At 36.1% G+C, this 144179-nt stretch overlaps 7 protein-coding genes and 1 long non-coding RNA gene across 14 annotated transcripts; 4 read left to right on the top strand and 4 right to left on the bottom strand.

The window, feature by feature from the left end:
- Window positions 1–8422: 8422 nt before the first annotated feature.
- Window positions 8423–9714, bottom strand: LOC121407949 (beta-1-syntrophin-like). Its single transcript, XM_041599213.1, has one exon. It carries the CDS (start codon window positions 9712–9714, stop codon window positions 9091–9093), a length of 624 nt encoding a protein of 207 aa, XP_041455147.1. The 3' UTR covers window positions 8423–9090.
- A 27-nt stretch (window positions 9715–9741) lies between these two features.
- LOC121407948 (malonyl-CoA-acyl carrier protein transacylase, mitochondrial-like) lies at window positions 9742–20281 on the top strand. 3 transcript variants are annotated; one of them, XM_041599211.1, is made up of 6 exons: window positions 9742–9806; window positions 14445–15089; window positions 16004–16130; window positions 16614–16701; window positions 18113–18333; window positions 19860–20281. In XM_041599211.1, exons 2-6 carry the CDS (start codon window positions 14467–14469, stop codon window positions 20253–20255), a joined length of 1455 nt encoding a protein of 484 aa, XP_041455145.1. In that variant the 5' UTR covers window positions 9742–9806; window positions 14445–14466; the 3' UTR covers window positions 20256–20281. The 3 variants fall into 3 exon arrangements, with proteins under 3 accessions (XP_041455145.1, XP_041455146.1, XP_041455143.1); XM_041599212.1 differs by lacking the exon at window positions 9742–9806 and adding an exon at window positions 9851–9905; XM_041599209.1 differs by lacking the exon at window positions 9742–9806 and adding an exon at window positions 10194–10278.
- A 5747-nt stretch (window positions 20282–26028) lies between these two features.
- Window positions 26029–50197, bottom strand: LOC121407947 (terminal nucleotidyltransferase 4A-like). Its single transcript, XM_041599208.1, has 10 exons — window positions 49674–50197; window positions 48281–48404; window positions 47083–47129; window positions 43508–43628; window positions 42121–42216; window positions 37203–37343; window positions 35745–35946; window positions 34634–34754; window positions 33706–34300; window positions 26029–33354 (listed from the first exon to the last, which is right to left on the bottom strand). Exons 1-10 carry the CDS (start codon window positions 50072–50074, stop codon window positions 32728–32730), a joined length of 2475 nt encoding a protein of 824 aa, XP_041455142.1. The 5' UTR covers window positions 50075–50197; the 3' UTR covers window positions 26029–32727.
- A 1638-nt stretch (window positions 50198–51835) lies between these two features.
- On the top strand, window positions 51836–56889 carry LOC121407946. Its single transcript, XR_005968967.1, has 4 exons — window positions 51836–52131; window positions 52979–53062; window positions 53337–53546; window positions 54554–56889. It is a non-coding gene; the product is annotated as an uncharacterized LOC121407946 (long non-coding RNA).
- Window positions 56890–63887: 6998 nt separating this feature from the next.
- LOC121407944 (Fanconi anemia core complex-associated protein 24-like) lies at window positions 63888–79635 on the bottom strand. 2 transcript variants are annotated; one of them, XM_041599206.1, is made up of 6 exons: window positions 79517–79635; window positions 72270–72441; window positions 71321–71460; window positions 69703–69855; window positions 68372–68548; window positions 63888–64612 (listed from the first exon to the last, which is right to left on the bottom strand). In XM_041599206.1, exons 2-6 carry the CDS (start codon window positions 72397–72399, stop codon window positions 64532–64534), a joined length of 681 nt encoding a protein of 226 aa, XP_041455140.1. In that variant the 5' UTR covers window positions 72400–72441; window positions 79517–79635; the 3' UTR covers window positions 63888–64531. The 2 variants fall into 2 exon arrangements, with proteins under 2 accessions (XP_041455140.1, XP_041455141.1); XM_041599207.1 differs by having other exon boundaries at window positions 72270–72403.
- Window positions 79636–80000: 365 nt separating this feature from the next.
- LOC121407943 (DNA replication licensing factor mcm4-A-like) lies at window positions 80001–97262 on the top strand. 3 transcript variants are annotated; one of them, XM_041599204.1, is made up of 19 exons: window positions 80001–80098; window positions 81588–81784; window positions 82402–82575; window positions 83100–83184; window positions 83840–83918; window positions 84174–84377; window positions 85001–85235; window positions 86391–86633; window positions 87365–87596; window positions 88237–88331; window positions 88972–89074; window positions 89738–89914; window positions 90708–90801; window positions 91199–91353; window positions 91819–91936; window positions 93568–93809; window positions 94510–94720; window positions 95457–95545; window positions 95743–97262. In XM_041599204.1, the coding sequence occupies exons 2-19, from the start codon at window positions 81592–81594 to the stop codon at window positions 95744–95746; spliced, it is 2733 nt and encodes a 910-aa protein (XP_041455138.1). In that variant the 5' UTR covers window positions 80001–80098; window positions 81588–81591; the 3' UTR covers window positions 95747–97262. The 3 variants fall into 3 exon arrangements, with proteins under 3 accessions (XP_041455138.1, XP_041455137.1, XP_041455139.1); XM_041599203.1 differs by lacking the exon at window positions 95743–97262 and having other exon boundaries at window positions 95457–95652; XM_041599205.1 differs by lacking the exon at window positions 95743–97262 and having other exon boundaries at window positions 80030–80098; window positions 81592–81784; window positions 95457–95652.
- A 1664-nt stretch (window positions 97263–98926) lies between these two features.
- LOC121407942 (protein IMPACT-like) lies at window positions 98927–109984 on the top strand. The gene is made up of 11 exons (XM_041599202.1): window positions 98927–99036; window positions 101157–101282; window positions 102171–102223; window positions 102827–102889; window positions 103740–103858; window positions 105796–105903; window positions 106417–106508; window positions 106928–107001; window positions 107872–107962; window positions 108240–108374; window positions 109014–109984. Exons 1-11 carry the CDS (start codon window positions 99010–99012, stop codon window positions 109056–109058), a joined length of 933 nt encoding a protein of 310 aa, XP_041455136.1. The 5' UTR covers window positions 98927–99009; the 3' UTR covers window positions 109059–109984.
- Window positions 109985–116094: 6110 nt separating this feature from the next.
- LOC121407941 (nudC domain-containing protein 1-like) lies at window positions 116095–140402 on the bottom strand. 2 transcript variants are annotated; one of them, XM_041599201.1, is made up of 9 exons: window positions 140232–140402; window positions 126612–126766; window positions 124515–124703; window positions 122806–123013; window positions 121369–121554; window positions 120463–120676; window positions 119571–119715; window positions 118097–118231; window positions 116095–117088 (listed from the first exon to the last, which is right to left on the bottom strand). In XM_041599201.1, exons 1-9 carry the CDS (start codon window positions 140347–140349, stop codon window positions 116633–116635), a joined length of 1806 nt encoding a protein of 601 aa, XP_041455135.1. In that variant the 5' UTR covers window positions 140350–140402; the 3' UTR covers window positions 116095–116632. The 2 variants fall into 2 exon arrangements, with proteins under 2 accessions (XP_041455135.1, XP_041455134.1); XM_041599200.1 differs by having other exon boundaries at window positions 121369–121559; window positions 122808–123013.
- Window positions 140403–144179: the final 3777 nt, after the last annotated feature.

Genomic DNA, 144179 nt, shown 5'->3' with positions numbered 1-144179 from the left:
AGTACTCTGGATCACAGGGAGAAGCCATGATCATGCCAGCAAATGAATAAAAAGGTTCCATGCAAATAGGAGCAATCAAAGATGACAGAATTTAGAGCAAAAGAATGTTTTGATTACTTCAATTTCAACCATCAGACAGAGATGCTGAAGGCTTTAAGGAGCGGCCACACCAACAAAACAGACTCCAAACCGTGGATGGTATGTCATCGGTAAATCACTCTGTCACATCATTCCGTGCGAGCCATGCCTGTGAATTGAGGGTGACTTTTCCTACCCGAAAGTCATCCGCAGGTCGCCCGCATCGACAGTATCTTGTACGTATCTCACACGCAGTTGCCCGCAATTCTAATTTGCATGCAGAAAAGTTTTGAACATGCTCATAACTTTGCTGCGGGTCAGATGCGGGCAATCATCCGCAACTCACCCACACGGCTTGCACGTGCTTTTTGACTGGGTGTGACTGACCCACAGTTATTGCATTTTGACCAAGCATTCAGACTACCAAAATTTTTTGTATCATGTCAATATATCGTCGGCCTTATGCCAAAAGGGCCTTAACTGCTTTTGGCCATTCCGAGATAATGACGTTTATAAAGGTTTTGGCCTCTCTAATAATCAAAAGTTTGTGGTCGTTTTTTGCTTTTGAAGCCAATTTCGATAAACGTGTTAAGTTATTAAGTTTTACATGAAATGTGTTAAATTTATTATAAAATATCAGAACCCCTAAAATCGGGTTAAGGCCCTTTTGGCATAAGGCCGACAATATATAGGTTGATCTTTAAAACATCATTTCCCATTTGGTTTGCTGAAACTACGTCATCTAAGACATGAATCAATAAACCTGCATTTTAAAGACCTCAACTAAAAATGCTGCTCGCTTTGATGTAGTTTGACTTTAAACAGAGCCGGTGTAGTTGGGCAGAACCGGTTAGAAACAGACTTGTACGGTAAGCTGTGTGGCGAAGCAGTGGTTTTGAACTCAATCTAATATGAATGAGGGAGGTAAATAATACATCACATCAGTGCTGGTAAATTAGACTGATGGAGATACAACGTGTACTTCCCATTATCATGTCTATTGGGGATGAGGACCATGCAAGAGGGTAATTTTTTTGCCAACATTGATACCCTGTTCTTCCCCTCTAGTATACAAGGTGGCATGGGATCTCAACAGTAGCATACATGTATGCAGGATTTTTTTTAAGGGGGGGGGGGTGTTTCAATTCAAGCTGAATGAAATGTTGACAACCAAACAAAAAAGGTCTTCACCGCAAATTGAAAAGAACAAAAAGTTCTTCACCATAAATTTCACATTATTTCGTACCTCAAAAAAAATTGAAGGGGAGGGGGTTTGAACCCCTGTAACCCCCCCCTGCGTATGCTACTGGAGCTTAAATCTATTTAATTTCTTTTCAAAAATAACAAGTTGCCATCAATTTTCTTTCTTGTGATTCTCGGTTGGATCTATAATAAAATGAGAATGGGTTCAATGAGTAGTAGTTATCTTCCTTCTGAAGGTAAACTAGACTATATTTTAGTTTTTCATTAAAAATCATAGAATATGGGAAGCAACCCACATGAATGAACTACATAAGGATTCTCGACTGCATACACTCAAAATCTATCCCCCTGCCATTGCCAGATCTGAACTAAGTATACATTTTTCTGGCTTTGTGAAAACCATCAATTGCTATTTTAGCCATTAGAGAAAATAATTGCTTATATATTCCATATAATATATTATTAATTGAAAATAAGAGGCCTTTCATAGATTCAATGGGAACTGTGAGCTTGATCTTTAACCTATCTTTCATCTACATGACTACATGTACCCCCCCCATCACTGATTGCCAACAGCCCCTTCTCTGTGCACAGTGAACGCCACAACTTTGCATTTCAACAATAGTGATTGGCATTTATTGTCAAGGCAATAATGCTATCAACTACTATCAACAGTACAAAACAATCAGACAGGAATTCACTAATGTGCAAAAGCAATCAAACCAATTGAAGCCAATTACTTTTATCCACCCACATCTACATATGTATACATACATGTACAATTCAATTTCCACTAAATGCATGCAAAGAGGTGTATTACAGAGCCCTTTTCCAATTCTAATTCCCTCATGCTTTTATAAATAGTCTCATCTCCTCTCCTCTTTTTCATCTACTGGTTTCTTCATCAATTAATGTCAATCTATCTACTGTCTATAGGCCTATAGATTTGGGGGGAATTTCACCCTGAAGAAAAGTTTGCAGTAAAAAAAAAAAAAAATATATATATATATATATATATATTATTTTACTTGTGACGTTATACATGTGTCCCATATGTAATATAAATATGGAGTGTACTATCTTCTCTAATTCTTCAAAATGTCTGACCAAATATCTTTGAATAAATATGTTTTCATTAAAATGCATGTTCCTGTGCACTTTTTGTGGGGCACTTGCAGGCATTATTCCTCAGTCTAACTACCAGGATAGCCAGGATACAGCTCAAATATGATGTATTTTGATGTCTAAGGTTTAACCCCTTCAAACGATTCTATCCCCATACATCCAATCTTTGGTCTATTCTCTGAATTTAACGGTGTGCAACTACGGACAATAAAACACCATACACACTCCATATTCATGCATAAATTGGAAATTTCATACTGCGGTGGCATGCCATGCACATGCCCTGAAGGTACAACGTGCTATGATGTTAGATCTACGCTCGCTCGCTTGTCAAGAGTATTTGTCATTTAAGGTGCTATTAGACCCACACTAAAACCAAGGAGTGCTGGTGACTGAGTCGTAACTCCTGTTAAAACTGAGAACACATGTATGTACATGCAGGGAAGTGTTAACACTTCCCTGGTACATGGAAGTACCGTGGACCAATACATAGCCTACGTTCTTATCAGGAAACCGAAGGTACCCAATCAAAGAATACCCGGTAATTTTGCCAGTTTGAAAGCAAAATACTTCATTCATTCATTTCATTTTCAACAAAATATAAAACCAAGTACATAAATACAATCATAATGATGTCTTTATATACCAAGGTAATTAAATCAACTTAAAATAGACATGTTATGAAAAAAATACTGACAAGACTTGTTATACATGTATGTATAATATAAAGAAAAAAGTATTTTTCAAATTACACTGTACAAGAGGTTTCTCAGACAACATCACAGGTATCCTTGTAAGTATGATTACAAGAACTTTCCCATACCAGAGAGTACCATGGGCATGCTCAAGTTGCTAGTTTGCTAGTTAGCAGAATTGCACACCTTGTCAGCTATAATGTGCAAGCTAAAGCTATCACATATTTTGAAGCCTAATTCAATTCCCTGTTATTCAATATCATTGCCTTTACATAGGCCAATTGTATTCATACTTTATTGTATCTAATTTGACTATTATCATTCTCAAAGTTTAAAGATACAAGTACACTTCATTCTTTAAATGTATAAAAAAAAGTACTCTAACAATAAACACTAATACTTTTGCTTAAAATTAATATTTAATGTGTGTTACTCATTTTTTTTCTAAAGTGCTTGGAAACATTAATTGCAGTAAAATGTATTTTCACTATAATTATCATATCATTATTATTGTCATCATCATCATCATCATCATTAATATTATTATTATCATTTTTATGATTATCATTATTATTATTATCATTATCGTCATTATCTTTATTATTATTATTATTTTTGTTGTTGTTATCATTATTATCATCATACATTTTGTGGTGTTTTGGTGATCATGCAGGTATGAAAGCACCTCAACAGAGACAGAAATCACAATCATAAAACTTCTTTATAATTCTCTTGCAAGGACATTATGGATTTGGTGAAGTGAGAAGAAGCTTACCATAATGAATTATAAACAACTTGAGGCAACTTTCATCTTATCCTTTTGGCTTTAAAGACTAGAGTATCATTCATCAATGTTATTAGATCTTAATCATTTCCTTATCAGGAAAAAGGAATATTGATTGTGGCATATTAATGTAAATAAATGGAATATTTGTATCCATTTTGTGACTACAGCCTGCCTTTAGCCTCAGTATTATTCAGTAATGCGAACTATCAAACATTGCAACTATCACAAAAGCATGGGAGTCATCAAAAGCATATTTTATTTTAATCATTAAAATATAAATTAGGCATTTTTTCCAGCCATTAACTAGGATATTGAAAATGTTTTTATTCAAAATAGACGTTTGAGCACTTTCTTTACATTTAATAATTGGATATTATTAGAAAGCTAAGTAGGCCTACTGAAAAAGAAGGTGTTTTACACAAAAAAAGACAAAAATATGCAGAATTCTATTTTCATTGGGCACCCGATTGATTGAATCAAAATCAGATGTATTCTCGCGATGTAACAGCAAATTATGAGAACTTACTCAATCTAGTAAAATTGTTGGGCTGCCCATGCCTTGCCTGCTAATTAGATCATAATGTGCATGCTTGTAACTTTAAGAACTTACCCTGAAATGGTCTGCTTCAGATCAGTATAAATAAGGAAAATAATTGCTGGGTATTTCAAGGCTTGAACAAATAAAATTTACGGATTGTATTCTGGTGATTGAGTCAGTGATACCTTTTGTCTGTTAGAGAATATTTGTACTTTATTGTATAATTTGCGTAGTTCTTTTGTACTTATAATGCAAACTTTTTGACAATAAATGTACAATGTATTTAAATATATATATATATATATATATATATATATATATATATATATACACACATACATATACATGTAACATGTATTGTAGGAGGTCATTTATCAACACATGGATGGGAGTGGCAAGGAAATATGTGATTCCAAACTGGTTTCACAAAACCAGTTCTGACAAAGTATCTGAGAACAGGGTCAAATATTCACAGGCCTATATTGAGTGGAGACTACCTAAATAATAACGTTATGAAGCAATATAAACTAACGATCATTTCTATTATATAAGACTGCTTTGTCATGGCTTCCTTGTTTGGCCTTTGCCTTTCTCCCAAAGGAAAACATGACTTTAGAACTTCTCAATTCACTGCATATAATATGCGGTGCTGCACCATCCCGAGTTTGCTCAATCTCGAGATTTTAGCCCGATCAGCCCTCTTCGCGATTAATCTCGAGATCCAAGAAACCCCGTCTCCACCATCGCACGAAGAGCGATTCTTGCTCGAGCGAGGCAATAAGCCGAATTTCCGAGCATGCGCACTTTCGATCTTGGAGTTTCAACGGCCCGCGCTTTTGAATAACTTCCCGCGATATGCAATCAAGTACATGTACTCTTTCGCCGAATTCGACCGTTGTTATGCAACAATCCTCTCAGCTCAGCCGCGCTATAATTATAAGCGAGTGAAGTATTTTTCGTTTAATATGATGGCGGACTCCGAGGCAACGACAATGGGGGAGAGAGAGAGGGGGAGGAAAGAAATGCTATTTGCTCTCATTTTGCGAAGGAATAAGACGACAATGCTGTCAGTATTGTTATTGACTATGACCATGAGCGCCTCCCCCATCGGTCTGGTCTCTCCCAAAATCCATTCACGGGGGGCTTGACACCATCGTTGCTGATTGGGGAATTGATGAACGCTATGATAAAGTTGACTTTCGCATGCGTTCGGTATAATCGCTGTTTATGTTTTTACCAAGGCGGAAATGGAACGCGAATTGCATTATGGACTGAAGGTCATGAATAAATTAACCCGAGTCCAAACCCGAGTGCGTCTGCACCTACGAATTAGCGCGATAATTCGTAAATAGCGCGCTATTTTGCAAATAAACCCGAGTTGACTTGGGATTGCAATCTCGAGATTAATCCTACGAACTAGCGCGATAATTGCGTCTGCATTACAAACAATCTCGAGATTTTTCAGATCGGGATAATTTGCCGGATCAGAAATAGCGCGCTAATTTGAAAACTCGGGATGGTGCAGACGGCCCTAGTGAGATCTTTAGGGTCTGGCTTCGCCACTGTAGGGACCTCATTAATCTCAATGTCCAAAGAGTTTGGAAACCTTCGAGCTACATATTTTGGAGGATAGAAATGGATTCCTCATCATAAGTTTCTTAGGTACGGCCTTTGCTTTTCACATATATGGTATATTGGCCCTACCCTTTCTGCTCTTCAAGGCTACAACACCTGAGGAGCATATCAAACAAACAGTTATTTTCACTAAAAATTGTTATAAGCTAGTGAAATCCTTACATATGATTGGCTAAGCCACTGTCTCAATTCCTTGATTTCTGTATTGCCTTGGAGGATTACTCATAGGTATCTCTAAGGAAATTAGACAATATTTCCAGGGCGACATTTCATTAGAAATTAATAATTTCAATATCAAAGAATGGTTCCATTTTCCAAGAAAAGGATGGATTAGCCATAAGGGCTGAGGAGTGGCAGGGCTTTTACCATAACTCTGTGGTCATTCTAAAAAGAGTGATTAACCTCTTAGTCCCCTTTCCATATTTCGTTTTCTAGAGTGTACATGCAATTAAAATATGATATACTGATTTTGAACTGAATCAATGCTTACAAACCCTTGATGAATACAGGTCTATTCATTCAAGCCTACACCAGTAAAATAGTGCAGTTAAGCAGGTGTATTAACAATGGCTATTCTTCAGAATGAATGAATACATAATATCAAGGTCATATTTCAATAGCAGTTGACTTTACACCCTCTATCTCCTTAGATAAGCTTCAATATTAAATGCTGAACTGTGTGGAAACTGGAAAGGATGAAGAGACAATAGGGTGTGGTCAGTTGGTTTAACTTTTCAAGGCACTTGTCCAAATGGTCGCAAGCATATATTGAAATAGTTAAAAAACACTTGTCCACTTGACTTTATACCCCCAACATTTGAAAGAGTCAATGGTGGTGAAAGCTCTGTGTTTAAAACCCTGTCATAAGAACTTCACTCCATTTTTGTAATAGATTACTGAAGGCAGGTATTTCATACACCTAAATGAGTTTATGATAACTGACCCCCCCCCACTCTCTCTTATACCCTTTTCATAAACCTATCCTCCAATTAGCCGCCTAAGAGTAATGCGGATAATTCAATAAAAATTGCGTTCATAAACTCCGAAAATAAGCCGCATTATTTTTACGAGCGCCCGTCCTGAAAAAGGGGGATAATCGCCATGACAACTGGACACGCCCCCTCCGATGCGGTTGTGTTGGAAAAGGGTGACCTTGTGACCGCACCATGGCAATTATCCGCATAATTTGGAAATGCGTTCATAAACTCAAAATCTTGTCCCGATGCTGCTATTATGCGGATAATAGCAGCATCAGAGTAATGCGGATAACTCTTGTCCTCCTCCAATTTTACGACCAAATTATGCTGCTATTAGCCGCCTAATTCATTTTAATGGGGTTTATGAAAGGGGTATTAGGTGATCCCTCCACTGTTTTGGAGATTCTTAAAATATACTTTTTTCACAAATCATTGCTTTGATTGTTTGATGAGCATAATACAAAGAATGAAAGTCACTGACTCATAACTTGTCACAGACTTGTGAATGGTTGTGAATTAGCGTTTACAAGAGTGTTCAACATGAATGATTTAATTGAATACCCTTTGTTATGATAAATTTTATGATTCATCATTATTTCATTTAAAGAAAATGCACTGATTGAGAATAATTCATTTGTTTGCAGGCCATGTTTCCAGTTCATGAATGAAACTACAGAGGCCTGCTCTCATTGTAGTTGTCATACATGTAGTTGCAACTCTTTAAAGGTCAAGTCCACCTGAGAAAAATGTTGATTTGAATCAATATAGATAAATCAGAAAAGCACAATGCTGAAGATTTCATCAAAATCGGATGTAAAATAAGAAAGTTATGACATTTCAAAGTTTCGCTTATTTTTAACAAAATAGTTATATGAACGAGCCAGTTACATCCAAATGAGAGAGTTGATGATGTCACTCATTCACTATTTCTTTTGTTTTTTATTGTTTGAATTAAACAATATTTCAATTTTTACGAATTTGATGATTAGGACCTCCTTGCCTGAAGCACAAAATGTTAAAATAATGGAATTCCACGTGTTCAGGGAGGAATAAAACTTCATTTCACATGACAATGACGAGAAAATCAAAATATTTCATATTTCAAACAATAAAAAACAAAAGAAATAGTGAGTGAATGACATCATCGACTCTCTCATTTGGATATAGCTGGCTCGTTCATATAACTGTTTTTGTGAAATGAAGCGAAATTTTGAAATGTCATAACTTTCTTATTTTACATCTGATTTTGATGAAATTTTCAGTGTTATGCTTGTTGAATTTTCCTCTTTTTATTCAAATCAAGTTTTTGTTGGGGTGGACTTGTCCTTTAATAAATGGGACCAAAGGATGTATCTCTAGCAAGGAAAATTGTTGATCCACAGGTGGTCAATACAAATTTGTAAGAGGGAGGAGGGGGGGGGGGGTAATAGAGGTCTGAATTCTGAATATACAACAACCACCCTTTCAATTCAGCCATTTGATTTTAAATTTCACAATGTATTCATTGAATGGAACACAACTTTGAGAACAGTCATTCTTTATTGAAAATACTTCCAAGTTCCAACATCAATTTGTATTGTAAAATTTATGAAATATTGCTTTAAACAAAATCATCAAATTGCTGTCTTGTCTGACAAAAAATCTGTTCAGAAATAGTATAGGATAGCATAAATAGGCCAATCTTTCAATACCCAATACAATCATAGAGATATTTTTACTTGTCTAGTCTCACTGGAAACACCCACATGTTGATTTTATGGCAAGACATTTTGAGATAATTAAAATGAAAGAACATAATAATCTCGAACAAACATAATTATGATGAAGTTTTATCACAAACAGTCAATAGCAAAGTATGACAGATCATGAAGTATTATGGAATATTTTTATTACTGATAATAAAAAAAATAATAATAAAAAAAGTTGTTAAAATACACTTTAAAACTCAAGTGTAAGAATGAGTAAACAGAACTTTGCAGAGCTGGAGGACTCTCTGTAGTAAACGCATCTGCAAGTAATTAAAAGAAAAAATGCAGTGCTTTAAAAAATGTCTTAAAGTGAATAAGACCCCCTGGTCCCTTGTGATAAAAAACGGAAGTGGTTATTACCTTCAAGCGTGACTTCTTTGCCTGATCTCTTGAGCAATCTGACAGCTTCATCATGAGTAGCATCTCGTAGGTCTTCTCCGTTGACTGACAGGATCGCATCACCAACATACAAAGATTCTGTCTGATCAGCAGCAAGTCCCTTGAAGATCTTACTGATAATGATGGGCATCTTGTTCTCCTTCCCTCCTTTGATGCTTATCCCCAGTCCTCCAACCTCTTGCTTGACAACCCTTATGATTCTCTTCTGGTTTGCGATGGAGTCCGGAATGGTATCACTTCCTTGCAGATGATGCATGTAATCCGAATAGCGGATGGAGTCGTTGTTCCGATTGGAGTTGTTGCCTCCCGGAGTCGTAGAAGACGGGTTCGTCTTGTTTCCCCCGTCGTTATTATTCCCATTGCTTACGCCGTTGATGTCATGCCCATCCTCGAGACTGATCGTCAAGGTTTCTTCGTCGAGTGCGGCAAGGATTCGACACCACTGATCACGAACAAGAACCTCTAACAATCCTGACTTTGCAACTCCAGCAGCAGCCATCGTCATCTCGGTGTTAATACCCTGGATCATCGGTGCATCATCAAATTTACCACAATATCGAGCATTACACGAGCTCTGTCGCGGCCCGGATACAAGACGTCGGTGGGCGGCAGCGCAGTATAGTGAGTTTCCAGCGAGTGGTATACTACTACACGACTCCGGCGCCCGATTCATCCGGGGGGCCCGTGAAGCTAGCAGCTCGCCTACGCTGCCTGATGAAGGTGCGAGCGATTCAATCAATTATCAATATATGAAAGAGAAACCATACACGACGAATGGACGACTACATTATATTCAGGGGGTATCTTGCCTCAGTCAAAGAAATACAATGTTTAGAAAATTAATCGAACTGTAAAACATTCAGTATTACTATATTTGATGGTATCATTATTTCTATTTCAATATAAACATTATTGAATTTATATGTCAAATAGAAAAATATAATCTATTCTAATCTTAGGAGAAAAGATGTATGGATTGAAATAATGAAATACCTCTAAATCAAATGGAATGTCTAATAATGATAACGTCTGCTGCGTGAGTGATGAAGGGTTACTGTATTTCTGACTTTTTTTCAACATTTTCGCTACATAGGTAAGCTTATATGTGCCAGAATATATAAAGATAGTATGGGAAAATGGAAAGGAATCATCTGGAGTTTCAGGCTTTGGCGATATTTTTTGTTGTTATTTTGATTTCGTGCAGTAATTATTGCACACTTTTTACTTCGGTCCCTTGTATGCAGAATGGTGTATTGTAAGTTGAATGTTGCACTGAGCTGAACTGTGCAAAGACAAGTCTGCATGTCATCAATACAATTCCTTACTAGATTGATGAATGTATATGTTATGTTGCAAAAGATATGAAATTAAAATATGGGTGTGGGCCTCGGCCAGGGGAAGACATTTTTTTTACATCGTTAATGACATTGACTCTAGTCTTGGCAGGCAGTGGACGCAAATCTAAAACTTTCATTCTCTTTTAGTCTTAAGCAAAATAATATATGAACACTGTTTGAAAGGCATAGCCCGCAATTTATCTATTTTTATTGCTTTGCTTAATTTGGTCACTTCCATCCATTCCAAAGAATTTTTTACAAGAGTTCCATACGTGCACTCCCCACTAGAATTGATTACAGAGAAGTTAAAAACGTTGTTGTTGTTGTTATTTTGAATAGGCAAACTAGTCAGTTTTGACTATTGTTGCCTTATAAATATGCTTTTCTTTTTTTCAAAAATATGATAATTTCTTTGTTCAAATTATGTCAGTTTGAAAAGTAAAAGAAAGAAAGGAAAGAAAAGTTCCCAGGAAATTGTGCAAGACCACCTCTCCTGCCCTGTATTAGTACGTTATCCTGACAAGCCCGCTCGTCAAATAGTTGTAGCCCTTATAAATGTCTAGAAAATAATGATGTGAGCAGGTGGATGGGAGAGTGGATTGAGTGCGTATAATTTTCCATAGACATTGGTTTATTTAGTCAGTAAAGGGTCTGTAACTTGTCTAGACTAGTTGAACTATGATTCTTTTTTTTTGAGTGAAATTAGTTTTTTTATTTCAGTTTTAGTTTAGATATCACTAATTATATTAAATAATTATGGATTTTGTACAATGGTGCTTGAAAGTCTGATTACTCTAGCTGGAAGCTTTTTTTCAACCTAATTGAGGTCCCGATGTCCCCTAGGGCCCTAGGATGGTTACCAACACCACCATATAAAGTTATTACAAAAAGTGTATAGTTTTAAAGGCCGTGTGTGTGTATTTGAGTTTTGTCAGATGTGTATCAATCAGATATGATTATTTACGTCTGGGACCGACCTTTAACGTCACCATCCGAAAGACGTGACCAGGGCTCGAACCTCTGCATCAATTTGTAACTTCCCCACAGCTTGGATTACAGGTGCACGACATAACTGTGTGTGTGTGTGTGTGTGTGTGTATTTGAGTTTTGTCAGACGTGTATCAGATATGATTATTTACGTCTGGGACCGACCTTTAACGTCACCATCCGAAAGACGTGACCAGGGCTCGAACCTCGAACCTCTGCATCAATTTGTAACTTCCCCACAGCTTGGATTACAGGCGCACGCCACAACCTTCTTCTTCTTCTTTCCTTGGTTGGCAACCAGTCAGGATTGACTATTTTTGCCACAGCTTTTGTTCATTTTCAGTAGCTTATTATATATTTTTTCCATTCCTTTTTTCCTTCTCTCTCTAATTCTTTTTTTTTCTTTTTTTCTTCCTTTTCTTTTCTGTTATTTTCTTTGTCTTTTTTTTTCTCTTTTTTCTTTTCTTTTTCATTTTATTTTTTTTTCTTTTCTTTTTGTCTTCTCTTTTTTTTCTTTTTTTTTCTTTTCTTTTCTTTTTTCTTTCTTCTGTTTTCTTTGCTTTTCTTCTTATATTTCTTCTTTTTTTTTCTTTTTATGAATTCTTTTTCTCTTTTCTTTTCTTTTCTCTTTTTTTTTCTTTTTATTTCTTTTTTGTTTCCCTTCCTTTAAAAAAAAAAAAATAATAATTTATTTTTCTTTTGATTACGTTCTGATTCTTGCAACACGTTTGACTTTCTTCTGCTACAGTAAGCTGCAACAGAAAAAGCAAAAGTAAACTGGATTTGTGGCCTGATAAAACTCCAGGTTTCGGGAAACCGAAACTAAAGTATTGGATGAAAGTGCAAAGTGCAAAAAACAAACAAAACAAAACAAAAATTGAAAATAGAACTAAACAAACCAACAAATTAACAACGAAAATTCTCTCTTCATCCTTATCTCCTTTCTGTCCCCCTGGCGAATCGCCAAATTAAAAAAAAAAAAAAAAAAAAAAAAAACCTCGGATAATCAGCCAAGGGTAAGAAAGAAGGAGAAAAGTCTTCTTTCTTCCTCCTTATTCAGACTTTATATAGTCGTTTCGTTCTGAGAACGAAACGGACCAGTGCAGATTGGGTTTCTACTTTAGTACTCTTTAAGAGATCCATTATTTTTTGGGAGGTTTAAAGATTTGTTTCTGTAAGTAGCATGGCCCTCTCTATTATATATTTGGGACATTCGATTAAGAAATGCTCAACTGTTTCAAATTTGTTAGGCCTACATGTATCACAAAGTCCCGTGGGGTGTATATTAAGTCTTTTTAAATCGTAGTTCAATCCTATTACACCAAAACGGAGTCTGTGGATAATGGTTTCGTGGAATCTAATTAGGGAACAAAAAAAGGGAGAATTAACAGTGGGATGGTATAATTTGAGGAGGCTGTGGGATTCATTCCATCTTTTTTGCCATTTTAGATTGTATCTTTTGAAAATGAGATGTTTTATTTCTGTTAAAGATAATTTGTTGTTGATTTCAATTTTTTTCTGCAATGCATTTTTTGCTTTCATGTCTGCCATCTCGTTTCCACTAATACCGCAGTGGCTGGGGATCCATTCAAAGTTTATATCTATGCCTAAATATGTTAAATTTGTTAATAGGGTAAGAATTTCTGAGACAAAAGGTACTTCTTTTTGTTCTGATATTGCTACGAGGGAGCTTAATGAGTCACTAAATATTACTACTCCTACATATACATCAAGATTTTCTAACCAGTTGAGGGCTAAGATAATTGCTGCTAATTCAGCTCTATATGATGAAGTATAATCAGTGAGGCGTTTAGACTGGGAGTAATGGAAAGCTGGAACGTAAAAGGAGGAAGCACAGGCTCCAGTGACGGGTTCTTTGGATCCATCTGTGTAAATATGGAGTTGATTTGACCATTTTGAGTTAATAAGATCGAGGCTCTTTTGTTTTTGGTATAAAGGATGGTCATGTTTATTTAATTCCTTGTTCAGTTCTACTGAAACCTTCGGGCGTTGAAAAAGCCAAGGAGGAAAAGCGTATTTATATGATTCTACAGAGTAGTTTATTTTTTTTGCTCTGATTCCAAAAGGTTTATTATTTTTTTGAGTTTTGGATAAATCGAATTGCCAGCACGGTTTTATATTAAGCAAAATTGGATGGTCTTCATGTGTTTCAATCTTTGTTCTGAACTTATCTGTGAGTACTCTTCTTCTCAGGTCGAGGGGCATTTCCCCGAGTTCAGCCTGCAGGGCTTCTAGTGAGGTAAGAGGGAGCCCTCCAACACATATCCTTAATGCTTGATATTGAATTGCATCTAATTTTGCTTTCATTGTTTGGGATGCACTATCATAGCCCTTATAATGATTAGCCTGTTCCAAGGCCCCTTCTTTTATTTTTCCCACAGCACAAACCTACCACTACCCTTAATGGGTTTTTTTCTCCTCTCTTTTCCCCTGTTCCCAATATTTTTTTATATGATTTCATTGATTTGAATTTATTTCTGTTAAAAATCAGTAATAATTCAAATGGATCAAAAACATATGAAATTAATAAAATGAAACGGGAGGACCACCATACTCCACAGCACAAAGATTCATGATGTTGGGTTGAGATGGGATAATTATAATGATATATTGCATTTATGAGGTGCCAATTATCTAATTGCATAATTAATGGTACACTATATATTCCCCTTGCTGTCACGGTAGCTTTAGCTGCTTAAGGCGCATGGTGCATTCAAGGAAGTAGATATGAATGTATATCCATAAATTCATTGATTTCTTGACGATTTGGCATGATCTCCTTTTTTACAAAGGACATTTTGCAAATTTCCTGTAGAAAAACATGACACTGATGGATTTCCATAGAGTTACGATTGATTGGATCGATTGTAACTCTGTGTAAGACTGGGCCCTTGTCTCTTTTCTTTTCTCTCAGATATGTAACCACCTGAAGCACCATGGATAAGATGAATCTTTTGAGATCAGTTTGGTGTTTGCAATACCACACATCAAGACGCATCGGGCATCATCAGAAGACCAACCTCAGACATTACTTGACAAATACTACTAAAGAACAGTGCGATAGGAGTGTGCCGTTGCATTTCAGGAGATTTCCTGTGAAGGGTGTTCAGAATGTAGGAGTTTCTCACTTACATCACTCATGGTTATGCAGTCTGACCAGATTGTCACCAAAAGGCTGTCTGGAAACTCAACCTTCCCAACTGTTTTCCACCTCGTCTATGCTATGTGATGCATCTAGAAGAAATGAGCATAATGCGAAAGGCAGCAGAGATACCGATGAAGCGCTAGCTGCTTCGAAGGAGAGACATGCATCAATTAGAACGTTGCTTGATGATGCGAAGACTGACGAGAAGCTCCCTGATGAATTTGACTTTGACGGTGATCTGGAGACTAGTTCTGTTGATAAGAGACGTCAGTCTGGTAAACCAAGGATTGATCCGGCAGAGACTTCCGTGCTTCTATTCCCTGGTCAAGGCTCTCAGTTCGTTGGAATGGGAAGAGACCTGCTGAAGTACCCAAATGTTGAAGACATGTTCGCTGTCGCTTCAGAAATTCTTGGGTATGGATAGCTCCACAGTACATGCTTTACCTTACAATTTATTCTATTAGTAATCATATTTCAATCAAAATTAATAGTATTATCAAGTTCATGCACTTTACTGTTATGGTAAAGTGAAAGAATATGGTTTTGAACTTTTCATAATATTGACTATTAAAAACGGCAAGATTAACAAAAAAAAAACATAAATACATAATATAATATGGTCTTGAATCATTATAGGTTGCACAGCACTGGTCAAGAAACCCTAGAGAGTAGCTCAGATATATGCACATGAATGAAAGTATCAGAATTCATCTCCTTTTCCTCCAAATATCAATCTTTTCAGTTACTCTAGGTTGAATCCTTTAATTAACCTTTGAATATTTTTTGATTGATTCTATCATAACTAATGATAATAATAAGATATATTTTCTATGTTATGTAACAAGCAGAGAACTTTATTTGCCTGTGTTATGTTAATTTTCAGAAAATAGTTTACATAGCTTGCTTGGTGTGATACAAAATTAAACCTGAAATTACAACAAAGGGATTGATATGATTGTTTTATTCTCCATTGAAATTGTTTCAAACCTGTTTACATGCATAAACACATGAAATACCATCAACATAAGTGTGCAAGTTATATAAACAGATATAGTATTTAAGAAATGATACAATTTAATTGTTGTGAAAAAATAAAATTTATCAATTCCAAAGTGTGAGAGCAGGATTGAGGACTTTGTTATGGTATGTGCAATATATCCTCATCAATATTCTTCTTCTAATTGTTATTACCATGTTCGTCTTTACTATTACTATCATTATAAATAATTTTCCTCCATTGATATTACTATCATATTATCTTTATCACTCTTATTGTAATTTAACCTGATGTATAATTTTCTTTCGCTTTCTACTATTTTGACTATCAGGTATGATTTACTTTCATTGTGTGTGAATGGACCTGTCGAGGAGCTCAATAGGACTATACACTGCCAACCTGCCGTCGTAGTCACATCCTTAGCTGCTGTAGAAAAATTAAAAGAAGAACAACCAAAGGTATTTTTTCCTACTTCTCTTCCCTTCAAACTCCTTTTCTGACTTTCTCCTGCTGCTGTATGAATTTCAACAAAATTTATTTATGATAGTTTTCTTTGTATTGTATGTTTGTAGTGTATATATGCCTACAAGCATATCCCGCCTACAGATGTATCCCGCCACAAGCTTGAAATCACCCACTATCATGCACATGATTCACACACAGTTGCCTGCAGGAGCACACGCAAGTCTGATTTGCCGACAGAAAAGTTTTGAGCATGCAAAAACTTTATTGTGGGTGATTGGCTGCAACTCACCCGCAAGGCTTGTGTGGAGCAAGGTGACAGGGCCTATATAAAACCTTTTATGACAAACAGAGGGCATGGTAGTGATTGAATCATTGCTGATGTACACAGACATGTATTTAGTGTTGATGATACAGAATATCACTCATAATATCATGTGATCTGTTTTCTAAATCTTTTATTTTTGTTACTATTTTAGGCAATAGAGAACTGTGTAGCAGCAGCAGGATTCAGCGTTGGAGAGTTCGCTGCATTGGTGTTCGGTGGATCTATCTCATTTGAAGATGGTAAGTCAACCATTTATGCTTGACAAAATCAGTGATGATGATGAGGCAGAAAAAAACAATGACAATTTGCTCTAACCTAAATGATTTTAGGAAAACCTGCTGATTTTCACTTTTTAATCAAAATGTGACCCACAAAAAAGTGTCAGCTATCCGTAATTTTCATACATTTTTCTATTTTTTTTAAGTCGATAAAATTTGGCAAGTGGCGGTAGAAATTAATCCACATTGTAATCAGAAGACTGTTGTGCCTAAACATGCCCCAATCTTGATGTAGAAATAGATCATCTTCTAGGAGCTCTTATTTATTATACCCCCCCCACAAAAAAAAAACCCTGACAGAATTACCATATTTTTTTCACTTCACTACAATCCCCCCAAAATAAAATTTTTAAGCCTGATGATGATAATTATTCTTTAAAAAAACTAGGTTTGTTAAGGTACTGTCACTGGTCTTTGAACTACAAGGTCCAGGATTCAAATCCCACTATAGCACTTGTGTCCTTTGGCAAGATGTTTCATACATGTGCCACTCTACCCCAGTTGTTGTAATTTGCAGCACTTCTAAAGAAGCATTTGTATGATAATACCACCATGCTTATATAGCGCATGCCACTGCCAAATGCGTCCCTATGCAGCCTTTTACAGCACGGTGGCATTTCAAGGAATAAATTCCTGCCAGGTATACCCATTTACCTCACCTGGGTCGAGTGCAGCACAATGTGGATAAATTTCTTGCCGAAGGAAATTACGCCATGGCTGGGATTTGAACCTACAAGCCTCTGTTTCAAAGTCCAAAGACTTATCCACTGGGACACAACGCTCCACTATAAAGCCTATAGAGCGTTCTATAAATGTTGCATATTATCATTATCATTATTGACCCCTAGTAAAAATTGGGTTTGGAAACGGCCATTTAAAATAGAATGAATATCTATGTAGGTTTGAAGTTCTGTTTCATTGGCAGATTTTCCATTGAAGCAATGTCACCTGGACCAGTATTTAATTCGATACTTAACCTATAATTTTAAGTATTTTGCTTAAGTAGACATTTATCCTTTGGTATTCAATTGCAATTTTGGCTAAGTATTTGGCTTAAATCTAAGTCGGCCAAGTGTGACTTGTGTGCAGTTTACAAATGTGATACGCACAGTCATACATTCTGCGCACAGATGGATGCATACATTGCGCGATATTTGGCTCAAACTTTATGACGTCACAATGGTTATTAGTAATTGTTGGCTTAAATTTGGCTTGATAAATAAAATACTTGGATGTGATCTGAATATGAGTTTCATCATTTTGCTTTTTAATCAAGTAAAATGCTAAATAAAATACTTACAAAATCAGCACTTTAAATTGAATACCAATATATAATGGAACCATTTCAAATTTGTCCTTTCCACCATACCAGCTATACACCTGATCAAGATACGAGCGGAATCAATGCAGCTTGCCTCTGAGGCTGTCTCCAGCGGGATGATATCGGTTGTAGGAGGGAAGAAGGCTAGATATAAGTTCATCTGCAAGGAAGCCGAGAATTACTGTCGGAATCATCATGGTATCGCTCATCCGGTATGCAAGGTAGCCAACTATCTTTATCCAGACGCCAGAGTACTTGCAGGACATACTGAGGTTAGAAATGTTCATATTCATTGCGACGACCCCTCCACCCCCCTATCAATGAATTAACATCAGAGTACTTAAAAAGTGCTTAATAAATAATTCTTGTGTTGATTATTAAAAAGGTGTTTTGCAATGGATTTTACTGCAATTTTTGTAGGATTATAACCTAAACCTACATACAGTGGTGCTAAAAAAGTTAGAGTGAACCCCACCAGAAAATGGACATATTTATAAAGTGTTCAAGTTCTGCCATGTTTTAGATATTTAATTGTGAAGTCGGGTGATAAAATATTACATTCAATAAAGTTTGTTTCTCTGGGCTGGCTGGACATAGTAGTGTTGTTTTCTACATTCAACTTTCAGCCTGAAGGAGTGTATTTTGTGAAGGGTTCACTAACGCCTCTTACAGAGGTCCTTGGATTTGCAGCAAGCTTGAAGGTAACAATATTGTGATCCGATAAACCAGATTGAATAGACACATTCTCTACCAGGGCAGGATTTGACCATTTCCTATGATTGAGGTATCAAACCATAGATAGACAAGATATTGAACTCTTTTAACAAGTGATTTTCATGTTGAAATTCAGATACCGCCTGCCGAGTAACTTTTTTGGTACCCTTTCTTCAAATTGTTTTTGCTCACTCATGTGTGAATGAGGAATCTCCTAAGTTATACCAGATCAAAGAAGAGATTCGAAGCTATACAATGATATGCCATTCGTCTATTGTCTGTGATTAAGCTATGATAAACCATTGATAAATCTCGTTTTTGTGGGTCATGCTGTATAATAATCATATGTTCATGTAACCCTGTATTTTCTCCCCAAAATGGGCATTTATTAGGTGTAAAGTTTTTTTTCTGCAGGACATGCATAGGTGATATGAAAATAACTGATTAAAGCCATCAATTGACCACCTAATTTAGGAATACTTGAGCATGAAACCATGCGATATCCTTTTGAAATAATCTACTTATATATTACTTAAATACTAACATTCTACATGTGAAGGGGGTATATTTATCAGTGTTTTGTCAGGCTACTTGTTGAAAGTCTTCAAACTTCTTCATCATTTTTAGAACAATCCTCATAGACTTGGCACAAGCATTCATCATAGGATTGAGATGTCCAAGACATAGTTTTTAAATGATAAAACAATTTGTTGCCGTGGTAATAGTTTTATTTTGGCCAACTACTCAGATGAAGCCTCATCAAATTTGAATATTTTTGCATTTCAGAGATGTATTTTACTAACCTCCCATGAATGAGGGATCCTTCCACTTGTGCAGTGTCTGTGCAGCTTTTCAGTAATTTTTACAGACAACCGTTAAATAGAGACTGAAATCTCTGAGTCTGGCTGGTTGAAATCAGAGATGTCTTTGATAATAACAGACAAGACATTTTGTAAAACCACCCCCTCTTGCTCCATTGAAAATCACAGACAAGTCATTTTTTTAAACCACCCCCTCTTACTCCATATAAAAATGTACATATTGAATAATTCTGGTTATTTCTCTCTCGAATCCTTTGTGCCAGACCCTGTCATTCATCAAGGACATGTCCAGGTCGTTCTACCTCCGAGCCATCAAGCCCATCCCTGTCAGCGGGGCCTTCCACACTCCCCTCATGTCAAGCGCCCAAGAACCCATCTCAAGAGCTCTTGATGCGGTTGCCATAGAAACGCCAGTCATCGGCATCCACTCCAACGTTGATGGTAAAGCCTATGGCAGTCCCAAGCATGTCCGTAAGCAGCTGAAGAAACAGGTGGTGGAACCGGTCATGTGGGAACAGACGATGCATTGCATCTATGAGAGAGAGAAAGGAACGCCGTTTCCGTTCACCTACGAGATGGGACCAGGGAATCAGCTGGGAACCATACTCAAAAGGAACAATTTGAAGGCATCTAATTCCTATGCGAATGTAAAAGTGTGAACAATAGCGGACCGTGACCTGGAGGAGACAAAGCATTGGGGGGGGCACTGCATTGTCTGTGAACAATGCTGTGCCCCCCCCAATGCTTTGTCTCCTCCGGGTCAAGGTCTGCCACTGAGTGTGAACATTTATGTCTTTGAAAAAAATAATCATGGATATTTTTAATTGGAATCCAAAATGGCGTCTGAGAAAGACGAGAATGCATATTCCATTCATTGGACTGAGGGAGTATTGTTGGAAGCAACTTCTATTTGTTATAAGCCCCTGAAATTCTGGCATCTGGCCGAGAGCAAGTGAAAGCTTCACAAAATGCTCCCCAGAAAATCTGTCGTGGATGACAAGGAAAAACTAAAAGCGGATTCAAATACTTCCTTTTCTTCTTCCATAATATTGACTGCATAGACATGTTGAAGATAAAGGCTTTGAAAGTTCAAGTCTAATTTTGAAGGATGATGATTTTGTAGTGAACTGAGAACCATGCAATGCTCATACTGGGTTTCAAAATTCAATGGAAAGACAACCTTGAAAAGTTGACTGTTGCATGCTGAATAGAAGGAGAAATCTTTGAAGGTACTAAATCTATTTCGGTATGTTACCAGACTGTATTCAAACATTTTGGGAGGTCATTGAGGTTTCCTTTAATGTGAAAGTTGCACCATCATGCTAATCATATTCAGAAGAGGAAGTCCGGATCGTCATTTACCATTATGAATACAAAAGGGAAACCAATACTTCTACACGTAAAACTAAGGAAGTCAAATTTAAAGCAAAATGAAATATTACAGGAAGGAGAGTGAATTCTTTCTAGAAGGGATTACTCAAAATTGGCAACTCTATAAGAAAGTGTCAGTACAACGTGCAAGTTCATAAATGTAGTTTCTCTTTTCCCCCTTATTAAGTACCATTTTAATCAGACGGCTGATGGCCCTTTGTTTGATATGCCATTACATTTTCTGATTTGAGAATGAAAAGTACACGTGTGATACTGATAGACAATTTTATTATAGCTTTTAACCTTCCAATACAAATAGTTTTCCTTCTTTTCTAGCAAAATGGATATGACCATTGTGAGATCAAAGCACAAGATAATGCACAATGTCACAAAACTGTCTGAATGATAATGACAATGCCCTTTTCTTGTATGGTTAAAGGTAATTCGGTTTAGTGTACCAAAGTCTATTGAAACTCGAAGTCTATATTAACAAATAGAAAAATTTATCAGGAAAAACATAACAAGATCAAGATTAAAAATAAATTGACAATTCCCAACATTCACAATACCCCCCCCCCAAAAAAAAAAACTATAGGCCTACTCATTTATGCACAATGCTGAATACAACCGATATGTTGTTATTTGAATATCCACATATTTGCAAATTTGTTAATTATTGAAAGAATATTTTTCCAATTACGTAACTTCACCCATTCATAGAGTTCAGAACTGTCAAGTGCAGGAGTGAAATAATACTTCTAATTTGTTGAATGTAAAGTTATTTTTGATTTTTGGAGATGCTTTGATTGCATTTATTCTTGAAAAACACCCCCCTTGGGATGGTTGATTTCATTCTCATTCTCAAATATCAGTGTCAATAGCACAATAGACAATGGTTGTTATAAATTCCAACTGCTCAACACATTCTTGCAATAGATTTCCATGCTTTCATACAATGGGGTCAGATGCATAAAAAGTAGCAATTGCTTTTGCTAGTAAGCTCAAGCAATTAACGGCCTGCGAGCTTTTGCTTCACAACTAAGCTAATGCTGAAAATCGTATTCATAAAGCTAACATTTTGCTTGTGCATTTAAGCATTTGCTTATTTTTTTCAAGCTCCGTCAGAGCAGCTTGAGTGTTTGCATGATCAGGACGTTTGTGTCTTATAATCATGTTTATGTACCTAAGAGAGAACCCCTAGGTGTACAGTAGCCTACAACATGTTCCGAGTAAGTGTAAATTTGACACCATGTCTGAGGAAAAGATGTTATAGGTAAGAAGCGGTAATTTGCACTGCAACACCTCTGCGTTCGAGTCCTGTCTTTTCTGTGAGTCGTGTTTGCACCAGCGTGACATCGCTATGCAAACCGCTAGCAATTACTTTGTGAAGGCAAGAAAAGGGTTATGCATATGAAATAGAGCAATTGCTGAAGCATGATTGATTTGCTTGGCTAGCTATTGATTGTGCTTGAAGCAATTGCTTGTCAGCAAATGCTACTTTTTGCATCTGACCCATTATAAATTAATCAATTAGTAACAAGTTAAATGAATAGTTTGACCCCATAACTATTACATACCACAGCTACATACCACTGTCCCTTTGTTAGCTTACTAACAAAAGGCTGATTATGTCACCATCAGTATGAAATCTTGAGCTCCTATATTTTATTGCATGCTTTTTTGAAATCTAGTATAAAGTTATTTACTTGTGTACATAGCAAAGATTGGAATAATCACCAGCATTAATAGGAATCAAAATTATCAACAGGACCCCTTTTATTTCACAAACCAGAATGCAAATGAATGAACCATTATTGTTACCCTTTCTTATTTCATTCCCTCCAGCTATTTTTTACAAGGTTTTTATTACCCCATTGTAAAATAATTTATAACCCACCCAGCCAACTGCAGTCATATTTGAATAAATACCACATGGTGATGGTAACAAATATATATCGATTTAACTTGTATTTTGTTGAAAAACAAACAGGCTGAGAGTTATGGTGAGAGTTCAATACCATACATGCTCCAATTCTTTTTTGGCAGGGCTCTGCACTGACCCTTTTTCTTACTGGTCCAACCTGTTCATGTCTGACCCAATTTTTTTTTCATTTCATACTGGTCCGAACCTAAAATTTTACTGGTCCCCCAAATATAGAAATTAACTGTCTTTTATTGCTTTTATTGCCCCACCCCAAAGCACATACTGACAACCAGTACATACACACACACATCATAATTCATGAGAGCCATTTCTCGGTTTTGAAGAGCTATTTTTGAAAATACCGGAGTCATTTTCATAATTTACAAAAGAGGAAAAAATACTGTTTGTATCTAGTTTGATATATTTTTTTTACTTGTCATGTCGGACCAGTAAATCTGGCTTTTCTGAAAAGTTAGTGGCCCGACAGCAATTTTTACTGGTCTGGGACTGTGGGACCGGTGCTAGTGTCACGTGCTGTTTTGGGCGAATGCCATTAATATTACTGCAACATTGTGATATTTGAGGCCCCATTTCATATAACTTGTTTTGAAGGCAAATTTGCTATAACAGTTAAAAGCTACTGAAATGCTTCAATCTGATTGGCTGATTGTGAATTTGTTATAGAAACTCTTCATTTGGTAATATAATAAGTCTTTATGAAACAGGTTCCTGGTTGGGGGTCCTTCTCCTAAAAAAAGCTGTAATACAGTGCGTCCCAGAAAAAAGGAAACCGAGATTAAGCGATGATTTATCATAACTTAATAACAAATACAATAGACAAATGACCTACCAATGTAAAGCTTAGATTCTCCTCTTTCATCTGATATTACTTAGATTATTCCCCATTCATGCATGAGTGAGCAAAAACAATTTGAAGAAAGGATACCATAACTCTTTTGGCGGGGGTATCTGAATTTCAAAAAGAAAATCACATGCCTAAAAAGTTCAATATCTGCTCTTTTATTTGATACCTTAATCATGAAAAATAGTCAAGAAGAAAAAAAGTTAGGGTCCCTCAAAGGAATGCTTGTATTTCCAAAATTTCATTAAACATGTTTTCAGCGGTTTCCCACAGAAGCTATCGCATGGTTACAGAAGACTTGATCGTCAACAAAACGGAGTGTCAAGTGAGTTTGAACGCTAGCATGTAGAACCTCTTAATTTTATGAAATTATTGAAATTCGAGCCTTATTTCAAATAACCAGAACTTTATTTTTTTTACCATTTTCTGTAATTGAGGTATCAGATTAAAGAGCAGACATTGAACTTTTTAAAAATGGAGGTTTCTTTTTGAAACCCAGATACAGCCCGTCAAATGACTTTTTTGTATTCCCTCTTCAAATTGTTTTTGCTCACTCATGCGTGAATGAGAAATAATCTAATTAATTTCAGATGAAAGAGGAGACTCTAAGCTTTCCAATGGTAGGTCATTTGTCTATTGTTATTTATTATTAAGTTATGATAAATCGAATAATCTCGGTTTTGTTTTTGTGGGATGCACTGTATAAGCATTAAATCATAGAAGGCAAAAGTTTTTTTGCTCGTATTGTGAAGTCAGGTTTAACTTAGACCACGTTCTAATTCTGCTAAAATTATGGGAGCCAAAATTTGAAAATTATATTAATATTGTATATATCTTATTTTTTACTATTTCATTTCCTTTTGCTTTCATAATAAAGAAAAATACTTCAGTTATCATTCCCAGACAAATATGAATAATTTGAGTGTCAAATGAGTTAATAAAGTGGATCTGTACTGTTAGGGATTTGTGCCCCAAATAGGTATCGATAGTTAAACCACAACTTACAACCAGGGTTTAATTTAAACCGGATTTCAGACTACGGGCCTTGACTCTCATTTGGCGTACAGCAAATGCAGGAATTGTTTAATATGCATTTAAAACACTGTTAAAAAAGGTGGTTTAACCCCCCCCCCCCCGGGAGGAGTTGGGGCTCTCAGCATAAATGTACGATACGTACGATACATATGTGCCGAGGTCGAGACCCCCATTTCAGCTTCTCAATTTCCATTCCAGGGCATCACTAATTTAGAAAGTCATAGAAATTCCTATTTTTCTGTTCCACAGACCCTCAAATTTGTGGTTTCTCGTTCCATGCACACTCCTATCATGAGCTACTCAGCCGATCGAGACGGAGAGCTCGATCGACAAGGAGTCATACGAGTTCCAGAGACCCCATTTTTGATGTGTTCAATTCCAGAGCAATACATTTTAGCAATTACTGTTTCAAGGGCCGTTCCAGCGATCTCCATTTTAAAGAGTTAAAACTATGATTGAAGTAATATAATGCACATTAATACTTGTACCCTAATACCCCTCCCCTCCCTATGAATTACAGTGTAGGTAATTTTTAATGATGTATGATTTGAAAAGTATAATGCGCTATACAATAACTGTTCTATTATTATTAGGCATATTTTTCTTGTTTACTATATTGAATTTATACTGAATTGTCAGTCACCTCGAGCATTCCTTGGAGTGGATATGTGCGCATTAGAAATATGGATATTATTATTATTGTATGAAAAAGTGTAGAGGGGGGAGATGGGAGTGTCCTCCACTGGACACACATGTGGAGCGTTGTGGCCTAGTTGATAAGTCTCCGGACTTTGAAACAGAGGGTCGTGGGTTCGAATTCCAGCCATGGCGTAGTTTCCTTCAGCAAGTAATTCATCCACATTGTGCTGCACTCAACCCAGGTGAGGTGAATGGGTACCTGGCAGGAATTTATTCCTTGAAATGCATGTGCGCTGTAATCTTAGTAATTACAGCCGCCAAGCTACAGCTGGAGTAATAATATCAAGTTCTTTGGAAGTGCATAGAGACATTTTTCAAAATTGTGATATGCGCTATAAAAGAACTGTATATTATTATTATAACACTAGTCCAAAAAACAGACTCCAAACCGACCAATGCTATGTCACTGGAAATAGCTTTGGGCTTAAGTCGGTTTGGTTAGTGTAACTAGCATAACAAATCAAAATGAAATACTAGTAAATCATAATGTACCACATCTACATACAACTTCAATGAAAACACAAGGCACACTCATCTTATCAATTTTTATTTTATTTTTATTTTATTTTTGTTGTTTTTTATAAATTTTTTTGGTTACTTTTTTTCGTTTTCCCATTTTTTTTTACATGTACATATGTGCAATTGAGCCGTTTCATATGAAAACGGTCATGACGAACTTTCAAAAAGGCTAGAATGGCGAGTGTAAACGTGTTATCTCCTTCGCAGAGAGAGCAGTCTCTACATCAAATATTGCTATCCATTCAAAGTAATTGTAGAGAAAATAGACACAGAGTTCCTTTTTATTCAAAGTTGAAAGTTTGATAACTTTGCAAAACTCTAAAATATGTTTCATGATTAAAATAAACAAAAAAATGTTTCTTTTACCCTTTTCTTGTCTTTTTTTTATTTTTTGGTGTGACCTGAAACTAAAAACAACTTGTGTACATTTAATGCAAGGATAAAATATTTACTTTTTCTATTTTTTTCCATATTTTTTTTGGTTTTCATTTTTTGTATTTTTTTTAAATTCAATATACAGGAAAAAGAAAATCTTTACATCTGGTCAATATTCAAGCCATGTGCCAACACAGCACTATTAGCTTACATAAACAAATTATACAGAAACTTTTTTAACCATGAACAACAAAAAGGCATGTATGGATTATCAAGTTAATAAACATTCCTAGGAACATCAATAGATGTACTCTGACATTGCTTTTACCCATATAACAATGGAATAAATTTGTCTCGTTTACTTATTTTGGTACCTTCAATGCAAAACAAAAAAATATATAGTACTATGAAATGAGAATATATGATGGAACATAAGATTAAATGCTTCGCTTTGAAGGGAGTGGTGAATAAAATCGGGGGAAGTGCTATTAAAAAAAAATCTGATAGTAAAACAGTTGAACGACAAGTACCATAGAATATAAACTAATAAATCTTTGACAATGGCAAAAAGAAATCCTGTGCTGGATAGTTTGGTTTATATTGAAAACTACTGTAAATGTCGAATATAATGCACATCTATATATCGTCAAGTCTTTAAGTTTACCTAAACGATTGCTCAAGAATACATTTCAAAAATAATATAATAACAGTGCATTATTTGTTTTGAATATCAAAAAATGCTCATCTGAAATAATTTTGTTTTATACTGAACCTGTTTGAACATGAGACATTGTAAGATACCATGCACAACTTGACTTGCACAAAATAACACCTTAAAATTGCTGCCTTTTTCCCAGCATGAACAAAACAATCACAATTTTCTGTCTTTTTTTATGTATTGAGAGGCTGTATCAATATGCTTACGTGATGAAATTCCAAAATGAAATCGAGTTATTATTACATTAACATTTCTGTAGAAATCTTTTTATCAAATTTGAATCTACTTTGCAGATTGATAGTCTTTTGGTGAGAAGCAATCGATTATAATGTTACATCGCAATTTCCATTACTGCATTGTAAATGAAGTTAAATTCCATTTTTAAATTTCAGTGAGATGTTGGCAATTTGATATGAAAGTCTATTACGTTATGCAAACTCGACTGAATATGGCACCAAAATATTGTGGTCATACGTCATTTTAAAAGACTACGCAGTAGAAATAGCGAATGACTAACGGCAGCCTCTAAAATGAGAATTTTCTACAGGCATTAATATTGAGGCAGGTCAGTCATATCACTAATAATGTTTCCTATATATCTGAGAGTGAAGAATAACATACAATTACACAATAATACCAAATAATTTGCGATCAATAAACCCCTCTTTGATATGATGTATAACAAAATTTTATGAACTCTTTGGATGATAATAATAAGTAATTGATTGGGTGTAAATTAATTTGTATTGATTTGTCTGGTATAAACACATACATGGTGACCTTCATAATCATACATTTACTGGATTCATGAATAATAACAAACTATAACAAAGGAAATAATTTAAATGTTCTACACTTTTTTTAACCTGGTGAAAAGGAATAAAGGAACGAGAGTAGAACATCCACCATCTGTGCTCAACACTGGCACACATGCTATTACACTGAAATATGTTAAGTTATTTTTGCCCCCAGGAATAGTTGAGATATTCTCAATGAACTGTTGTCAAAAACAAATATTGCAAATGAAATGAAAAGCAAAACTGTCATATATATCTCTGTTTCAATCAATGAAGTAAATTAATGGGTGTAACATACATTGTCAATTACATGCTTAAGGCATCATTATCACTTAGTTACCACGGTGTTTCATATCATCTATCATCATCAATATCTCATTCACACCATCCATTAACACCATACCAACACGTAAATCACCATCATCAATTTCTCATCAAACATTTTTGTATTAAACAATCATATAGAAAAAATTGGAAGTATAGGTGATTTGTACACAAGTATTCAAAGACGGAAGAAAAGTCAACAATCAAAAGAGGGCTTGTGACTTCTGTTTCTCCTTAACAATAGAAAGTTATGGAACTGCTCGATAAAGGACTGTAAAATTGGTTGTCCCAAGTGAGCCTACCACCAGTCTGAACTTCAATCAATGTTATGTTCCCGGTCTGAAACCATTTCCCTCATAACAAATTAAAACCATTTATAAAAAACTTTTTCCCCCTAGCATGCCCTGAACCAAAAGTTGATATTTCTTTATCCCCCCCCCCCCTTGACAACATTGAAACAAGGTCGATTAATTCAGTGAGGGGCAGTACCCCAAGTATCCTCTTATTTATCCCTGTAAAACAAACATTTAACATTCTTAACATCATTCAAACTCATGCGGCAAAAGTGCTAGAATTTGACGACACATAAAAAAAAAAGAGTAATACACAACACCCAAATATAATTGTGCATTACAAACTAGAATCAGTGAGTATACATAAATTGTTGCTAAATTTTATTTAGGTAGTATGTGTATATCATCAGTTGAGTCTAGTTTACTTTGCCAGTCAGAAGGAAAGGGGGAGGGGTTGGTCTATTTCAGTATAATGGGGTGGGTGAAATGGTTTACTATCTGTGTAACAGGATGATGTCAATTACATTATGGAATGTCAAGAAGAAAGATAACCACATTTCAGGACAAAAAAAAAGAGAAAAACAATTTTCCCAATGGTCTAATTTCACTTAAATTTTGATGTATGACATTGTAACATGGATATTTTTTTTGCTAATGAATACCCTCTTTCTTGCTCAAAATCTTTCATTCACTCAGTGTGCATGGTGTTCAATGTGATGGGTTGGAAGCTCCCATGCTGCCTACAGAAATCAACAAGAAATATAGCATTCCACAACTGACTGCACACTTTTAGAAACCACTATCCCATCACATCACCATAAAAACATTTTGTATTGCTTTAAAATGCTTTAAATCATTTCGAAAGCGATATTCAAATCAAATATCAAAATGTTTTTATTGTGCCAACCCTCAAAAAGTCATCTCCTCAAATAAAAAAAAATGACTTAAGCTCAAACATTTAGCTCCAAAAACTTCACTTCGTTTCCCTTACTGAACAAGCCTTCATTGTTAGAAAAAGTAGATCAAAGGTAAAATGCAATTACTTTGATGATAGACTATTGCATCATGGCATTGTTTCTCACTGCCTTAAATCAACAGCACCAAGTATATCCTCCAATGCAAATCAATTCACATAAAAAAATATCACAGACACAAACGTTTCCCCCACTAATTAAGATACATAATCTGCATAATACCTGTTGTAACACTGGCGATTGTATTTAACTTGGAACCTCTGTTGCGAAAATGCAAACCGAGGGTTAAGCAGTCTCCAGTTTCATATTGCATCATATGGGTAAATACTGGTAAAGATGTAATCCCCAATCCCTGCCCCGCCCACGCCCCGCCCCCATACTGCAGGATGAATACAAAATACAGTCATGACTTTTCAAACAATGGCAAAGTTGTTATTGCACTATCTTTGTCAAAAATGATTCTCACATGAGTCATAAAGTTGTTAATTATTGCATATATGATCAAGTTTTTTTTTGTCAGAAATAAAACCTTGAGTTTGGAACTACATTGCTGCTTTTTTTTCTCCAATCCCCATCTATTGATATTTTATAGAACATAAGACAGTCCCATTAATTTCACATAGTCGTGATGTCATTTAAGTACTTAAAAAATGGTGCTGATATCAAACATAAGTCCCCCCCCCCAAAAAAAATAAAAAAAATAAAAATGGGTAAATACTATTAAAGATGTTAACCCCTATCCTCTGCCACACCCACCATACCCTTTTACTTTCTTAGTTTCTTCATGTGAAATGGACCCCTATTTCACAATATAATACAGCAATGTCAAAGATCACGGTTCCTTCTTAAAACAATGCATGACACAGATGTAGATGAAAATGTGATGATAATTTATGGTTTGTATTTTCGCCCAAACACAATAAGTGAAGAAAATAAAAATAAAAGGAATAAATCCACCCCAATATCATCAACAAAATAAAACACAAGAAATCATTTTTCAACGAAACCCACTTGTACATCCTATAAATACGTTGATGCCTGATAGCGGCTGGAGCTATTTGAGCACTTTGGTATATAAAACTCTTTGTGTGACACAAAAAAATATATAGCAATGAAGACAAAAATACAACAAAAATATGAATTCACATGTTTGCATACAAAAAAACAATCACAAAAAATAAGTATCTCAAGGTAAAAAATATAATGAACATTTATATGAATCGTTCTCTTGCGTTGCATAAACAATTTACATACTTCCCATCAAAATCAATCATACACCCCTTTTCTTAGCAATGGTACAACCAACACCCACGACACAGATCCTAAAACTCTTGAAAGATTACCTGCGTGAGGATGTGACATAGTACCTAAATAATCACATTTACAAGTAGGGTTGTGATGCAAAAACTTTTTTTTTCATTCATAAAAATGTGTTTTGGGGTTTAAAACATGTCAATTTAATATATAAAAATGTTTTATTTATAAAACATTTCCACTGTGCCAACCCTGTTAAGTATGCACAGCTGATTAATCAAGATAATCTTTCTACATGTGACATAACAGGTTAAGTACCTTTAACAATGTACAACTGAATGAAACAACATATCAGTTAACCCTTATTGACATTACACGTATTTTGCACCAAAATCATGAGCAAAAAAATACTGTACAGCCCTTTACATGCAACAAAAATATAACACGTTCAAGTTGCTCACTTGATCTATACACATTCATTTTTCTGATTTTTTTTTCCTGACCCTGCAAGATAAGAAAATGAACTGAGAAAAAAAAATAATAAGAGAATCAGATCGTTTGTTGCACTCTTTAAGACAAAAATATACAATCAATGGCATTTAATATAAATACACAATATATTTGAGCAACTTATATATGAACCTTACGTGTGAATATAAGAACATGTACATATAGTAATATTAATTGGAGTTAATGTTACAAATCAGCTAGCAAAGAATGCCGTAGAAGCATTAGAGTTTGTACGATAAGTTTGCAACTGTTTGAGGTCTCTTAAAAACAGTATCTATTATCCATTAAACAGCATATGTCATGAACTATAATCAAATTCTGTTGAAGACTTTGTTGTCCCATCATTCTATGCATGTGACGAATGCCGCATCAAGTCACAAACACATTTAGATTCATGGGAGTCGGAAAGGGGGGAGGTGGACTATAATGATAATCCGCTTTATATTGCGCTTAATACATCGGAACGTGTCTTAGTGCTTAACAGATATCTTATTACCCCAGTCATCGGATTTAATCAGTCATTCCCGCACACAATGTGTGCACATCCTCCACTCCCGGGGAGTATTCCAGTTAGTCGCCGGTGAGGCGCACACAGTACTGGACAAGCAACAATGACTTTCACATCCTACTGGGTACCCCTTTAGCACCTGGGTCCTGAGTGCGGTTTAACGCCTTGCCAAAGGACGCCAGACCGCAGTGGGAATCAAACACACAACCCTCTGTTTACGAGGCGAGAGTCGGAACAACTACACCACGGCTCCTCCACCCCCCTTTCTTATAAAGTAGAGGGCACTCATTGTAAAGCTGCTACGTTAATCAAACTTTTACATGTTGTATGAACAGTGCCTCACCTCAACAATTTTAGAATGTGCTTGAGTTACAGTAACACGCTTATAAAAATCCATCAAATAGACCGATTAGAAAACGGTATGTGGATAATCAATATCATGCAGTATATTTAAAAAAAAGACCTGTGGAACTTTTTTAAAGGTATTCCAGGATTGTTAGCTTTTTCCAAGTGATTTTTTCCCAAAGAGCTCTTTTCCTAACAGATTTTCTAATAAGGATTATCAAATACAGCCTTCGTATCAGCAAATGTCATCGAAATGAGATATTCAGTCGTAGGTGGAGGCACATGCTTTTTCAGGAAAATGTTTGAAATTTTGAGAACATCATGACAATAAACACTGAGCAACGTGTGGAAGTGATCGCTAATGAATGTACGTAGACGGCAGGGTTACTTGGTGGACAGACGTAACAAAATATAAAAACAAACTCCAAACAGCCAACTGATTAAAAAAGCAGCTTCTAAACAAAAAAGAGAAATACATGGAGTATGGTTACCATTTCAGTTGGATGCCTACCTTACAGGACAATATACAGAGTTGTTCAATTTTCTGCATGTTCTTTGATCAGTATTTCCTTTAGAAATTTGTACAAGTAGGTTCATTGTCTTAATACACAATAAAGCAACAATCACCGATTTGCAGGAGCGCTGTTCTGTTTATGCCTGCGTTTTAATCTCTTTCCTCCGCTGGCACTGCCATTCCCTGTGGTATTATTGTTGTTTGAGCTGCTGGCAGATGAACTGCGGTACTTGCCACTGCTCTGCTGCTGCTGCTGAGAGTTATACTGGTGGCTCTTGTTGCGATAAGTCCTTGAAGTGACAGGTTGCTGAATGCTTGTGACCGTCGTCGTGGCCGGGAGCACCTTCGTCACAGAAGGAGACGACGTGGTGGATACGGTGGAGGTCGTCGGCGCAACCTGCGCTTCACTCCTGTGCGTGACCACTACGCTGCTGACGCTCACGCTCTTCAACACATCGCTGTCCTTGTTGGAAGGCTTGGGCTTTGAAGCGACCCCTGTGACGGTGGTATTGGTACTACTTGCTAGCAACACTGCCGATGGTTTGATAATGGGTGGAGTAGCTGTACGTTGTGATGTTGAACTTGATACGATGATAGACGGTGTCATCATACTGGTGCTGGTGACTGTTACTGTGGCATTGATATGACGTCCAGGAGGAGGAGGCAGGGGTAGTGGCAGGCTCTTCATCATGCTATCTCCACTATCCTTTGAAGAAGCAGACGAATGCTCCGATTCCTGTCAAATATCAATTATCAAAATTTTTATATTATGCATTGCACAGAAAACCATATAATTGCAAATTATTTCTAAAGGGGCCAAGTTTTCAATAATGTTTTTCTGTAAAGTGGCCAAAAGATTTTCTTGGGCTGGTGACCAGTGGAAAAAAAAAATCGGAAATAGACCTACAGCACTGAATGGTTAGGGGGTGGCAGTAACACTTTCTACTTCTAGTAGTCGTTAATGAAGACATATTCCCTTATATATTTTATAATAGAAAAACAGAACTTATTGATTACATGTGAAATACTACATCCCTTCCTTATACTAAAATAAACAAAATTCTGGGTAAAAAAATTCAAAACTTACAGCATCACTGCAGCTTGAAAGATCATCGTGTGAGGAAGGTGAAGACAATGTTCCAGTTGAGTTGACATCGGATTCGGAACTCGTCGGGATCCCAATGACAGGAGGGCTCTCGGGGGAAAGCTGCACCTGCTCAGGACCAGCAACTTTCTCCAACTGAGTTGGGGTGCTTGTGGTGGTAACGGTTGTGGTAGTGGTGGTCGACTCGGTCCTGAGTTCATTCAAACCCTGGCCAGCCAGGGTAACACTCTTGTCCACGCCCCCTTCCTCCGAAGGTATCGGGGAAGGGGAGGAACAACTTGTGGTGGGCGTGGTAGTCCTTGCACTCAAATTATTGTTATTCAGAGTTGTGGGGTTATTATTGTTGTTTCCTTGCTTTTGTTGTTGTTGCTGCTGTTGCTGGTTACTTTGGTTGTCTATCCTCATGGCAGTGTTGTCTGGAAGTGGTAGTTGGTTCATAGCAACCATATGAAGGTAATGTATGCTTGGGATCATGGCAGGTGGTATAAGGTGAGCTACCTTGTGATACCAATGCTGCTGGACCCACTGACGATAGGCAACCACCTCATCTGTCACGCGGATGATACGACCAAGGATGCTACACAAGACAGACATGAAAGTAGAGTTAGGAAATTGCAAAAATTCAGTGCTCTTATTCAATAATATCCCTCAGGGCTTAAATTAATCAGAAATCATTGAAGGCCATGGTCTTGGATGCCGTACAGATTGGCCCCAATGCCCTTGTATTAGCCTTGATGATTCCTTGTGCCTTTTTAAAATAATTTTTTCCCAAAAATTCCCTGGTAGTTCAACAAATTTGGACTAAACGTCATAATTTGGACAACAACTCTTCAAATTTATCCAACGATTGGATTGCTACTCAAGCAACTGGAATGAAAATGATATAGATTCATAATCTGATTTGGCCTACCTGTCTGTTTCATCCTCCTGATCTATGTGAGGTATTGCAGCTTGACATAGAACCCTATAGGCATAGTGGAAGGCCTGCTTCACAGACATAAATCCATAAGAGTTCTTGGTGATGTCCTGACCTGAAATCATATGAAAATAGATATTTTTTCAAATCAATTTGAAAGGTTTATTTTCTTTAAAAGTTTTATTTTACATGTAGATAACAAGTGGAACGACTCTAGGACCCGCATTACGCAAATAAATATAGCAAAAGTGCTGACTAGGATTGGAATAACTTTAAGATAATCAACTTTTCAAAAAGAGAGAGAAAAAAAAACACACATTCATTTGATAAAAATAAATCCTAAGTTTGTTAACCTCAAATGACCTTTGACCTTTCAAAGGTGTTATCTATTTCATATCATTGACGATATCCAATAACCATCTCAAACATCTTTCACTTAATTTATGAAATATTTTTAAATAATTAACAAAATATCTTTAACCTAGTTAATTGAATGAGTTAATAGAATGACCCATGACCATGACCCAGTGAACTGAACTCACACTCACCTACTGTCTGATAATGTTAAGCAATTCACCAAAGTATAACATAATACTGACATGTTATTTTGATATTTTTTTGAAAATTCAAAACTTAGTTGAGGTTGATTTCTTTAAAGTTAGTATCAGTTTATTGAACCCTAAATGCCCTTTGACTTTCCTATAGTGACCTTCATTGAATGTCAGTTTTATGAAATAGGGACTTGTACTTTTCTGATCATCTTGAAAATTTGACACCTTAATCTAGGTTAAGTTTTTGATGTTGATGCCACAACATTGTCAAAGTTCATTGACCCTAAACAAGAATTGATCTTGATCATGTGACCTGAAACTCATACCAAATGGTCAGTGATACTTAATTACCCTTTTGTCCCAGTCCAATGATTGGGTTTTTCCTGGACATGATATTAAACTCTTAACCTTGATAAATATTTCAAAGTTGACTGTCTTGCCATCGCTGTCGAAAAAGCGGCACCTATGTCTTGCTTATGCTATGCAGACCAAAAAAAAAAATCATTAAAAAAATTACAACCCTGCCAGTGAGCTAGTTTGAGCCACTTTCATACCTGGGTTGAGTGGATCCTCGATACATAGCATAGATGTGCGGTAACCCTGAGTCATAGTCCGCTGGGCATCCTCCTTAGAGAAGTAGTAACCTCCATCGTTCACACTGATGCCTGTCTTGAAGTAGTTGAAGTTATTACCATACAGCTCAAAGAACTCAATCAGGAGTACTCCAAGGTTTTCAGGCTCTGGTGGTGCATGCAACTACAACCAGAATAAAAATAAACATGGTTAAAGGACCCTTATTAACTACAAAGCAGAGCAATGCAAGGTTTATGCATTTTCATCGCTTGCCACCTGAGTATTTTGCTTGAGAAATAGGCTTTGTTGAGCTTTTACCGGCCTCAAGTCTGTGACATTGTTCTGTTATGATTTCATAGGTTTCTACATAGAAATCTGGATGACTTGTCTTTGCTTTCCACACTATGCATTTGATGTTCTTCACTTCTATCACATAGTGGTATCATACAAAGCTTTTCCTGCATGCTTGAATTGATGAAACCTACAGCTTTGGACTAGTTTTATTGTTTTATTTCCCATTTTTTTGGTGCAGCTTTCCATCTCTGTCTGTGTTCAGAATATGTGTAACAGCTTTTCCTGGTATAACAATTTTTGCCAAATGAGAGCCAAACAAGGAAAACTTTTTTATAAGTCAAGAGCTGCAGATTTCCATCCATTTCAGAACTGAATAACTGTCAGTGCCATTTTCCTCTGAAAATCATACATGTAGGAGGAGGAATTAATAATCTGGAAAGCAAGAAAATAATTGATCTTTTCTACCTATAAACTGATCATTACAACCATACAGACACAGTCAAAATTATAAAAATCAATGCAAACAAACTGTGCATTGGAAAATCTGCTCATTAAACATTTAGCAGTAATTTATTACCACGTAATTGCCCAACTTTTCTGCATTACTTCTGTGCATGTACAGGGCTGTAATTGAAACTCCAGGTTTTTCTCCAGGATTTCCACCATTTCAGCCCTACAACTTCCTCATCACATGTTTTGTGCATGTCAACGAAGAACACAGAATTAGGAAGTTTAGAACCCCAGTGCACACAGAATTTGCATTTTAGAATTTAAACAGAAACTGGAGACATTAGGGTTTATAGGAATAATAATAATAATTGGCATTTATATAGCGCTTTATCAATTTACGACCCGGTCACTGGATTCATAGCATTTCAAGCAGCCTGTTAGGTGCACACTTGCTAAACCAACCATCATGACGGTTTTTTCCTAACAGTACCCAATTCACACCTGGAAGAGAGTGGTTAAGTGTGGATTGATGCCTTGCCAAAGGACGCTAGGCCATGGTGGGATTCGAACACACAACCCTCTGATTACAAGGCGAGAGTCAGAACCGCTACACCACCGCACCTCCACTGGGGAATGGGAGAGGTAGGAGGGGGTTTGGAGGGGGTAGGAGTGAGGGGGTGGGGTTCGTAGCTCACCTGGAGGAAACTGACAATCATGAGGATGAGGCTGTATGAGCTGATACCACCTGTCCAAACTTCATTGAGGTCTCTTTGAAGAAGGAATTGCTTCAGTGCAAACACCATGAAAGGCAGGCTAGGAAACTGACAGATGAACTCCTGGGGAAAAAAATATCGAGAGGGGAAAATTGCTGTAATTATTATAAAATTCAAACAATTGCCAATCTGAAGGTTATAACATAAATCCACACTGATAGTTTGAATTCTCTCTGAAATAATTGTGCTATATTTTGCATTCATTATTGCTTATGTCTGAACTGATTACCCATAACAATTTTTATTTTGAATACCTTTATCACCTTTGAACTTGTACCCATGGCCATGCATTCTGACATAATCCTCACATGACAATTTTTGATACACCAATGCTGTGCAAACCATATTTAAAATATACATAATTCACATCATGATTATCAATTTAATAATCACCATGTTTGTCAAATAAAAATTTTCAACAAATTTAGTTTTTCCAAATACATCAAAATTGTATCTAATATTTTAAACTTTAATTGTATTGTATTTATCTTCCATTCATAAAAAGATGCAAAATACAAACAAAATACATCAGATATAATTACAAAATAAAATGAATACATAAAAATGGCTGGATTGCCCATTCAGAGTGGTAATTATTACCACTCTGTTCTGCCAGAACATAATAAAAAAGACCAAATTGTATTATAATATGCAATAAAGAGGTGGAGCTAGTCATTTGTTCGACATTTTTCTGGAGTTTTTAGAGATGATGGTTGAATATGGATAAGGATTGAGTTCTTTCAACTAGAATTATGTGGTATTACATGGTAATTACATGTACATGTACATGTAGATAACAAGTGGTACGCCTCTGGCAGTCTTGCCTGCTTTACTCGGTTTGATATAGCAGAAGTGCTGACTTTGAAAACAGCAAGTGAATAATTATTCACAAAAGAGAACATTCATATGGAAATGAGTTGCGATTAAACCAAATGGTCATTCTTTGCTTGACTGCTATTGGGTACCATTAATGCATTATGTTTATTTGACCTCAACATGTGTGTTTAAAATGTCAATTTTAACTTCCTGTAACTTCCTATTTATTGAGGCAATAAACATGCCAATGGTCACATACCGTGAACTTGAATAAACTGGTATAAAAGTTTGTTTAATCCCATCTCATTTTCATTGTTTTTTTTTGCCATTTTGTGACTTCGGATTCTTGAACCAATTGTTTTGAGGGCCTCTTTGTGATTAAAAAAAACTCCTAATTACTGACATGTGCTTAATACAGATTATTGAAGCTTGCCTTGCGTCAAAATTTTGTTCATTTTGATTGAGAGAGAGGACTTTGTGTAGTGCGCTTGTGAAGTTTGATAAGTTTCTTTTGGAACCCAGTTTACACATGTATGTTAAATGTAATGTATGCTGTGTGATGTGATCTTTAACACTGGATAGGCTTGAGCATAAATGATCATGTCTAGGTTTACACACTGACGAGACAGGTTGATTTCCCATGCCTGTCTGTATATCACATTTGCAACAAGAAACCATGTAACATATCACTTGGGCCACACATTCCCCATGTCATACATCATTGTATGTGGCAGCTGAATGTTCACCACTAATAATGGCTCTACATATTTTCTATTCATGTATGTCAAGGGGTGTGTGCATTTCAGGAAATTGATGGTCATTTGCATTGCAAAAATATCTACTACAAAGGTCCAATTAAAAATGCATGCTGTTATTTTTTTTCTTCTTAAATTATGGGTCAATGATCTGTATCCTCAAATGAGGGAAGAAAAAAAATCCTCTGTGAGCTTGTCAGAGCATGTGTTACATGCATCTGTTGATATGCAATTGCAAGAAAAGTACTTCAAAGGATAATAAAAAAAAGATAGATGAATATTTACTGTACATGTTGGCTTATATTGTATTTGTACATTGTATGTTTCACTTCCATGGAAAATTTTAAATCAGAATTTTAAATGAAGATCTATACATATATAGATGTAGAAAGCATGCAACATGAGCACACCTCCATTTCCATTCAATATTTGAGCATAATTTTTCATTTCTGGTACTGTGAGAAGAAAAGGATCTTGTACAGTACATGTACACCTGCATAATCAACATTTGCAACGTTTCAGAAACCTGCTTAAAGATAAATTCCAGTTCTGGTAACGATCTCAAAATGACTTTTTACAGAATCTAATATAATGACCACCCAAGTGTCTGTTTGTATGAATAAAAAATATGTGCCAAAGGATTCTGGAAGAAATTGTGTAATTGCTGAGATATAAGCAAAATAAGCGCGGATTCGGTCACTTCCGTCGGATCTATATTCCAGCAACTAATAATACACACTGTCCCAAGTGCACTTATCTGAGTTGGTGATCTTCAGAGTGAAAATTTTTCAGCGTAGATTTCAAATTTTCACAAAGTTAAGTTTATGTAACCCTAACCGTACCAGATCTAGATCCTCGGCGATATACTGACAATTAAGCCTGGTTTTACAGACTTTCTCATGAAATCAGTGTTAACTGCAACTAGTGGTATTTCTCTTTAAATACAGCAATCCAAGAGTATAGACCAAATTAGTCATTATCTATATTTTTAGGCCCGAGTCATCCGGTTTTTTTTTTTACCAGTGACCGCCCGGAATTCTTCGGCAAAGTCCAGTGGCCCACTAAAATAAAGAAATTGAGTCATGCAAAAATTGAGAAAGTTTGATTACTTCTGCATAACTACATGAATATGCTGTGCAAATACTTGTTGCTCAGAGTAATGTGCAGTTTATGCCAGTAAATTAAAGAGAAAAGACAACTACTACTTAATAGGCATTAAGGGGAAGGTCATCCTTACAAAATGTTATTGTAAAAATAGCAGAAAAAAAATATTGCTGAAGATTTTAGAAAAATCCATCAAAGAATAAAAGAGTTATTTAATAGAATTCTAATTATTCAATTTGTGATGTAATATGCGGGCAACTTTCCTTCAAGTCATATGGTAAAAGAATCAATGAAATGTCATTTTCTCAGAAAATTGAAAATGGTTTTTACTGTGCCTTCATTATATCAATAGACAAATCATTTCACACCTGTTTCTAAAAAGAAAAAAAAAGTCATCAGAAACCACTAAAAATATTAAAATGTATGCATTTTTTATTACATAACATATGGGGCAGCTGCTCATTTATTAAATTACAAATCCAAAACTTTAAATTCTAATAACTTTCTTAATCTTTAATGGATTTTCCTCAAACCTTCACCCATATTTTTGATTATTTTTTTCTGCTATTTTTACAACAACAATTGTTTTTCTTTAACTCAGGGTGAACTTCCCCTTTAAAGAGAAGAGTGGACTCTTTACTCTGCTCCTCTGAGCAATGTGAGGCTGGTGGAACAGACTATTTTTAGTCAAGGCATGCATTCCAGGCTTGTCAGGGAGGATAGGGTTATCATAGCATAGGCCTGGCCAGCAAGCCAGCCAGCCTACCAACCAACCAACCAACCAAGAGCCAGTCAGTCAGACTTGGCCCATTAACACTACCAGGCAGTTGAGGAAAAGGTCAGACTCACTAAGATGTCATTTGAGGTGCTTTCACACTTTTCCCATCACAAAACTACAAGGTTTTTGCCAGAGTGAAAGCTGGCATCCCCTCAATAGAAAATAAATGCAAAATTAAGGGATACTTTTCAAGATGAAATTAACTCTATTGCAAGGATTTATCCAGGTTACAAGGGTACATGTATTTGTAGTGCAGAACTATGAGAACTTTTAATATGAGTACATTGTACATGATGGTCAATGCATTCCTTGCAATAAATATGATTGCAGGAGTGTTCTTGCTGGATTGTAACAAATAAAACTTTAACCTGTATCTGGTTCAGAAGGGAGTGAAAGAGAGAAAACAATTATCAGGTTACTTATTCTTAGGCCTCAACAGTTTCTCATTATTAAGATATACCTTTTTGCTGGAAGGGTGTAAAGGTACCTATCATCTCATGATAAATATAAGTATACATGGCCAGGTCGGTGTGAAAGTAACAACTATCGCTGCCATTGATGTCGACTTTGAGCTGATATCAGCAGCTGGGCAGAGTGGATATGATACCACAGCATCCTATCTAATCATTTACATTTTAAAAATGATTGCGACAAGGGAGGGACATTAAATGGGACATGTGTCTTGTTTTGCTTGGTTTCTTTAACTTGTTACACCTATTTATAATGGCCATCCAAAGGAAAACAGGAGAGTGGCCACTGGAGACAGATTCAATATCACACAATTCTTTCAAATGGGAGACAAATTTGGTGGCCTCAAGGACAAGACTATTAATAACACCAAATATTTCACTCATCACACAAACCATGTTGATTTTTGTCTACATGTACAGTACATCATGACTCCACACTAACCCTTTTTTTTCTACTGGTCCTACCTGATCATGTCAGGCCAGTACATGTACATACCCAGTTTTTCAATTTTTACTGGACCGAACCTAAAAATTACTGGTCCCAAAAATAAAGAAAATTTTAAAAAAGATTTCAAGTTTATTATGCTGTCTTTTATTGCTTATTATTACCCCCCCCAAAAAAAAAAACAGTACACACACACACACACACAACATAATTCATGAGAGCCATTCTTCGAGACCCAGAGCCATTTTTATAATATACAACAGAGAAGAAAATATATTTTGTTATCAGTTAGATTAGATACAATCTTACTGGTCATGTCAGACCAGTAAATATGGCTTTTTCTGAAAAGTTACTGGCCCGACAGCAATTTTTACCGGTCTGGGACCGTCGGAACAGTGCCAGTGTCGCGTGCTGTGTACATGTACATTCATAGGTGCATGTAAAATCTATTACTCAAGAAAAATGTACACACCTCAATAAGTTTGGCACAGTCAGTCCCTGTTTGCATGTTGAAGCTGATGTCAACACGAACTTTGGTGACATTATCTGTCAACTTCACTATTGGAACCTGTGGAATAAAAAAGATTAAGGAAAAGCCATTACTTTTCTGTGCAAATGCCCCCCCCCCTTCTTTCAAACAAGCCTTTTTACCTGATTTATTCATGAAACAGTATTCCCACCCACACAAGACTGGGTTTTCCCACCAACCATGCCATACCAGTTTAAGATATTGATGCATCTAAATATAGCTCTTGCACTTCGCTCCCTACTGAACAGACTTCCAGGTTTTAAACTACAGTTGCACAAACAGCACTCATACCAAACACATGATATATATGAAGAACAATATTGATCTACCTCACATAACAAACAGTGTAGGAGTATCATGAGAGCAACCTAACATCACATGCCAATACATGCTTGACATTGAACTTTATAGGTTTTGTTTTCCATAACAACTTTTTTTTTTATTATTATCAAGGTTGAAAATAGAACATCAGATACATTGTGGTTAAGTTTACGAATATTCATGTTCAGAGTCAGGGTATTCAAAATTAACCTCATTTTACAAAGAGTAAAATTGAACAACATGTAAAAAAAATCCATCTCATTTTATGACAGTGCTTTAAAGGGGAATCCAACCAAAATAAAAACTTGTTTCTAGAGGAAAAAGAAAAATCAGACAAGTAGATAGGTGAAAGTTTGAACAATATTGGACAAACAATAAGTAATATGAATTTTTAAAAGTTGTAAATATTGGTAATCACTATACCCATGGAGACTTCAAATTGGCTGCATATTGTGACAGTGATGTAAGGCAAGGACTACTCTTCCATGTACTCCCAATACATTATAATGGCTAAAATGTCATTTTATTCAAAAGGGAAATACTTCATATTATATTTTTCTTTCATGAGGACATACAATAATATACTACCTGGGTTATATGTAGATTACTGCCCCAGGGGAATATGTACTTAGCTTACACAGTCGCCAATTTCAAATCTCCATAGTCTTAGGGATCTCAATTTTAAAACGGCTATAACTTCCTTATTGCCCGTCCGATTTCTTTCAAACTTTCACCATTCTGTCTTATCTATTTCTCTCCTTTCCAACACAACATTTTAAGACCAAGGCTGGATTCCCCTTTTAGTTTCTATTTAAATTAACATTTTAACAATTAGTTTAACACTAACACTGCACATACATTTCATTAAATGTCTTCAACATTACATTTTATATGAAACATGATCACCAAGACTGATTTGCCATGTCACAAATCCATGTACATTAGTTGGTTCAAATAGCAATCACAATAATAAAATCTAAAATTTTAAATGTTGATGAAGGATACTTACCGATGCCTTGTCCAAAACTTTGATGCTTCCTTGTTCAGCGATTCCACTTTTCTCCAGCTCATTGCCAAGTCTGAAGAATGGACTTTCACCGATATCACCAAAGAGGACCAAGTCAATGTCACTAAACACACAGGGGAATAGCAAATTGTTTCACACATTTAACCTTCATTCACAGGAAATTACAATGATTTTTACATGTTAAAAAGATGTCTCATTTATGTATGGCCAGTCTGAGTACCATTTCTATAAACTACAGTACATTTTATTATTATACATTGTAGGCTTACACAGTACAGGAGAACAGAAATGCATTTGCATTAATTTTGGTTCAAAACAATGATAATAAAGCATGTAATGCTGTACATGTACCTAGTTGAGTATTAATAAAGGGGAAAGTTTTGAAAACATAAAGAGGAAATGTTACATTTACTAGAAATGGATGGGCGTGTGGGCCTGTCAGCGAGACGGTCAATTTGAAAAGTGTGCACATCATTTTCACATTATGTATACATGTATATACATGCGATACATTTACACACATCATTCATACTAATATTTCTGATGCTGACATGGGTGGATGCAAGTTGACCAACATGTACATTGTACATGTAGCTAATCAACTCTTGTGTTTAAAAAAAACATTTCCCAGTAAATTCCATTTTAAATTTTTTTTCAACTATTCTTGGCCAACTTTGTCTTGCAAATTATCAGTCAAATGTACAAAGTATTAAGTAGTGTACAGTTAGAATAATTTACAAGTCATTACAAGCAAAAATAATTCTAGTGTTTTCCAATGACCCACCCAAAACTAGCCACGTTTCCTGCTTATCTCAATTCAAAACAAGCATCCTCATGCTAATCACAAGAGGAAATGTGTAGGAGGGGTCTTCCAACGTCATACCATTGCACAATTTCATACAACGATACGATAATATATGATGTACATGATATTGAAAAAACTCGATGAGTATGCCAGGGGCAAATCATATAAATTTTAGATTGAAATTTTGATGTTAATTCCTGTACATGTAGCTTCTTTATGCTTGAGCCAATCACTAAAACATGGCAGGACATGTAATAAGCTGTGAAGTTTGTTTGATCCCATCTCATTTTCATTGGTCTTTCTTTTGCCATTTTGTGACTTTGGATTCTGAAACAAATTGATATGAGGGGCTATAGCCTCCCTGTGATTGAATCAATCTCTTAATTATTGACATGTGCTTAGAAAAGATCGAAGCTACCATAATATTGTTCATTTTGACTACCAGTAAGTGGAATTTGTGCAGTGCCCTTGTAAAGTTTGATAAGTTTCTTTCTGGAACCCAGTTTACTTTAAATACAAAAAGACTAAACGACCTGTTGGTTCCTGAAAGAACAATATGCAGCCAACACTGTCTAAAGTTCTTAACATACATGTACACTGTATATGTACATCTACATGTACATGTACATTTATTGTAGTGTATAGATTGTACATGTCATCATACATGTACATGTACTGTGGGTCTCATGAAAAGTTTGAATTTAACGTAACTCTCTTCATTACTCCACTTACATTTTTTCTGTACACAATGAAAGTCAGGTTTATATCAACTTTACATGTACATGTATATGTAGACATGAATCAACACAAATTGTTTTACTTGCCAAAATACTTCGTAACTGTTTGTGCTACATGTATCATAATAGATTGGGATCAAATCAAGAACTTTTTTAAACTCTTGAGTCTTGACAATACATTTCATGATAAAAGGCTGAAATATTGTTGTGATTTTTTTTTCTGAAGACCTGATAACTTTGGTTTCCCTTTTTATACAAAGAATTCACATTTACAGAAATTCCAACGTTAGTCGTAGAACAAAAAACGGGCAAAATCAGCTCTCCATTTGATACCAATTTTTTTCTTTTATGATAGGCAAAATATTTTTTGAAGATACATGTAAGCAAATACACAATTCAAATAGAACTGCTAGTGCCTACATAGTACATACTCGGGCCGAGTTAAAATGTTTAAATGAGGTTTGCATGTTAACGACCACTGAAAGCATGTACATTTACCTATTTTGACAACCATTTAAACCATATATACATTTAGATCCAGGGCCAAGGGGTAAAAACCTTCCCAAGAGTTTGCTGAAATTTCACATTTTACTTCTTTATATTCACGAAATGGACATCTATTTTCCATATTTCCTTGAAATTGTTTTTATCTAAAATTTGGAAACTAGCAAAAAAATAAATAATATTTACCTCTTTCTTGACTATGAAAATTGTTTTATGATATTACACTCGGTCAATATTGTATGTAGTCCTACATGTATACTTTCATGGTAATTGAAAACAATTGTTGATCTTTTGATGGTTTTTGTTTTAGATTCTGTCAACAACATGAAATTGTACATGTGGGACCACTATATTTACTGAATGTACATGTACATGTAACATCATAAAACAATCATTCAGAGTCAAGAAAGAGGTGAATATTTTTCATTTTCTTCATAGTTTCCAACTAAAATCAAAACAATTTCAATGAAATATGGCAAATAAATGGCCATCCATAGATTTAAAATGCAAAATGTGAATTGTTAGCAACTTTGTGGTGAATTTTTTTTTTGAACATCATAAAATGATAATTCATAGTCAATTAAGAGGTGTATTCTCCATTTCCTTGATAGTTTCCAACAAAATCAAAACAATTTCAAGGAAATATGGAATATACATGGCCATGTCATGGCTTTAAAGGTGCAAAATACGACAATTTAGCACTTTTTGGTGAAGGTTTTATATTTTACCACTGCCGTTTGACTGTATCTGTAAACTTCTGTTTATTAATAGTGTTTAAAAGTTTTTTTTTTTAATAAACGTAATGACTCAGGCCTACTACATACAGTATGTACTATACATTACATTACTGAACATGTAGGAGTTTGTAAAATTTTTGCTCCCACTTTACACAGGCAACACAGCACATCCCAACAAATACTTTGCATTATACATTTACAAAGTACGTATGTAGATTGGTTTTACAATTACTATTGGTGAAGGTGTTATATTTTACCACTGCCGTTTGACTGTAGCTGTAAACTTCTGTTAATAGTTTTTATAAGTTTTTTTATTAACGTAATGACTCAGGCCTACTACATACAGTATGTACTGTACATTACATTACTGAACATGTAGGAGTTTGTAAAAATTTTTGCTCCCACTTTACACAGCACATCCCAACAAATACTTTGCATCATACATTTACACAGTCCATGCATGTATGTAAATTAGTTTTACAATTAGAATATATTTCCATAACATGATATTTTTACTTCCATTTTCTAAAGAAGCATAATGTATAAATGTTCAAAAATCATTTATGCATCAACAAGTAAGCTCTCACCAAATACATTTAAGTGGTTTTCTACATTAATCTGTTTGGAGTATGGCTATATCAGTTACATGTATCTGCTCATCAAAAACCATACATGCAGTACATGTGCAGGATAATTTTAAACTTTTTTAAATTGGTACTAAAGTAGGTACATGTACAGACCATTATCAACTCAGAAAATGATGTTCGATCTTACCTAGTAGGAAGATACAGCATTGTTCGTGTGCTCCCATAAATCTCCACCTGTAATAATGGAAAGATGAATATTTATTTAGTGAATACATGTCTTTGATTTCTAATTTTCTTCAGTAGATTTCGGCAGAAGTCATAACATTTCCATGACATTTGCTCAGGCGACAACTTCTCCGATGGAAAATCTACCCACTCAGTCAAACATACAACCAAACCTCAAAAACTAAATAAACAGTATTCCAGGCCAGCATTATTCTGAACAAAAAAACTCGACTACAGTCTTAATCTTAACTCTACACCCTCTGAGATATTAAGCCAGTTTCATAACAAATTGTTTTTAATTGCTGTCCACTGGTTATATTTTGGCAAAGACCCACAGACCTGAACAATGAAATAAAGAAATTATACTTTACAAATTCAGTGTCACCAAAGACTTTGAAACAATCAGTTAAGGATTTATTTCCGATAAAACGTTCAATTTCTAATCAATCAAGTGGGAGTGCGAAAATGTACTACATACAGTACAATATTCATTCTAAATTCTCTTGCTTAAATTATTGGCTACTTGTAATATTGTGATATGTACAAAATTAAAATATAAAGTGACCCTGCTTTAAGACTTAAATCCATGCAACATACTAGGCATGTTGTAATAGTCTCCCCAGGAGCACTCATTCTATGAACAAGGTTATGATACAATGTATAACCTTGTTATATCTCCAGGGGCCCGTTGCAGAAAGAGTTGCAATCAATCGCAACTCTCAGGGCCCGTTGCAGAAAAATTAATCGCAAGTCCCAAATGCGCGCTGTTGATTGGTTGAAAATCAAGTTGCGCTTGATTTTTAGAGTTGCGATTGATTGCAACTCTTTCTGCAACGGGCCCCTGGAGATATATATAATCAATGATTTTTTGAACAGCCACAGTCACATATATCTTGAAAAAGCCTGCATGAATATGATTTTTTTTCTTCATAAATATATGAACAATATTGAGAACATGAATCATGAAGTTCAGTATTCTTTTTAATAATAAATAAGACCTTTGAAATGTTAACCTACATGCCCTTAGATTCTGTTTTGCAAAGAAAACAAGCAACAACAATAAAAAAAAAATAAAAAAATTATGACTTGCAAGTATGCCAAGTAGCAACACGCAACACAAAATTGAGGAAATTTAGGAGATATGAATGAAAATACAGTACCTTTGCTTTGGGCCATATTGATCTGACAATTCCTTGTATTCTCTGCACTACTTCTCTCCTCATATGATGCTCCTCATAACGAGGGAGCATAAAATGATAAAAGTCAATTATCTCATGATGCAATCTGTAAAACAAAAATGACAAATTAGTAGGTAAACTCCAGAGAAACAATTCAGAATTACAGTACTCACTACTACAGAAGATCAAAGGAGATCACAGAAAATGCAGCAAAAATAAATTCCATATCAGATGAGCATAGTAAATAGTGGAGGTTCCCGCCTTCCCCATCCTTTCTTTTTATTTTTGTGGCAATGTATCATGGATACATAGACAGGTGCCCCTTTTAAAAAATTATTAAAACCAATTCTCCTTTTTCAACAATACCCTGGGATTTGATGAACTTAACTACAATGAAGACAGTGTTTCCAGTCAATTATATTTCACTTTTCTTAAGGCACTAAATAATATTTTCAGACCAGATTTTTTTTCTGGGCTTCATTTTTATATCGTTATCAGACATAAAAATTGTGAAAAAAAGCAAGGAAATGCGCTAAAATTACACTTTCATGTTCATTAAAATTCATTATAAACATTTTATTTTAAAAGATTTGGATATTCAGAAGTATGAAAAGGGCAAATTTGAGCACTTTTTTCATATTTGATGTCATGAAGTCTAATCCCTGCTCTTTTATTTTTCAATCCAAATAATTAAAATATGGCTACAAATTGTGATAAAATTTGATTTCAACACAGAAAGGGACATAATTTTGTTTAGTTGATCTCACAACATACCTGCACATATTATCCAATCAACATATATTATAGAACATGTGAGTGACATAGTTCATTGCTGCTCAAAAACACATGCACAGCAAACACAAATAGCTACATGTATAGAGGCATACACAGGACTCGGGAGGAACTGAGGAAGCCAGACTAGCAAATCCTCCACTACAGTCACAGCTGGGCTGGACCAGTATGTCATGTGTGTGTGTGTGTCTTCTGCACACAACCCATTGAGTGTGTATCGTAGTGCGTTAGTGACATTGACAGAACACTGAATGGGGCTGGTGAATGAGCTCACTTCCAGGTCCATACACAGCCGTGGCTGGCCGCGACGCGATGGCCAGCTGCATGTCTGCAAGGCTTGTTAGCAAACAGCGGCGCACGTTTGAATTTGAAAAAAAAAAAAAAAATTGGTCTGTTGCGCAACAGGCCAAATTTTCTATTTTTAGATATTGTCTCCCATGGCCATGCCTAACTTTATTATGTACAGAATGAAACATTTAAGGCGAAACATGATATTCATAAACTACAACCACTGGGAAAAGCCTAACACTGGGAGGAAATAATCTAGATCATCATTACGATCTACTGGCTGCTCAATATTTACCCAATGATTCCGCAGTACCGCTGGCTTGGCATTCGCCATGGTGTTCCCCCATTTCTTAATTTTCCAGAATGATTCCAATCGTATGTACTTGCTAGATTATCCTTCCTTTTTCTGTTGATAGTTTCCTGTCTGTCACCAAATATAAAGCCGTTTGCTCCCTTCTTCTTTCTTGAATGTGATGTATTGTCTCCGTTCAGAGGAATGTAATCTGGCGCAGTTCGAGTGCCTGCACCGCTCCGAGAGTTGGGGGAAGGGCTGCCAGTCCCACCTTTGCTCATGCTATCGCCAACGTGAAAATTTTGCAGTTCTTCTGTCAATGTTGCGCTGTCGAATATCTGGGTCCAGAGATCGGTGGCTCTACCAAGTTGTTCAGGTTGGTACCAAGTCACCCTTGGATCCATTCAAATATAAAATGCGGCGTTTTGTTGATTTCGATGTAATTTTCTCTGATGGACAGATGTTCGGCAGCGCAGAAAATTTCCAAGATGGCGAGAAATCCAAGTTTGTAAATTTGCGCATGCGTATAACACACCGGTATTTTATGCATGTGTACGCCCCATGGACAGTGGTTTGTCATTCTTGATATGGTGGTGTGAAGCCATATATCATCGATGATCATAGACCGTGCCATAGCCCCCATGATGCCAGAGCAAAGCAAACTTGGTGATTTGGCGACAAAAGTCGTCTACCTTTCCAAGCACGAGTTCGTGCGAGACCCCCTAAATCGTTCCAAGGCCGGTTTGATGGTCAAAAGCAGCTCCAACAAATAAGAAATTGAAATAGATTATCCACTGAAATATGTTAAAAACATAAAAATGTGAATTATAGATAAATAGTTATGATTATGCCGATTTCATGATTGTCATAAATTTAGGTGAAATTACAGGGAAAATGAAACTAAATGAAGAGGGGATCTAAGTGAGGCCCTTTGAAGGACCTTCATCTTCCCACTCGGGAGCGGGGGGGGGGCACTCGAATTTGGAAATTATATTGAATAGGGGTACGTGTGTGACATCAAAATCTGAAACCATATCTTTTAAAATGACAGTTCACCTAACAAAAAGTTTATTTGAATAAAATTAGAAAATCCAACAAGCATAGGCCTATCTACATGATGTACACTGAAAATTTCAACAATTAAGTTCAATCTTCATTTTTGTCATATAAAAAAAAGCTATGTCATCGGGCGTGATGAGCCAAAAATTTTGAAAGGCCAAAGATGATTTAGAACAAGATTTCTGTTAAAAATGTTGCAGTTGAGCGAGTGAAGTGCAGGAGCAATTTAGCAACATTTTGGTCCTCTCAATATAACAAATGCTACTTTTGTAATAGATTGTGACAATATATTTAGAAAATAATATCACGTTCACTTTTTCCCCCTTTTCTTATTTTTTTCTTGCCTGGTGGAACTTCTTCTTCGGAGGGTAGGGTCGATCTGAATTCTGACATTAATTGAGCGGCGAGAAACAGGGGACAGGGAGAAAAAAACATGAGGGGAAATTTAAAAGAAACTGGGAAAAGGGATAAAGAAAGAAAGGGAAGTGAAAAGAAAAGGAAGAATGGGAGGATAGGGGATAAAGAAAGGGGAAAGGCGAAAAATCAACAATCCAAAGTCGTAAATCACGCCGTTTTCTGGCGATCCATTAAAGTGTGAGCTTAAGCTATAAAGAGGAAGATGTATATTTTACAAATATATTTGACTTCTATATTAAACTATTTGATAAGTTTGATCTTTGATGGTACATATTGTTTTGCCATGTTAACATTTATGTCAGAATCTGACTCGAGATAAAAAAAAATCAGTTATCTCCTATAATTGACATTTTGACCTTACAACAGAACTGCATTTTCATTTACGAGTATCACTTTCTGGGCTTTAATGTTGTAGCCCACTTTCACTATTAAATTGCCCCCGGAGGGGCCACTTACATTGACGAGTGGATACCATGCGCGACCAAAAAACACGTAAAAAGGATGTCTTTTTCACGATAGGGCACGTTACGTACGTAACGTGATAAGGGTGTCAAAACACAAAAATAATGAAAAAAGGGTATCTATTTCGCTAGGAAAATAACGTGTTTAGGGTCGAATTTGCGGGGTTGATAAAATAAAATTCAAATGTTTTATAAAGGATGTCCTTTTTGCCCCAACACTTCGGCCCGAATTCACGAAAAACCTAGCTCCTGGTTTTTGGTGGTTTAAACCCCCTCCTGGTTTAAACCCCGAGCTGGGTTTTTCATTTACGTTTCACAAAAGAGGTTTAAACCCCGAGGGGGTTTAAATGCGTCATAAAACGTCATGAAACGTCATATTTTTTAGTCTGCTCTTAGATGTGGTTTAAACCATGGTTTAATTTTACGAGCATGCGCACTTGAGGAGTTTGTGAAAAATCCGTGAAGCGAAGAAAATTTTTCTTGCGGTCCTGGACCTGACAAGTGGTCTTCTTGATTAGAAATTCGTAAGTATTCTTCTTTGAATTCGTAAAAAAAATTCCCGCTTTCCTTCTCTCGAATATATTGATACGTTTTAAGCAGTTATATGAAATTGGTAGTGTTGTTTTTCATGATTGCGAACGAGGTTTTGGTATTGACAAGTCCAGACGATGCACTTTATCGTCGCGTGTGTATTGCCACAGTCCCATCCGTGCATGTAAGTGTTTTGTCGCTGTGTTGTTGAACGAGTTGAAGGTGCTCAGCCGCGGGCCGGCCGGGCTTACTTGTTTTATGAGCTTCACGAGGATATTTATATTATTATGCCATCTATATCTTAATTTGTCAATGTCAAGATGAAAATGAAATATCTAAATCTACATAATTTTTGTACTATTTGGTGCATTTTAAGAGGAGAAACTCAGAGTCAGAAAGATTTTTTTTTTCAATTTGATTTTGAATTTGCCTTGACTAAACTTCGTAGGCCTACTAAAAAGCCTAAATAAGTAAATTGCATTTCAAATTCAAAATATACATTTGTAGATCGAGACCTACCTTTTTGCTTTCGGCACAGGCCAATTTTTGAGGCTGTAGCCTGTAGGAATATTAAAGAGTTGATTACTCAAAATTTGGTCTTTTCACTTGCAAATAGAGAAAATAGAGCCCCCCCCCCACAAAAAAAAATTAAGTTAAGTCGTTAGGCCTAGGCCTAATTTTGAAAGGCATATTCCAGTTTCAAACAAATTATTACAATATTTTTTTATTTATTTATCATTCACAGTGTTTACTGTGAGATTTGCATTTAAAAAGTGATAAACCAATGAATATTTTTTTTTAAATAAATTTTTTTTTTTTTATTTGACCACTGTTTCACAGAATTACATCGGCATCAGAGGTCCAATACAGTGTAGGTCTCTATGGATTATCTCCATCTTCTTCACAGCTTTAAATTACTAAGAGGTATGACTATGATTATTAATTTGATTTACATTGTTTTGATTTGTTTAAAAGTATTATTGAAATGATTTAAGATATCGAACATGAAATATTTAGACTGAAGAAATGAAATGGCTTGAATGTAGTTTTTGTTAATCTCTGGAAGTAAATTAAGATTGTAGTAATTATGTTGGCAGATCAAATCTACATTGACTACATGCACATGTACAGTTTGGAATGATTATAAAGATCACAAAATAAAAGAATTAAAAATAATATTCAACTCTTCTGCATACAGCTACCTTTCCCAAGACATTGTGGGCTACATGATGCTAAAAATCCATCGAAATCGTACAAGGATGGGCCATCTCGAGATCAGTATCGACTGTCAAAAGAAACCGTCACCAATATGCTGGAAGCCGAAATGAAGAAGGACACACAGCTCAGAGGATAGATCAACTTCCTGTTTATTAGCAGTTGTTGACAACTCTCCATTTTTATGCAGTGGGTAAGTAATTTAATTTTTCATAAACTATTATTGAATGTTTCTTGGCACTGTTAAATCTAAATGACTGAGATTGTTTCTATAATTTTAGGACTCCAGATAAAGCTGATGACATAACAATATCTAGAAATCAGAGAAGGAGCACATAAATAAGAGTATCATTTCAGCAACAGTCAAGTACCTATGAATTGCATAATATAAAAATTCCAAAACTACCACAGCAGTAGTGAAGCTCTGCTTTTACAACTGTTATGTCAGGTTAGAGTTATAAATTTTGCCATTAACCCGTGGTAGAGCTTCATGAGGTTCACCAAACTTGTACACAAAATTTTGAAATTTTGAGTATAAAATTATGCTAATTTATGCAAAATTTATTTATGCTAATTTATGCGAAATTCTTAATCACAAAAAATGCTTCTGTATTTGTAGACCAATTTTGATTTTTTTTTTCATCCGTCTGGTAGAGCTACATGTACATGAGGGTCGCCAAATTTCCACACAGACTTTTGAAATTTTGACTAGAAAATTATTTGTGTTAATTTATGCAAAATTTATTCATATATCAGAAAAAATGCTTCTGTGTCACTTCTCTATTAATTTCAATTCTGTTTCCTCAATTTATGTCACAAATATAATTCACTAGTGACGACTTGGCTGAAATTAAAAATTGATGGTTCTTTGTTCGGGTACTGTACAACCCAATTATTTTTTTTTAACTTTAATCAAAAGATGTGCAAAACTTCAAGGTAAAAAGTCATTAAAGCATTGGGCAAAAAATTATTCAATAGTTGTTTTTGAAAGTCAGCACTGCTGCTATATTGAATCGCATAATGATGGCGAGACTGCCAAAGGCGTTCCACTTGTTAAAATATATTGGAGAAAATTGTATGATATTTGTACAAGATGAATATTCATTGTTTATCATCTGTATGTGCTTCAATGAAATGTTTTAAATTACCTCAAAACAATCACCTCACCCATCAACCATATGGTTTGTTTTTATTTTACAGGATCATTTTAAAAGATGCATGGTGATGAGGCAGCAATATAGCAGTCATCAATGTGTCAGAAGCTAAAGCAAGAAGGAAGAGGCAATACATGAAGATTCCTACAAGAGAAGAAGTTGAAGCAACTCGGAGACAGTTCTATCTAACTGTTAGATTTCCAGGAGTGAAAGGTGCAATTGATGGGACACATGTCTACATCAAGAGCCGGGGGGGGGGGGGGGGGGATTGGGCCATATGCTTCTTATATACCCCTTCCAACTTCATGTGGAGAGGAATGCCTATAACAATGGCAAAAGCATTAAGAACATAGAAACACAGAGTTCATTCAAATTTATGAAGAATACTTTACTTCTTTATTTGTTAATAAATTGATTATTATAACCCTGTGATTCCTGCAGCTTAGCTTCAGCAACCTCTCTTTCTTTATTCAAAACGTCCATTCGTAGTTTGTGCTCCTTCAAGCTCATATCGTGTCTTTCAATCTCATTTCATGCTCTTTCAATCTCATATCATGTTCTTTCACTCTCATCTTGTACTCTTTATAAAGTCGAGACCATGTTTCTTCCATTGAACTTCAATTCTAATGGCATGCACTTCTACCAGCTCAAACTCTTCTGACAGATGATTCTTTTTTCCTTGAGATGGGTAATTCAAATTCCATTTTGCAGAACAAAGGTTTGTGGTATTGCTGTAGGGTTAAAATTCAATATTGAAATGCATTTAAGTACATAACATATAGTAACAGTACAGTTGTAAAACACATACTATAAATCATGTTGTCAAAGATGTATGTTGTTTAACGTACTGGTAACTCTCTACTTGATAGGTTCAGCTTCTGACACCAATGTACATTGTGTTTTCTGATTGTTCTCGGAACCATAAATTGAATTTTTGAAAACATTAAAGACTTAATTATAAAAATTTCTTTGAAAACAGACAACAATGCAATGCATTCTTTTCAGAAGTATACAATATTCAGTGCACAGTTCATTGAATTGCTTGAATCTGGTAACACACATATATTGAAGCCCTTTTCATACTTCAAATGATTCACCATCCCAGTTCAGTTTTATAAATCCCTCTTCACCTCTAAATACCTTACTACATATCTGTAGTATATTCAGATTATTTTGTGTGTACCAGTGTATTGTGCATCCAATTGATCTTGTAATTACATGTACATGTACTTGTACTTCATTTGGGGATCATGTTTAATTTGCTACAGTATTTAACATCTATTTCAACTACTTCTGATATATGAGTCTGGCCAAAAAATATTCTGGCAGAAAGGGTCAATGGAAAAGGGAAAAAAAGGCATGGTAATTTTAATGATACTAAATTACCTTGAAGAGGAATGCGATTTCGAAGAAATTCCACCAGTCTGGGAATGTTTCCTTGATACCTCAGACAAATGAATTTGTAGAATTTGTCCTTGTTGTGAAATAAATAGATGAACTTCTGTTCTTTTGCAGATTTATGAATATCAACAATGTGTCACATTCATCTCAGTTGGGAGGGTTTTATTATTTTGTTTCAAGGAAAGTGATGAATACTCTTGATAATGTAATTATATTATGATTTGGGAAGTATTTTGAGAGGTCCACTATGTGAGATAGTTTTTATTCAAAAAAGCTTCAACTGGACATGGAGTTTTCACATTTGCAATCATTATTTGTGTATTAATTGCAACAAGCATAAAAAAGAAGAATGACCTTTCATTTTGTGAGGATGCATTTCCTAATTTAAGAACTGTTTATTTCAATAGATTATCAAACATATTTTTGTTTCATAAAATATTTAAAAGATAAATGTTCTTTACACGGTTGATTTATTGAGATATGTCTTTCAGTCAATGATGGATTTGAAGTGGAGGGGGGGGGGGGGGGGGACAGGATGTTTGATTAGGTTTTATTTAAAATTCTTATATGCAAGAGTATTTTCTAATCATGTATTACAATAAGGATTAAGAATGCAATTTTATAGTGCTTGCTTCAAAGGATTTTCACTAGTAGGAAAATTGTATTCTGCACTTTTGTTATAAGTACCCCCTTATATATATTATGGGGGGATGTCAGATATATTGTGAGAAATATTCACCCAGAATGGGAAAACGAAATCAGAGTAGATGCACTTGGTTGTTTGGGTGGTGTAACTTGAGGCAGTGCTGGATTTGAAGTTGCCGTATTCCATGGTTGAGGGAAATAAAGATGATAGTTTAATTCTGGGAATGCTTGATATTTATATAGATTTTCAACAAAATTAAATGCATAAATGATCTAAACTAACTTATTAAAAGAATTTTGTATGTATGAAAATGAATTAATTGGAGAATTAAATTATTGGAGAATTAAATTGGAGAATTAAATTATTAAATAAAAAAAATCACTTCAAAAAACAAAATCTATTTTTAATTAATGTCAACACAGTTACAAAAAATAAGCGTGAAGGGAGTGAAGTCAAAGTAGATGCACTGGCTTTGCTAGGTGTTATTGGAACTTGATCTATACATGACCTGCAATGTGTATATATATATATATATATTTTTTTTTTTTTGGGGGGGGGAGAAACATTGTTCATTGGATTAATACATTACATGTACATGTACTGAGAATATTATATGCCTATCGAATGTCCACTCTAATGAATTTGACATTTGAAAATATTTCCATTATATTTTTTTGCCAAGGTATTTTGTTGTACAATCATTAAGACAGGAAATAGTTATATGCTTGTATATTGAAATTTTCATGATTTCTCTATGTACACCGCCTTGAAATATTGAAATAAAAAAATAGCTAACTTTAAAATATTTAAACTGCTTTGATGTAAGATGCTTCTTATTACAGGTTTTCTGTTGATGCATTTTTGAAAGAGCAAGGGGAGGGGGTGACAGAGAGAAAAAGGTAGTAGGATGGTGAATGTGTGTGCAGTAGCGTACCTAGGATTTTCCACAGGGGGGGGGCAAAATCGTCCGCAAAAAAATGACAAAAAGGGGTCTTCAATCACAAAAGGATTTTGTACCAGAAAAAAATGGACAAGCAAAAAAAAAAAACTTCTCGTCGGGGGGGGGGGGGCAGGGATAGGTCCCTTGCATGGGTTGTGACTCGGGGGGGGGGGGGCAGTCTGCCTCCCGTAGGTACGCTGGTGTGTGAGAGAGATATAGAAAGAAAATGAGCGGTAACAAGAGAAAGATTATGAGAACGAGAGAGAACACTTCATCACTTTCACTTCAATATTGTTTAACTATTGAGAAAAGTTTCAAATTGAAATGAGAAATAGAAATTGATATAATTTATTTTGATAAAAAAATATTCAGGAAATATATATGATAAACCTCTATTTTTGGGGGGGGAATAAAATAAACTTCTAATTCTAGCTACAACTACCCCACCCCCAAAAAGGTTATCTTTCCAAAAGTCGGGTCATCTCGTCCCAAATATATGTTTTATTTCGATTTTGAATGACCTTGTATTTTTCACCATCATAAAAGAACTAAACTATTTTGAGTAGGGATTTCAGCCAATGTTCCAGTGATCCACAAATATTTATTTTTTATGCGTGCTAGAGTTATAGGATGCACTTTTGATTACCATTAACAAAATAAAGTCAAGATTTAGGGAATAAATCAGGGCGGTCTCAATTTTAAGAAAGGAAAATAAGCAAATTGGAGGAGTTTACTTCAGAAAATTTTGGGGCGTGTTCTTTCTAGAATTTACATTTGAATTTAATTTTTTTGATATTTTTGGAGATGGAACTGGATTCAAAGGTCGTTTCGCAATTTTGATTATGACGTAAGAACAGCTGATCGACAATCTTTGTTATGATTGTTGTTTTTATACTGAAAAAGCATTAGAAGACCCATATATTTTTCGAATATTGGTTGCCGGACGACTGTACGGGCATGCGCGTTGTTAACTCTCAGCTCAGCCTCAACTAAACTTAGCGATCGAGATCGTAGACATGCAAAATCAACAGCTTATTTTCATATTAAATGCCGCTTAACACCAAAAAGGCAAGTATTAAGAGAAAGCGATCTGATAAGATACTACTTAATCTTGAAACTGATGAAGTAATTATATTCATACTTCAAGTTTCATCGGGTAATCTTTATTTTACATCTGTTTGTTGTCATTTTCTTTTCAGCCGAATTAAATTTATTCAATGATTAAAAACATGACATCGATGTTTACGGATGGGACCGACATGAGATTATCGTCGACGCGCAGACGACCGCAATGGTTGAGACAAATTTTCATTTTTATTGCATTTTGTGATGTATATAAAAATAGCGGATGTACAATACAATTCGACTCATCAAACAATGAATACGTTTTTAATGTACTTTCATTTCATGTAATCGACTGAGATTGCAAATTTCGGTATTTTATACCCCAGACTCTGGATTTTCGAACCCTGTTTGCCGTGGTCAGCAAAGACGTAGCAGACAACATACGCTCTACTGAGCATGCTCAGAACCGTGGACTAAAATAAAACCATGGTTTAAACCATGGTTTAATTTTAAACCATGGACTAAAGAAACCATCGTTCGTGAAACAGAGAGGGGTTTAAACCCCTCGGGGTTTAAACCATGGACTAAAAAACCTAGGAGGGGGTTTAAACCCCCTCGGGGTTTAAACCTCCTTTGTGAATTCGGGCCTTTGTGTTTAGAGTCCGATTTGCGCGAGGTGTAGAAGATGTGGTCGTACTAAACCAAAGTAAAGCCGACGACCGAAGGACCCGTAACAATAAAACATTCCTGTACTTGTTTAGGGGTTCATTTCAGGGAATATTTGCCAAGAGTATATCGTTTTGTTTCCAATACTTGTTAAGGGTAGGGTTTCACACGCCAATACTTAAAGGGGTGCATTTTCAGAATATGGAAATTACGTGTTTAGGGTGCTTTTCGAGACCCCAGGCCATGGTCGCGCATGGTATCCACTTGTGAATGGAAGTGGCCCCCCCCCCCGGGAAATTGCCTAACATTGTAACACACAACAAGTTTGAAGTTAACGAGTATTTTATTTCAAGAAAAACTCAAAACATCGACAGAAAAATGAAAGTAGGCCTACTTGAATACGGAATAGCATAACGCTTATAAGCTTATATCAGAATCTGACACGAGATTAAATAAAAATCATGTATAGTCATCTCATAGAATTGACATATTGACCTTACACAAAACTGTATTTTTATGTTTTTACGTTATTATAGTGATCAATAAATCTGTTCTTAATTAAGCGTCACTTATGCTATTCCGTATTCAAGTAGGCCTTTATACTCTCATTTTTCTGTCAATGTTAAAGGACAAGTCCACCCCAAAGAATAGTTGATTTGAATAAAAACAGAAAAACCCATTAACAAGCATAAAACACTGAAAATTTCATCAAAATCGGATGTCAAATAAGAAAGTTATGACATTTTAAAGTTTCATTTAATTTTACTTAGCAGTTATATGCACATAGGAGACTGATGACGTCATTCACTCACTATTTCCTTTGTATATTATTATATGAAATATTCTATTTTTCTTATCATTGACTAGTGAAACAACGATTAATTCCTCCCTGAACATGTGGAATTAGTATTGTTTAATACTATATGGTTCAGTCAACTTGGTCCTTAATGTCAAATGTGTAAAAAAAAAATGAAATTTGTATAATTTAAACAAAAAAAAAACAACAAAAGAAATAGTGAGTGATAGACATCATCGACTGACTCATTTGCATGACACTGAGTTGTGCATATCACTGTTCTGTGAAAAATAACCGAAACTTTGAAATGTCATGATTATCTTATTTTACATCCGATTTTTATGAAATTTTCAGCGTTGTGCTAGATTGATTTTTCTATAATTATTTAAATCAAGATTTTTCTATGGTGGACTTGACCTTTAAGAGCTGTTCTTTTCTTGAAATAAAATAATTGTGAACTTAAAACTTGTGGTGTGTTACAATGTTTGGTAACTAAAAAAATAATGAAAGTGGACTACAATATAATGGTCGAGAAAGGGTTTTTAGTATGCTCTGAAATGCGATTTTTGCATGTCAATTTCTTAAAAAGTCCCTACCGTGGGATACCCTCCCTCCCACACCCTACCCCGCTCGGTGGTTTCGCTCCCTCGTCAGGACTCAAACATCAATAATCCCCCAATCATCACAAGAAATCGAAACCTATGTAATCACTGCAAAATCAATTAATACGTTGATAGGCATAGTGTCTCATCTCGGATTGACAAAACATATAAAGTCAACATTATTTGTGTCAATAAGTCCAGTTGGAATTTCATTTCACTATAGGTTTCAAGAAAATAAACGTAGGCCTATTTGTGTCAATATGATTTGATGGGGAACTTTATTTTGAGGCCTGGTCACACCGTCCGAGCATTGTTGGGGCGGCCGTGGAGCGGTAGGGAAAGAGGGTCGAATTTCACTCTCAAAATTGGGAAAAAATCGAGAAAAAAAAACAACAATCGAAATCGAAAATGGTAAACGGTAGCAAGCGGTGATGATTTTTTTCTCTCCGCTCCACGACCGCTCCAACAACACTCGGGCGGTGTGACCATGCCTTTACTGTTTAGTAGAAATTAAACCTCCCCAACCCCCAACCAAGTGTATACAGTAGCGTAACAGGCGGGGGGGGGGGGGCAGCCTACACCCCCATCCCGGCGAAGCTCAACGGGAAAATAAAAAAAACAGGAAAAGGCCGGGGAAAGAAAGGGAAAACGAAACTACCCCTGTGCAAAATGATCTGTGACTCTTTAAGGAAATGAGACTATATACTGTTACATTTCAAAACCTAACTATTGTGCATTAAGATATGTTGATGATGCCGCAATTGTGAACGTGATGCATATAATATTATGTTGCTCTTGTTTTGCAAGCAGAGCTGCAATCTACTGTGGAAGGAGGGAGAGCTTTCTCAATTACACACAATCCAATGAAAGAAATCAATGAATGAATCAGAGATAGAGAAAATCTGTAGTTTAAAAAAAAATTCTTTCAAATGGTTTTATTATACTCTTGTCACATAATCTACATTCATACAAAGCATTGACTATTTTAAAGGACATGTCTATAACAACTAAAAATTGATTTGAATAAAAATAGAAAAGTTCAACAAGCATAACACTGAATATTTTACCAAAATCGGATGTAAAAATAAGTTATGAAATTTTCAAGTTTTGCTAAATTTCACAAAAGCGTTGTATGTACATCTTGGTTTGTATGCAAATAGGGGGACTGATGGTATCACCACATCACCAAGCTGTACATTTAAATGTTTTGTGAAAAATTAACAAAACTTTAAATGTCAAAACTTAGTTTTACATCCAATTTTATGAAATTTTCAGTATTATGTTCATTTGGTTTTTATCTTTTGATTCAATTCAACACTTTTCTGGGGGTAGACTTGAGTTAACATGAATATAATGTTTCTAATTGCAGTCATGACTTCTTGCCTGGAAATGAAATAAATAAATAAAATAAAGTATATGAGTTGCATGGAGACCTGGGATGCTTATGATTCCCATAAGGAGGTCAAGTTGCCAAAGCCAGGTTTTTGTTTGTTTAAACATGGTTGTGCCCTTTTCTCATTTCAATTTAAACACTGATCAAAAGCACTTATATCAGAAAAATGAAAATGATTTTTATTGTACCTTCAGTAAATCCTTAAGTATATCAATACATAAATCATTTCACACCCCCTCTAAAAAGAAAACAAAAAAGGTAATCACGAACCATTAAAAAATGAAATTTATGCATTTTACATTACATGACACATGGGGTAGCTGTTCGTTTAATGTCACAAAAATAAAGACATTCTAATAACTTTCTTATTATTTAATGGATTTTACTCAAACCTTCACCAATATTTTTTCATTACTTTTTCTGCTATTTTTACAAGAAACTTTTCGTAAGGGTGAACTTCCCCTTTAAGTATCTTATTACTTACAGATTAAGTCAAATCACTTGGAACAGAAATCTATTGGACTTAGAACAAGGCTCAATTAATATAAGCAGTGGCCCAGTGCAACCAAAAATCAGTAGGGCCACCTAAATCTGAAAAAAGGTCAACACTTGGTGGCCCGGTTTAGCCACCAAAGTTTTGATAAATTGTAATGTTTTTCTATTTTTTTTATAGGGCCACTAAATATGCTTTGTGGGCCACCAAAAAACCAAAAAGTTAGTGTGGAGCCTTGCTTAGAAGATGTAAATAACATTTTGCATATTGAGGCCCCCGTCTTACATGGACGATGGATCTGATTGACTTTAACTATATGGAGATTCATCAATGTCATCATTTTCAACAGGAAATTTGCACAAAGTCCTTGGTAAACAAAAAGAAGAACACTGAATAAAAAAAAAACAATGAATGTAATCAATGTATGAATATTCATCCTAATTATCTGATAACATTTTGAACAAGCAAGTATTTTAGATGTTGACGTTGCTGGCTTTCCATAGTTATGGTTGATTGGATCAATCGCAACTCTTTGTAAGACAGGCCCCAGGTCTGAAAAAATGCTTCAAGACTTTTTGCTTTATGGAACAGCGACTAATGCAGGGTCTACTGTACATCAATTATCAAAGTATTATTTGTCAACTATGAAAATAATCACTCTTGTTTTTCAAACTTAAATATACCAATGGAAGCTTCTTTTTATCATCATGTGGGCATTTTCATGGTAACTGACGCTACACGGCTTTTAAGCAAACTCCCCTCATTTGTTGTTTTAGAGATAATCACACACAATGAAAAGTGTGTAAAATTGTGCCGTGCAACGTCAGTTACCTTGAAAATGCCCATGTGCTTTGCTTAGCCACACCATACACAGAAGATCTGACATACTGTTATGTGTAAGAAAAATTGCAAGAGAAATTACATTTACATTAATTAATTTAGTTATTTTTTCTCTAACAAAGTTTATTGCATAACAAGAACATTCCATAATGTTGCTTCCATATGCAGGCATGAGGCACTGTAATGTTTGGTATTTCTGAAATGTACAAAGATAGAAAATAGAGACTGCTAGTAGCAGTGGAAACGGACAATAGGATTTATAGCTATGTGGTTTACATTGTTAATTTCAATGAGGTCATTCAAGAGTCATCTAGGATTAAACTGCTCTAGAAAGGAGAATGTTCTTTTAAAGACAATACAAGAAGCTTCCAGAATAGTGGAAATTTCTATATATAAGCTGGCAGTTTCTTCATCATCATATCTGATCAGAGTTTATATCAGAGCATAGTTTGTTTCCAACTTAAATAGAACATTTATCTTCTGTGGAATTATTTGTACACCATCGATGAACTGTTTGCAGTAATTTTGAGAGAGGAATTCTCAGTTCTCATCGAGATCATCAACCTGTTCTACAGAACATTTGTCAACCCATGGATTGCTGAAATTGACTGTTTATCATCAACTTTGTCTTCTCTGACATTTCAAATCGTTACAGCGACTCTTTATTATTCATCATGTTTCAACATCAATTTCATCATTGCCAGCATTGTGGACTTTAATTTCAAGGAACTCCTTGCCAGACAGTATTGATTTTCATAATTTTGGATTCCTCAGAGCCAAATCTTCCAGATACATAAGATGTATTATTTTGTTTTGTTTATACTGTGTAAATAATTAAACAATACGATCCTGTGACACTTGCTCCTATCTTAATATCTCAGAGGGCATTGGGTTACAGTTCGGATTGTAAGAGAGTTTTTGGTTCAGAAAAACGGAAAGATAAGGATTAGGGTTTATTAAGTTTGGAGGTTAGGTTTCCATCAGAGTAAATGTCATGGAACTCAGACAGACAGCAGCATTACAGCACAGGCATAGGTAGACGTTGTAGTCAACAAGCTTTTAGCATACTGCTCTGATCAGCATTCCAGCAGGATTTCAGCTATCAACAGAAACATCCTTTTGGTGGCTCTAAGAGCTTTCGGTGGGAGTATGTTTCCATCTATTAGCTCAACGCAGATTCCTTCATCTTTTTGGTGCAGTCTTGTGAGTGAGGAAGTTCCTTATGTGCTTGGCATAAGAGACTCCTACAACGGCTGCCAAATCCTAGAACAGCAAAGGAAAATACCAAGTATGAAGCATTACGATTTCAAAAAAAAGAATAACATTACACACGATTCTTGTAACGGTAAATTGTAAATTTGTCTACTGCAAACTCGTCCACTTGTCACATGGTCTACCTTCATTTAGTCCAATTCCATTCTGTCCATCAACATTTCGTCTAACAGCCTTTTGTTCCAATCACCACTTCGTCTAATCACCAGTTCTTCTATGATGATTTCGTCTCATAACCAGCTGGTCTAATATATGTTTCATTTTCATTCATTTTGCCCAATTAACACATACTCTAATTAGACAAAGTGGTGTATGGACTAAATGGCCATTGGAACTGGTTATTACACCAAATGGTGAGTGGACAAAATAGCACTTAGACCATGTGGATATTGGACGAACTGATTTTGATTGGCTGCTGAGCCACGTTGTGATGGCAGCTACCATGACAAAGTTAAAGGACAAGTCCACCCCAGCAAAAACTTGAATTTGAATAAAAAGAGAAAATTTCAAATAAAGCATAACACTGAAAATTTCATCAAAATCAGATGTAAAATAAGAAAGTTATGGCATTTTATAGTTTCACTTCATTTCACAAAACAGTTATATGCACATCTCGGTCGGTATGCAAATGAGGAACTGATGATATCACTCACTCACTATTTCTTTTGTATTTTATCATATGAAATATTTTGATTTTCTCGTCATTGTCATGTGAAATGAAGTTTCATTCCTCCCTGAACACAAGGAATTCCATTATTTTAACATTTTGTGCTTCAGGCAAGGAGGTCCTAATCGTCAAATTCATAAAAATTGAAATATTGTATAATTCAAACAATAAAAAACAAAAGAAATAGCGAGTGAGTGACATCATCAACTCTCTCATTTGTACGTACCGGTAACTGGCTCGTTCATATAACTATTTTGTTAAAAATAAGCGAAACTTTGAAATGTCATAACTTTCTTATTTCACATCCGATTTGATGAAATTTTCAGCATTGTGCTTGTCTGATTTTTCTCTATTGATTCAAATCAACATTTTTCTGAGGTGGACTTGACCTTTAAGTAAAAGGCTCCTGAGCTAACACAGAAGAGAGATTTGGAGAAATGAATGTAGCTCATTGAATGGAAATTCAGATCTTTGGAATAGCATTTTTTAATATTATCAAAAAATTTATTTATATTTATTATTAATAAATCTTTTTTTAGTAGGGTGGCCTCCATCAGTAATTGGTGTACTGTTGTCCTTGGAGGCCCTACAACAAAACTACAAACATAACAAACATGGGTATAAAAAGTGTACAATGCAAGTTGAGACAACCAAACTATAAAGAGAACAAAACAAAGGGCCAGTTTATAAATTAAGACTAATATAATGCCAAAATAAGACTAATTCGGATTGGGAATTTCTTTAAAAATTAGGTAAATTATTCCAAATGAATGCACCAGCAAAAGAAAAACTATGTTTGCCCATTTCCGTTGGAACTTTGGGCAAAATCAAACCTGTGCTTTGTGCACTACATGTATGAGTACAAATACTATGTACAGTTTCAGATTTTTTAAAAGATATTAAACAAATTGGCTGGATTTTGATTTACGAAAACAGAAAATATCATTTTACATTTAAAATATTTCCATCTATCTTCGATGGGAACCCATTTAAGTTTGTTTAAATTAATTTGGGGAAGAGTCCTTAGATTGGCTCCCAAAATTACTCTGGCCATTTTTTTGTGTTGTTTGATCATGACATCTTTTGTGTTCTGAGCACAGCTTGACCAGGCATTACTACAGTATTCAAACAAAGGTAAAAAAAATAGAGGAATATCATTGATTTTTTTTGTTACAATATAGGATGTGGCAATGGGACACGAAAGACCACCGCACACCTTACGACTGCTCGCGATCCAATTTTCGCATTTTGCTCATTTTCTGAAGATGTGAATGGAACATATCATTCTATTTGAGGTTAAAATAACAATTTTGTAAGATTGCAAGACCTTATTTTGGAGTAAAGGCCAAATTAGTGTCAAATCGTAGCAAATCGTACGACTGCTATGACGTCATTACGACTAGATATTAAATTCGCTTTTATTCTAAGGATGATATCATAGTCACAAATTTGATCACAGGTATTCGTACAATGATTTAGAACATTACACAGTAAGATATTCCCAATACTAGCATCAAATTCCACTACATTTTATTCTGAAATTGGGTCGCAGACCAGCCGTAAGGTGTGCGGTCGCCTTAACTATAATTTGCTTTCAGCCAATAATGATTCAGTAGCTTATAACAGTAGTCCATTAAAATGATTGTTCATGTATTATTACCTAGATTTCAAAACCACCTATACCACACAACGGACATACAATTTACACAAGGAACACAATAGAGCAATTCCATAAAATATGTACCTCCAACCCCCTATATGTGGGACCTTCATGAAATTTTCTGTCTCTGATTTCTTGTTCTTTTGACAGACTGTAATGCTCTCAACTGACCACGACTTGGTCAGTGTATGAAATGAAGTAAAACTAGAGAAAAATGGGGGTCGGATGTACAAAAAGGTTGACTATTTTATGGAATTGCCAAATAGCAAAATGAATATCTTTGCAAACAATACCCCGGTAATCAAAGCACATAATAAACAATATGGCCCATTTTCTGAAACTCTGTTCCAAATAAGCCAGTTCGTAGTTCCTTTCTGCGCATGATCAAAAGATTCTACGGATGATCAGAGGAAGGTCAAATGTACTAAAGTGACATGGTGTTTTAAAATCTAATGAGATAAGCACCAACTTTCATGTCTTGATTATTCATACAATCTTTTGAATTGTGGTTTTCATTTACATCCACAAAAAAACAATGCGTCCACGAACGACTGGTATTTCACAGTTTGCAAAGTACATTGTGCAACATGCTATGATATGCATTCAAAGAAGGAATGCAACAAATACCTTCATAAAGTGTTCATTGGTGTGCTATTCTAGTCACCTGGTCTATTCAATTTCTTCATCCTGCTATGTAAGGCAAGCTTACGTAATATCTTGCTTTGAAATCTGCCTATCATAATAAGAGAAATGAAAGGTCATTTGACCAAAATTGTCCATGAAGTAACTACGAACTGGTCTATTGCAAATATGTTCTAAAGTTGTGGTTAGCTATGAATAACCGATTGTGACAGAAATCTCTAACAGTACAGGTTATCAATTTGTAAAATTTAATTCAATATTCATTTCACATTCAAATCATTTAGAATCACAATAACGTCATAATCCGCTGTGACTTGGATTTTGCTCCGGCCATAAGGCTTGCAGTAAATCCAAATTCTGATTTTATTTTCCTAGCATTATTCTGAACTTTATAAAGTAATCTTAAATTCTTGGATCTTTCAGATACATTGCTCAACATGATTTGTTCAAAATTGCATCGTAATTAGATTGTGCAGGCATAATTTCTGCTCTGAGCAGGGTCCCATCTAACAAAAGAGTAACGACTGATCCAATCAATTGTAACTCTATCGAAATCAATCAGTGTCATAATTTTTCTACAGGAAATTTGCAAAATGTCCTTTGTAAACAAAAGAGAACATACCAAATTGTCAAGAAATAAGTGAATTTATGGATATACAATCATATCTAGAAATGTTTGAACATGCATTTTATATGTTGAATCTGCTGGCTTTTCATAGTTGCGATTGATCAGATCATTCGCAACCCTTCGTAAGATGGGCCCCAGATTATCACCCATTACCTGTTGTGATGCTTGACTGATGTTTTTGATGCTTCCAAACTTGTGAAGCAGAGCCCTGGCTTTGACGGACCCTAGCTTTGGGATCAGCTGCACCGTTGCTAAAAGACTAGAGTCCAGCGACTGAGGTCGTCTTTTCAGGCGAAAAGGGTTTGCATGGGGCTTCTGCTCCTCCAAAACCTACAAAAAAAAAACAAACAAAAAGGAAGGCTAAATTACCAGTACAGTTATTCCAGGATCTATCAGGGCGAGTTTGTATCAGGGGGTGTTCAATTATGAAGGATTTCATTGTGAATTAAAATCGAACCGACAGTGAATTCCAAGTTGTATGCAGTAGAAAATACACAACAGCATTCATCAGATTAGGCTCAGGGATGCATGCTACCGCGAAGTCATCAACAACATTGTGTTTTTTTTTTATTCATCTTTAAGATAGTCGTAAGCATGAATAATGTCCCACATAACTCTTTGGGAAACACAGTAGGTCAGTGTCTCATAAATTTATTTATTTATTTATTTATTGATATATTCATATTCCACAATCATCAAAGTACATTTCGTAATCATGTTTACAATGAAAAAAATGCATAACATATACAGGATTGAAACGTAGCAATGAAATGAAAAAAGTGGAGGGGCCTACTAAAAAGCAGAGCTTGTAAAATGTAGACCCCCTATCAAAACTTTATACAAGGGTAATATGATACAATAGAGTAAAATAATCAGCAAAATTCTATAAAATTATATAGATATAAACACTGTAACACAAATGTATTTACACTATATACAAAATTAAATATTGACTTAAAAAAATAATCAATACTACCGTGGATAAGTATGAAGTTCATGAACTACTTTACAAGTAAATAAGTGCTAAATGAACAGCCATAATTTCATTCCGATATTGATAATTTCTATGACTGCTTCGGCCAAGTTGCAAGTCGGGTGCTCTGGAAGCCTTGGTCTTAAATGCAGGTCTCCAAAATACTCTGGGCACCTTACTACACCAGCACAGCACTTATGACTGACCATGTTGACACTAGTTGGGAGCGCACTTGTGGCCCGTTTCATTAAGGACTTACAACTGTTGTAATATTGCCATTATGGCAACTACCATGGTAACAGGGCTCGGCAGCCAATTAAAATCAAGATTACCATGGTAGTTGACATGGCAAAGTTACAACACTTAACTCTTTATGAAACGGGCCCCTAAAGCAAAGTTCCTATGGTAACTGTCAGATAAAACGTAACTTGTCGGATGACAAAACATCCGACAAGTTCTTTTATGAAATGCTCTCCTGTTGATGATTTTAAGACTGATTTCCAGTTCTTACCATTTGGGCCAAGAGACCAGCTGCTTCTGTCTGGGATGAGATGGGTTGGAGCACCATTCCAAGTTCCAGCACAACAAACTTCTGCAGGTCCAAGAAATACTGTTCGGTCATCGGAGTTTTCTCAGCAATTACCACACCCTTCAGTTTGTTAACCTGATACATGGGAATACACAAAATTTTAATAACGGAATAATCTACATATGTCACATTCATATTTGAAATTTAACACAATATTTAATTTCAGTCCAGTTGACACTGTAGTGTATTTTATTGGTGAGATAAATTGAGGAAACAGAACTCAAATTGATGAAGAAATGACTTAGAAGCATTTTTTGTGATTTATGAACAAATTTTGGATAAATTTATAGCATAAATAATTTTCTAGTCAAAATGTCTAAATTCTGTGTAGAAACTTGGTGAACCTCATGTAGCTCTCAGATGGAACACAAAAAAAATCAATATCAGTTAACAAACAAGGCAAGAGCGATTTTGTGTCTCGCCCACTTATAAAAATGACTATTTGCGAGGGCACGCAACAGAATTGTATCAAAACTTCATTGTGAAGTGAATTACATAATAGATTATTGCATGTAAACTTTAACGTTGACCTGAAAATGACCTTTAACCTTATCGTGTGACCTCCGACTGCAGCATAACATGCAGGTCTTCCAAGTCCATCTACCTTCCAAGTTTGGTTGAAAAGCGACTTACCATTGCAGAGTTAGATGTCATAATAGAGTCTTGCATGTAAACTTTAACATTGACCTGAAAATGACCTTTGACCTTACCATGTGACCTCCGACTGCAGCATAGCATGCAGGTCTCCCAAGTCCATCTACCATCCAAATGTGGCTGAAAAGTCACGATTGCGGAGTTAGGTGTCATAAGAGTCTTGCATGTAAACTTTAACATTGACCTGAAAATGACCTTTAACCTTATCGTGTGACCTCCGACTGCAGCATAACATGCAGGTCTTCCAAGTCCATCTACCATCCAAGTTTGGTTGAAAAGCGACTTACGGTTGTGGAGTTATGTGTCATTAGGTTTGTGACGGACGAACGCCGGACGGACATTTGTCTCGCCTTCACCTCTGGTGGGCGAGACAATAAGTATTTTTTGTGAGTTTTGGAAAATTGGCATATTTAGTGAGTTTCAAAATTCTGTGTTGAAATTTTGCATCCCCTCCTAGAGCTATCATATAAAGCCAACAAAATTTACATTGATCAAGAAATGAATTTTGCATGAATCATTTTCTAGTCAAAATTTCAAAATTCTATGTACAAGTTTGGTGAACCTCATTAAGCTCTACCAGATAGAAGCCAAAAAAATCAAAATCGGTCAACAAATAGAAGCATTTTATGTGAATTTCGAAAAATATACATAAATTAGCATATTTATTGAGTTTTAAATTCTTTCAATCTCCCATCTAGTGCTAACATATAAAGCAAACAGAATTGAAATCGGACTTGAAATGACGAAGAAGAAAGATTTTGAAATTTTGGCCCTTTGGGCCGGATGAGCTAAAAAGTGGTAATGCCAGCTTGCATGTATCCTGAGCAATTAGATGAGACTCATACTATTACTTGATATGATCACAAAACCAATTAGCCACTTCTACCTTTCTTAGCTTGGCGAGCCTCCTCCTGTATCCTACTCCTGCTACCAGATCCGTCTCCGAGACATAGACCACAGCAACCTCACTGGATGGGTAAAAGTCGGACACTCCAAGGTCATCTTCAAAGATCACTTTCACCTGACCTGCTAGACAAAGTAGGTTTTGAGAAACAGTTACAGAGAATAAATCTATTGACATTGATTCAGTCATAGAGGAACGTACAGATGTAAGATGATGCATGCTGTAAGTAGCACTTCAGTGTAGATGGATTACCAAGAAAGTGAATAAATATAGCAATCAATCGTTTTCAAGGTGGAATATTAACCAAAATAATCACCTTTCCTTTCAGTAGAGGAGATCTAGAATTCAAACTACTTTCTGGGCCTTACAAACGCAGACCTGGACGGGATATTTCAAGTTTCACTGTGGAAAGTTAGCTACATGTTTACATGGATGGGTCTACCGATGGGTCTACTAATATAACCATAAACCTAAACTTGTCTTATGCCATCAACAGCACTTTGTATCCTCTGCAAAAAGTGCTATATAAATCCAATTATTATTACTGTTATATCAAAAGTCACCTCAAAAAAGTTTTGAGGTTTTTCCCATCACCATCATCATTGGTTATTGCTTGTTGTAAATACGAACAGGGGAGCGTTTCATGAAAGGACTTGTTGGACATTTTTTCTGGCAAGTCCTATTTTATCTGACAGTTACCCTAGGAACTGTGCTTCTGAGCCAATCAAAATCAAAGAAAGTTGTCAGGTCTGACAATCTATTGGATGGAAATGTTGATGAAAGGACCAAGGTCTACAGAATACCATTACAGGCTTCACAGCTAGGCAAGAAACATCCATAAATTTGAATCGCATATTTACAACCTTGGCCCCAGAAAATGAGTCAGTGAGATACAATAATAGTAGCTTTTAAAAAGGGACAGGTATATTACCTTTGACCGTATTATGTAGTTGCGAGCCTCTCCATTTCTGATTAGAAACCAAACACCCGGGTGGGACTCTCCCTCCATCGTGAATGGGCGTTGCGGCAATCTGACTGAGATCATCCTTTTGAGATAGCATCTTCCTAGAGGTCAAAGGTGAATATCAAAGGAGAAGTCCACCCCGACAAAAAAGTTGATTGGAATAAAAAGAGAAAATCCAACATGCAGAACACTGAAAATTTCATCAAAATCAATTGTACAATAAAAGAAATGACATTCGAAAGTTTTGCTTAATTTCACAAAACACGTTATATGCGCACCTTGGTCGGTATGCAAAGGAGACTGATGACGTCATCCACTTACTATTTCTTTTGTATTTTATTTTATGAAATCTTCTAATTTTCTCCTCACTGTCAAGTGAAACGATTCATTCCCCCTGAACTTGTGGAATTAGCATTATTTAACACTATATGGTTCAGTACAGTTGGTCCTTATTGTCAACTTATGATCATGTAACTCAAATACTGTCCATTCTGCATACACTTGCAATTTATTTATATATATAGTATAGATAAAATAGTATTTAGATCTTCCGTGCATCTTGCCGGATTGCCGGTTCAATTTACTTCCACTGACTTGCCATCCATACAATACAATACAATGTCTTAAAAATTGCTCCTATCACAGTCAGCTGCAGGACTCACATGTTTTATAAGGCTTATTTCTGGTATTTCTTTTTTTTTTGTTTAAAGAATTATGTCACTGTCCTACAATGTATGACTTTCTGTTCCTGTGCCAGTTACAGAATTCCTTGCTTTCTATTTAATGTCACATAATTTAATTTATTCGTACTACATTATTTATCTGGATTTTTCAGTATTCTCTGGCTCGCCGCACTGGTGCTGTGGCGCGGATTCGCTAAATCTGTTGTTATGCGCATCTGCAGTGGTGTGGGCGTGCTAGAGAATGCTGAAAATTGGTGGAATTGTACACTGTTATTTTTGTACTGATTATTTATGTCTGTATTTTGTATGTAATGTTGAATAAGTGTTGTCATGTAAATTTTAGTGCCAGCGGAGGCCGAATTTCTGTGTTTTTACAGACAATAAATATTTGAATCTTGAAATATGTAAAAAAGGAAATATTGTATAATTCAAACAATAAAAAACAAAAGAAATAGTGAGTGAAGGACATCATCAATTGTCTCATTTTCATTTTACTGAACAGTGCATACATAAGCGAAATTTTAAAATGTCAAAACTTTCCTATTATACATCCGTCCGAGTTTGATGAAATTTTCAGCGTTATGCTAGTTTGATTTTTCTCCATTTTAATATTCAAATCAACATTTTTCTGGGGTGGACTTGACCATTAAAAAAGGATATCCTCACTTGGGTTGTTAAAACCTTGTATTGAAAAATTTAAATTTTGGGAGGGTAGCTCTGAAAAGGCTCTACTCTAGAAATATGGCAACGGTGGCAAGTTACCTCACATAGTCTGAAAACAGTCCTCTGATTAATTTATTTATTCTAACAAAAAGAATCCTTGCTTATATAACTTAGATCAACTTTCTCTGAATTGTCTATTTAATGGTCAAGTCTGCCCCAGAAAAATGTGATTTGAATTGATAAAGAAAAATCAAACAAGCCTAGCGCTGAAAATTTCATTAAAATTGGATGTAAAAGAAGAAAGATATCTTATTTTCTCAGCTATATCTATTAATCAGGAGATCGGCTTTGCCAATTTCCTGTCACTGCATAACTGTGTGATCGTTAAATTAATGTCATTTAAAATTTTTATTTTAACTTCCTGTTACGTTAGCTTCTTTATGATCAAGCCCACTTAAACATGCCTGAGAAGGGCATGTGTGATACACTGGGATGATTGTTTTATTAATCCTATCTCTGACTTTGACATTGGGCAAGATGCATTAAAAGTAGCAATCGCTTCAAGCAAAAGCAATTGCAAGCCAAGCAAAAGATCATACCTTTTGCTTGTGATTAAACCTTTTCCTTGCCTTATGAAAGCAATCACTGGCGGTTTGAACAATAGCCACGTCATGCTGGTATGGTACAAACACAACTCACAGAACAAAGGCTAGACTCAAATGCAGAGGTGTGGCAGTGCAAAATACTGCTTCTCTCATGTAACATCTTTTCCTTTAAGTGGTGCATGTGGTCAAACTATTCCTTAACTTTTTTCTAATTAATACATTTATATAGCTTGCATGATTTGGTTTTGCACTTACTAGGAAGAAAACATGTTCATGTAGGATATTTTACACCTTTGAGTTCTCTCTCAGGTGCACAGACATGATTATAATTCGTGAACGCCCTGATCAGGCAAATGCTCAAGCTGCTCTGACGGAGCTTGAAAACTAGCTTATCAATGATGTGGAGCTCATCTGGCATTTCCCAACAAAATTTAACACTATCTTTAATTTCTGCCCAGTTGACACTGTAGTGAACTATATTTATGTTGGTGACATAAACTGAGGAAACAGAGTTAAAATTGGTGAACCTGATGAGGCTCTCAGATGGAAAAAAAAAATAAAAAATAAGCATTTTTGTGAGTTTTGAAAAATATGCATAAATAAGCATATTTAATGAGTTTCAAATTTCTGTGTACAAATTTAGTATCCCCACGTAGAGCTATCATATAAAGCAAACAAAATAGAAATTGATCAACAAATAAAGGAGAAAAAAGTATCATTTGTGATTTATAAATATATTTTGCATAAATAAGCATAATTTTCTAGTAAAAATTTCAAAATTCTGTGTGGAAATTTGGTGAACCTAATGTAGCTCTACCAGATTGATGAAAAAAATCAAAATCAGTCAACAAATAAAGAGGCATTTTCTGTGATATATGAATAAATTTCACATGAAGTAATTTTTTCTACTCAAAATTCTTTGTAGAAGTTTGAACCTCATGAAGCTCTACCCATTCAGACCGCAGGTCCCTATGCTCATGAGCAAAAAGGCCAGATTCATCCAAATCATCTCGTGGCTGAACCCTTCTTGCAAAATCTTGTGATTTGTGAGATTTTCTTTCTCTACGAATTTACCTGATTTAACCTCAAGTCAAATTATGAAATATCAATGCACCATCAGATAGAGTAAATATTACTCTTTCATATTGGTCATTTATTTTGAATACAATATTTTGACAATAAGTGAATTTCTGGCATGAAAATGTGCTTCAAAACTGAATTTTCTTCCCGTTTTCTTTTGCAAATTGTGCAAAAATTTTTATTTAAAGCCTCAATGATATATACCGGTATATGAACATAAAGCTGAACTTTAGTACTTTCTCACAATGCCACTCTTGATATGCGGCACCTTTTAATCTGGTCAAGATCACACTTTTCCCACCACCAAGGTACAAGGCGAGATTTCGAAATTTCGTAGTTGCATGAAATGCAAAGTTCTGATTGGCTAGATAAGGTTCACAAAACAGGCGCGGGTAATTTGAGATTACCACATGGGAAGGGTGACATTCCCATGAACACACAGGCACTGGAACTGATGGAATTTGTGTGGTCTCTTTAAGTTTAACCAATCAGAGTAGATCTACAGAATTCTTGTTTTCAAGCTGCTTTTTGTACTTGGCCAAATGAAGTGTGATCTTGACCCAATTAAATCAATTCTTATTTTGAAACATATACCATTTTAAAGCACACATATTCAGCTTTATCGTGATCTACATGTAAAAATAACTTGGGCTCAAACAAAAATAAAATGTAAAAATAGCATTTTTCAGGTGAGAATAATTATTTTGTAGCATATTTTAGATCAAAAGTTTAACCCATATTAAAAAATCTTTGAATAAATGAAAACACATGACCTAAAAGAATGATTCTTCTTCTTTACAATAATACCAAAATCATGAAATTTGATTTGAGCAACAACGACAGAATGAAAAGGTGTTTTTACTTTTGGTCTGCATCAAAGTCATTAAATATGCAAAACTTCTCTAGTAATGAATAGCACTTGGATGAAATAAGCCACTTTCTTGGGACACATCGACTGACTGTACCAGATGAAAAAAAATCAAATCAGTCAAAAAAATAAAGCATCTTTTGTGAATTTTGAAACATGCACATTTAAATAAAATGCGCATTTTTCAAAATTCATTTCATTTCATTTTAACGAGTTTCAAAATTGTGGAAGGATGTCAGAATAAATATGAAAGACCCAAAAATATAGGAAGACCCCTGGGCCCTGGCAAAATATAGGAATTTCTTTATGTTAGAATACCTAAGACATGGAATTTTTTTGTTGTCACTGCCCCAAGTGTGCACAGTTTTCAAGCTGCCCTGGATAGATGCTGGAAAAATGAGCCTATAAAATATGACTACGAAAGCCCTGTTCCCGGAAGTGAGCCAGCCATCTTGAGGTTGAGGAGGAAAAACCTAGAGTAGAAGTAGAACTGATTACAGAGGCATATCATGCCTACATTCCGAAACTTCCCTAGGTATTATATTCATATGGATGAAGATCTATATTCTATTGTGACATAATAGAATCTTGACACCGAGGCACTGCCACTGGATCCTTAAAAAATGGAGATCAAGTTAGACCCCATGTCACATTCGTAAATCTCGGTATCGATCGGCCATTTAAATTTCAAAGGAGAACAAATGAGACGGAACTATTCCTTTTTTTGAGGGTCTAGTTGTGCCTCAATGTCAGGATTCTGTGTCACGATAGACCAGTAAGTGCATATTAATTTTTTTACCCCTTTTATGGGGTGCTAACATGTATTGCAACCCCATTTCTATTTCTAGACCTACCCCATTTTGCAGTTTTGGAGAGCATGGTCTAGGCCTATTCCCTAGCCTATCCCAGCCCAGGGTTAGGTAGGGCCTAACCCAGGGACCCGCCCGCGTAGAGGGCGGGAGCCCAGGACCTTACCGTGTAATTGACCATACTCACCTGACTAGCGTGAAGTATGGTCAAAATAATTTTCCGAATAAATAGTTAAAACAGAAATCATGCACTTACCACGATTATATGTATAAAGGTCTAACGAGTGGCAGTTTCCTGACATCTGGGCACAAACTGGAACCTCAAAAAATCGAAAAGTTCTCTCCTTCTACCCCAGTCTCGATCGGCCATTTTGTTACGATTCATAATGGTGGTAAGTGCTTGATTTCTGTTTTAACTATTTATTCGGAGAATTATTTTGACCATAATTCACGCTAGTCAGGTGAGTATGGTCAATTACACGGTAAGGTCCTGGGGCCGATTGCACGAAAGGGTCTTTCCAAGGACCGTCTTTCGTGTCGCCCATCTTTTATGATACGCTATAAGCGAAGTGTTTCTGAAATTTAAGAATAAGATTCGTTAGCTTGCTTTTAAATCAAATTTTATACAATTTCATGATATATCACATCATTTTGCAAATAAATATTTTATTTTAAGGGACGAATGAAATATGTTTGCAGATGATTTATTTGAAATGCGTTTCACATGGCGCATCATAAAAAATGGCCGACACGAAAGACGGTCCTTGCAAAGACCCTTTCGTGCGATCGGCCCCTGCCCGCGTAGCGGGTGGGAGTTCCCTGGGTTAAGTAGGGCCTAGTCAGGGTGACCAGACGTCCCGTATTTCCCAGGATCGTCCCGTATTTTGCTCCTTTGTCCCGGCGTCCCAACAAACCCTTCATGTGACGCCTATTTGTCCCGTATTTGAGAATATTGAACAAAATGTAGTTAATACCTTTAAAGTGATGAATTTTCATGAAATAACCAACAGATCCAAAGTAGAGACAACAATAAAATCGATAACTGTAAACTTTTGCGGTGATTTTCTTGCTAATTGAACCCAATACATTGCAAACAAACTGGCCTCCTGCCATTGTGAGGCAGGCTACTATCTAGGCAAGTAGGATGGGAGCAGATTCTCAATGGTGCAAACAATTTTGATACACAGTTTTTCCACCAAAATAATCACATAATCGGCGGGAAATTTGTATAATTATATTATGGATTCTTAGATTACTGATTTAATTGGAGGAACAAGTGATTGAGTTTTCATAACTAGATCTGGTTGTTTCAGCTTTCGATTTGAGTCTTAATTGTTGTGATGCTGCAATGATTCATCTCATTTTTAAGTTGACAATGTTTCACTTTGAAATTTTATTCCATTTTAGCTTTTAAAATTTCAATAATATATTTGAAAAACACCAAATATTATGATTTTTGTTAGATGATTGGATCGTTTTTGTTTGCTTGAAGTTTGAACTCTTTTCCTTTTTTCTTTCTAATTCTTTCTTCATCCTTCTATCCTTCCTGCTTGCCTTTTTTTGTTCTATCTTTTATATTTCTTTCCTGATCCTTTCTCTCTTGTGTTCATTTTTCTTTCAAGATTCCTCCTTTCTCTTACCTACCATCTTTCAGTAATCTTTAAAAACATAATTGTTCTCGTGTTAAGATTATTTTGTTTAGGAAAAGCACCATGTATGTTGCAATGTTTTAATCTTTCATTTAGATCTAGTATTTATGTATTTTATTTTCAGTATAGGCCCTACTTGCATTTGACTGAATTGTCTCTTTTGTAAAGCGCATAGAGATTCCGTCGAATATATATATAAGCATCTATCTATTATTATTCTTTGTTTGAAATTTTCTTTGTTTCCTTCTCCTTACCTCTGCTTTTCTTTCTCTCCTTCCCTTATTTTTTTCATTCTTTCCTCCCTCTCTTTCCCCTTTTCTTTCATTTTTTTTCTAATTCTTTTCCCTTATTCTTAACTCCTTCCTTCCTGTTTTTCTTCTTTCTTACTTTGTCTCAAAACATGAAGGAAACATTTTTCTTTCTGTCCTCCTTTATTCTTACTTTCTTCTTTTCCTTGGCTTTATTTTGTCTTTCACACATTTATTAATCTTCCATTTCTTTTTCTTTCTATATTCAAATCAAAGGATGGAAACCTCTTTCTTTCTCTCTTTTAATTTTATTCTTTCTTTCTTTCTTTTAATCTAACTTTCTTTTATCATGTTTATTTTATTTATTTTTCCTTCATTTTTTATTCTCAATTCATCTCTTTTCTTTCTGTCCTTCATTCTTTCGTTCACCCTCCCTTCCAATTCTTTATATTTTTTTTACAAGTCTTAACAGTTTTGATGCCTTCTTTGACTTTGTTGATCTCTAATTTTGTCAATTGTCCCGTATTTCATTTTCTGGTCACCCTGGGCCTAGTTCAACTTAAACTTCATTTCAAACCCGCCTGAGCCCCGGGAATAAAGTAAACTTACAGTAAACTGTCAAATCAAATGTCGGAGGACGACAGACAGAGAATATTAGCAGTTTCACCGGTACGTTGTTGTGCTAGCTCCATCCATCCAACATGTCCAAGCCGCGGTGATTGCATGGGTGCTTCGGCCCCGCCGCGCCGCAGCTACATGTAGCTCGCGATCACACTCCGTCCATCCGATCCCGGCGCGGCCGGCCGGCCGCCCGGCGCCTCGATCTTCCAATCGATACGACAGTCCCCGAGTACGAGTCAGCGCTAGCTAACAAACAGCGCCTTGTTATGGTATACGTACGGGCCATTTGGCGCGAAAAAGTTTGGTTGGCATTGTTAATATTTTATTTGAAGAAAAAAATATTTATTATAAAAATGAAAGTGAACTATCGTTTGATTAAATGTAATTTATTATTAGTATTACAAATTAAAATTTATATATTTATCGCAGAAAAATTGGAATTTTGATTTTAATTAATACGATTAAACAATATATCTTAATATACTTTCGCGGGATGTTTTAACACGTGATAAATGTTGTCAGCTGCAAACCAAACGAATCAGACAGCGCCTATAAAAGTATCTCGTTGTAGTAAGTATTATTTATTTTGTTATTTTGTCTCAAAGTGTGGAAAAGAGTGTAAGTAAATGAAGGTAGCATCTTGATGTTATGAGCTTGGTTGATTTATATTTGAGAAGGCCAAAGGGAAGATTTATTTGTGTCTACGAGTCGAACTTCGAGTTCGAACAAGGCCCAAGGGCCTCATCCTCGGACCTCACGACATCATTTAAAATTTAAAGGGACATGAATAATCACGCGCGCACCAGCACATGCATAGATCTAGGCCTACATTACATACACATACAGATTACAGTGCGTGAAAAAGGTAATCCAAGTGAAATAGAGGGCTGATATTCAGATATTTAATTTTGTGAAATTATTCTACTTTGGAAAACATAATTTAGACAGATCTATTCTATCAAAAATGTGCACTTGATAGAATGATATTATGTTCAAAAGTAATTTTTGGAATGAAATGATTAACGTTGATGTGTCGTTGTTAAATTTAAGAATAGCGTTTTGAGCCGAGGCATTTCTCTGAATGATAAGTGAAATGTTAATGTCTTACTCTTAATCGACTTGATCTTATTCAAGTTCAACCACACCTCGGCTTCAGCATGTCAACGTCCTCTCCTTTGTCTTTGACACAATGACAGTTGAAAACAAATGCTGGAAGTAGCCAGGGGTCGATTGCACGAAATGGTCTTTGCAAGGGCTGTCTTTCGTGTCTCCCATTCTAAGTTATGATGCGTCATGTGAAACGCATTTCAAGTATATTAACTGGAAATATATTTTGTCTGTTTTTGACAGAATAAAATATTTGGTCATAAAATGATGTGATATCTCATGAAATTGCATAAAATTAGATATAAAACTAAAGCAAGCTAATGAATATTGTTTATCATAAATTTCAGAAACGCCCCGCTTATACTAGCATATCATACAAAAGGTGGGCGACGCGAAAGGCGGTCCTTGTGCAATCGGCCCCAGGTCCCAGGAGGCTCCGGGAGATTAATGACACATCACTGATTTGCTTAATCTCCACGTAGCCAGGGACAAAGGATGCCATTGCTCTAGATCCAGTGATGCACTGAGTATTTTGGCTACAATAATGTTCCAAAATACTTGTTTTCTTTAGGGTTTTGAGCCAAAACTTATGTAAATGGGCTACAATACAAATTGGACCCTTATAGGGTCATATTTTGAAACTATTAAACATAAAATGGAAAATATTGAAAAGTAGAGGAGCGTTTACTCTCATAGTCTGTTATTGTCTCCAGCTTGCCGTCTTTGTTATTGTGGCCGAGCTACAAGACGCGTATAGAGGGCGACAATATCATGAGCAGTGCTAAGTTAGATTTTAAAAATACTTGCATTGGCCGATAAATATGAATTTAAGATTCATGATATTTATCGGCTGAAGCTAGTATTTTTAATAATATTTTGATTCAGTTCTTGTATTTATTTTACATTTTATTCTAATAATAGGTTTACAAGTATTCATATCTGGTGGTTTGTGAAAGATGTCCTCTCCAAGTAGCAGAGTAAGTACTCCCAGCACCAGGAGCAAACGAGGCCGTGGTGATGAAAGTGCAAATGGTACCCCCAGCAAGCGAGGACGTAGTAGTCAAGGCGACAGCCCGGAACATCCAGTTACACCTAGACGCTCGGGGCGATCCACAGCACATGGAACTCCATCCAGCAAAGCTGGCACTCGTAAGTTGATTTCATTTTTTTCACACTTTCTTTGAGGATATCCTGGTTCTAGGAGACAATGGTGTAGTGCTCTTGATCTCCATTCCTCCAAGAGTAAGCAGTGAAAGGGACAATGACAAGGCCTTAAACTTATGGAATCTTTTGCACTATTTTTATTATTGTAACTTATAATTTGTAGGTTAAATTATAACATTTTTAGGTTTTGGCCCCTCCCACAAACTACGACTTTAAAGGGTAGCCTAACCATTTTGTTTGATGATTGATACATACGTCATATTTATGGTCGAATGAACTGGAAAAAGTCTTTGCCTTTGATTTCTTTTAGTTTTATCTCTGAGGACTGCTCTTGAAAAAACATTTCATTGAAACATTCAAAAGTAAAGTTTTAAACATTGCAAGGTACAGATAGCTGTCACATAGTCTAACAGTAATTAATAAAGACAATTCACTTACGATCTTGAGAAGACACATCCATGCACCCCACAAAATAAAATTGGTTTATTAAATCTCAGGGTGTGGCACTTGCCAATGAATAAGTCATTGAGAACAAAATAAAAAAGTGATTAAAAAAGGGGGAACAAAAGAAGTAGTAAAGTTATTTTTTGATATATTTGCAGCTCGTCGTAGTACCCGTGGAAGTACCGCAACGTCGCCCAAGGCTCCGTCAGATAGACCACTAGACTCCTCACCAGGGGGCGACTTACCTCCTATGCCCTCCTCCCCTGCCTCAGGGGAGCCAGGACACGTCCATGATACTTCCCTCTTCTCCAGCCCTGGGGGTGCTAGACCAGGTCAGTATGCACTAGGGTAAAGTGCGACTTACAAAGTTTCTTTTAAGAATTAAGTTCGACTTAGATATGACTTTAAAAATGCCTTACAAATGCCTCTAAATTTCTTGCTTTTTTAGTCAAAACATGTTCAAGCGACGTACTACTTCTCAGTGATCATTAAGTATGCAGACCATATAAAATTTTGCCCTTGCTAATTAGAATCAAACTATCATAAGTGAAATAAACCCCTCATGGAGTCATGATGGAAATGTCTCTAAATTGTGCACACCTATATTGTTTAAATTGCACATTAGTGGAAGAAGGTGATATTTTATGATACATCTTAGAATTGAAGAAGATTCTTTACCATGTCTTTACTTACACCCATTGGTTTTTTTTTTTACTTTAAAGAACTATTTGAATGCACAAGTGTCCTATCTTTGGGTTTTTCTTCTGCTTTGTATGTTTAATATGTGTGTTGTTATAATATAATATTGCTTTTGATCTAATCATATCTGTACTGGTATTTTCTTTTATCTGTTTAGGTATAAGTGAGCTTGATATGAGTTCACCTTTGAACTATGGCACCCCTAGTTCATCACGCCTTGGAAGCACTCCAGGACGTAGTGTGTATCCTTTATTCACATCTAGTCACAAAGTCAATAATATAACATTTTGTGGGTGGATAGATTTAATATTGCTTGTTTTAAAACAATATGTTACCCTAAATTATTAAAATGTTTTCAATATCAGAAAACTGTATTTGTTGTGATTTTTGTTCTGCAACATTTTCAAGTACACAAAAGATTCTTGAAGCCTTCAGATCACTGGTCTGCTTTGGATGTTGGCATTTCATGCCACATCAGTTCCCATCTCACGATACAGTGGTTGTCCACATCTTATGCCAGTACCATGTCATATCAATACTAAGTGCATCTACTGCATCATTTGATGTTTCTTTTGGTGTTAACTTCCAATATATCTTATTTCATCAATGTCATATTGTTGATGGTTTCTTGCACTCTGTTAGAATTCATAGAGTTATCATCTAGAAGTTTAATTTGATTCTATGGAAATCAAGGGTGAAATGATTATTTCGCAGAGATACTTTTGTATTCAAGGCAGATGTTTGGACACAAGTACAATGGAGAGGAATCTGCAATTGAGCTATCGCATTGAGTACAAAAATTGAATGAATAATTTAAAAAAATTGTTTCAGATCAATGTTTTGCTACCAAAACATTCCATCTTTGCATTGTAAGTTCCTTGACAATTTATTGTGCAGTGGTACACCCATCCGTCCAAGGAGTGACATCCGTAGTGACAGGAAGATTAGGCAAGTTAACTTGGGCTCAGATCAATCGGTAAGTGCAGGTTTTGAGCACTCTTGTAAATGAGTTTCAATGAAGACAGCCTTTGATCTGTTCAGCAGTGTGAACATAAATGAGTTACTGTACTATGCAGACAGGATTTGATTTATTAGTGTAGTGTGAACATGATAAAAAAAACTACCATTTTCATATTTTTGATAATGCTGAAAAAAAATAATGAAAAAAAAATCATTTGAAAAAAAAAGGTTCCGAAGGTCATATTGTCATTTTTTTCTCTATTTCCTCAAGGGTGAGCCAGCTACCGAGCCAACTGGAGCAGTGACCAGTGACCAACCCGCCGGTCAGCAGATGGTCATCTGGGGAACCAATGTGGTTGTCACGGAAACCAAAGATAAATTTCAGCGATTTGTTGAGCGTTTCATCGATCATGACGCTGACCCTTCTGAAGGCATTAATCCTCATGAACCACTCTATTTGCAGAAATTAGAAGAGGTAGGTTAAACTTAATTTATACTTCTGAGGTTGATTTTAGGTTGAGGGATTTCATTGCATAAAGTGACATTGCTAGAGAGAAACAGAGTGACAGAGAAAATGATGAGATCTTTATTTTGAATAGTTCTACATGGTTTCCCTTTGCTCTAGTTAACAGAAATTAATCTTGGTCTTTGTTGACCTTGATTTTAAAGACTTTCCCATGCCTGAAAAGACAAACATTGTAATGTAGATGAGGGGCTTGAAACTTGCTCACTTTAATGTTAAAGTCAGTTGGGCATCAGTTTTCATGGAAAGTTGATTATTTTTTGCTGACCCCAGAACTAGTGAAAAGTATTGGAAATACCTATAACAGAGACATCTTGGGGGGGGGCAAACTCAGTGTATCAGCGAGAAATTCTTTGGCCAAACCTGCTTACCCTTGGGCACTAGTTGGGCTAGGGAAAGTGAGATAATGACTATACCATAGGGCATTTTCCAGTGGCATTTTCATAACCTCTCCTAGTCATAAATCCTGGATCTACCATTTAACCAATTGGGATTTATGTCCGAATGGTGTCAAATTCCTCTTGAAAACAGACGTAAATCCTCTTAAACTAGTGTTTCATTTTCTATTCCATCAGATCCAAACCCTTGAGTTGCCATTTTTGAATGTGAACTGTAAGCACATGAAGGACTTTGATGCGGACCTCTACAACCAGCTGGTCACCTACCCGCAGGAAGTGATTCAGATTTTTGACATGGCTGCCAATGAGATGTTCTTTGAACGTTATCCCGATACAAACCTTGAGCATCAGGTCCAGGTCAGGACCTTCAATGCAGAGAAGACCAAGAACATGAGGTCCCTGAACCCTGAAGGTGGGTCTAATCAGGTCTACCATCCTATAGATCACCTGTTTTTTTCCACGTCACATGGTGATTTGGAGTATAGTCTAATGAGCTTTCCCTCAGTGTTAGCTAACAACAACTTGAACTGTCCAAGAAAATTGATAGGAAATGGGTATTGCGGACATTGTTCGGGATTTCATGTTTTGAAATGGGATCCGTTTATTTTAAATCATTTATCAAAACTTATTTTTTGTGAGAAGCAATCAAGTTTTGATATGAATCCTAAGAATTTGTAATTGAAATAACCATTTATGACATTTAAAAGTTGATTCTTTAAATGATATACTCAGAATTGCATTATTACATGCTTTGATTTTTGTCTCACCTGCATAGCAGAGTGAGACTATAGGCGCTGCTTTTCCGACGGCGGCGGCGTCAACACCAAATCTTAACGGAAGGTTAACTTTTTGAAATGACAGCATAACTTAGAAAGTATGTGGACCTAGTTCATGAAACTTGGACATAAGGTTAATCAAGTATTACTGAACATCCTGCATGAGTTTCACGTCACATGACCAAGGTCAAAGGTGATTTAGGGTCAATGAACTTTGGCCAAATTGGGGGTATCTGTTGAATTACTATCATAACTTTGAAAGTTCATGGATCTGATTCATGAAACTTGGACATAATAGTAATTATCACTAAACATCCTGTGCAAGTTTCAGGTCATTTAGGGTCAATGAACTTTGGCCATAATGGGGGTATGTGTTGAATTACCATCATAACTTTGAAAGTTTATGGATCTGATTCATGAAACTTGGACATAAGAGTAATCAAGTATCACTGAACATCCTTTCCGAGTTTCAGGTCACATCATCAAGATCAAAGGTCATGTAAGGTCAATGAACTTTGACCATGTTTGGGGGTATTTGTTGAATTACCATCATATCTCTGTAAGTGTATTGGTCTAGTTCATAAAACATGGACATACGAGTAACCAAGTATCACTAAAAATCTTGTGCGAGTTATAGTAGTTTTCAAAGTCAGCACTGCTGCTATATTGAATCGTGTAATGCAGGTGAGACCGCCAGAGGCATTCCACTTTTTTATATGCCTGTAGTGAATGTGAGAATCTTTGCTTGCTGTATTGCACCATTATGATGTTTATTACTTTTCCTTGTACAGATATTGACCAGCTGATCACCATCACTGGAATGGTCATCCGTACCTCCCAGCTCATTCCTGAGATGCGCGAAGCGTTCTTCCGTTGCCACGTCTGCTCCTATACCCAGAGTGTGGAGATTGACCGTGGTCGTATCGGAGAGCCGGCCGTTTGCCGAGGCTGTCAGACCAAGTACAGCATGGCGCTCATTCACAATAGATCACAGTTCTCGGACAAGCAGATGGTTAAACTCCAGGAATCACCAGGTATTTAGAGGGGGGAGTGAACTGACTGACACAATTGTGTGGTCTCTCATTGCCTATGTGTTTTAAAATGCTTGTCTTAAAATATTCCTGTTTGGATAACTATTAAAAATATTTTAACTACCAAAAAAAATCTGATTCTGATCTTGATCTGATCCTGGTTCTATGGTTAAAAGTGTGAATCTAATTCCTATGTAAAGTGGGGAGTATAAGTAATATTGTACAGTCTATTGGCAACGTTGAATTGATGTTTCACCCACGTCTCTAATTAGAGAGTGGCTTAAAAAAAAGAAACATGATCGATACAAAACACCTCAGGGGAGTGTTTCATGAAAAGGTCTGTCAGTGATTGTTACACTCGCTTTCAGCCAATCGGATCAAGAATTCTTGTTACATCTATCTGTGAAAATCACAGACACTACTTTTCATGAAATGGTCTGCAGGGCAACGTAAAACAAAGGTTTGCAATCAGTCGATAAATACCAGTCAATCAAGATCATCGTTGCAAGCGCACTTTATTTGAAATACTGACTGGGAACCAATCGGCGCGGTCCTTTCATATTTGCATTTCATTGCAAACCTTTGTGTTACGGAGCCCTGATCTCAGACTGAGACACAAGATACCTATAAACCTAACACTTTTTGCCATTCCTGATTTTCAGCCTGAATACATGGCATTTACTATATCAAACAAAATTACATGCTATACCTTTTTGCCTTGTGATTACTTCCAGATGACATGCCTGCCGGTCAGACCCCACACACCGTCGTCCTCTATGCCCACAACGATCTTGTAGACTATGTATCGCCTGGTGACAGGGTGTCCGTGACCGGTATCTACCGTGCTACCCCTCTCCGCGTGAACCCCAATCAACGCAATGTGAAGGCTGTGTACAAGACCTACATTGATGTCATCCAGTTCTGCAAGGATGATTCAGAGAGGCTACATGAGAATGTAGATGATGGGTAAGTTTATTTTTTTTCTATTGTACATGCTCACTTGTTGCAAGTTTTTTTTTCTTTAACTGATTGAAAATGTGGTAGTGTGAGCAAGTAATGTTCTGTTTTTGCTGGTGATGGCTCAACAAATCCAATAAGTATATCTGTCCTTGATGAAGTAAAGAGGGATTTTAAAAATGAAATCTTGGATCTGCCCTTAGCCTCTGTAATAATCTCTGCAGGAATGAATTAGTGGAAGCGAATAGCCTTCATAATGTCATAATCTCTTAGCACCCTCCCTCAGAGGTTTTCGGAATATAAATATCAGATGCACCAGCTGCATACATTATCAACGATGATGATCTGCAGCAATTACATTGCGCCATATTTCTGTTTAAAAAACAATTGTAGATGCTTGCTCATCCAATTGATTTGATTACTAGACTTCTGCTGAAAAAAGTAAGTTTTGAGGGGATATTTGAAGAGTTCCATGCTGTTGGTTTCACAGAGTGAAGAGGGGAGGGCGTTCCAATCACGTGAAGCAACGCATACAAGGCAATGGCTACAGCCTCTAAGATAGTGGTGTGATCATGTCATTTCATTGGGTTTAAAAGTTGAAAAAGTTGTTGAAAGTGTTTGACATTGTTTCATTTTATTTGTTTTCCAGTGATGATAAACAAACTTTCACAGAGGAGCGTAAGGAAGAGCTCATCAATCTCTCCAAGACATCAGATATCTACAACAGACTTGCTCGAGCACTAGGTAAAGATGTGGGTTTTTTTCATGTTCTAACATTCATCAACTCTTGACAGTTTGACTATCCAATATTTTGACATCATGCCCATCATCACAAATCTACCAAACCATCTTACACGAAGTGTCGGCATTTCAACATTGTGCCCATCATTAGAAATCTACCAAACCATCTTACATTAAGTGTCGGCAATTCAACATTAAACCTATCATAAGAAATCTACCAAACCATCTTACATTGAGTGTCACATTTCAACATGATGCCCATTGGAAGTCTGGAGCCTGTCGCAGGAGTTGCATTTGAACACAACTAAAGCCCCTAATGCGCTATTTAGATTGGCTGAGATTCTAATTGCAACTCATTCTTCAACAGGATCCTTGCAGTGTCCGACAGGATCTCTTGCTCTTTTGAGATAAATTCCCAGTTGCGTTTGGTGTATAATGCATTGCCGAAATGGTTTTCATCAATGAGATTATGCTTTAAATGACATTTACATGATTATGCGTTTAATGATATCGGTTTGTAAAACACGCCTATATGAGGTAGATGAGTGCATCTCGAACAGCTTCAGTTTGTCCGCTTTTAAGGCTATTTTACAATTTTGCCGTATCAAACACTTATCTATTAGTATTATTTTCTATCTGGTAGCACCAAGTATTTATGAGAATGAAGACATCAAGAAAGGAATCCTCTGTCAGTTGTTTGGATCAGCCAAGAAAGATTTCTCTAATGCAGGAAGAGGCAATTTCAGGTGAGTCTTTTTAACCATTTGACTGCAAGGTTATGTACTTATGAAGAAAATACTCATGTGCTACACAGTGCAATGGACATGCTACTAGTACAGTATGCTTTTCTTTTCATTTGAAGCATCATTTTGCACTTTTTATACCCCTTCTATGCAAATGGCACCTAAACACATTAAAAATCTAAAAACTATGTACAACTGATGGCACTATTGGGTTTCCCTGTGATTTATCGGGGATCAGATCAGTCATTCCAGTTCTAAATGGTGGCTTACAGTGGAAAGTGAATGGGGTGCTTTCGATGAAACGTTTTGGTCTAATGCCGGAGTGGTCTTTCCACTTTGCCTTTAAATTGTACTGCATTTTGTTAAATGAAAAATTAAATTTTGATTCATAAACATAATTCTAAACATAACTTCTACAACTAGATGTAAAACAAAAGGGGTATAATTTTGTATAGCCTATTTGGAAATTAGACCAATGGTAAATGGTGTAACTGGCAACAAGACCAAATGATTCATACACAACTTAGTTGTAGATAAACTAGGATTAGACCTTGTGGGATGAGACTAAATGGAAAGTGGATGAAGCGGTTGTAGATCAAATGGCCAATATAATTCAAGCCTAAGGAAACTGCCTGAATTTACCAACTAATTTTCTTCTGACCGTAGATCCGATATCAACATCCTCCTGTGTGGAGACCCTGGTACCAGTAAGTCACAGTTGCTTCAGTATGTACATCGTTTGGTCCCTAGGGGGCAGTATACATCAGGCAAGGGGTCGAGCGCTGTCGGTCTGACTGCCTACGTCACAAAGGATCCGGAGACGAGGCAGCTGGTTTTACAAACGTGAGCATGCAATCTTCCTTTTTCTGTGGTATTAAAAATATCTGATGCTTTCACTTAGCCAATTCAATGGATTTTGATTCTGTTGATATTTCTGTGTAAATTATTTGACTTGGATCAAGTCATTTACAGAAAAAATTTTGTAAACAAAAAAAATTAGTTACATGAAAGTGAAGAATAATTATGATTTCAATCCGTTCTTGTGTAAAACTCACAATTCTTTCAAACTGCCTGCCTGTATCTTAAGACTACCGTACACCTTACAATTGGTCTGCGACCCGATTTTGGAATAACATGTAGTAGAATTTGATGCTAATATTGAGACGTAACATCTTGCTGTCCAATATTCTAAATCATGGTACGAATACCTGTATTCAAATCTGTGACTATTCTATCAATAGTATACAAACAAATTTAATATCTAGTCATAATGATGTCATGTAGCAATCATACCATTGGCTATGATTTAAAGCTGATTTGGCCTTTACTCCAAAATGAAATTTTGCAATCATCCAAAATTGTTAGTATACTTTCAGTTCATTTTAACCTCAAATAAGAAGATACTTTTCATTCACATTTTCAGAAAATGAGCAAAATGTGATTTGTTCCAAAATTGGATCATGGACCAGTAGTAAGGTGTGTGGTGGCTTTTAATCTTTTCACAGTTTTCTTTTCCTTCCTTTATTCGATTCATGCAATTACAATGTTTAAATGATGATGAATAATTGAGAAATTATATGGAACATTGGAATTAGTGACCTTCATATTTCAAGATTGGTTTTTGTTCTGATTGCAGTGGAGCTCTCGTACTCAGTGATAATGGAATCTGTTGCATCGATGAATTTGACAAGATGAATGACAGTACAAGATCTGTTTTACATGAAGTTATGGTAAGCCTAAAGTGGATCCCTTCATCTGATGGTTCATACTTATAACCCTCATTTCTCATGCTCTGGCTTCTTTTAGATTTCCTTGTAAGGAACCAAATTGGATCTGATGCCCCACTTTATTGATTACTGAATAATAAATTGGAATACAGTAAATAGTACATTGATAAGTGACCTGTCACAGAGGAAATGAGAAATCAAATAATACAATTGAATTATTACAGATGATGTTTATGTTTTTTGACTGCCAATCAAATTATTGTGGGGGGGATGTATCAGATATTCCTTATGCCTTATTTTGGCTTGATTTTGCCTTCTTTAAATTGTGTTTTGCTTCAAAGGGAGCAAGCAAAAAAGTTTTACCATTTCACTCTCGAATGCATTCTTTTGTAACTTTCAGGAACAACAAACACTCTCAATCGCCAAGGCTGGGATCATCTGTTCTCTGAATGCCCGTACATCCATCTTGGCCGCTGCTAACCCTGTGGACTCGCAGTGGAACCCTAAGAAGACTATTATTGATAACATTCAGCTCCCTCATACCCTCCTCTCAAGGTGAGAATGACTGTCAAAACATGATTATTTCTTCAACCCTGGGCACCATCTTACAAACAGCTGCGATTGATCCAATCAACCTCAACTATATGGAAATCCATCAATGTCATAATTTTTTCCAAAGGAAATCTGCACAATGTCCTTTGTAAACAGAGAGAAGCAGACTGAATTTGCGAGAAAACGATGGGTGTATGAACATACATCATATTCAGAAAATATTTTGAACAAACATGCATTTTATACGTTGATGTTGCTGGCTTTCCATAGTTTTTAATTGATTGGATCAATCGCATACTCTTTGTAAGACCCCTGGTCAGTCATCACACTAAATAAGTAATGTTGAAGAAGAGGAGAGTGCAAGTACATGTATGGCTAAAGTTCTCGAACTCAGGCCAATTCTGAAATGAACAAAATGGATGGATGTAAACATATGAAATAAACCTTTTTTTGACCTTTGACCTTCAGGTTTGACCTAATCTTCTTGATGCTAGATCCCCAGAATGAGATCTTCGATCGGCGCCTTGCCAACCATCTTGTTTCCCTTTATCATCAAGGAGGCCAAGAAACGGAAGAGGAATTCTTGGTAAGAAAAAAAGTCTGACCTTTAAATTTTTCTTTCAAAAGAATCCTATCAAAGGACAATACCATGAAATAACCTCATTATAGGTCAGACCTTCATTTTTCTCCAATCTTACTTCACATCTTGAACTTTTTGAGGCATGATAAATTTTAGAGCATTCCAAAATTTCATATGAAGTAGAAAACAAAGATAAATTGCTTTTGGAGGGTTCATCATATAGGAGGCTGGGCATATTTATTTCAGGGGATTGCTCAGAAGTTGTTTCTTTATTAATTTGTATCGATGTTTTGATAATATTTGACTGAAGAAATTTGTTATTGCCTGTTAGCAAATGTGTCAAAAATTATTTGAAATACCAAGATCTAATTAATGGAGACCGAGCTTTGAAATAAAGTAGCAAGTTTAACCTTGTTTAAAAATAATTTTACAGATATTGATCTTTGTGCAATTGTGAAATTAGATCCTAATTCAAGAAAGCTTAGTTTCTCCCAAGATCAGTAAATTTGTTATACAGTAGCAACTTTTGCAAGATTAAACTTCTGATTTTCTTCCATAATAATGACAACAACAATAACAACTATAACAACTACAGAGGATAGAGTAGGTACAGAAATAAGGAATATATATGTTCTAAGATCAACATATACATCTCAAGATTCTAATTTTGCATGCTTTGTACATTAAGGGATAGTAATTAATAGAAATTCAAGGTTGATTCCCCCCCATATCTGTGCTTGCCATCCTGTATATTACACAGGAGATATTTTTAGTGCAATCTATATTAGCAAAGTATAATTGGCAATCTGGAGAATTTTCTAATTGCAAAATATGTTGAGGAATTAATTGAAAATTAAAGGAGAATGAAACCATTGGAACAAGATAGTTTGTGTGAAAACAGAAAAATCAAAGAAACAGATCAACGAAAGTTTGAGAAAAATCGGACAAATAATGAGAAAGTTATGAGCATCTGAATATTGCAATCCCTAATGCTATGGAGATAGCAAATTGGCAATGCGACAAAGATGTGTGATGTCACCTGTGAACAACTCTCCCCATTACTTTAGTATATATTTCACTTGAATTGCCTCTTTTATCACATCTATCCATAGATCATGTGTTCTTTCTACATGAGGGCATGTAATACATATTTTTTAAGAATACATCATGGATAAAGAGTTTGTATCATAAGAAAAGCAAAAAGAGACATTTTGAGGGTATTTTATAGTCCACCAAAGGGAAAGTTGTTCATCAGTGACATCACACATCCTTGTCGCATTGCCAATAGGAGGATCTCCATAGCAATAGTGATTGCAATATTCAAATGCTCATAACTTTCTCATTATTTGTCCGATTTTTCCCAAACTTTCTTTATTCTTATTCTTTGATTTTTCTGTTTCTACACAAGCCTATTTGTTCCAAAGGTTTCATTCCCCTTTAACATTTGTAAATTAACACGAAATCTGACTTATGTATTGCAAGGAGACATTGTTCATTAATGGAGAAATACATGATTGTCTAGATTTCACCATACTATAATTATTGATGTACGTAATGTTAGGACTGGATGTCAGTATTCAGTGGGCCTAGTTGTCTAGTCATATTTCGTCATTGTGATTACAATCTAATCTGTACAGGACATGAGCCTGCTGAGGGACTACATTTCTTACGCACGGACCTACGTCCAGCCAAACCTCGGTGACGAGGCTAGTCAGCTCCTTATCCAGGCATATGTAGAGATGAGGAAGATTGGCAGTGCCAAGGGAATGGTGTCTGCGTATCCTAGGCAACTGGAATCGCTGATAAGGCTGTCCGAGGCACACGCTCGCATGAGGTTCTCTAAGGAGGTGGAGAGGGAGGATGTTCACGAGGCTAAGAGGTAAAAAATGGGGGTACATTGCTGATTGCTATACACCCACCTTGTTTATTATCCATTCTGTCTAATACCATCTCATTTCACAGTGTTTTCTTCAGCGAGAAAATTTATGAACTTGTGCATATCATTTATGAATTTCATAGTACTTGTTATTGATGTAGATTTCCCATCTTTATCAATCCTGTTTTTTGGTGTGTTGTAATGACATTTTTTATGGCAAATTGAGATGAATTCGACAATGTTTTTTACAGGGTTGATATTTTTAGTTCATATGACACTTTATACATGAATAATAAAGATCTTTAAAGATCATGCCTGAATTGAAAAAAAATTGAATAAAATAATACATCAGTGGATTGAAAGAATGAATACGGGTAATTTTGCAAATTGAGTCGTCTTCAGTGGAATTATGTATTGGCTATGCATGGCTGTTTTTTGTCTTCATGTATTTTTAGCTGAAGTTGAACTGAATCTGAGAAAAGTAAAATCCATGAAAGAAAGCATCTAGTCATTACATTAATGAATGCTTGAACTCCACAGTCCATGTGTTGATTTCTATATCCATATGCTCCATATTCATACTGCTTTTCTTTAAAATGTCAATCCATAAATTTCTAGCTGAATTGTATTATGTTAGAGCTGGAAATGAAGTAAAGAATCATTTGGTCACAACCATCCCTTTCCTTACATTCCAACAATTTAGGCTCCACTATGAGGCCCTGAAGCAGGCTGCCTTTGACCCGAGAGACGGAACCATCAACGTTGACATCCTAGCCACCGGTGTTAGTAACACGGCCCGTAAGCAGCAGCAAGAATGTGCTAGCGCCCTCAAGAAGCACATCGAAGCAAAGGGCAAGGTCGTCATGCTCAAGTATCATCAGCTTTACGAAGAGTTCCGACAGTCATCGGATCTGGTAAGACGCTCATTTACTTTAAATGAATGTAAAGAGCTACTAGTATTGCTACTGTTACTATAACTGCGATGACAACTACTACTGCTTCTACTGCTACTTCTACTTCCACTACTACTGCTACTAATGCTATTGCTACTACTACTACTACTACTAATACTTTTACTATAACTACTATTATTACCACTACTACTTCTACTACTACTACTACTACTACTACTACTACTACTACTACTACTACTACTACTACTACTACTGCTACTACTACTTCTACTGCTGCTACTACTACTGCTACTACTACTACTACTACTATTATTACTACTAATTTTGATTTTTACTTTAACTACTTCTACTAAATCCTTCTACAACTTCTACTTCGACGTCATTGATGGAAACGATATCTACTACCTCTGCTACATCTACTATCACAACGACCATGATAACCATTACCATCACAGGTACTGCTACTCAAAATAACAGTGATAAAGATGATGATGGAGACAATAATGAGTATTCTACAGAACAATTTTTCACAGAACTGGCACTAGCGATGTTGGTTCTACAAGAAACACAATTTATAATATTTTAATAACTTCAGTCAGCTAAATGTCACTCTAATGAGTGCTTCCCAGATGACGCTCATTCATTGATTTACTTATGTTTGGTGATGTATATGATTTATGTGTGAATTGCTATATCTAATCTTATCTACCAATTACCCCCCTTATTTCCTGTGCAGCCCATTACAAGAGATATGTTCGATGGAGCATTGAGAGTTCTACAGGACCAGGACTTCTGTATCAAGACCAACAAAACCATCAGGATTATCTAAAACTATAATTGGATGGACCAAGACTTCTGTATCAAGACCAACAAAACCATCAGGAATTCTGGATTATCTATAACTAGACTTGGATGGACCAAGACTACTGTATCAAGACCAACAAAATCATCAGGATTATCTAAAAGTAGAATTGGATGGACCAAGACATCTGTATCAAGACCAACAAAGCCATCAAGATTATCTAAAACTAGAATTGGATGGACCAAGACTTCTGTGTTAAGACCATCATGATTATCTAAAATCTAGACTTTGATGGATCCTTTATTGCTCAGGATCTCGCAAAATAAGGTTACTTTAATTATTTTCATAAGTACCTCAAATTTTATCTAGTTATGCGAATATTAAAAAAAAACGATGTTAGATTGAATATTCAATCTTATAAAGACTAGATGGAAACCAGAAATATAATAATAATCAGTATATCATTGATTGAAATATAATTGATTATATAATATAACACTCATATATTTTTGTTGTTGCAGATGTGGTGTTGTTAAATAGGGTTTGGTAATTACACTTTCTATGAGAGAAATGTATTTCTTTGAACTCTCTACATGATTATGTTTTAAGTTTTAATAAGAAGAATATGTGAATTTCTTCTGTTTGAAATATGAATAAAATAGCTTTGTAAGAACATTCGCTATAAATGTCCTCATCACTTTTGCATGTAAATTTCTGCAAAACCTAATGAATTGCTCAAATAAGAAGGCGAAAAACATCCACAGCATCCTTGTATTGCAACAGCCTCTACAATGATCGCTACAAAGTCAAACTGAATACCAGTGTTTCTTGTTAATATTCTGTATACGGTATTAAGTTATTATTTCAGAGTGGTGTTTATATTTTTGTTTACTTAAGCCAGTCAGTCTTCATCAGGACTCTTCATAGGATACCAAACATATTAGTACGTCTATGGTAGCGAAAGCATCTAAGAAATTATCCCTATCAAAATTGCAGAGTGAAAAATTGTGAAGAAAAATGTTTTTTTAAACTGAACATATTGAAGGTATTAAACATTATATCCCAAGTTTTGAATATCAATGGCTCTGTGAATAACTTTCAGGTTGAGTTTAGCTTCAAACATGTTTTCTTTATGAAAATGTTAGTATTTCTTCTTTATTTTTTGTCCTTAAGTTACTCTTGTGTCAACCATTTGGTAATTCAATGTGAATATCAAAATCACAGAAAACCGTTCAATAATTAGCGTGTATACTGTTGTCCCTATACAATTTTGAACCTCTTATACAAATGTGTTGTATGTGAGGGTCCCCTCTTTATTTTCTATTTTAGTTATTATGTTTGTTTCTAACAAATGGTTGATTATCAAAGATATTTATTTAATCTTATGAATCCAAGGTATTTTAACCTGCCAATTACTTTTGCAGTGCATATGCTATTTCTAAACACATGGGGAAAAAATTCACATTTTTAGTTTAAATTCAACAAGTGTAACTTTTTTTTGTTGGAGAAAGTGCCTTAAATGTATCATGAAATGAACTGTATATAATATAATATCCTTTTTTTTTGAAAAAAATGTAAAAAAAGCTCATCTGTAATATAAATTTGTTTGTACATATTGTATGTATTAACGAGGTGTCATTGTGCTTTCTAGCCCTGCCCCAGTTTCATGGAAGATTGTTAGTATTAATAGCAAAGGCAAAATTATTTTTGTCCCATTAGCTATCAGCCAATCAAATGCTAGGATTTCAGTAGCTTTTTTCATTGGTTGGCTGTACCGTTTTTTCTTGAAACCGGACCCTGAATGTGGGTAGATCAGCAAACATGTATATGAGCCTTACCATTTGGGCTTTGATCGAATTATCAGTCAATTTGTAAAGATTGGAAATGCTTCATTCATGCTGTGACATCATGTGAACATTTCACTCAATAAATTGGTATATAAACACTGATGGGGTTTTATTGATGTTTCCTGTTACAGTGGTTTATCTCTTACTATTTTTTTTTTCATTGTCGAGGATGGGAGGGTTTGGGATAGAAGAAAGGGACAGTAATAAACAAACGCAAGTTCTCCACTCTACTAATTTTAGAACAGAAAACTAGTGACATGTTTCCCGAAAAATGAGTCTTAATGTGTTTATATTTTACAATTGATTTCTTCTTCCGGGCCAAATATAGAAAAAACAAAGAAAAGATACTACTGAGAGAATATGGTTTGTTAATTAACCGTAATGTACTTTATTGCATTTTGTTTATAAGATTTTTTGGGTTACTTGTCTCCTTTTTGTCAAAGTAGGGTGTAGCCCTCCACCTCCAAAAAACTAGGCAGGCAAGGTCAAAAGTCAAATATGCCACTGCGTAACTGAAGAACTGTTCGAGCGATCAATTTTAAACTTGGTCTGTATTTATGAGTGACAATCACCTGGGTCCAGTTTCATAAAAACTAATATCAAGTGCATGATTTCGATAAATTTCCTATCAGCCAATCAGATTTAAGGATTTCAGTAGCTTTTAACGCTTGTTGTTAATTTGATGTCGTTTGGAGGTTTGCATTATGGTATGAATAATCTCAGAAGTGGATACCAATCCTGGAAAGGATTAAAGAAAGTGGATAGAAGTAGAAGTGACATGGAGAGGCAAGAATGTGGAAGGTTAGACAGACTTATCTTTCTGAAATGAGCGTACTTCTTAAAAAGGCAGTAAACTAGAAAGTGTAGCCTAAAGCTTGAGTCGTAGGCAGGGTGAAAAGCTTAACGAGAGCTTGGTGAGAGGTTTGAGTAGACGAGAGAAGAGAGTGGAGTTTTATAGCAGGAGTAGATGAGAAGGCTTGAAGGCCTGCCTGAAATGTTGAGTCTTTTCAAAGCTGTCAGGATCAGACAACTTCTGACAAATGAAGTGATTTCAAGTTTTATTACGAGAAATATACATTTTCAAGTACAATGACATCTTTGACCTATTTATACCTTGACAATTAAAACCAAATCAAAATAATGGGTCTGTACATAACAAAAGACGAAATAAAGCTAAAATGGGACTGAATCTGGACCACTGTTTTTTAGTTGGAAAAAAATATAATAAAAGGGGAGATGTAAAGAAAAGTAAGAGAAAGAATTAAGGAAGATTTAAAGAGGTCTGGTCTGGAGAATTAGCCTACCTCTATATTATAATTCTATAGGGGAAAAAATACGAAACGTTACATTCAGATTGACTTGCCCCCCCCCCCCTCCATCAAACTCTTGGGATAAAAATATCCTGGCGCTGCCCCTGTCAGGCTGTCACTAATGATGACAAACAATTGCAGAAAAACCTCATGAACTCGGGGGCCAAAAAAAAAAAAAAAATCGGCAGAAAAAAGGCGCACGCTCCTCATATGGCATCTCATAACATATCGGCAAAGACAGATGACGTCTCGGGAGAATCTGCAATAATATAGAAATAAAATCTAGACTAATTATAGATTGCGATAAACATACAAAAGTGAGCCATTGGAATGGAGGAAGATGATCTCACAAAACAGGTAAACGTATGCACGCGTTATCAACGGCCAGCTATTATTGAGTAATTCAGGAGTATTGTTGGCGTCTGCTGTTGTGAACTGCTGCTGTACCGTACGGAACGGTAGCGAGTTACTCAACACCGCTTCTCCATCGGCATCGGCATCGGCCCAGGGCAGGAGCACACTTTCTACTACGAACGAGGAGGAGCTAGGAGAAACCGGACGGCTGCTCCTGGACAGCTGGCAGCCGTCTGTATCGAGGAGTTTTTTAATTTTTGTTATTTCTCCTCGTACACAGACGGCTCGCTATTGTGCAGCCACCATTAGCAGATTAGGGGGTTAACAATGCAAAATCCCCTCGACGGGGCTCATTGATTTTTGTCTTTATTTCATAAAAGGAACTGTACCAAAATAAAATAAAATAATTTTTTTTTTTTATTGGGCCTAGCCCTAGGCCTATTCCGTTTTGGCCTGAAATGCACCAAAACGGGGAAAAATTAACTTAAAAAACTTTGAATTAAAAGTGACTTATTTTGGCTGTCGCACAACTTCACTTCCCTGTTTTATCCGAACTGAAAGGACAAGTCCACCCCAACAAATAGTTGATTTGAATAAAAAGAGAAAAATCCAAGGAGCATAACAGTTTTAACACTGAAAAATTTCATCAAAATCGGATGTAAAATAAGAAAGTGACATTGTAAATTTTGCTTAATTAAAAAAACAGTTAAATGCACATCCTGGTCGGTATGCAATTAAGGAGACTGATGACGTCATACACTCACTATTTCTTTTATCTTTTATTATATGACATATTCTGATTTTCTCCACATTCTCAAGTGAAACAATGATTAATTCCTCTCTGAACATGTGGAATTAGCACTGTTTAATACTATATGGTTCAGTCAAGTTGTTCCTTGTCAAATCTGTAAAAAATGAAATATTGTATAATTGAAACAATAAAAATCAAAAGAAATAGTGAGTGGAGGACATCATAGACTGTCTCATTTGCATGTCACTGAATTATGCACATCACTGTTTTTGAAAAATAAGCGAAACTTTAAAATGGAATAATTTTCTTATTTCACATCTGATTTTGATGGAATTTTCAGCATTATGCTTGTCTGATATTTCTCTTTTTATTCATATAAACATTTTGTTGGGGTGAACTTGACCTTTGATACATAAATATATATGGCCATTTAGTCCCTGTACAGATTGAGCTACATCTTCGGTCTCTGTATTTGGTGAGTGGAGCCAACAGAGTTCAGTGGAACAACCAATATAATAGAGAACAGAGCTTTTGGTCTAGGCTGCTCCTAGCTCTTGTACACAAACTCTTTAGTTCACATCTCAGTCTCGGCCAACCAGGCCTGACTTTGACAAGTTCATAAAGGAAAGATTCATAACTTTGATAATAGAATAGTATGATGGAATTTGACTACCACATAGACTCATTTAATTCAGTCATTTTTACTTTTATTTGATTTGATTGCTTTTATTATTTGATTAAAGGTTGCTGTAAACTTATTTTTAAGTTATTAGACATGGTATTTTACCCAATTTAAAACTCTTTGAATGTTTAATATTCTTTAACTGTGTGACTCCTTGACATTGCTCCACTGCAATTACTCTAATATGTTTCTGTATAATCGGGTCTATAGTAATATTTATCAGATTGGGGTCTATGTATCTATATGTTTTTTAAATTTAATGATAATTAAAGACTTAAGAATAAAAAAAAGTATTCTCAGAATTTTCCTGAATTGCTTGCAAGTTGCATGCAGCTTGTGACTGTGTTGGAAAAAAGTTGCATGAACCTGAACTGAAATCTAAAATTATGGCTGAAAAGTCTGAAGTAATTGATTCATGTTTTGTATTGTGGGGATTAGGGGGGGGGGGGTCAAAAGTAAAAAAGTATTTTAAAAAATATATATCAACTTGCTCTAGCTATGCTTCAATAATTTTTCAGGTTAAATAGGACTCTGGTAAAATATTTTGACAGAATAATAATAAACACTAATTTTTGCTTATTGCTGCAGGCATCTGTAAAAATTACTTGCCCTGTTTGGCATTTCATCCAAATTGGGTGTAGTAGTAGTTGAAAGTGTGGTCTTCGTGTTTCTTCTCTTTCCTTATTAAAGGTTGATGAGATTGAAGCAATGTCGGCCATTTATGGAGACGACTGGTGTGTGGTGGATGAAATCAGCAGGATCTATGCCATTACAATCTCAGATGAAAATAACAAAGATTTAACAGTCAGGCTGCAGGTATAATTCCAATTAGAATAAATACGAGTAGATCTAGATGAGAGTAAAAGTAATGCATTCTTGGGTCAACATACATTGTGAATGCATTGAATAATTTTTATATGGACTTTAATATATGTTTACTTTTTTCAGTAAAGCGTTTTACAGTAATGTAGCAAAATCATTCTGGCTGAAGCAGAGTGGATGTATATGCATAATCTTCATTTTAAGGAATATATTCCTGCCAGGTCCCTTGCACCTCACCTGGAACCATACCATAAAATTGTTCCTTTTCATTATATCTGTGCTATGACTGAAAAATAAGGAAGCGGATAATTTTGTTACAATTCTAGTGGGTAGGCCTATAAGTGAATCAGCATCTTGGCCAAGTGGATTAGTCTCTGGACTTTAAACGGAGGGCCGTGGGTTCGAATCCCAGCCATGGCCTGCTTGCCTTCAGCAGAAATTTGATCCACATTGTGCGCCACTCAACCGTGGAGAGGTAAATGAGCACCTGGCAGGAATTTATTCCTTTGAACATTGTGCATGCAACAGCTGTTCTGCTATTTAAGAGCTAGAGTATATTTGCAGCATTATTCTGTAGAGTGCTAAGAGACTTCTGATGAAGTAAGTGTTAAATGCTATATAAGCAGGTCTGATTATTATTTTATTTGAAGACTATAAAGTGATCAGAATGTTGTATACTCGGTAAGTAATCAAACAATTTGGTTAATTCATGACTGGAGCCGATTCCATATTCAAGATTGATGTGTCTTTAATACTTTTATCATTCACTGGCTTGTCCACAATTGACAGTAACTTTCATATTTGAAAATTACAGCTATTTAAAACTAATTATTGGAACTGAAGTTAACAATATATTATTTTGACTGGATTGTTTTCCTTTAGGTGCTTCTCCCCGATGAGTATCCAAGCAAAGTTTCTCCCGTTACCGAATTAAGGTAAGAACTCTCTAGAATAAGAGTTATATTCTAGAGTCATATTTGTTTATTTCATTTATAGGCAAGATGATAACAAACAAGACAAATACAATATGAACATGTAAATCAAGTATGAGCCAATGCGTGGGGATCACCTGAAAGAGTTGAATATTCTGTCGAGATGTTCTCCACATAAGACTCAACTCTATTGCAAAGTAGGCCTGCTCAATGGCCCATATTCTGAAGTTGCGTTTAACTATGGATAGCCAATAGTGGCATAAATCTCTAACAGTATAATTCAGCTCATTTCTCTCTCAGATAATTCTTAACCATTTTGGAAGCATAAATAAGATAGCTTTCTTCTAATTCACAAGCTAGTAAAAAGCACAGTAAACATTAGAAACATCCAATGTCAGGAAAATTTTGACATTTTTGGCTGTCCATAATTTTAGCACAGAGTTAGGCCATGGTCTAAGTTAAACCTGACTTCAGAATATGGGCCTATAGGGTGATGATATTGATAGTATACTAAGGATTCTTATATTGATGGGTCAAACAGCCTTGCTTTAATGTAAATTGTGCAGCTAAATCTCATTTTTAGGGAATTTCCCTTGTTCATTTCAGTGCGCCTTGGTTGTCTGGTAGTAAGAGAATACTTCTGGAGTCCAACCTTGAGCAGGTTTGTACGTAAGTGTCATTTATGTATCATTCACTGCAAGCTGCCTACATTTGTGGTTCAGCAGAATTTTTTTTCCATGTTGGTCCAGCTTTAGTTTAAGTAAAAATCGTAAAACATGGGGAAAAAAGAAACGGTAACAGAATTTAGATATATTGTGCTCATTTTGTTGCATCAGTAAAAATATTAAATAGATAATAATCACATAATTCCTTAAATTGGTGATGTAGTGGAAATGTTGAAAGAAAATGTCTCTGTCTTCAAAACCTATTCCTATCAAATTCTGTTCATTTCAGGTACCTAAACCTTAAAAAATATGTTTACAGCTGTTGCTAATTTGAATTATATATAATCTGATAAATATGATTTCAAATCATTCAACCTCCTGAATTGGAAATTTACTCAATTTTTTACTCATTACAGTACTAGTATTTCTTATATGAATTAAAGCCTTTACAGGGGCCCTGTTTCTTGAATAGTTATGACAACTTTGTCATTATGTTGACTAACACGGTTCCAAGGCACATAAGCCGATCACAATCAATGTCTCCCAAGTAGATAGCATAATCACAGTTACCATACTAGTAGTTGGAACTCTTTATGAGATGGGCACCACATGGTTAAGCCTCATACAACTCCATTAATATCACCATTAAAATGCTTGAATTTTATTTTACCAGAATTTGTGTTTTTAAACTCTACCTATTACAAGATTCTTTGTGATGAGATTAACTTGAAACAGTATAAGTTTATGACTGAATTGCACCAATGTTATTGTTTTGTCTGTTGTAATTGAAATGATTGACGATAATGATAATTGAAATTTATCTTTGATTCTTCAAATTGATTCACGGATCACAGAGAAAACATTGGAGAGAGTGTACTCTATCTGGTGGTTGAACGGATACAGGAATTTCTCTCTGAAAATTCATCAAGCATCGAGGACAACGAAAGTGAAATTTCTTCAGCAAACAAAACGGGTAAGAAAAACTCCATACAGAGTTCAAAAGTAGAGGACAATTTACTTGAAGCGTTGTGGCCCAGTGGATTAGTTCCGGACTCTGAAACAGAGGGTCGTGGGTTCGAATCCCAGACATGGCGCAATTTCCTTAAGCAAGAAATTGATCCACAATGTGCTGCACTCAACCCAGGTGTGGTAAATGGGTACCTGGCAGGAATTTATTCCTTGAAACGCAATGCACGTAACAGCTGCACTGCTAAAGCCAGGGTAATTATGCTGCATATACTGTAGAGCGCTTAGAGACTTCTGACAAAGTAAGTAAGAAGCGCTATATAAGCAAGTATAATTATTATTATTACTTCGGAAACCAGGGGCCTGTTTCATAAATATGTACAATTTGTAACTCTGCCATTATGGTAACTACAGTGGAAACCGTGATTGTGATTGGCTGTTGAGCCGTCTTGAGCCATGGTTGTTAATGTACTGGCAAAGTTACCACAATTTATTTTTGTCCTTTATGAAATGAACCTTGTTTGTGTGTTGTAAAGCTGTTTATAAGTTACGAATGAGTTTATGAACGACTAGTGATCCTTTCTAGTGCTAAAAATGGTACACACCAAATGTCCATTGGTGATGATTTAGCATGTAAGAAAGGATCACCAGTCATTCTTATAGTAGCTCATAACTTAATGAACAACCTTATGAAACGCCCACCTGGTCATTTACCTACCTGCATCTTGAAGTGGTTTGTTGAAGTTTAACACTACATGTTCTGTCATGTTTGTAAAGCAATAGTACATGGCTGAATGCCTATGTTGTATGAAGATTTGTCCAGTCTTATACTGCATTGCCATATTGTGTTGAATTTTGTGTTTAACCAACTGTTCTGATTTTATCATCTATTTACTATACTTATATAATATTGACTGGCCTTGAGGGGAACATCAAATATATTGCCAGCAAATGAATCATATTGGCCCGAGTCTTTAGACGAGGGCAATATGGGTCATTTAAGGGCAATATATTTGATGTTCCCCGAAAGAAGAGCCAGTCAATATTTTTATTATCATCCAAATCAGATATCTAGAGCAAAAATCATGATAATGGGGATATTTCTTTTAAAAATAGAGTTCTATTGTGTCATGTTAATATCGGTCTAGGCTCTGCACCATTATGACGTACTTGCAAGCGCTCGGATTCAGCGTTGTCTTTATTATGACGTATATTGTTGGTGGGCGGATCCTTATGAAGCGTATCTCTTTATACGCATCCACAAATGCCCGGATGTGAGACCAGGGAAAATACAAAGGTATATTTTGCTTCGTCTCTGCATGCAAAGTAAATACGCGCATTGAGACCGAGGAAAATACAAACAATATACCTACCCTTCCCGATATTCAGAACATGTAGGGCAATACGGTTTTGTAAATGACCTGCTCAGATGTCTGATACGGGTGATAATGTGAAATATTATGAAACCTCTATAATGTTTCCTGCTTTGGAGTCTGCTCTATAAGACAGCAAAAATATAATTTAAAGTCAGTTTCAAGTCTAAAATAGTTAATCATCTTTATTCAGGATATGGAGTTTACACTTTTCTTGGTGATCTTTGTTTATATGAAATCATTATTTTTTGTAAAATTGTACCTTACTTTCTTGTGGTAATGCAAATAAAGGAAAACAAACAAACTTGAAATAAAATCCCATAAAGTTTATTCTTGAAATCTGTTGCTGCAAAGCTAGAAATATGAAATAGTAATATTATGCAGTTACTGAATCCAATGTTTAATTTTTTTTGTAAATATTTAAATTTCAATTTTTTTACTGAGGCAAAACTTTAATAATTGCTCCTTTAAAAAAAAATTGGATTCATTGATTACATTTCTCAGCCCACCTGCACGCTTTTGAAACACCCGTATAAAGCGCCCTTTAAATGTTGCTGTTATTATCATTTAGATGTTGATGAGGATAGGGATGTTCATACAGTTGACCAACTTGCGACTACACTCAAACATCTGCACACCTCAAAGGAAACTGTACGAAGCCATGCTCCCCAAACTATAGGTGAGTTTACATTAAAAAGGGTTCATGATTTCAAGATTTATTCATTTAAAATCTGTTCAATTTATTTCAAATAATTTGATTATACAGTTAATATTTTTCATCCATAAAAGTATATAGATTACCAAAATGTTGATGACTCTAAATACTATTTGTGCATTTCATCGTTTAAGATACTGATCTTTGTGGAGCATTTTTAGAAACATCCACAGCACAAATATAGTGAGATTCTGTCCACAGGGTCCCAAGTTGTGACCGTATAAATCTATTTTGTCCCATTGGGGCCTTATACAGTATTCATTAAGCAATACATATCTCAAATGTAAACTGATTCATGAATGCCAAATTTATTAGATTGGGATTTTTCATCATGCCCTACCAAAATATGGCTATGAAATTGCTAGAAATATACAGAATACAGAATGCAGTTTAATTGTAATTTAAAATGTTTCATAATTTAAGTTTTTTTATTCATTTAGTGTAATAAATTGTTTGGTTTGTCTCTGTTTTTTCCAGAGCTGCCGCCACTTACACACGGTGATACCATTACTGATAGAAAGAGCACTTTTCAAGCACATATAGCATTCCCTGTGGTAGAAGTAGAACAAGTAAGTTATCTTTTCTTAAATGGTCTTTATCTGTCTTTCAGATTTGCATGAGATTGCAACAACCAAGGAAGAAATATCACTGTGTACTATGAATTTTTAAGACAATGAAGCGGGCCCTAAATATATGATTGATTGCCTGTGTGATCTTGATTTGATTTACTTATGATCGGAGATGAGCTGTGTGAGTTGTGCTATGGTTTAATATACCTTTGCAATGGCCGTACGAATGATTTATATACAATGCATTAAAAAGTATGAATTTGTTTGTACTGTGTTTGTAAAGGTTGTAAAGAATGTTTCATTTAGACTGGTGTATTCTAGGAATAGTACATAGTGTTTTTTTTCCTTTGGAATGATCAATGTTTTTAATTTGTAGCTGTAATGTAAATGTTTCTTAAATCATATTGTTCATCTTCCAGGTCAAATGTTTGCTTCGTAAACTGTGTGAAAACAAGAAAATCCAACATGCCACTCATAATATTATGGCTTACAGGTAAATCAAACAGATTCTTCTACTTTAAATTTGTCTGTATTTCATAAGCTTAGAGACAATAATTTCATATAATTTCAGCACTTCCTCAAATTCATAATATTCCAAAGTATAAAATTTTTTGTGAGTAGCAAAGGCCATAGCAAAATTCAAATATTATATGATATTTTTAAACTTCAAAACCTGTAAGTCTAGGCCCTATACTGCATTTTCTTCACTTATCAGCTGAGTATTTTCCAGTAAAATTTAGTGGGTTTTGGCCTGAATTGTCTGACATGTAAATGTGAACAGAGTTGTCTATGTATTTTAAACAGATTGACTATATTTGTATTTTCTAAATGATAATTCAATTTTATAACACTGTGCTGAAGAAAATAGCTTTATAAATCAACCCCTAGTATATTGATATACAATGATCTGTCATCTCGTTGGGCTTGGGTTGTTTCATTGTGATGACCGTCAAAACTTTAATTGCTGCAAACAATTACTGGTTATACAGAAAATGAAGGGGAGGGGTGATATTTATTCTGTGGGGCCTCACATAATTATCATTTCATCAGGGGCCCGTCTAACAAAGAGTTACAATTGATCCAATCAATCATAACTCTATGGAAATCCATCAGTGTCATAAATTTCTCTACAGGAAATGTGGAAAAATCCTTTGTAAACAAAGGAGAACACACCGAACTGTCAAGAAATCAGTTAATTTATGGCTATACATTCATATCTAGAAAATTTTTTGAGCGAACATGCATTCTACATGTTGACATTGCTGGCTTTCCATACTTGCGATTGATTGGATCAAGCGTAACTCTTTGTAAGACGTGGCCCTGGTCTTCATATTATATCATTTCTTTTTGTTTGGTTCCACAGGATATACAAAGAGGATCACGATTGTTTCATTCAGGATTGTGACGATGATGGAGAAACAGCAGCGGGTGGTAGACTTCTTCATCTACTACAGGTTTGTTTGGTTTTGAACTTTGTTCTTTTCCTTTCATAATTAAATGATGTGGTGAATTCAGTTGTGGACAGATGTTATACCTTGCAAGTGTATGCAGAGGGGGGGGGGGGGGTAGTCATGATTTTTCTTTTCCAACCCTAGTCAGTATTTGTTTCTTAAGTGCCAGGGTTGTTTTTCTGTGTTATTGTAGTGTTAAGAGAATTTTGATATAGTACAAGTCTATCTGTCCTACCTCTCTCTTTCTTTCTCGCCATGGCTCTCTCTTTGTCCATTTTAGATTGTGGATGCCAGGAATGTGATGGTGGTTGTGTCTCGATGGTATGGAGGTATTCTTCTTGGTCCCGATAGATTCAAACACATCAACAATGCAGCCAGGAGTATACTCAACAGCTCAGGATTTATACAAAATAAGGTAGGGTGTAGTTTGTATCGTATCTTATGAAATACAAGTGTTCTATATGAGGTTAGATTCAAAGAATTTTTTATTTTTGTATTAACACAAATGGAAGAGATTGAAGAAGGAGAAAGTGAAGAAAAAAAAGAGTTAAGGGAATAATAATGATGCTGATGATAATAGTAATAATAATAGCAATGATGATGATGATTCGGATGATGATGATGATGCTGATAATGATAATGATGATGATAACAATAATGATCGAAATAAGGAGAAACAAGGAACTGAAGAGGGAGATGGAGAAGAGGGGGGGGGGGTGAAGAGGAGGTCTGGAAACTAATAGGAGAAAGAGGAGAACGAGGGAGAAGAGGATGTGAAGAAGGAGAGAAAGAATACGAGAAGAAAGAGAAAGAGGAGATATAAAAGGATGAGAGGTCTGGAAACTAATAGAAGAAAGAGGAGAACAAGGGAGAAGAGGATGTGAAGAAGGAGAGAAAGAATACGAGAAGAAAGAGAAAATATAAAAGGATGAATAGGAGGTGGCTTGGGTGAAAAAAATTGAATAAATGAGTAGGTTTAGAGCCTGAAATTCTTTTAAAACAAGAAATTCTATTTGGTAATTCTCGCAAACTGTAACTTTTGTTTTTATTGCAGGATTCTACGCAGAAGTCAAAGAAGACCAAGTCGAAGAACAGATGACATAGAATGCTTTGTAAAAGCTTGCAATTCAACATATACGTACTTGTGATATTGTATAATTTTATTTTCGTAATTGGATCTCGTAGCATGACAGAACAGTGAAAAGAGAAAGGGTGGACCCCTCCTAAATTTTTTGGCTTCCGCCACCAATGGCTACATTTCAAGCGGGTCTTGGATTAGGAGTATCTGACCCATTTGATTAAACACATTGATCACCATGTTCACGTGCATTAGTATCCAGTATCAGATCTTACAAAGCATTTCATGGGCCCAATTGTCTGGGGACAATAGTGACTCTTTTATACTTGTGCACATTGGCCCATACATTTCTTTGTCATAGCTGATGCTGGATATGCTCAAGATGTTTGGTATGGGAACATCTTTCACAAAGATTTATATGTGCCTTAAATTTGGGCTTAGTGTCGATGTATATGATATTAAATGTGCAGTCTCATTGATTAATACGCAGGAGTGCTTGTGCTTTGAGCATGATTTGACCAGTACAGTGATGCCTTTTATACCGTGCGCAACTGAGAATTTTTAGTGCGATTCTATTTAAGTCGTGCTTAACTCCTTGTGAACATCCCCTGGATATGTTAATGCTATTATACAAGTGACTGGCCGTTTTGATTTCTGATTCTGTTTTTATCTACATGTGTACCAATTGGAAACCTTGTATGTCCTTGATTGAAAAAAAAAATTAATCCTTGCATCTGGGTATCATCTAACAAGCTTCCATTTGTTTAAGGTAGGGTTACATTTTCTTTATTTTTTTCTCCTCTTTGTAAAGAACAGGATTTCATATTACACAAAATTTCTTATTTCATCTTAATGTTTTAAAACTTTTTTATACCTTCTTATATTTCATTTTTTTAGAACAGGGAACTTTAGATAAGAGTTATATGGCAATTTTTGCAAGTACGCAAAGGCCTTAACCCTAAATAGACTGGGCTATTTCGACGCCTAAAAAGACTGGGGGGGGGGGGCTGATTCAGCCCCCCCTTATGATCTCGGCCGTTGATCGCGCGATCGCGACGAAAATTGGCACATGCATTACCCATGGCATTATCTACAAAACTATAACATCAAATTCGGCAAAAAATCTCATGTCTCATTAATTATGCTAATTTATGCGTAAAATCATAAGTTTGCTCTAATTAATAAAATAATGCCCCTGAAATGCTAATTTTTGTTTCACATACTCTAGATAGGCATCTGATCAAATTGATTTTAAAAAAATTTCAAAATCAAATTTATTTTCTTATGTATTCTATTGTTTTCTAAATTTCTTATGTATTTCTTTGTTTTTCGACTTTTTGTTTTTTATTGTTTTTTCAATGGAAATTGTCGGGGACTTTATTTTGACCATAAACAAGATAAAATTAATTGATTTTAAGCAGTAAAAGGAAAAATAATGAAACATTTATGAATTTTGGCTAAGAACACTATTTGCATTGGATTTGTACACAAATTCATGTTTTTGAGTAATTTTGGGTCTGCATGCACTTACGAAATGTTGCGTAATTTTGGAACCGCGTACCCGGGGGTCACAATTTTGGTCTCAAAAGTTGCGCGAGACTTGAAAGTAAAAAGTCAGCGAGCGACGCGGTAAAAAAATTTTGCGCAGCGGATTTATCGCGAAAAATGTCGAGGGGGGGCTGAATCAGCCCCCCCCAGTCTTTTTAGGGTTAAAGGGCAAGCCCACCCCGACAAAATATGTATTTGAATAAGAATGAGAAAAATCTGACAAGTATTACACTTCAAATATCATCAAAATTGGATGTCATGGATATAATTAAGAGAGTTATGACATTTTAAGGTTTCACTTAATTGTACAAAGCAGTTAGGTGTATATGCTCGTCCTAGTTGATATTCAATTGAGGGAACTGATGACATCTCCCACTCACTATTTCATTTATATTTCAGTATAAGAAATATATTTTTAAGTTTCTCCTTGATATAGTGTGAAACAAAGTTTGATTCCTCCCTGAACTAATGGAAATGCCATGGATGTAATTTATGGTTATTTATGAATGTTTCCTTATTGTTAATTCTGCAAAAATGAAAATATTGTTTAATTCTAACTGAATGAAAAACTTAATCCAGGGGTCCGTTTCATAAAAGACTTGCAACTGTTATTACTTTGCCATAATGGCAATGACCATGGAAATCTTCATTCTGATTGGCTGCTGAGCCCTGTTAACCATGGTAGTTGCCATTATGTCAAAGTTACAACAGTTGCAAGTCCTTTATGAAACGGGCCCAGATCTCATGTGCTTATCAGTGTGTTGAGCATATACTGTTGTGTGAAAAATAGTCAAATTTCTATGAATAATTTTCCTTTGTAAAGTGCTGTGATACAGTCAATGTTAAGAGTGCTAGAAAAATAGCAAGTTTATTATATTGTATTGAAATTCTAAATGTCAACTTTCTTATGTTACCTAGGATTTCAATGAAGTTTTCAGGATTTATCCTAATTAACTTTTTGTTGGGACGGGCCTGCCCTTACGAATAATATTGGGATATGGGTGACATTCCACTTGTTTGATGTTCCATTGTATGTTCCCCACAACAACTTATTTTCAGTGGTCAATTTCATTTTCCCCATGTTTTAAAGGCCAAGTCCACCCTGACAAAATCTAGAATTGAGTTAAAAGAAGCCAAAATCAAACGGTTGAAGCTAAAAATTGGAAGTAAAATAAGAATGCTTTGACATTTGTTTTCTTCTTATTTTATTAACCAAGTAATTATATTAATGTTGTAAAACAAAAGTTTGATCCCTCCCTGAGCATGTGGGATAGCATTTTTAATACCTTCTGTTGCCAAATCTGCAAAAGTATACTTATTCCACTGTCTACAGGCTGGACAGTTAATCAGAAATCAGTTAAGGGACCCAGGGCATGGGAACACTAGACCTTTTATAATTCATGTACTCATCTCTAAACTAAATAGTTATAGTTGTGGAGTAGTGTATGAAATTACACTCTTATCAAACCATTGGGAGGGGGGGTGTAAGAAAATATTTACAATCAACTTCAGATTTATATTCAGTTGCAAAACATATGATCGATTTGGGATTCTTAATAGATATGTAATTGATCATAGTTTTCTTGCAACGTCCAGTAGCGGCTGCACAGAATCATTGTTAGTGCTAGTTGAGTATTAAAAGTAGGTCCAGTCACGTCTTTCTGACTGAGTTGTTGAACGTTGATCCAAGATGTAAATAATGTGTTGTTGCGACAGTAGGCATCGCTGCGACATTACCAGTTGTAACAGGGGCCTCTGTTAGCGCATTATTAGCGCTAACGTTTCTGTGCGGCTGGTACAGATTACAATTGTACAGTAGTGCAAATTTATGCTTCAAGCTTGAGATCAAACGAGACTTTATACCACTTCTTTTTATAGCTCCTTGTTTGTAACAATCTCTTGTTCTGTGATGCTGTAAGTGCAGAACCGTAGTGTAAGGAGCGTGAAATCATAAGTGCAATAAATTTAGATCCTCTATGTATTGTGAATTTGTGTCCTGGGATCTGTTTCATAAAACTTGTTGTAATAACTTTGCAAAAAAACAGTTAAAAGCTACTGAAACCCTTCAATTTGATTGGTTGATAGTACATTTGTTACGATAACAAGTCTTTATGAAACGGGACCCTGGGTGGTGCTTCATATAGCAACCAGAATGAAACAAGATTCATGATTTAAATTCATATCTTTTATCTTGTAAGATATCTTATTTTCATCCATGCATCATTATATACTTTTATGACAGTAATGTATGCAAGCATGGGAGATTAATCTTTACTCTTTTTTGTTAGTTACTCTCAAATTTGTCTTCCAAAAATTATGTGAATAAGAATATATTTCTAATAAATAAAAATTGCTTTCATTTGTGTCTAGTCTAACCTTTGCTCTGTTGTGTCCATCATGCTGTATTAAGAATAATAAGAGTCACCCATCAGTTTTTTTTAAATAAAACATTGATATGATAGATTGAACTGTGAATCATTTCACAAATTCACTATATGTTATAAGCTACAGAAATCATTGTATCTGATTGGCTCAGAGCATATTTGTCAGTGATAATCACCGACAAGAAGATGCTTCAAGCAACAGTCCCCCTTATTAGAAATAACCAAGTCATAAATAAACCTCTCAGGTGATGATTAATTTTAGACATATTGGTAGCTTTGTGAGCCCACCTTCCATATTCTTGGTAGATACCAATTTGCAATTGCATCGGAGCATAAGCAGTAAAAGATTATTTAAGGTAAGCCAAGGTGGATTTCAAATTTCACTGACAAGCATTGATGACTATTCATATTGTTACGGTCACATACCTGACCTGTGTTTGACCTGATATGTCATATAGTTAGGCAGATGTAACATTTTGACCACTTGATAATAAATAGGGTCTCTATTTCCACTGACCAGAGAAAGTGGTCCTATACATAAATTTGTCTGGGAAATGACAGGCCCAAGGTACATGAATGTCTTACAATGTATGTGATGACAAAAACATGTTTCCAGGGGTGGTCGAGTTTGAGACCATCGCCAGGGTATATAATGGGGTAACATTGATGGGGGGGGGAGAGTTTTTCTTTGATGGTTTGATCTGATTAAAATGAGCCTAATGAACCTGCACATACGCCTGTAGTCTACATTTTGTATGAGTTTGTAGCAGACTTAACAATATATTTCTTTTAAAATCTTCACTTCATCACATCCACTGAAGTGTTCATAATCATTGGTATTTGACGACCAACCAAATGTCAAACTACGCTTCAGAAGATAATTTTCACATGCTTTGAACTTGGTAAAATTCTCCCAAAGGGAATTTTGTACGAAAGATAACAAAAGAAAGCAAAAACATTAATGTTTCTCAAAACAGCTAATCATTGAGCTTATAAATTGTCCAACTTTCCAAGGAAAACACATGTTTGGTAATACAATACTTGACATACATAAGGAGGGGTGCAAATAGAAGCTCTTCACCCCTTGTTCACTCTTCTCTCCATCCCTATTCCCACCCATTTTTTTTCTTCTATCTTTCTCTCCATTCCCACCCCCTCTCTTTCTTTCTCTCCCGTTGTTTTGTTCAGAACTTTCAGCTACATCCAGACATGTTTAATTTTTGATTCCACAAAGTATAATGATCTCCATTCTTTTTCTTGTGTACATTCATTCTATAGCATGTATTTCAGATTAGAGAGGCTGAATAAATGACTCATTCATGGACATTCAAATGATTACGTCTTTGGGTTCTTTATAATCATAGCTCATAATGTAAACATCAGCATTACATTTCACGATTTCATTTTATTACAAGATTGTTTTTAACAGTATGTCTGTTTTAAGAAACATGTTAAAAGGATTTTTTCACAAATAATTATGCAATTGGTAATGCTTGGTCCACCAACCTGTAAACTTGATTACATTCAAGCTGTTTCCAAGATAATTGTAAGAGTTACCGCAATTGTTATTTGGTATAATAAATAATAATATATAACAACATTTATATAGCACTTCATACAATGTGTTTCTAAGCGCTTTACATTGTAATTATCATTACTAAGAAAGATCTGTCACTGTTCCACACAGAAAGTATACCATCTCACCGGGCATGGTGGCTCAGTGGTAAAGCGCCCGCCTTATGAACGGGAGGTTGTGGGTTCGATCCCTGGTCAAGTCATACCAAAGACTTATGGGACCTTCTGCCTTCTTGCTTGGCGCTCAGCATTTAGACTGGAGAAGGGTAATAGTAACATATCATGTTATGCAGGGTCTGCTGGTAGAGCAGTTTCCTAACTGAAGAGGCTACCCTGGGTAAATAAAACATTATTTATTATCTCCACTCCCTGGGGAGTATCCTGACCAGGCAACAAGTCTCATCGTTGCACACATGCCAGTCAAAGGAGTTCACATCATAAAGGGTACCCATTTAACACCCAAGTGGAGAGTGACAAACGTGGATAAGAGTCTTGCCGAAGGACATTCACGTTGGATTCAAACCCTTGACCTCTGTTTTAAGGGTCACATGACTGGACCACTCCATGACAGCTCCATCTATCCATTTCCATCTGGTCTCTCTCCTCGTGGTCTTATCTTCACAACCGTTTCATCTCTTATCTCCTTGCCATACATCCCATTTTCATTTTTCTAATTTCCAGTCAGGCTATAACTGTTTTGGCTAATATTCACTTGGTCTTGAATGTAGAAAGTGTGTATAATGGGAGGGGCAGTGGTCTCTGATAGAACACAAAAATAATAGCTTTGGAACCAAAAGCCAACAGGCTACTCATTTGGTCTCAAAAGATAAGGTTTATGAAAATAATAAAAAAAAGACAATATCAATAGTGAAAATGAATTGAATCAATTTGTGCATTTTATAAAACAGTATCACGAGAGGTTGTGGGTCAACCATTTCTTCTTAAGAGTGAGAAATTTAGGAAATTTAAAGAAATGTTTAACCGAACAGTGAATCCAAAGTGCAGGTGAAGAAAATAATAATATGCAACATTTATATAGCGCTTTATACAAATGTTTCTAGGCGTTGCATACTAATATCCCTGCTTTAGCACGGCTATCCTGGTCGGATGCTCGAGCATTTAAGTAATTCCTTCCTACCGGGTACCCATTTACTACACCTGGATGAAGAATGGTAAATGTAGATAAACACCTTGTGGGATTTGAACCCCGGACCTTGTGGTTCAAGGTCTGCAGATTTATCCACTGAGCCACAACACCTCTACAAAAAGGATCAATCAGTTGAACCATAAGCTAGATTCCAGGACAAAAGGTGGTACTCTGATAGCAACACTTTAGTTAACCTGGGCCCCATCTTACAAAGAGTTACGATTGATCCAATCAATCATAACTCTATGGAAATCCATCAGTGTCATAATTTTTTCTACTGGAAATTTGCACAATGTCCTAGGTAAACAAAGAGAAGCACAGTGAATTTTCAAGAAAATATGGAATGCATAAATATAAATCATAGATATATTTTTAACAAACATGCATAATAGATGTTGACATTGCTGGCCGTCCATGGTTGCCATTGATCAGATCAATCACAAGTCTTTGTAAGACAGGCCCCTGGGTTAACTTAGACCACATTTTTATGGAGTGCCAGTTGTCAACTCATTCAACAATTAAAAATCATTCCTATCCTGCTGCAAAAAAGTTGTAAAAAATTAATTGAGACATGAAATGGAAAGAATGAGAAAATACACTAAAAATAAATGAATTCTAAAGAATTTATTGATATCTTGTAATTGCCACAAATATGGACAAAATCTTATGAAGCCCAGCATTCCATAGAAGTACTGTTTGAAATTTGTGTGTATACATTATTCACTCTGAAAGGGAAACATACTGATTGATGCATGGAGTTGAATACACCGCGGTTGACCAATCTCTCGGGAATAATGTGAACAATTGACGTCACAATAAAGACGTAACTTGCATGCCTGTATGTATTATGAAACACACAAACTGTAACTCTCTTCAAGTTGGTACATACCAGCTAGTATACTCGGAAAAAAATCCTCTTGTGGGAGTCCATGATATGATTATCATTCAACTCTGACCCTAATGACGTACAGCTTCTTACTGGTCAAGATAAACAGTCTCTCATTGGTTGCTTGCAGTCCAAGAATGTCATCACTCGCGTCCAGACTGACGACCTGTTGCTTGGCTATCTGTCCAACCACGCGCCCACTCTTACGGTTCCTCAGTGGACTGGGAATGTCCGCCGGCTGCCTGTAGATGTACGCATGCTTTGAGCAGTCGCACAGGACGCAGTACGACATGTCTGGAGCGCAGCTGGCGAACTTGCAATTCCTCTTTGAAGCTTGAACATACCCCAAGGCATTGAAGGTAGCCTCGTGATACCATGGTGATGGAGATTCAGCTGTTGTGGATCTGGGTTGCCAGACGATGCCATCGACATCATGGCGGAGACAGATACAGGGTGGGTGATTAGGTTGCAGCCTTGCTTGAAATAGACGTTGGTGACTTGATATACAAACCTGTCAATATATATAAGAAAAAATATAAAAGTATAAGCCAAGATAGATGCAACAATTCATCATCAAAGCACATAAATACAGTTGGGGCCATTTTCCAAGTACCTTTTAGGTAAATCACACATTGAAGAGGTAATTTACACATTGTGCATAAAATGGTCTGAAAATTGCCTTGACTTGGCCAATTATTTGACATGTATAGGGGTTGACTTTTCCAGATTTACTTGTACCTAGATATGTTACATCCTTATGGTTCTTAAGACAGCATATCTAGTCATATCATCACATATCATTGCATAAAGAATTACTTCATGAGATATGAATGTCTTGCTATCAATTATACAAATGCTACTTCATTCTTTCATCACATATCACTTTGCTATATAATAAAAATAATACATAGTTGTGAGAATTAAGAGGGAATGGAGCCCACCTGAGGGTATTTTACAAATCTTTTGCATAAGATTATGAACACCTGAGATGCCTGCATCACTATCAACAAAGCAAATCTAAGCCTGTGTATTATTTGTTTTATTGATGGATCAGCAGTATGAATTTGCAGTGGAAATTCGGTTGAGACCCTTCCAAATTTACATGGAACGCAAGAAACACAGCCATCACCTGCTTCCTAATATGACAGGCAGCAGGCCTATGCGTGGCAGCCAAAGTAAACGTATCAAATTCCTTGCTATAGCATTCTCATTGAAAGAACACATATTTCATGAGTTGTCTCAGATTTTCAAGTGATGCATCAAGAATGGAAAGTGCTGCCCCCCCCTCCCAAACTGCATGGCTGGAAGGTTGTGTATGCAACTACTACTACCTATTTATTTATTGTATTCATTTATTTGTTTAAAAAACAGGGAAGCCCATTCAACAATGTGCTGGTCTCCCATGGGGCCCTGTGACAGCATACATAGCATAACATAACAATGATAACAACTATTGGGACTTGCATATTTACATGCATGCTCTCATGATTGCTACATCCTTTAACCTATTTCACATTACCTTATGTGATATTGTGTGTTTCTTGCCATCTATTCTATAGATGCATACTTCATTCTCTACATTCATATCACATTCCTCTAGGTCTTGAGGACTTATTCCTGGTTTGCCTCCTATGTTGCCACTTGGGTCAGGATCCTGAAAAACGAGAGGGAGCAAATGAAAGAGTGATAACTTCAGTCAATGGAAGAGTAATTTTTAAGAATTTAAACTGGAGAACACCTTGTGAATGTCACTCAACTATTATTAGCAAGGTTCTTAGAAGCAGAAACAGCAAGTTCTATACCAGTTTATATATAATATGACTACTGCCGCTGCTACCTACACCCCCACCACCACCACTGTTACTAATTTTTTTTTATAACTACTGCCAGTGTTGTGAGCAAGGGAGAGGCTGGTATTAAGTCAAGACCAAGGCCAGGGGCCCAAGGACTTTAGACCTTCAAGGCCAAGAAATTGTCCTTGAGGTCTTTCTGGAAGCCAAATCCGGGATTGAGGATTACAATACTACAAATAAATGAATAGATTGATTCGTAACTGCATGCAGATGAAATTAATACCTCTGCCATTGTCAGATTATAAATATATTACACTTCTAAATTTTCTAATAATGACCTCTGTGACTTTGAACCTTCATACATCCAAAACTAATCTAGTTATTGTTTTAAGTTCTTTAGCTATCACAAGACAGAGAATGCAATGGATGGACAACCCCAAAACATATGCCAACAGCAATCACCTACATTGGACAGAGGCATAAAAATACCTAGACCCATCATGTTATTGTGAACTTTTTATTTTGCAATATTTCCTGGTGTTGTTCGGTCTCATTAAAGACCAAGGCTAACGCAACATAAGTGTCTTTGAGACTGGCCTGAGAAGCACCACATTGACTATTGTACAACGCCTACTTAGCTTGTTGTACGCGATCAAATGGGAGGCTGAATGTCACACATTCGTACCGTTGCACACAAGATGAACCATCCAAAATGTACCATTGCACAGCTTTAGGTGACGTCGCAATGCAATTTCATTGAATAAAGTGACAATGCGCGTACAGCCCGCTGGCTATAAATGCCCTATGCTGTCCAAGATCATGTGCGCTTGTGGGATTTTGCTTTTTGCTTTCAATATTTTTGCTCCCTTTTCATAGATTACTGGAGGGAAAAACTCTTTGTTTTTTCATATTTTCGCTAGATTCCGAGGCGCTGTACGACACAAATAGCGAATATTCTTATTCGTGCAATTGTGCGAGATTTTGCATTTGGTGAAAGAAAGAAACGCTCTATTCAACTCGGCTAATGCCTCATTGAATAGAGCATCTTTCTTTCACCTCATTCGAAATCTCGCACCATCGCACTCATGCCTATTCGCTATTTGTATACTACTGCTTCGGTCATCCTGCATTTTCACTTCAAACACCAGAACAATGTATTATTTCATGAATTCATCAGTGAAGCTATCTTTGAAAGCATACCATTGCATCGGATGTAAGGTGAGCCAGTCTTTCATGGATCTGTCTTGCTTGGTCAGGATCTACCACGTACTCTCCTCTTGTGTCCCCGACCACGACCTCAGTCCACATAAACCCTTCATCTTCCTTGGATAGCATCACATCCAATCTGAGAAACAAATAAATACATGAGCAAAAATTTGACCTTGGTATTAATATTTTGGTATTTGGTATTCCTTCCATTCTTCATATTTGGTATTCATTCCATTCTTAATAACATAAAAACCAAAAATATACAGTTTGCCAATAAAGAGAAATATCATACCTGACTTTATTGTATATGAGATAATATACAGATATTGCCTACCTAGAATATAGGAATACCTTTGAATACAAAATTTCATTTACCAGACAGAGCTCTATATTTCCCCAAGGGAATATATTTGCCTGAAGCGTGCAGCGCTGAGGAAAAATATTCTCCTGATAGGGGAAAGAATACGTCTTCTCGAATTCCTACATCCTCCGAGGGAGGGCAGTATGAGATTATGACGTCATATGCCTTAGGTCCACAAGGAAGAGTGAGAGGTAGGTTTTCTCAATAATCATAATTATCAAAAGGAACTGTGAAAAAAGGAACAACCCAGGCCCCAAATTGGACTTAGTAAATTTGGGGAGAAGACTTATTTTATGTGTTGATGAGACAAGTACAAAAAGGACACTAGTATGAGGATGATGGATGCTAACTATGAGGTGTCTTGGAGAAGTTGGAATAGATGGGTTTGGAATGTTCCTGCATGCACAAGATTTAATGAAATGGGCTTTGTTTTAGACATTTGAAGAAATCTCGCATAAAAGGTATTCTTTACAATGAGTGGTGAGTATTTCCCCTATTGAACTCAACACAAGAGGCACTTACTTGCGTTTATCAAGGGTCCACGTACAGCAGGAGATATCAATCAACCTATAGAGGGCACCAGACAGGAGCTCTTTGCCATTTTTGATACTGATATCTATCCGATCTGCCTCCATGACCATGTGAATATCAGGCTTGGAGACGGTTTCTGGGACGATGAACGTGAGGATGACGTCTTCCCCGGTCTGTGTCCATGTGAATTGGGGCAATGGAGTATCTGAAAAAAAAAATATATATATATCTAGAGCAGTGATGGAAATTCAAACCTTAAACATGACCTCAAGTCCCCTAATCTCAAGTGTCCTTAACTAAAGATGATATATTTGTACTTTCATTTTCATCCAAACAGATGCATGCATGCATGCAAGCTACATATGCCCTATAAATATGATTGCCTGAAATATCAAGTTACCAATTGTATTCACTAATGACTCAAAGTCAACTATTTGATGACAACAACAAGTCAAGTTGACTCTGGAATGTCCATTATATCATTTTAGCCATTACAGGCAGGCATATTGCAATTTTGCACATTCATTCATGTATAAATCCAACAAATGTAATAATATATTTTTCTCTGTAAGCTTTCTCTGTAAACTACAGAAGCTACCAGATGGGCATATATATTTCTATAACGAAACATTGCGAACTCTCTTACAGTTTCAACCGCTTCGCGAGACAACTGATCAATCAAATCCATTATATTCCTATATTTATACAATAATTTCCAGTATAATGGGGGAATAAAGGAACAAAAATTATTCTAGCAATTGTAATGACTGTCTCTCAGAACTTATCATCCTTTCCTTTCTTTTTTATCCCTCATTTTTTTTTGTTTACTTATGACTGAACTGAACTGAATAGAACTACTTCAGTGGGCAGAGTTAATAAAATGAAAACATCTCTCACCCTCTTGTTCCTTCTCAATCTCATCATTAACTTCTTCTTTGACAGGATGCAGAGAGTCTGAGATGATTGCAAAATCTGTTTCACTTGCAAGAAACAAACCCTCGGCTCCTTCTTCCAATCCACAGTAGACCGGCGCCGTCTTTCCTTTCAGCTGTCTGCTATTTTCAACCTCAAATTCGGATTGGTCTAGATACAATTTAAAAGATAATAAAGTGATTTGGTTTTTAGTAAACAGGGCTCCATACTATAAATCCTTTTTTCTACTGGTCCGACCTGACAATGTTGGACCAGTAGATACCCAGTTATTTTTTTTCTCATTTATTACTGGTCTGAACCTCAAAGTTACTGGTTCCCAAAAAATAAAAAACACATAAAATGATTTGTTTATTTTGCCGTCTTTTAATGCTCATCGTTCCCCCCCCCAAAAAAAAAAAACAAATGAACAGTACTCACTCAATATAATTCATGAGAGCCATATTTCAAGTTTTGAGAGCCATTTTTTGAGACGCCAGAGTCATTTTTGTAATTTATAAAAGAGAAAAAAAATATATCATTTCTATCAGTCTGATATATTTTTTACTAGTCTAAGTCATGTTGGACCAGTAAATCTGGCTATTTCTGAAAAGTTACTATCCCGACAGCAATTCTACCAGTCTGGGACCATCGGACCGGCGCCAGTATCGCGCACTAGTAAGGTTTTATATATGATATGCACTTGGGCTTCAAGCAGTTGGCAGACCAGCCAACCTCTGGGAATGAAAAATTGTATTCTGTGATAAAAAAAACTGTTTTTTTCCCCCAAAAAATGCATTTCATAATGAAATGTGTGGTGTGTGCGCTCATCGCGGCGCACAAGCTGCATGCAAGCTAAAATGCGCACTGCTCTGGCAAATGAAAAAAAAAAACACTGAAAAATGTGTTTATCTCACCCTGATTTTGACAAAACGATTGAAAAGAAAAACATGTTACCAGAAATTACATTGATCCAATAACCATATTTGTGTAAGTTTTATGAAATAGTGATATATTGAGATGATTTTTCTCAATAAAAAAATTGTATTTCTTAAAGAAAAAACGTACCTGTCATATTTTGGTTGCAAAAACGTACTAAATACGCCAAAAACATACTGGTTGGCAGCTCTGAGTTGGTCTACTCCTCAGATAGTCTTATACAACATTGGTTAAACCACTTTGGTCTTCCATCAATTTGGTTTAAATACTATTTGGTCAATACCACTCTTACATGTAGTTTCATAACAGTCTAATCACCATTTAATAGTCTCATGCCAATTTCCATTTGTCTACTCTTACCAAAATTCTAATCAAATATGGCCAGCACAAATATTCCATGTTGATTAGTAAAAAGCTTTGAAGTGAAACTCAAAAATTACAAGGAAAAGCTCAAGTCATGTGTCAGGCCAACCATTTCGCTCTTACCTGTTGTCTTTTTCAAGGTGATCCACTCCAGGTATGTTTCATAATCACTCTTCGCTGCATGGCTGTCCCCATTCTCCTCCTGCACAGGAGCAGACTTCTCCACATGGAGCAACACACAGTCCACCTGGATCTCAGACTCCTTCACTCTACACATAGTATCCTGTAGGATAGCTGGAGCACCGTTACACACTTCTCTCTTGAATATCACCTGGAATGGCAGGAAAAAAAGGTCAACCAAAATGAATTTTGATATCTTATTTTCACAGATTAAAATCAGAGCTCTATGCGATGAAGTGGTGCAATATATGACTTCAGCATATGAATAAAGGGCCAAAATGCATGCTTCATGGCAATTTTTAATCAATTTTTTTTACATTGCATACTATGTGTATGTACATGTATATAGTTTTCATTCATAATTTTCTATGAGTATTTGCTTTTTTGTAAAAGCTGTGAAGAGCGTTATATACATGTAAATACAAATATTGTATTGTATACTAAATAAATTGTTGTATTTGGCATTTTTATAAAATCAAGAATGAAATAGTATGTGAAAGTACAATCAAAAGAATACAATGAATAGAAATATTTTGTTGACCCTTCTGAGGCAGACCAAACCACATAGCCTGGGTAGGAAATATGTAAACTTAATGACCATGGCCCACAACCCAAAGGCCTTCCCTCCCGACTGTAATACTAGAATATTTCAGTACCAAATCTATTTTCACAGCTGATCAAATTTAATACTGCCCATCAAGAAATCAACATAATTTTCTGCCCCACCCCCTCCCTCTTTTCTATCTGCTTTTATATAACATTTTTTTATTCCTGCTTTAAATATATAAAGTGTATCACAATTTGCGCAACAATTCTTAAAGACTGCTAGACACAAAGTTGTTTTGATTTTGGAGCAGATTTTTTTTTACGTAGGACTGTTGAGAGCTTAGTTTTATGACCAAAATATGCTAATGAATTTCGGCAAGCAAAATCATTGCCTGTATAATGATGTAAAATCTTATATCTGTGCATATAGATAACAATACTTCAAACAACTAAATCTAACTTGAAACTTCAATCGAAACATATAATTACAAGTTTTTAGAACTGATTTGGCAATCATGACATCAGTGGGATATTGTAAATTCTAAATTGGATACTTCAAGAAATCTCAGAAAAAGCTGTATTAAGTTTGAATTAAGGCAAAGGTGGAAGAAATTACCAAATTCCTGTAGAATGCTCCTCCCAGGCAAAAGGAGGTTGCCTCTTACATGTATATCATACCTCCCAAAAAGTCTTTTTTCTTAATTGTCCTAAAACTTTTGTTAAATTTTAGAAATGAGGTTTTAAAAGACCACTGATGATCCTTAGACCATAGAAGGTTTCCAAAGGGTTCCATAGAGGGTTCCCAAATGATTATGATGAACAATAAAACATAGATCATGAAATCAATGACAACCTCCAACATGGTTGCTTATGGGAACCCACTATACTAAACAGGAGATCGGGTGGGGGGGACATTTCATGAAAGTTTTTTGCAACGACTAAATTGTCACCGCTGATAATTTCAGTGATATCCTTGCTTTTAATTTGGCTGAGAGGCACTGGCCTCTGACTGTTACCATGGTAACTGCCCAAGACAGTCAACTTGATTGTCAGTGCTGACAACTTTCAAGAAACAGTCCCCGGGTGTTAAATGTGTAAATAATGACCTTCCATTGAGACGGTTCAAATTGGTCTCTGCAACCAGTCTCTAGTATGTAGAGGAGTCCGACGCCATCAGATAACACACAGATATTGGATGATGGAAAGCCCAGTGATACGCTGTGTCTGGATGCTGCCCTTCGCGTCACTCTCTCTGGAATGGTGAAGACAGCCACTGGTTCACTCGGTTGCGATTCCTACAAGATAAAGCAGTTGATGGTTTGCATGCATGTAAGGACTCGTTTCCACTGTCCTGCGATTTGTTATGAATGCTAAGATTGACCTTTCATAGCTGATGGCGAAAATTTTGTAACCATAAAAAAATTATGATAAAAATGATAACAACTGCCCTCAAGTTCTGATAAGATCACCAGTTTTACTCCACAATTAAGACCAAGGTTTTCATTGTGGTGAAAATCATGACAGTGGGAATAAACTATTACAGAAAACATTGAAGTAGCTTTGGGTTCATCATGTGGTTAGAAGCCATCTATTACTACTTTCAAAAGCCGCATTTAAAATCCAGAAGTCATGTTTTTCACTTTGTGAAATGCAACCTTTAGATATTTAGATACAAGGGTACATGGGGTTATTCTGAGTTAAACATTCCAAATTACGGCCAATCCAACTTTATCAAGATCAATGCGATGTTATGAAAATTTGGTGAAAGGGAAAGAAGAATATTACACCAATTTATACATGTATATCATTTTGAAAAAATATGTGATATTACAAGTTATGGCGAAACCCATTTTGTCTCTTTTATTGCCTCATCACAAGATCAAATAAGTATCTATTTCAGTCGAGTCAAGCAAGAAATCGTCATTAGGCAGATCATTCTCCGCTTTGAAACGTTAAAAAAATAACTCTTGGAGTTATTTTAGAATACCAAACAAGCTTGAATTCTGAAGTCTGGTTTAACTTAGACCATGGTCTAACTCTGTGCTAAAGTAATGGGGAGCCAAAGATGTCAAAATTTGATTTAAATTATACGTTTCTTTTTGTTAACTGTGTTTTTTCATAATTCTAAAATGATGAAGACACTTATCTTGTTTACAGTACCATTGTCAGACAGTTAAAGGGGAAGTTCACCCTGACAAAAGGTTTATTGTAAAAATAGCAGAAAAAATAATAAAAAATATTGCCGAAGGTTTGAGAAAAATTCATCAAATAATTAAAAAGTTATTAGAATTTCAACTATTTGATTTGTGACATCATATGCGAGCAGCATTCCTACATAGCGAATGGTAAAAAATCAATGAAATGTCATTTTCTCAGAAAATTGAAAATGGTTTTCACTGTAACTTTTGTATATCAATAGACAAATCATTTCACACTCGATCATGAAGAGAATACAAAATTAAGTCATCAGGAACCATACAAAATTTGAAATTCATACATTTATATTACACAACACATGGGGCAGCTGCTCGTTTATGACGTCACAAATCCAAAATTTTGAACTCTAATAACTTTCTTACTCTTTAACGGATTTTCCTCAAACCTTCACCAATATTTTTTACTATTTTTTCTGCTATTTTCACAATAAAGTTTTCTTTAGGGTGAACTTCCCCTTTAAGAATAATTCGAGTGTCGAATTTGCTGATAAATTGAACCTCTGCTGTTAGACATTTTATGTCACCATTGGCTATCCATAGTTAAACCACGGATATAGTCCAGGGTTTAAATCAAACCGGACTTTACGGCCCGAATTCACAAAGGCGGTTTTTAAACCCATCGGTTGAACCCATGGTTTACGCAGATTTCCTGTATAAATTATGATTATTTACTGCGTAAATTAAAAATTCCAATGGTGATGCGCGCTTTAGTCAGTGCGCCAAATTGATGCCTGTTGCCATGGATAAGTGTGCTATTTTATTCAAGAGTCCACTGTTTTGAATTAACGAGTCCACTCTTCAAACAGCGGACTCATGAATAAAAAAAATTAACCATGGCAACAGGCGTCAATTTAGTGCATCATCATTGGACTTTTCTTAATATACGTGTTAAATAAGCATAATTTATACATGAAATCTGCATAAACCATGGGTTCAACCGATGGTTTTAAAAACGTTTGTGAATTAGGGCCTATAAGTTCAAATTACCAGAACAATCCTGTGCTGCATGAGCCTCCAGTCTGTATCGATGAAGTAGACACAGTTAGGATTCCACAGGTCACCAGACAGGTAGTTAGTTAAACCAAAGGCTTGCATGTGTTGAAGTGTGTACTCTTCATTTCTAAGCTTCACTTCATCAACCCCTGCACACAAAAGGGAAAGCGATCGATAATGTCCACATGAATTCATTTAGACCGAAGTCAAAAGCAGGAGACTCAATTAAATCATGATTCCACATCAGATAATATTGATGAAAGAGTTTGAATGATAACTCCCCCCCCAAAAAAAAAAATGAAAAGCATCAGATTTATTGGTGGCAGGGGTAGTAATAATATTTATCCAGGGAAGCCACTTCAGTTCTGAAAACTGTTCTCCGAGCGCGCCCTGCTATTATCATTACCCTGGCTTTAGCTGGGCTGCCTGCGTTCAAAGCATTCAAGGAATTTCTTCCTACCGGGCACCCATTCACCTCACTTAGCTTAAAGGACAAGTCCACCCCAACAAAAACTTGATTTGAATAAAAAGAGAAAAATTCAACAAGCATAACACTGAAAATTTCATCAAAATCGGATGTGAAATAAGGAAGTTATGACATTTTAAAGTTTCGCTTCATTTCACAAAACAGTTATATGCACATCTCGGTCGGTATGCAAATGAGGTAGCTGATGACCTCATTCAGGCAAGGAGGTCCTAATCCTCAAATTTGTAAAAATTGAAATATTGTATAATTCAAACAATAAAAAACAAAAGAAATAGTGAGTGACATCATCGACTCCCTCATTTGGATGTAACTGGCTCATTCATATAACTATTTTGTTAAAAATAAGCGAAACTTTGAAATGTCATAACTTTCTTATTTTAGATCCGATTTTGATGAAATCTTCAGCATTGTGCTTGTCTGATTTTTCTCTATTGATTCAAATCAACATTTTTCTTAGGTGGACTTGACCTTTAAGTGCAGCACAGTGTGGATAAATTTCTTGCTGAAGGAATTTATCCCATGGCTGGGATTCGGACCCACAACCTGTTTAAAAGTCAGAAGACTAATCCACTGGGCCACAACGCTCTACTTTATATTCATTTACATTTGACAAAAATTTTTTTAAAAAAGTGAGAAATCTGGCAAGCCATGTGTTATGAGATAAAAAAATCATCCACTATTAAAACTGTCAACACAGGTTCAAGGTTACTCTCCAAGACACCTGGCACTTGTGTTTTTAAGAACATTAAGGTAAAATTTGTTGATTAAGCAAGACGAAATAATTATCCAAATCTGTTTTTTATTGGCAAATGCTAGATCAAAACTCGAATGCCAACAGATACGAGGATGAAATCCTGCATCCACATGTCTTACCAGTCGCCGCTGCCATTGGTGATGACAATAGCCGCCCACATCGAGCAAGAGTTGTGGATGCAATCTTGGCACATGAGGGTATTCAAAGGATGGGGTGGCCCACCAACTCACCTGTCCTTAAAGGACAAGTCCACCCCAAAAAAAATTGATTGGTAGAATAAAAAGAGAAAAATTCAACAAGCATACCACTGAAAATTTCATCTAAATCAGATTTAAAATAAGAAAGTTATGGCATTTTAAAGTTTCGTTTCATTTCACAAAACAGTTAAATGCACATCTCGGTCGGTATGCAAATGAGGAACTGATGACATCACTCACTCACTATTTCTTTTGTATTTTATTATATGAAATATAAGATATTTTTATTTTCTCGCCATTGTCATGTGGAATGAAGTTTCATTCCTCCCTGAACATGTGGAATTCCATTATTTTAACAGTTTGTGCTTCAGGCAAGGAGGTCCTAATTGTCAGATTCGTAAAAATTGAAATATTGTATGATTTAAACAATAAAAAACAAAAGAAATAGTGAGTGACATCATCAACTCTGTCATTTGGATGTAACTGGCTCGCTCGTATAAATATTTTGTTAAAAATCAGAATGCTCAGTAGTGAGCATATTATTTACTAACAAGCTATACTTACCTATACCATCTCATCAAATTGCTATTCGTTACCCTGACTCGAATAGCCACCGGTAAAAACTCCCGAAAGAGGCTAACTGCAATCAGATAGCCTGGGAAACCCGTCACGGGACGAGACCCATAAAACCCCCTTGCCACATATAAGCCTCCTCTTTCGTTGCCAAGGAGGGGCGAGGTCTGCTGGGGAGGACGGGAGGGGAGCTATAGGTAAGTATAGCTTGTTAGTAAATAATATGCTCACTACTGAGCATTCTGATTTACTACACTGCGCTATACTTACCTATACCATCTCATCAAATTGCTAGAATAGCACGGAAAAACTGGAGGAGGGGCAGAAACGAGACCCTTTCCAGACAAGTAGGCAAAACAATGATAAAGAAACTGATTTTCTATAAAATGGAGTAGTCTCCCAACTGGAGAAGCTACTCTTGTAATAAAGGGATAAGAATCATCAACCACGTTAATGAAATATATCAACTGGAAATAGCCTAGGAAAATTTAGGACAAGACAAGAACCGCCAAGGCAAAACCTGTGTCTTGGCTATTACATCAAATAAGTAATAAGATACAAGATATTGAATAGGTCCAATAGGATGCCTGGAGGATCTCCTCCAAAGAGGTACCCTGAAAAGTGCCCAAGATGCTGCTATGCCCCGTGAATCGTGGGCTCTAAAGGATCCTGATAAAATGGTATTTTCTCCATCTGACCTGATCCCCTGCACTAACCTTCGAGAAATTGTAATTGGATTAACAGGGCTGTGAGGTTCTATTGAACTAATGAACAGTTGGTGGGAAGTGCGAATGTACTTTAATCAATGTACCACTTTAAGGCACGTACGGGACAACATAACCTATCTTCGGAAACTGACGAGAGACTGTAAAATCACATTGTTCACCCTAGGACTTGAACCTGGGACTCCAAGGACGCTAGTCAAGTGCGTTATCCATTCAGCCATGATATCCCCCTAATGGTTGGAAGAACATCACAGGATTTAGGGGTTTCTATTTCTTAGCTAGGAAATCAGGTCTAGGGATCAAGCGGACTCTGTCCTTCTCCCAACGAATATGACCCGGTCTCACCGTGGTGTATGAAGCAAACTACGTCTTAGACTTGAAGCTATAGTCAACAAGAAGGCTGTCTTAATGGAAAGATCAAGAAGGGAGCAATTATGGGTTTAAAGGGGAATTTGGCTAGGGCACCGAAGGACTCTTGGCAGGTTCCAATTGGGGAAGAGTCTTCGGCTGGGAGGAATCTGTTAAGAAGGATCTTGTTAGTCTGGTAAGGACAGCTGAATTGAGGTAGTTTCCCTATTATAGAAGCCTGAATGAATGGCTGCTATGGTTGACCAGTAACCCCTTATAAAAGAGACTGATAAACCTTCATCAAATAATAAAGGAAATAAATCTGCTATCTGACTTAAAGAGGCAGAAATTGGATCAATTTGTAAACTGCCACACCATCTGAAGTATCTCTGGAGTCTAGAATCATGAGTGTTCTAATTATGATGTATATTCATGCATTCATTGTTTTCTTAAAATTTCAATGAGCTCTTGTTTACAAATGACATTATGCAAATTTCCTGTAGAAAAAAATTTACGACACTGATGGATTTCAATATAGTTACGATGAATTGGACGATTGATTGGATCAATCGTAACTCTTTGTAAGACAGGGCCCTGGTTTGAGAACAAACCTGTCATATCATAAGATATAACCTTTCTGGTGGAATCCCTAACAAATCTAGAATTTTTTGTTATTTTCTATCCTTTTCAAATAGTTATTTTGGATGGAGACCTCTTTACACAGCACTTGCTCAACCCTTTTGATAGTTGTTGGATTGCTGCAAGGTCCATAGGGACTATTTGATATCATACGAGGGCTTCATGATCAAACCAATGACATTTGCATAATAATGAATATCGTACAGATGATGTGGAGCGTTGTGGCCCTGTGGATTAGTCTTCCAACTTAGTAACTGAGGGTCGTGGGCTCATATCCCAGTCATGGCATAATAACCTTCAGCAAAATTTTTTTTTTTTTTTTTTTTTATCCACATTGCGCAGCACTCAATCCAAGAGAGATGAATGGGTACCTGGCAGGACTTTATTCCTCGAAACCCCAGGGTAATAATATCCAGGTCTTTGGACATAATGTGATATGTGCTAAACAAGAACTGATTTATTATCATTAACCAATTCCTGATGAAAGTTGCAGGCAAAATATATGAGATACCATATTGGCCTTCAATTTGATGTAGGCAAAAAATTGACCACCCCTTGTACACTTTCAGAACCAGTTAGTTGGATCAGTTGGTAGAATGTACTTCTCACAAACAGGTGTGGGGGGGGGGGGGTATTTGCTACCACCCTGTTCGGCGTTCAACATTTAGAGTATAGAGCCTCATCGGTCTGGAGCTGCACAGTGGCTGCCAGGCTCACAATAAATTGGGTAAAAAGAATTGTGGAATATTTCTAAACTCAGATTTCTATTACGAACATTAAAATATTATCTTAATCACAATCCCTGATTGAGAACTCTGGGATTGTATGGGAATCTTTATCATTGGAACACACAGTAGATTTATGTCATAAATATTTCCGAGAAGCTGATATCATTGTGGCAAGTGTGGTAGAAACTGATGGACAATAGCAGCAATTCTTAAGGGTTCACCACCCTCAGGCCTTGGTTTGAGATCTCAAGACTGTCTGAGCATCCAAAGACCACTCCATAAACCACATCTACAAGTTACTTCTGTCATTGCTTTATAAGCCAAAAATAGTGTAGATATATACCTCAGATGCCACAAAATTATCAAGAATATTACTAGGTCTACATTCTATACAAGTGAACGCAACTTTGTAAGTAACCCAAGTTTGGCAAGTTTTACCATTATGCCTATATGATTTGCCTGGTATGATTTTGACAACCTCATCCATCACCACTATTTCCTCCTTTCTATGTTCTTCTGATATGAAAGGGTAGTTTTTTTTTTTTTTTTTTTTTTTTTTGGCACATGAACACCTCAATATTACATATTGCTGTGGACTTGGAACAGATTTCAAATAATGAAAAGTAAAGGCAAAGAAATAGTCTTCTCCCTACTGCTTGTGGGGAAGGGTTAGTGTTAGATTGTCATAAGTCCCGGTTATGAGTGGGGGCCCTGAATTTGGTGCATTGAAAGAACGCCTGGCGGCCCCGTCCCCCACCATGAGGATTCCTATGACTTTCCCAGCGGCCCCTTTCATTCCTGGCGTCGCTACCAGAGCGAGGGAAGAGGGGGATGACCCTTTAAGTTCATTATAGGTCTAGGGTATGGAGCTAGAGCTAGCGTATGGAGGTCTCTGGTCTGGGCCTGGCCCTGGACTAGGGCCTGGCGGACTAGGTCTACTCGAGGAGAGCTAATAAAATGTCTTGTCAGCTGTGGTGTTGGCTGAAAAAGACTTGTGCAATACTTCTTGAAAGTGTCCATAAACAAGTCCTTACCTTCGCAAGGAAGCTTATTGAGAATGAGAAGTCCAGCTCAGTAGCTGCCCCTTTCTCAATCATCTTGAGAGCATCTAGTCTTTAGCCCTCCTTGCCCTTGTGCATAGCAGTGTTGATTGCTGCTTGCTCATACTGGAGATCAGCGATTTTGTGACTCTAGCAATAAGTTCTTGTCATTGGTAGAGACTCAGTCCAAGCCGCTCAGCTTCACTACGAGCGGATATCAGATACCCCTAGTACATCGCGAAAACCATACCGCTCCGGGCGGCCACGTCCAGCGCTGCAACTGTAAGCTGATAGTCGGCTGAGTGGTAACCAGTGCCGCGGCGAGGGTTACGGCCCGATCTAGTCTTCCTCGCTCCCGCATCCCCGACACGGAAAGCAACGTCCGGGGCCGAAGGGATGCACAAAAAATCCTCAAAGTCTTGAGCGGCAAACCGATAAAGTTCGAGACTTCTTTACTGATGGGTATAAGCCGAGAGTGTTGCTTATCTGGGAGCGGACGTCCCGAAAGCAGGATCTATATACGGAACGTCCATCTTGATCGCAGACGGACGAGTTCAGGCGGAAGATTGACTTCTCTCTCGCTCATATTCGCTGCTAGCTACGTATACGCTACTGGTATACTGTTTTCGGCCCGAAGATGAGGGCAGTATTTAAAAGGCATGTTCCCACTAGTCGGAGTATCGCGTTTGAGTAAGCCAGAACTCTCTCGTACCCCTAATGGTGAATCTCTTCGATCGAATCCCATTTGCTGGGCAGCTTTCAGGGAATGCAAGGAGCTGCTACACTGTTAGAAAATTTATCCTTAAAATAAAAGAAGTTCCTGCAGCAGAGTCTGTTCTGTTGAATTGCAGAAATGTTCCTGTTTAGTGAATTTACAGAATGATTCTGTTATTGTTTTCTGCATAATCTTCTGTTTATTTTCTGTAAAATCACGTTTTTTTTTTTTTTTTTTTACAGTGTATAAGAAATTGTTGGGGGAAATCGCCCCCAATCTCTTCTAATGAATTGGGTCGGTGGTAATCGAATTCCGAATCAGATTCTCCCACGATGGAAAACTATTATCTACGGCTAGTACGAGGCGAGTTATCATTAGCCCCAACTCCGCGATCTGTATGAGGCGATCTAGGCCTCTCTCTCTACGTCTAGAGCATTGAATTATGGTCTAGAATGAGTCGAGTTTTCATTAGCTCATTGTCTCGGGCGGCTAGGGGTCGGGATGGGTCGATTGCAGCACCCGATGGGGGAGGATCGCCTGCAAGGCTTCCAAGATCCAACTACTACAATTGTTAATAATTTCTCTTATTATTATTTTAGACCGCATGTACGTAGAATAGATCTTAATTCCACAGCACTGCATGAACTCCTGCACAATTCTACAAGTACGATGATACACCAACCTGGTGGACTGTACTATAGATAACTGATGATGACCCGTCTCGGCGGGGTCTGGCAATGAATGGACTGACCGGTCACAATCCCGGGCCAGTCGAAGCTTCTTATAAAATATAGGGGTTGTAGTGAGTCGTTAACTCTAGCCTGATTGTCATTAGAACACGAGTGGTCATAGCGAGGCTTCTTCTTGCCCGCCCTATACTCTTTGATGATGAGTTACCCCGATCGGAAGGAGTGTAAACAGCCTCTTCCGATTTATCCGTACCCTTGTCTACCTCCCGCCTAAGGGGCTGGGTGTCTGATTGTGTAGTGTCATTTGCCGGCGTTGTCTTGGCCGGGTTATAAGTGTTGGACTTCTTATTCTTCGGCTTTATCTTGGCCGCCTTATCATCGTGCTGTTATTATTTCTCGGCTTTGTCTTGACCGAGATAATGGCCCTCGGCTTTATCTTGACCGAGTTGATCTCCCCTTTTTATTGAGATCTTTAGGGTTGGAAAATAATAATGTTTATTTCAGTTATTTCTTCAGACATCGTGATTCAAAAAAAAAAAAAAATTGCGCGGTGGCTAAACGTTTCGAGTGTACTCAACGACGTCGCGGTAACGAAAGAGGAAGCTTATATGTGGCAAGGGGGTTTTATGGGTCTCGTCCCGTGACGGGTTTCCCAGGCTATCTGATTGCAGTTAGCCTCTTTCGGGGAGTTTTTACCGGTGGCTATTCGAGTCAGGGTAACGAATAGCAATTTGATGAGATGGTATAGGTAAGTATAGCGCAGTGTAGTAAATAAGCGAAACTTTGAAATGTCGTAACTTTCTTATTTACATCTGATTTTGATGAAATTTTCAGCATTGTGCTTGTCTGATTTTTCTATATTGATTCAAATCAACATATTTCTGAGGTAGACTTGACCTTTAAAGAATAACCCACTTGAACATCTGTGGGTCAAGCTAAAGCGAGCTGTATCTGCACGATTTAACACCAACACCAACCTTGTTGACCTGGCCCAGATGTTGGAAGAAGAATGGAAAGCCATTCCCCAGCAAAGAGCCACAAGACTCATGAACTCGAGGCGATGCTACCAAGAAGTCATTGACAAACGTGGTAACTATTGTACACACATTATCAAACTGTCTGTATACTGTCTGATAAGGAACAAGTCAATAAACCATAGATTTTGCTGTTTTTGAAAATGCGTCAATTTCTGTTTTTGTGCTCATCCAGCCGTTAAGTCACGGATATCTCCAATTTTCGAGAATATGAACCCTAGCTACATGTATTTCCTGTGTTTGGTTTCAACTTGAACAATTTGTTACACTGGCAGATTTGATGGAGTTCCTTAGGGGGGGGGGGGTGTTGTGTTTATATATCAGAACTTTGTACGTTGGATTAGGCACTTCAGGTGAAAATTAGGAAAGGCTTTTCCAGCAGGTCTTATATGCTCACACAATGAGGCTCAATATCTATGATTCACAAAACTGTTTGAATTTTCTAATTCCGATACCCAGAAGTCGATTTATTGTCATCTGTGTGATACAAAATCATGGCTTTTTGTGGACCAGACGATTGCGTAATATAATCATTCTCTTCGTTTTGGGCATGGCACACTTATAATCCATAGCTTATAGGGAATGTACATGCTTTTCATTTAATCTTATAAAAGCTTTTTGTGCAATGATTTTGACATATTAATGGTCTACCTAATCATATTCATCATAGTTGTATCTGTCTACAGATTTTTAATATTAATAATTACTAATTATTAATCAAAACATGAGACATAAAATTAAGAAATGGCCTTTGAATGTACCGTTTCGAATTTAATGAGTGAATTAGGAAAAATGGGAGACCTAAAACTAAGTACTCAGATTGATTTGGCATATGATTCCTTTGGTAATAATAATTGATATCTCATTATTATTGTTGTCTAAATAATTAGTATAATCATAATTATCATAATTAATAATTATTATAATTATCATTGATGTTTCAATAATGCTATTACTGTCTCATTCTCATTGTTGTCTCAATAACTATAATCATAATTATTATAATTGCTTTTATAATAATAATCATAAATATTGTATTAATAATTATCATTGTTGTCTCATTAATATCATTATTTTTGACTCATCATTATTATCATTGCTGTCTCAATAATCATTAGGCCTGTAATCATACTTATTATATGAAAAATGTCCAATTATTATTATTATTGTCTCATTACAATACAATACAATACAATACAATACAATACAAGTATTCATATAGTGCTCTTCACAATGATTGTATCACAAAGCTTTACAAAATGAGAAAAATCAGATTCGCAAACACCTCACAGCACTAAAAAATAGCTAGCTCTTTATGAATCAACTTCAATGAAACTTTCACAAAATGTTCTCAAATATTATTTATATACAATTCTATTACTAACCATGTTTCTTTAAGATTTGATGATTATGAGTGGGCGATTTCAGGCGACGAAGCAGTATTATGATTATCTCAACCTGAGGTTTTTCCATTGCACGCCGGAAAGTGAAACTCCATGTTGCATATTTTTTGTTTGCCGACGATTTATGAAGGAACTACCAAAATTTTTTACCAATCAAAATCAGCGTAATAAAGGAAGAAACTGACATGACTGACTGTTTTTGTCAAGCTATTCCGAATGCCACTTCAGCGCCATTCACTGCAATGCAATTATGTACGCCCAGCTGATCGGTATGCACTTTCGCTCGCACAACTGAAGTGCCTAATTATCGGATAGGGTGGGCAATGGCACCAGATTTGTGCTGTATAGACATGTGTCCAAAAAATAAATATGTTAATTTGCCTCAAAATTTTATTCTTTATTTTGAATGAAAAATGCAGTTAAATGCAGCAACCAAGCTAGTACCAACCCTGAAGGAAATGGACTATGGCAGAAGGCTACGTGCAATGAAATTACCTTCCATCAAGTACAGACTACGAAGAGGTGACATGATTCAAGTCTATAAGATAATCCACGGCATTGATGATGTGAATAGAGACCTGTTCTTCACATCACCTTCCACTCAAGCAACCCGTGGTCATCCTTACAAGCTTTTTCTGAAAAGGAGTAGGTTGAGTGTGAGGCAAAACACCTTCAGTGTTAGAGTGGTGAGCGACTGGAATTCTTTGCCTGCTGAAGTAGTCACAGCATCAACAGTCAATCACTTCAAAACAAAACTAGACAAGTTTTGGTCTGCATGGCATTATGCTCATGCATGGGATTAGTACTAGTCACTGCATTGGCACAGCAAAGGACAAATAGCACAGATAGCGATTTATCCAAGCTAGGAAGACAACGTACAGTACAAGATAGACCTGGAAACTTGACTGCAGACACAACTGTATTTTTCCAGTAGATGCAGTATAAAGGTATGTAGCAACACATTCACATTTCTGATTATCTATCAATGTGACATGGCTCCTCAGAGGCTCAACAGAATATAGCATAGGTCAGCACAAAGACTTAAAAATTCCTATTTCCAGCCACTAGCCCACACAGTATAGCCTGGGGATGGCCCCACATACTCAACTGCACTCATTCAATGAACAAGGTTATGATATAACCTTGTTCTCACTCGTCATCCCCGACCATTTGCCATACAGCAAAAGGTAGGGGATGGGACTAGTGGTACTTGAGGCGTAGTAATAGACAAAGTTTGGTATAAAAAATGTAAAAAGTAAGAGAGTTTGACTTACCAGTCTTTCCCCTCGAACCAAACGTTGATCTTCCTTCCGTTGTTGCTGTATTTTATTCCTGGAATTAACGATATATTGTCATTTACTGCAAGACACCTTCACTGCAAGACACCTTCACATACCGTCGGAATGTATCAGGAAATTTTTCATGATCCTCACCTCAGCAGCGCATAGCGAGACGTACGAGGATGTAACACGCCCTCTTGTGCTCAATGAAAGAAAGCTAACGGAAGCGACCACACCACTGACATATGTAGCTACAGAGCTGTATAAAAATGCTTCTCTCAACAGATACCTGTTTACAGTGATGTCTCCGGGGGGGGGGGGGTTCTTATTTTTATTTGGCAACCAGTCAATTTGACTATTTTCGCCATAGTATATATATTATTAACGTTTGTATTCTTAAAATGGAAAAAAGTAAAATTCAAATATTTATTCATTTTTCCTTTCTTTTTTTTTATCATTTCTTCTTTTTTTATTAGGATACTAGGATTTAAAGTCGAGTAGGTGTGTCTCACAAATTAAAACCAGGGCTATTGCTAAAAATATGCTATATAGGCCTACTAGTATGCAAGCAGGATGGAGATGACAGAGAAAGAAAATAGGAAAATCACAGCTCCAATCCTACACCCGTACCGGAGTATGGGGATACGTCTGTCCCGTTGATGTAAACATCAACGTCAGTTGATGTTCACATCTCCAGATCCAGCGATAGTAGTCTCTTTCTCCCCTGACACAATATTTTATTTTATATTTAAAGTTATTTTATACACAAGAATTGTTGATTGCTATCATTGTAATGTAAGGGATGATTATTAATGTTATTATTTTGGTTATCTATTATTTTTCATATTGTTGTTAAATATTCATTTTCATCATCATATCAGTTCTGTAAGCCCACAATTTGTACCGTCCTGGAATTAATATGGGTAAAGCGTAATTATTTGAACTACTTTCTCTTATTTTTGTTCTCGCTTATTCGTTTTATTTTGATATTTGTGGATTACTTGTTTTAAGCTTGTCTTCTGCATGTATGTCCATCTTGATTTTTGTATATAGTTTGTTAATATTTAGTATTGAAACCGTAACTTTAGGGGCTTGCCTTCTCTACAAACTAGCTTTTCTTTTCTTGGCAAGTCCTGTCCATTCATTTCTATATTCCTTTCATATATAAACAAATTTGCAACACATTGTAGTTTTGTTTAATTTATATACAACATTTGTTATGAAATTTCATTGATTTGTCTGTATTATCGATTATATTGAATATGTATTGCTACTTTGATTATATTTTGAAAAAAAAAATTGTTGAACGGAAATAGATAAATAAATCTAAGGGTAAATATGAAAAGAATGAAAGGGGCAAGGAACTCAATATAAAGTGATAAAACAGAACATAATTACGTTCCAATTAGTTTTAATGAGTTTATTTCATTTTTCCAGGATCGGGGGAGCACATCAGGCTCGTGCCCACCCCCTCGAAAGCCGCTAACAGAGCATCCATTATGTGTGATAATTTTTCTACATTTTTGTATTTCATTTGATCATTGTAATCCGTTTGGATTTGAAATCAATTAAATTAACTTAAAACTTCCCTCCCCCTTGAAAATTTGGAGCTGCCAGGCCTTCGTGGTGAGAGATTTTTAACTTTATTTATTTATTAATGAAAATCCTTTAGGTTTGGATTTTAAATCAATGAAAACATATCCTAGGGAATTTAAACGATTTTGACTTCGTATCGATACAAAACAAAATTGCAAATTTGTCTTGATTGAGGCTATCAAGACTTCCCTACCAGAATGCATTACGAGCAAAGTTCCGTCGTAACCTCGACGGTCAGTGGTCCAAACGGGTTGATGAGCCTCAATGGTTTCGTGAGATCTGTTTTCTTTTTCGGTTTGTCACTGTCGAACACCATAGACGTAATGGAGGCAGTTGGACGAGGTTCACGGAAGAGAAATCGGTGAGTTTTTATTCATTTTTTTATATTATACTGCTTATTTTGATAGCCTCCCCGTCAAGATAACAATTTTAATAATGCATACATTAAAGTATGTATTGATTCGGGATGGTTTGGGCTAGGAATGTGGAAAAAATGGGCAATGTATAATTGCACAATAGCACTGTATACTGCCGAGAATGAGGTTATATTATAACCTTGTTCGTAGGATGAGTGCTTGTTCTCAGTTACATCTCCATGTGTGGCAAAATAAGGGTGGCAATTCGGGCTTATTTTCTCTTTTTCTATGGGACAAATGCTTGATTTTTTTTACACTGTCAGTTTACAATACAGCTATTCATCATATAATTTGGCTCTCATGTAAATTTGATTCTTTAAATCATTTTTTCTTTATTAAAAATAGAGATTGAAAAATGAAAATTTTCTTGCCATATTACTTTCCACCAATAGAGGGCGTACACAAAAATATGCCAAAAATTCAAGATTTTGAGCGCTCTGGTGAATACAAAAATCATTCCCAAGTTACTGATGAAAAATAAATTGCAACTGTATGGAAATAAGTAATTTTGGTCACAAAAGTGATATTTTAATGATTTTTTAAAGTATGTGCTATGTACAGCATTGGCTTACCATAGTCCTACCTGCAGATTCCCCACAGGCAGGATGGTTGCAGTGAACAAGTGGGATGAGTGCTCAACTGTCTGCATTTCCAGACACATTTCCTGGACTCCTAGCTCCTGGCTGGAGCATTTAACTTTTTAAACCTTATTTTTTCACTATTAATTATTTATTTAGATTTTAGGAAATGTTATGGGATGTTTTGAGCAATATCTTTGACAATAATGCTAATAAAGAAAATATTAAGGTTATGTTTTTACTAGAAATGTCGTTTCGTTTTGTCTGTTGTCCTACCTTTACTGGATGAACTAATTAAACATGACTAATTCTAAGTAAAGTCAAACGACTAAGTTCAATCATAGCGACGCAAAAATGAATGCATGGGACAAGGGCTTGCTAGGCCTCGCACTTGCCAACAAACTGAACTCACCAGACTTGACTGAAATAGAATAAATTGGTAGTGGGTCGAGAGATAATTTGTAGCCATCAAACTGGCTGTCAAGAAGGTCTCGATTCACGCGAAGAACTTCTGAACAAGCAGTTGCCATTTCGTAAAAAGGTTGTGTTACAAGTACAACACCATACACCACGCACCTACGCGCCGTACCGTATACCGGTACCGTACCGCACCACACCACTCGTAGTTCACGATTATGGAACGCTCATCAATTATAAATGTAATGTTTGGAATTCTGGAAAAACACGTCAATCATCATGACGTGGCCGTGGAGATATCATGTAGGGGGCCAAGTCCCCCCCCCCCAAAAAAAAAGCAAATTAAAAGGGGAGGGAGTGGTAAGAGTAAAAGAAGGAAAATTAGGGAGAGTGAGAAGAAAATAAAAGACAGCTCGGGGACATATAAGCCGCTAATTAATTGGCGGCGCGGCTCGATCACTGTGGCCTATGGGAGGGGGGGGGGGGCAGTAAGAAAAGTGAGAGAAACAAGAGGAGTAGAGGTAGGGAGAGGTGATGAAAAAGAATAAGAGAAAAATGAAAGAGTAAAAGAAGGAAAAGTAGGGAGAGTGAGAAGAAAATAAAAAACAGCTCGGGGACATAATGCAGTTAATTAATATTGGCGGCGCGAACGCTGTGGCTTATGGGAGGGGGGGGGGGGCAGTAAGAAAAGTGAGAGAAACAAGAGGAGTAGAAGTAGGGAGAGGTGATGAAAAAGAATATGAAGAGGGGGATGAATGGAGAGGAAAGGGACAGCGCCAATCCCTGGAGGGGAGCTTGTGGACGAATGGTTACAGCCCGATAGACCGCGGGTCCGATAGACCGCGGGTCCGTTAGACCGCGGGTCCGATAGACCGCGGATCCGATAGACCGCGGGTCCGATAGACCGCGGGTCCGATAGACCGCGGGCCCGATAGACCGCGGGTCCGATAGTCCGCGGTGTGTGTAAAATTATCATCATGACAATATAGTGAAATCCATGTCATAAAGAGGTCAAAAGGTCAATGATACGAGTCCATGGGGTTCTATAACGATGACCCACAGGACAATCGCCCCCTGACATCTACTTCAAGGAAAATATTATCCCCAGATTTTATCGTCGGGGACTGTTCCCCCCCCCCCCCCGGAAATATACCCTCTAGACGCCATACGGAGCCTCTAAAATGCCATCGACTTGACGACATGGCGAGATACTTTATCTTGCCATATCGACTAAATAAGCTTATTATGTCCGCATGGCGAGATACGTTATCCTGCTAAGTCAGTCCACTTATAAAAAGTTATATGTCAACAGTCAACATGACGAGATATTGTATCTTGCCAAGTCGACTTAAATATGTTACATGTCAACATGGCGATTCATCGGGATTCTTGCCGGGACTTGTACACTTCATATCTCGCCATGTGGACATATCGACTTGACAAGATAGAATATATCGCTATGTCGAAATAATAAGCTTATTAATTTCTTAGGCGGCGGAAGCGGGGGGGGGGGGGGGCTTTCCCCCTAGATTTTTAGTTGAGAACCTTTTTTTGGTCGTCAATATCTTTTCTACGTCCCCCCTCCCTAAATTGAGGTAGACCACCCTAGAATATTTTTGCCCCCCCCCTAATTTTGGTTGATAACCTTTTTTTTTCCTTGTCAAAATATTTTGGTGGTCCATCCTAAAATTTTGGTTGATTTGCTTGTCAATTTTTTACCTGTGTCCATCCCAAAGTTTCAGGTGGATCCCCCTAAATGTTTTGCCCTCGGCCGCCAATGATTAATTAAGACATGGTAAGATAAAGTACCACGCCATGTCGTCACGTTAAGGCATTTTCACAATTAATATTTTCATCATTATCTGGGGCAATTGTCTGGAGAGTAAATTTCCGGGGGGGTAACAGTCCCCGGCGGTAAAAAATATGGGGATAATATTTTCCTTGAAGTAGTTGTCAGGGGGTGATTGCCCTAATTGGGTTATTGTTATAGAACCCATGCAGGCGCGGATCCAGGATTTCGTGGGGAGGGAGGGGAGCAAATTTGACCTGATGTTTGGCGCCCATGTGTACTTTTCGAAAAATGGCGCCTACTCCCTCCCGGTCAGACTAACTTAAATTATCTTATAATCACATTTAAAAAAAAATAAAGATCACTTTTTAATGTGTTCTTGAAAAAATCCATGAATACATAAATACCAAAAGGTAGGGGGACACAGGGGCGGTTCCAGCCTTCGCCAATAGGGGGGTGGGGCGGAATTTGTTTCAGCCATATTTTTCCCGATCGGCAGCTCGAATATAATTTTTGTTTGTTTCTTTGAAGGGGTAGTCCTTATTAGTCACTTCTTGGCTTTATTCTCATAAATTAATATATAATATCATAATCCTCATTTATATGATGCGAGCGCGAAGCGCGAGCTAATTTTTGGGGAAATTTTATGTATTTTTTCCTAAAAGTTGAACTGATTCTGGGCAATGTTTGTTATCCTGAAAAAGACATGTATGCAACTTAATAATTACTACGAACGCAAAGCGCGAGGGGAAATGAACTGATGAAAAAGATACCTGTTAAATTTGATTTAACAATCAAATAGTGCGAGCGCGAAGCGCGAGCTGAATCTCTTCGAAATTTTCACCCAAAGAAAGGGAATTCTAAACACTTTTTATTAACTCAAGCAGAATAGGTATATGAGAAAACAATTAAATCAAGCGCGAAGCGCGAGCGGAAAATTTCTAGATTTAGTCCCATAATATTTATTGAACGAGACACTCTATTCATGATTTGTAAATCCTAAAAATATGAGTATTAATAATACGAGCGCAAAGCGCGAGCAAAAAAATATATATACGTTTTGAACTGGTACCTGTTGAAAAGGTACCTGTTAAGGACTGCTTGCACTTAGCCATGAAGGCGTCACATATTTCAACAATCAAAAAATGCGAGCGCGAAGCGCGAGCTGAACATTTTTGAACTTTAAAAAAAAGAATGGAAAATTACAATCAGTTTTTGTAATCGTGAACAGGATAGCTACGTAATTTAACGATTGATGCGAGCGCGAAGCGCAAGCAGAAAAAATAGATTTAGACCTAAAAGGGGGCCACTCTGTTCATGTTTTGTAAATCATCAGAAGGATGAGTAATATGGGGTCTTCCTACATTAATAATGCGAGCACAAAGCGCGAGCAGAAAATTTTTGATATTGTGATCTGAAACTGGATAATGATTTAAATAAGAGAACAAGTTGGGTATCTGAATAAACATGCGCGAGCGTGTTTCATATTTAGACCTAGAATCTAGGCATTCTAAATACAACTTTAATCATGAAATACATGAAACTTTGATAGTCCGATCTGAAAAAAAGAGTCAATTTCAGCTTTATATTTCTAGCACTTTGTAGAAAAATTGTAAGGTGGATATGGATCGCACTTAAAAAAGAGCTGATATTATTATTACTTTGAGTTTTGACATAGGACCGGGACATCCTTACGACATGCCATCATATGAAAATGATGACTATCTTCCTATTCATCTTGCTAAGCGCGAGATGAAACAAAGGGACAATTTAATTATTAAATTGATATCATATTTATCAATGCCTAATGAGGGCACGAAATCTGATGATATCATGGCATAAAAACTGGACATTTCACTTTTGTGATTATGAATAGGATGCATCAGTTAATATATTTTTAACCATTAATGCGAGCGCAAGTCGCGACCTATAATTTTTGATAAACTGTCATGAAAAGGGGATTTTAAGTAGTTTGTTGTATAAACTATATTGAAACATTTATATAACTCGCCAATCAAAATGCGAGCGTGCAGCACGCTAGCTGATGCGTCTTAACAATCAGACAAGAAAAGGGATATTTTGAAAACTTTATGGAATACACACACGAAAATATAGGTACATGATAAATCAAAAATTTGCGAGCGCGTAGCGCAA

The sequence above is a fragment of the Lytechinus variegatus genome, chromosome 2, assembly GCF_018143015.1.
Source record: "Lytechinus variegatus isolate NC3 chromosome 2, Lvar_3.0, whole genome shotgun sequence".
NCBI lineage: Eukaryota > Metazoa > Echinodermata > Echinoidea > Temnopleuroida > Toxopneustidae > Lytechinus > Lytechinus variegatus.
Note: the sequence above shows the minus strand (reverse complement) of the source record. Positions and strands in the feature narration are given on the sequence as shown.

Coding starts and splice junctions, on each gene's coding strand:
- LOC121407949 (XM_041599213.1), bottom strand. CDS start 9,714: ATGATCCAGGGTATTAACACCGAGATGACGATGGCTGCTGCTGGAGTT.
- LOC121407948 (XM_041599211.1), top strand. CDS start 14,467: ATGGATAAGATGAATCTTTTGAGATCAGTTTGGTGTTTGCAATACCAC. Junction 16,702..18,112: donor ATCTATCTCATTTGAAGATG/GTAAGTCAACCA, acceptor CCACCATACCAG/CTATACACCTGATCAAGATA. Junction 18,334..19,859: donor TACTTGCAGGACATACTGAG/GTTAGAAATGTT, acceptor CCTTTGTGCCAG/ACCCTGTCATTCATCAAGGA.
- LOC121407947 (XM_041599208.1), bottom strand. CDS start 50,074: ATGGATCCAAGGGTGACTTGGTACCAACCTGAACAACTTGGTAGAGCC. Junction 47,130..48,280: donor CAATATGGCCCAAAGCAAAG/GTACTGTATTTT, acceptor CCATTATTACAG/GTGGAGATTTATGGGAGCAC. Junction 34,755..35,744: donor CGAGGATCCACTCAACCCAG/GTATGAAAGTGG, acceptor ATATGATTTCAG/GTCAGGACATCACCAAGAAC.
- LOC121407944 (XM_041599206.1), bottom strand. CDS start 72,399: ATGCTATCTCAAAAGGATGATCTCAGTCAGATTGCCGCAACGCCCATT. Junction 71,461..72,269: donor ACTACATAATACGGTCAAAG/GTAATATACCTG, acceptor TTTGTCTAGCAG/GTCAGGTGAAAGTGATCTTT. Junction 68,549..69,702: donor CTGGTCTCTTGGCCCAAATG/GTAAGAACTGGA, acceptor TTTTTTTTGTAG/GTTTTGGAGGAGCAGAAGCC.
- LOC121407943 (XM_041599204.1), top strand. CDS start 81,592: ATGTCCTCTCCAAGTAGCAGAGTAAGTACTCCCAGCACCAGGAGCAAA. Junction 89,915..90,707: donor AGGCAGCTGGTTTTACAAAC/GTGAGCATGCAA, acceptor TTCTGATTGCAG/TGGAGCTCTCGTACTCAGTG. Junction 91,937..93,567: donor AAACGGAAGAGGAATTCTTG/GTAAGAAAAAAA, acceptor TAATCTGTACAG/GACATGAGCCTGCTGAGGGA.
- LOC121407942 (XM_041599202.1), top strand. CDS start 99,010: ATGGAGGAAGATGATCTCACAAAACAG. Junction 107,963..108,239: donor GACTTCTTCATCTACTACAG/GTTTGTTTGGTT, acceptor TGTCCATTTTAG/ATTGTGGATGCCAGGAATGT. Junction 108,375..109,013: donor CAGGATTTATACAAAATAAG/GTAGGGTGTAGT, acceptor TTTTTATTGCAG/GATTCTACGCAGAAGTCAAA.
- LOC121407941 (XM_041599200.1), bottom strand. CDS start 140,349: ATGGCAACTGCTTGTTCAGAAGTTCTTCGCGTGAATCGAGACCTTCTT. Junction 120,677..121,368: donor GATTGAGAAGGAACAAGAGG/GTGAGAGATGTT, acceptor TTTTTTTTTCAG/ATACTCCATTGCCCCAATTC. Junction 119,716..120,462: donor TGGACCCTTGATAAACGCAA/GTAAGTGCCTCT, acceptor TTTGTTTCTCAG/ATTGGATGTGATGCTATCCA.